We start from the raw sequence: 144,179 nt of genomic DNA on the forward strand, positions 1-144,179 counted from the left end.
TGCATATACATACTAATAAGAGGAACGATATTAATGAGTGAAATATACGTGTAAGGTGCAAAATGTGCCCACGGGGAGTGGTCACCATTTGTGTTAACAGTACTGAATAATGTGAAAATATTTCAAAGTTGTATTAATATGTCATAATTAACTATATAATCTATGTTTTTGTAATGCCATACGCTTTTAGTTTAGCCAGAAGCCTAGTCGGCTCTGGGCCTTGCTTGCTTAAACATGGAGACACAATGAGCTGCCGCAGACTGGAACGGAAGAGAAGAACCTTGAACTGTACAGAGTTCAACGACGAGCTGTACTAAGATAAATCTGCAAACTCACCAGCGGACAGGAGACGATCAGAACAAATTGATACAATTATGTGTAGAGTAGGCTAAATGTACTTTCCCAGGACTTGAACAATGGAGCTACAGACTAAGAGCTGGGAGCAACAATTTTGTTAGCTGAAGAACCGGATGATGTTCTCATCGACAGAAGAACCAATCAAGTTAATGAAACTTGACCCTCAAATTAACGTAGACAAGTGGTAAACAAAACAAATAGGTTAGAATCATAACCCCTGATAAGGTTGACCAATGGGCAAATTGTGGGACGAACTGAGACCCTAATAAAAAGTCATGACATGAGGGGGAAAATCAGAACAGAGGGCGGAGAACGGAGAGGCGAAAGTTGATGACATCAGGAGACGCTGTCCGAAGTGCTGAAACTTGGGCTTGCTTCTTGTGTGCCCGAGTCTTATTGATGACTGATGACCTGGAGACGAAGTCTGACTCATTGCTGATCTATCTTGGATAGGTAGCTATAACAAGAACGATTAATGGATCCTTTTCTTTCTAGGTACCAACTGCGCTGATTTAACGTTTTCTTTGTTAGTTAGAGTTTTCCAAATTGATGATTTTTGACTAAATTGTTTTAGCACGAAGCCCCACATGCTGATGCTAATCTGGAAATAGGTAGGCTGACAAGGGTGACTCAGGGTGACTCAGATTGACTGACTTATATTGCTGAATCATTCGATAATTTCATGAATTGATATTGCCTTGTGTAAAAATTAATTGCTTATTAATAAGGTGATGAGAATTCATTGCTCATGCTGCTAATAAATAAATTTGAAGTCATGATAATGTTGAATAGAGGTTTATGATTAGAGTTGTGACTAATAGGGAATGAACAGAACTAACTTTCATATGAGTCATGGTGGTTTTTCTGATTAGGTTAGTTCATGGTATATTAAAGTTGATTGGATTGATTTGTTGATACTGTCTTTTACTCGCTATACTTGACTGGGATACCCTATGCGATCCAAAAGATTCATCGACCTATACGCGTCCCCTTGTAAGTTTACTTACTAAGGACAAGGCGCGCTAGCAGTCCCTACACCCAATGAAGGAGTATGTGAACAAATCTCACATCCCACAGTGTGTGAGATAAAATCAAGCACCACATGACAAGTTATAAAGTGACAAAGAACACAAGTGTGAATCAATCACAGCTTCCACAACCGGATCCAGTAAGACAGTGCACGCCTAAGTTCATCAGATACCACCAGAAAGTGAAGTACAACCAATGATGTTACTTAGTGCCTGAATGATATGAGGTAGGTTGAGGTGAAATTCTCATAGTAAATCAAAACATGCATGCGATCCAAACACTGTAGAAAGGTTATATGTTACAATATAAGAAGGCCCCAACGTCAAGCATGCATATGTAAATTACAAACCTCAATATGGTATACATAAGTCACTTACATATTCTCCAAATAACATCTGTCCAGTACTCCAGAACTATTTGTCACTGTAAATATAATGCCAAATAGTCATTACTATTTAGGAAAAAGTGCATTAACACCCTGAGTGGCACTGCTCAAGCCCTGCGCTTAAATATGAATACCAACTGTACACGGTACAGGGCCGCAACCATCAGGCTCCCGGTTGGCGTTTTCGTCCTCTATGTAGAGTCTCTTAGCCACGTCACTTCGCAACGTAGAAAAGACGGGGAAGATGCACTATCGTTATCTCTCTGTCTCTGCACCAATGCCTAGACCGTCAACCCGCAGTCACCATCTTGGATATAGCACCAGCCCGAGACTGTCATAGTGGAGTACCTGGGTGTTAAGGGGTATATTTATACTCTGTTTGCGCCGGATTTGCGTCGTTTTTTTTTAAGCAAATCCGACGCAAAACTAACTCCATATTTATACTTTGGCGTTAGACCCGTCTAGCGCCAAAGATCTTGGAGTTTGCGTCATTTTTTAGCGTGGACACCTTCCTTGCGTTAATGATATGCAAGGTAGGCGTTCCCTTCTAAAAAATGACTCCGAGGCATGTGCGCCGTATTTACACTCCCGGGCAAAAAGGACACCCGGGAGTGGGCGGGTCAAAAAAAATTACGTCCAGCCGCTTTAGCGTCATTTTTTAATGCCTGGTCAGGGCAGGCGTTAAGGGACCTGTGGGCTCGGAAGGAGCCCAGAGGTGCCCTCCCATGCCCCCAGGAACACCCCCTGCCACCCTTGCCCACCCCAGGAGGACGCCCAAGGATAGAGGGACCCATCCCAGGGAACTTAAGGTAAGTTCAGGTAAGTATATATTTTCTTTTTTTTGGGTGGCATAGGGGGGCCTGATTTGTGCCCCCCTACATGCCACTATGCCCAATGACCATGCCCAGGGGACATAAGTCCCCTGGGCATGGCCATTGGGCAAGGGGGCATGACTCCTGTCTTTGCATTTAAATGGGGGTTGGGAGTAAAAAAAAATGGCGCAAATCGGGTTGAGGTGAAAATTTTGCCTCAGCCTGACTTGCCCCATTTTTTGACGCCCAAGCTCCATTTTCCCCTACGCCGGCGCTGCCTGGTGTAAGTCATTTTTTTTTACGCACACCAGGCAGCTCCGCCGGCTAACGTCATTCCATAAATAAGGCGCCCGCATGGCGCTTTGGAATGGCGTTAGCCGGCGTTAAATTTTTTAAGTATAAATACGGCCCTTAATGTGCGTAAAACTACTACAATGAGTATCACATCTACTGCAAAGATCCCAGAGCCCTCCAATGTTGCCACATCCCACTAAGGTGAATGAATAAATGGCCCACATGTAGTAATAACCGCACAGTGGGTCACAGTGTATATATGTAGCCTCTATCTACATCTATGTTGCATGAAATTCAAATCTATCAAAGACACAGGAATATATAGGTGCCTCAGAAAAGATGATATAAAGGTCACCAAATAGTGGCCAGTAGATTTCAGTACGGCCCACCTTATGCCTGGGGCAGTCTGTGCATATCATTTGTAACAAAGCTAGCCGTATTACTAAGTATGTAGTCATGACACCACAACAAATATAGAAAAAGGGAGAACAATGATGTTACAGTGCAAAATTGTGCAATAGGTAGTCTCCGTATATCATTGACATCATTCAAATCATTAGTGGAACTTATCAAAATGTCCATCCATGTGCATTCCTTAATGTTCATAAGACTGGCCAAATGTCCTCCTCTTCTGGGGACAATGATCACTTCTAACGCTTACCAATAGATGTCATCCTCAGAGTGGTACTGTTCCTCGAAGGGTTTCACTAATGGTGCTCCTTCTGTCCCACATCGTACGCGGCTTCTGTTTTGGGCTCTCCTTTGTTTGATCATCTGAAATGTTTGTCCTACATAGTTCAACATAAACGGGCATTGGATAACATAATTCACATAATGTGTATTACAGTTAGAGAATGCTTTTAAGGGAAAAACGTTCTCATTCACCTTCCATGTTTTAGTATCCCTAATGAACTCACAAATAAAACAGCTACCACGTCTGTAATGTCCAATTACAGCAGCCAGGCCCCATAGGGTTCCAAAGTCAGTCTTTCTTTTGACTTCCCTATGGGCCCTAACTACAAAACCCTTGATATTTCTATTTCTTTTGAAGGCAGAGGGGGTTCAGTACATGTGTCTGACAGCATGGGCAGCGTTGAAGGGTAATCTTTTCGACCTCATTGCTTACATGAGAAAAAGTGCTAACCATCACTATTCTGGACTGACCATCATTTCTGCATTTAGGAGTTAATAGAGCTTCTCTAGGGCAGAGCCAGGCCCTTTTTAATGCCCTCATAACTATCTTTCTTCAGTGAGGCTCATTACTTGAAACTAAATCTATCTAAAAAAAGAAGATTATTTCGTTATAGGCCTTGAACCCAAAATTCGTATTGTAACTTGATTGCTTAATCAAGAATAAGTAACCTTCTATGTGTATCCAGAAGCCCAATTAGGCAACACTTTAAGTTTGATGAAGCTTCCTTTATGGTTTTCTGAATGACACATGACATCAAACAACGTATGACTGCTTATGATGGTAGATTATTAGGTAAGGCTTTGACGGACGCTTATGTTATGTGTATTTTTTAAGTGCACTGTCACCCGGAAGGCTTTCTTGATTCTTATTCTAAGCTGGTGCCTACATATATTATCATATGTGTGCATGGTTTTTCAGGGAGGTCTTAATTTTCAATTACAGAAACTACTCATTTTCTCCATGTTCTCCTATGAGTAAGACCTTCTGTGCTTCATGGCTGGGTAAGACTTTTCTTTGGAATGCGTTTGTGCCAACTATTTCTGTTTACCAGATTTAAAAAGTCCATGGCTACACATGAAAGGTTGGCCAGCGCTACAAACTGCTTGAACTATACTATCAACAAAGTCAACAAAAAACATGTTTTAAGCTATTTCCTAAACGTTAGTTCATCTGAGGTCATACTCAGGAAGAGGGGCAGATCGTTCCAGAGTTTCAAAGCCAGAAATTAAAAAGAAAGGCCCCTGCTCTGACTTTTCTGTATTCCTTGGGTGACTACCCAATAGTGCTTGGTAGACTGAAGGCGCCTTTGATGGGTGTAGTGTTCAATATCTGACATTAACGGTTTGGGCTCTATGCGCTACTCATAAGGCCTTAAATTGAATGCTCTTTTTTTATCAGTAGCCAATACAGCTGCCTAAGGATTTTGATGCCTACTGAGGTCTAGGATTGTTTAGCAGAAGGCGAGCAGGTGCCTTTTTGCACCACTTGCAAGCTATTCAGCACTGATTTTGGAGGTCCCAGGTAGAACACATTACCGTAATCTAGGAGCAAAGTCACAAGTGCCTATACTATCTTCATTGAGCAGAAGCTTGTAGAAATTCCCAAATTTCCATAACCGTCATCAGAAACCATAATTGATATTACTGGTTAATTACCTATGGTTATAAGCAGTGCACGAGTTGTCAGACTCCGCTTTAAAGCGATTCTAGTGCATGTAAATTCACGTTTGGGTAGTCTCCACTATTTGAATATATTGGCTCAGTGATAACTAAATATCAAACACCGTTGAGGGGAAATATAAGCATTATTTTTTAATTCGAAAGTGACTCAGCATGCACCTCAAATAATAGAAATTTTAGTTTTAAACAGCATACTAATACACCTGTAAGTATGCATGCTTAGATTCCAACTTGAACAGTGAGGCTAAGCACAATTATATATAAACTGATTATATTCTGGTGTTTTGCAGGGTAAATGAATCTGCAGTGTATTTGATTCATTGATTATGTGATGAATCATTAGAAACAATCCAACATGCATTCTTTTTTAAGGAGAACATTCTTCCACCGCACTACTTTAGAGTCACGGTGCAGAACTATTAATTCAACCACTGTCATTTGCTTTAAAGGTGATTCAAATAGAATCATGAACTGCTTTTGTAAAGTTAGCTATTACAGGCTTAGTTTGTAATTCAATTGTAAATTAGTGCTTGTGTTGGTTTCTGACAATGCCCTTGGAGTTTAGAAGGATGAAACAGTGTATTCCTGTGGCAAATTTGCTTTTTAGTTTCCGGAAATCTAGGGCCGGCTTCAATGCTCTTTATTTTTATTTTATTCTTGCCTGTTTTACGTCTGTATGTTATTATTGTGAATGATTCCAAACAATTTAATAAACATCTACATACCGATCTGGTGAAAAATAGCTCTCTGTCCATGATGATTGCATTCAACCTATCAGGGTTTTTGCCATAGCAGCTGTTACATTCTAATTTTGGTTCACCACAGTTGTACCAAAGTTACAAGTGCTACCTTTTGGCCCAAAATATCATCTAGCCTACTTTCTAAGCTTAATGTACAAGTGTATGAAATTGACATAATTTCATTTTGTGTAAATATAAAAAATGTCTAGAAAATGTACACATAATTACGCAAAATGCAAATCAGTGCGAAATGCATCCTTTTGTCACTTGCTACTGTGAGGACACATTTTGCACCAAAAAATAGCGTGAAAAACGCAATTGTAAACAACAGTTACTCACGTTCCGTTGTTTGTTTTGATCCTGCACTTTGCGTAATTAGGTGCCACTTCAAGGAATTTCACATATCAAGTTTAACACAAAATTCCTGAAATTAAACAAATTACGCCCTCGTAATTTCAATTTCGATGTTGCCTAGTTTAAAGCATTTAATAACCACATTCACAAAACGATCCGTGTGCTTAAATTAAAACACCATTCATATCGAAAAATGTATGCCTGCGTCAAGCTAAAACAATGGGACATGGTGAAATAAATTTCGCCTGCCAGCTGCTGGGTCGCCAGAAACAATGTTGCCCTAGAAAATACTGCTCCTTCTAAAGCTAATAATACCACCATGTAGAGCAGAACGTCAATGTAAATTCATATAAATTAGTTCAGTCTTGGAGGCTTGTCTCTGATGTTTGTCGAAAAGGAATGCCAATCATTCCAGGCTCCTGAAAAGCTCGCTGCGGGAAGTATGTTCAAACCCGAACTCTGCTGACAAAGTCTTACCAGTAAGCAGAGGCGCAGCTTGTGAAATAAATCACTCTTCTTATCACACACCCACTTCCACCTCCCGTGCAAACCAATACGTATTACTTGCATGCATCCATTTCAAATATTGAAACTAAATTATTGCAAAAAATGCAGATGTAAAAAGCTGTCTGGATTAAACTTTAGTCAGTGTTTTAGACGCGTTGGTAATAGAACCCACTGAAAATGTTTTTTTGATGAAGCGGAATTTTAGGGCAATCCCAACCCTATTTAATATACCCATCACACCTAAGCGGGAGTGCTTTTAAGTCTCACGTCAGAAGATTATTCCACTAACTGTAGATGAAACCAGCAATCCTAGAGGTAAATGATGTCTCTCCCCGAGCTAAAAAAAAAGGCACGGTTTGAGTACACGTGTATAAAAAATCGAAATGTGATTTATTTTTTATCTAGCAAGACCATTCACACCTGTGGGTCACGTCTCAGTGTGAATGAAATACAAGGGTCGCTTTATCACTGGCCTGTGCTGTCTTTCGCATATCCTGATGATCAGCGGCCTGGAGGGTGCCTAACAAGGGGCGTTGGGTAGCAATGCTGTTGCCCTATAGAATAAAAGGTCGACTGCAAGCCTAACCTTTAAATAATGGAGAAATGCTCCCAAATGGGTTCTCTGGAATGGCTAATGGTCACTGAGTGACTTCCAACCACTTTCGCCATCTCACGTTTTAGATATTTCAGTGCATTTTAGAATTTAAGGACTTCACTGTCACCATACCTCATGGACTGGATTTACAAAGTCGTTATCAGATGAATGACATTCGCGCTGGCAAAACATATTCACAAAGGTGTGCCACTCACAAGTAAAATGTCTTTTTTTAGAAAACATGGGGCCAGATGTAGCAAGGGTTTTGCGAGTCACAAACGGCGAAAAACGCCGTTTGCGACTCGCAAAAGCCACTTTGCTATGTTGAAATGCATTTTGCGAGTCGGATCCGACTCGCAAAATGCATTTCTGAATCGCAAATAGGAAGGGGTGTTCCCTTCCTATTTGCGATTCGCAGTGGTATGCAATTCCATTTGTGACCGCGTATGCGGTCGCAAATGGAGTCGCAGTTACCATCCACTTGAAGTGGATGGTAACCCATTCGCAAACGGGAAGGGGTCCCCATGGGACCCCTTCCCCTTTGTGAATGGACCCCAAAACATTTTTTCAGGGCAGGGAGTGGTCCAAGGGACCACTCCCTGCCCTGAAAAAACCGAAACAAAAGGTTTCGGATTTTTTTAAATGCAGCTCGTTTTCCCTTAGGGAAAACGGGCTACATTTAAAAAAAAAAAAGAAACTGCTTTATTTAAAAGCAGGTCGCTAACATGGAGGCCTGCTGACTACAGCAGGCCTCCATGTTAGCGAGTGCCTATACTCGCAATGGGGTCGCCCATTTGCGAGTTGCAGAAGGTGTCTGAGACACCTTTCTGCATCGCAAATTGCGACTTGCAATTTGCGAGTCGCACGGACTCGCAAATTGCAAGTCGCAATTTGCTTTCTTCCTGCATCTGGCCCATAGGGCCTACTCTCTCTCTCTCTATCTCTCTCTGTAAAACCAGTCTCTAAGGGCCAGATGTAGGAAAAAAGCAAATTGCGACTTGCAATTTGCGAGTCCGTGCGACTCACAAATTGCAAGTCGCAATTTGCTATGCAGAAAGGTGTCTCAGACACCTTCTGCAACTCGCAATGGGGTCGCAAAGACCCACCTCATAAATATTTATGAGGTGGGTCGCAGTTTGCGACCCCATTGCGAGTATGGGCACTCACGGGGATGGTGGCCTGCTGGAGACAGCAGACCACCATGTCCGTGACTGCTTTTTAATAAAGCAGTTTTTTTTTTTTTCTATCTGCAGCCCGTTTTCCTTAAAGGAAAACGAGCTGCACTTAGAAAAAAAAACGAAACCTTTTGTTTCGGTATTTTTCAGAGCAGGCAGTGGTCCGTAGGACCACTACCTGCTCTGAAAAATTGTTTTTGTGATCATTCACAAAGGGGAAGGGGTCCCATTGGGACCCCTTCCTGTTTGTGAATGGGTTACCATCCACTTCAAGTGGATGGTAACAGCGATTTCATTTGCGACCGCTTTCGCGGGCGCAAATGAAATTGCATAGCATTGCGAGTCGCAAATAGGAAGGGAACACCCCTTCCTATTTGCGAGTCGGAAATGCATTTTGCGAGTCGGATCCGACTCGCAAAATGCATTTCTGCATAGCAGAGAGGCTTTTGCGCCTCGCAAACGGCGTTTTTCGCCGTTTGCGAGGCGCAAACCCTTTGCTACATCTGGCCCTAAGTTCCTTATTGCAGGCGGCTTGTGATGTCTCTAGTCACTTATAATAATGAAATAATGTGGCTGATCAATTGTAATAACTTATTACAGTTGACTTCTGTGGTCACAGCGCCTGTCGCCAGAGTCAGGGTGAAAGGCAGAGCATAATTATAGCTGCAGTTGAAACAAGGAAAATACGAACTGGCTTTTCCTTCCTCTATATATTTTTAAGAAAAGTAGAAACTGATCAGCAGAAAGGAGATGTTAATGGCTAAACCTTCTTTTTCCATTCTACCGATTATTACAGGAAAGATAGAATCCCTGCATATTTGGGCAGAATCCCAGCCACAACATTGTTCAACCTGATGTACATTAAACTGATTTTAAGATTGCTTTGTAAAAATACGAACTTCTTTTTCGTATGTTAAATTTCACTGTACAGTTTCTTCTTTTACTCTTCTGATCGTAATGAATGTCAAAGAGCAAAACAGAATTTAATTGTTTTTTTGGAACAATGATGTTGTGACCCATGTATTCTAAAGTACACTCTGTTATACAATAAAATGATTTTGCAAGTCTCCTCAGCGTTTCATAACTTTATAAGTAAACTCTGCCATCGGCCTTAATCTTCTGTATGGTTACTGGATCCTTTGATGACTTGCAATATTCTTATAACATACGCAGGGGGTACTTTGTCCCAGGGAGAATTGATATCTCCCATTAAGTAGAGATAGTGAGGTCATTAATATACCCAGAATGTATGCAAACGTTGTTCCAAGTGGAGTTCAGAGGCCCCTGTAAGGTACTGTTGAATGCTACCTGCTGTTTGTCTCTCTACTGTGTTGGAAATGTTCCTATTTCAGTAAAGCGCCATTAACATTCTACATCTCCCCTCATTTTCCGCTCGGGCACTTTGGCCATCTGTCATGGGTATCAGGATCCAGGGAATCCAGAGGGTGCATCTAAGGAAAATGCCATACGACTCTCATAGCCTTTGGCCAAACTTGAAGCAGGTGTGGTTAGTTCAGAAAGGAGTGCCATGACCTGGCATTCAAAACACACCAACTGGAGAAATCCAACAACCAGTAAAAAAAACCTTGGGCTGAAATGTTCATGAGGTCTAAAAGGGGCAATTAGATTTTGGAAGAGTGGAAGAGTTAAGTAAATTGGCAGTGCACACCCTATGCCAGACTCACAGATGTCCCCTTACAACCTAATGTTAAAGTAATCGCAGGATTTTTATTGGTGAAACCTAAGTAGACTCTGCAGGTGGAAACTCTTGATCTGGCCCTTCTTAGGATACAACAATCCTCGCTAGATTTTACTTTGTATGATTGCCGGACAATGGTGTTCCAGGCATCAAATTCAAACAAACACCTCCAATGCACAGCGAGAAAACTCCACGTGGCTCATGGCAATCTTGGAAGTTTGTATTTGAAAAAAGGAAAAAACTTTGTGGAGCCCTGCCAACACAATACGGCTTTTGCTCAGCAAAGCTCTCTCCCTTCAGAGCACCTGCTGTCCCAGTGAATGATTTGAAGGCAATAAGATTCCCACTAGGCATGTGTGGATCTCCAAATATGGTGGACTCATTATTACAGCAATCACCAATATCTCTGCTGACCCAGTGTGCTGGTAGCCCTCCTGCTAGGGCTATGTAACACCATTAGACTGGAAGGAACACAAAATAGAAAGGCTAGGAACACAGTCAAGCAGACTGTGCTAAACCATAATTAGGCTATTTTACTAGTGTTGTTATACGGTTCCTATAAATTAAGTAGAACTGTGTATTAGGTCAACATGTAATTCAGGATATGGGGGACCTGGTCCAGCTACACCATCAGGAAATGTTGACACAATTTCTAGCTAGCTGACAGTGATCCATCGGAACCGCTAACCTTACCAGGGTACCAGATGGCACCAGCAACCTCCAACATGATCACTCTGGTTCCCAAAGAAACTGTGGAAATAAAATTACCCTTTTATTGTTACTTAGCATGCCCAAGGTAAACACAAGAAAGATACGAAAATGACCTTTCAAACATTTACTGAAAAAATCGTATTTTTCTATAGAAAGCATGAGATTCTTATGCAGATGAACCAAAGCATTCTAACCAGCATTATGAGAATGGTGAAAAATATGACCAGCATTATCAAGAACACAGTGGGAGTACCTTCTGGCAGATCCTTTGGTATAGCCTAACTCCACATAGCTTGTTGTAATGTATCAGGAAGCCGGTTTAATGTCGAACAGGTCATTGTCCTTTGCAGAATGGAGGTCAGACTCAGTAGGGCTGCATCCCAGTCAGAGAGCACCACGTTCCAGCCAAATGTTGCACAGAGGCAGTTTATACAATAAAGGCAATGTTCATATCGCACTGTGCCAAAGGTGCAGATATGATTATATGGTTTGTCTGGTGCCTCATAGCTGTCTTCAATAGACAATCATGACACCAGGGCATTCTGTTCTGTGAGCCTAGCCTTGGACAGAGTGTGCAGACTGTGTGATAGACATCAGTTACTATGATTGATGCTGCATATACAGTGTATTTTCAGTACATTATCACATAAGTGTAAAAACTTGTAAAATATCATCAAAAAAATACGTGAAGCTAAAATGTGCAATCTAAAATGAAGACTCAGCGCCGCTGTATGTGCTTCACCACAGTATAACACAAGCTTCAGCAAGCTACATTTGGTAACTTTCTAGTGCTGCTAACAAATGCCATAGTAACTCTTCTAGTAAGTTATACACTTTGCTCAAACATTAGGTTCCTTTCCATTTGCGATCCAGCACCTGGGTGTTTAAGTGCAGGTTTGTGAGCATACGCTTACTGCCATAAACTAGTGTCAACCTGACTGCAAAAGGCTTCTATGTAAAGTTCTTCGCTACTGTCACTACTCTTAGTTTCTAAAGTTAGATGTCTTGTATTAGTGACTGTTAGACTGGTTACATGTCTATCTAACTGTGTCAACAAGAAATATATACCCTGCACCTGAGTCTGGAAAACCGATAAGTGGGTCAGATTGTCTGGCCCTTGTAGAGGTTCCTCCTGAGTTGCTGTTTGAAAGGCTCTTTCAGTATTCATCAAACTCTGCATGTATTCTATAAAATGCCATGTCCCTGCACATCCAGTGCAGTACCTCCTTCTTCAGGCCTGCTCTCATATCTTGGGTTGCAGTTGAATTAACAACATTTTCAAACACATTTCATTTCACCTGCTGACGGGTTACACTTTCAATTCAATGTTTGAACTGGTGAAGCCCCTGTGAACCACCTTTTAAATGGAAAGATTCCTGTGAACATTTTCCCCTTCACCCAGTCTGAACTCTGTTGTTCTACCCACTAAGCCACAATATTTTCAACGATTCCTAATAGTGGGGTTTCTCTCATTAGTACTGGGAAAAATAAGGATTCACTAGCACTCCATGAAAGTTATGCAACATTTCATTACTTGCCTTAGGCGTTTTCATGAACTTTGCAATTTTAATGACAACCAAGCACTGTCAAAAGTGAAAGTGTTTGTGTTATCTTCTAGTTAAATAGTGGTTACACAATCTGCATTAGCACATGGCTGAACACCCAAATCTTAGGTCAAAGGGCTTGATTTATGGTTAAGTCTTGGTACAGTGCAACACAATTATCAAATTTGAAATAATGATTAGGCCCTGGTGGAAATATAATTCCACTCACAGAGTTGGTGGAATTCGGATAACTCCGCATTACGCATGTAACGCTGAGTTCCTGTCAAATTCCACCAGGATGGAATTGGATTCCCATTGCCACATGTGAGGTTCTGCAAATGCATGCTCAAGAGTGTGAACAAGATTTGCCAACCACTAGCATGATTTCTAGTCTCTATGGAGCCTTCCAACGATCAAAAGTGGCTGCTTCTCGAGTAGAGTTTCTACTTGAGAAGCAGCTAAAATAACTTGAAAATGCCTTTTCAAGTTGACATTTCACTCAACAGGAAGGATATGACCTAGACTCCAACTTCCTCTTTATGTCCAGGATCCTCTTTGCAGTGCTTTGTCCATCTCCTGGACCCATTTTGTATGAATTTCGAGGTGAAATAATCACCCGCTTCATCTCTATTTCCTGCTGCATTCATACTATTGGATTTTGAAGACTTTGGCCCTCATTATGACCCTGGCCGTCTGTGGTAATCTGGGGAAAGGTACTGCCAACAGGCTGGCAGTACCATTTCCCAAATTATGACATTGGCGTTTGGCTTAAGCCAAACTACTACGTCCGCCAGGGTGGTAACGGCCGCTGGGCTGGAGACTTCGGTCTCCAGCCAAGCGGCTGTCACAATCCCACCCTCAGGATTATGACCCCGCCTACCGCCATGGTTGTCGTGGCAAGCGTACCGCCACCAAAACCATGACGGTAGGCAATATCAGTGCCAGGGAATTCCTTCCCTGGCACTGATAGGGGTCTCCCCCACCCCCCTCCACAGAGTCCTCCCCTGCCGTCCCCCTCCCTCTCCTGCCCCTGCATATTTACACACCCACACGCTCACACATACACACTCATACACACACGCATACCCACATCCACCCATGCATGCACACATCCATACAAACACACCACAACATACACCATTATACATTGTCGAATACACACGCATTCACAACACACAACATACACGTACACTCACATTCAGTCATTCAAGCACTCATTCAACGCGACTCACACCCACATCCATACATACAAAAACAGACACCTCCACACACAACAACCCCACACATGCCACCCCCTCACTCCCCTCTCCTGTCAAAGAACTAGATTAACCTGCTTGTAGGGAGTCCTCCGGCAGAAGACAGGACATGGCGCTGCTGCAAGCAGCAGCGTCTGCCAGCAAAACACTGCCAGGCCGTATCATTGCTCATGATACAGTCGGCAGTGTTTTGCTGGCGTGACTCTGCTGCTGACAGCAGTGCCACCTTACCGCCGTCCACCGCCATGACCATCGACGGTATTCCGCCAGCCTTCTGGTGGAATTCCATCTACAGTCATGATGCGGGTGGGCATCTGGTAGCCACGGTGATGGTATGTTGGCTGCAGTCACCATGGCAGTAGTCGGTCAATACCAACAATGTTGTAATGAGGGCCTTTGTTTTTATGACCTCACAACAAGTAAGTTCTAAACTTTTGGATAAGGGTGTTGTTTGATAGAGGGAATGCACCAGTATTCTTATTTGTACTTTATTCAACTTTTGAATTTGATAGTGGTTGTGGTTGGGGGCCATTTCGTGTAGCCAGTCATTGTGTTTTTTGCCTTGGGCCTGCATGTGTTCTTTGTTGCCCATGCCTTCTTTCTTGCTATTGTTGTGTGTCCATGTGCTGTTGGCCATTTTGTATAGGCAGTTAGTGTGCTTTTGCCAAAGGCCTTCATGTGTTCTTTGTTCCCCATGCTGTTCTTGTTTGACCATGTGGCTGGGCAGTTTTCAGCCAGCCAGCGTGCTTTTGCCATAGGCCTGCACATGTTCTTTTGTTCTCAATTCTTTTTTGCTTACTGTTGTTGTTTGATTATGTGACCATCAGTCATTTTGTATAGCTAGTCAGTGTGCTTTTGCAATGGGGCTGCATTTGCTCTTTGTTTTCCAGGCCTCCCTGCTTGGTGTTGTTGTTTGACCTTGTGGCCGGCAGCCATTTTGTCTAGCCAATCAGTGTTCTTTTGCCATAGGCCTGCGTGTGTTCTTTGTTCTCTGTGTCTCCTTGCTTGCTGTTGATGTTTGACCATGTGGCCCGTTGGCATTTTGTGGAGCCACTCATTGAGATTTTGTCATAAACCTGCACATGTTCTTTTTTCCTCCATGCCTCCTTGCTTGCTGTTGTTTAACCATGTGGCAGGGCCATTTTCAGCCAGCCACCTAGTGTATCAATCATTTTTCCAATTTTCAAACCATTTTCTAGAGACATTGACAGAAGAGGTCTATGCCATTTTTTGTACAATTGTTTTACTTTTTACCCTGATAACAATTTATTGTTTTTTGAGTATCATTGTAATACACGTATGAATAGTGATTATAATATTATATGATTTTTTTTGCATTTTTCCCTGCACCTCTTTGCCTCCCAATAGATTTCTCACAGTCCCTAGTGATACACCATCGTTTCTGGCTTCCATAGGGCACACACCTACATTCATTTTTAAAGACTTATTCAGTTTTCCCCTCATCCCCCACCTGCTATAGGCACTCACAAGCATTAATTTTTTAAGGATTATTACATTATTCCAAGACCCCCTGCCTGCAATAGGGACACACCAGCTTTCATTTTTTAAGGACCATACCATTTTCCTTGCATCCCCTGCCTGCCGTAGGCACACACCATCATTGATTTTTAAGGTTTAAGGATAATTCTATTTTCCCCTCACCCCTCTGCCTTCCATAGGGTTACACCCCTTATATGCAAATAAAACAAGCAGTTCTCTATGTTGTTATCCAGACTGAAATATTATGTTATGGTGTGAATTGGAATCAGTACTCTATTGTTGTTAATTATTTGGCATAACCTCACTAAATTATATTGCCTTTGCTATACATAATTCAAGCTGCAAAATAAGTCACATTTTACTAAATGTTTTTCTTGTTTGCTTGCTTTTAAGTGCACAAAAGACATCACCCACAGACCTGGCATGAAGTGACTCCTCTGCTTCCACTCGTGTAACTAAATGCCAACTGACAGAGCTAAAAGATGGTCCCAAAGAAACGTGCTGCCAAGAAAGTGGCCAGTGAGGAGAAGAAGCGAATTGCCACCACTATTATGCTACCCTCTTTGTTTTTCAGGCAACTTCGCGTGCCTGCTGCACCATCCTCCAAGCAGCAAGCTGGGAGCACCACACCTGCATCAATAACAGCACCACCCCAATCTAAGCCCATGTTGCTTAGCAAGGCAGTCACTGCAATCATGGTGATGAGCAGTAAATTTACATTGGAATTGTCCCAGTTGCAAAGTAACCAATCATCGCAGGAAACTGAGAAAAGTGGACAACAGGAGCTGCAGCCAGCAACAGCAAGCAACAGTTCTTCCTAAGGTAGGAGCAGAACAGAATATTGTGCTTCCCGCTGAACAAGATGTACCTCTTCTTAAACCATTGGCTTCCTGATCTCCATTTGCCACACTAGTGTTCATTGAGGTAAGCCTGGTTCACAATATGGTACTGGAGACCAAATGACCCATATACAAATCTTGCAATCAGGTGGGAGGTACATCTTAAAAAAACTTGCTGTAGGTGGTGGTGTGGTGATGAGAGAGGGGAATCAGCTCTGATCAGGGTAGGAGGTGATGAGGAAGAAGAGGGTGATAGCTTTAAACAAACTAGCCCAGTCCCTGGCAGTGCATCAGAGTCACCGGCATCAGCAACCTCGAAATAGCACAAGGCTCTGATGAAGACACCACCGCATGCAGTAACTACCCCAAGACACATATTGAGTCTACTACCTAATAGGTCTCTCTGGAAGTTTCTTGAGTCAGTGGCACCACAAAAGAAAAAAGAAACAAGCTACTTTTATAGGCATGTTAAGGCAGGAGGGGACCTCATAACCAAACAGCCCAAAGGCACGTTTGTAGAGTGGGTAGCTGGCTGAAATGTTAACACTGAACCTCTTCCCTTTTTCTTTTTCAGAAGGAGTAGGATTTTTAGAATTGTGGTGCCCATCCGCCCAAACTGGGAGGTTCCCATCTGGACCTATTTTGCTAGAGTTGCTATTCTAGCATTCCATCACAATGTTCTGCAATTGGTTCGACAAACTTTGTTCATACTATCCACCGCATGATAGAAATTTGGACCAGTTATCAAGGAACTGATTACATGTGTATCACTGCACACTGGATCTCTTTTGTGGTGGTTAAGCAACAGCTATCTTCAAGTCTCAGTGATGAAGAAACGTTTAAGGTCATTCAGCCTTATGCAACAGTAGAGATGTTCACCATGGAGAAATCTCATACAGCTGCAAACATCTTGGAAGACTCTTAACAGCAAGGTGTATGAATGGCTGTGACCCAGTGACTTCAGAATTATATTTGTTGCCACCGAAAATGGCAGTATTATAGTCAAAGCCATGGCAGATGTTGCATATTTCAGGGTCCTGTGGTTGGCTCATTTCATCAACCTTATTGTGCAGCACTTTCTCAAAGAAAAGAAGACATAGGCCCTCATTATGACATTGGCGGTAAATCCCACTTACCGCCATGCCGACTGCCGCCAACATAATGCCACAGCGGCGGATAACCGCCAACCATATTATGACTAACACATACCAATCTGTCACTATACAGCCACACACACAAGTCCGCCAGCCCAAAGGTCAGTGATAAACTGGCGGTATCCAAACCCACACCGATACGCCAACAGAACTAAGCCTATCAAATTATGACCCACGAATCACGGCAGTGGACATTCAATGGCAGAATACCATTGACGGCACATACTGCAACGCTCAAAATACACACACTCAAACAAAACAACACCACATTGGAAAATTCAAACCACACACACCTGACACCCATACACACACCACACCCACACTACCCACATCCCTTTATGGCTAGAAATAATTGCCACAAGAGAGAGATATAGCAAGAGCACCCACACAACCAGAGCCACATAACACCATCAACTATACACCATCCACAAACCTTACATCACACACCCCAACACATAATCCCACACACCCTCACCCACGCCATTCACACTACACCCATGCCACCACAATGACACCCCAGGTTCTCAGAGGAGGAGCTGGTGGATGAAATCATCTGGGTAGAGCAACAGCTATTTGGATCACAGGTGCAGCAGACATCCATTGCTAGGAAGATGGAGCTATGGTGGAGAATCGTGGACAGGGTCAACACCGTGGGACAGCATCCCAGAACAAGGGATGGCATCAGGAAGAGTGAAACGACATTTGTGGGAAGGTGCATTCCGTGGCAGCAAGACACCAACTAGCTGTCCAGAGGACTGGCGGTGGACCCCCACCTCTTCCCCCAGAACTAACAACATGGGAGGAGCAAGTCTGTGCAATCATGCATTCTGAGGGCCTGGCAGGAGTAGGAGGAGGACTGGACTCTGATAAGCCAAATCTCTATTACTATCACCCCCTCTACCTGCATGCCATCACAAACCCCCACCTTTACCCTCACTCCCATCCCTTCACCACCTCCCACATATCCCACCATCACCACCCACTCATCCCAATACCAAGCCCTGCATGCAACACCTATGCATGGACACCCCTCACAGACCTGCATGGACACCTATCACCACCACATGCATACTGGAGAGAATCACCTAGCCCACCAAATAGCAACTCACACAAAGCCAAATCTGCCAGGGCAACCGCTAGTCGATAGGAGGCCCGCCGACAGGTACAACAGGCCACCAGCACCGCTCCTGCTGCAGAAGGAGAACCTCCCTGCAAACGTTCCCCGCGATCCAGGGAGAAGCCGGAGACTACTGCCAAGACCCCCGCCAAGAAATAAGACTCTCCTGATTGTCACCTTTGTGTCCCACTCTGTCACCCTGTCTACCTTGAACTGCCATTGCTCCCCTTCCTATGCCCCCTTGGACAGTACACCTGTGATACAAATAGACTGGACTCTATCCTGCACATTCCTCCATCATCAACCCAGCCCGTTCCACTACACCTTCTACTTCTTAGCACTTAAATAAACACCCATTGAAAAAATACAAGTATGGGGTATGTCAAATGATTTAAGTACTTATTAGTTTATCCAGGTTTAAACATTGCAATTCAACTGTACAGTAATGTATACATAGGAAAGACCTGTAGTTGGCTGCAGTCAACACACCAGTAGCGATAGTGGGGCACAAATATCTGCAAATAGAGATGCCAAAGGGAACAGTGAGTGGCCATAGAAGTGGGAAAAACAGCCTGCCAGTGACAATTTCAAACACAAAACTGTTAATTTAATGTGAAGTTACACTGTCTTACCTGTGCGTCATTAGAAGTATTGACAAATTATTGCACTTCTGTTGTCCTCATCCTCATCCTCTGTCTCCTCATCTTTACTGTCCACAGGGTCCACTGCTGCCACACGGGCATCTCCAGCGTCCTCCTCCTGCAGAAAAGGCACCTGGCAACGCAAGGCAAGGTTGTGCAACATATAGCATGCCACGATGATCTGGCAGACCTTCTTGGGTGAGTAGAACAGGGATCCACCAGTTAGATGGTGGCAATGAAACCTGGCCTTCAGGAGGCCAAAGGTCCTCTCTATAATTCTTCTTGTGCGCCCATGTGCCTCATTGAAACATTCCTCTGCCCTTGTCTGGGATTCCTAACAGGGGTCAGTACCCATGAGAGGTTAGAGTAACCAGAGTCACCTGCAAATATCGAGGGGCAACTGTTAGCCACACACTAACCCTTTGGGCCCACACCATACCCATACACCAACATACACTGGGTGAGAACCAGGGCTCACCTATTAGCCAAACCCTGTGCCTCTGGAGTTGGGCCATCACCTTTGGGATGCTGCTATTCCTCAGGATAAAGGCATCATGCACAGACCCAGGATACTTTGCATTGACGTGGGAGATGTACTGGCCCGCCATGCACACCATCTGCACATTCATGGAGTGAAAGCTCTTTCGATTTCTGAACACCTGTTCATTTCGCCAGAGGTGGGGGGGACAACTGCAATATGTGTTTCATCAATAGCCCCAATAATGTTGAGGATATGTCCCATTGCATAGAAATCAGCTTTCACTGTGGCTAAATCCTCCATCTGGGGGAAAGCGATGTAGCTGAACATGTGTTTAATAAGGGCAGACAACACTCTGGTCAGCACTATTGAGAACATTGGCTGAGACATTCCTGCTGCCAAGCCCACTGTCACTTGGAAGGAGCCAGTTGCCAGGAAATGAAGCATGATAGTACTTGCACAAGAGGGGGATCCCGGTGGGGTGGCGGATAGCAGGGATTAGGTCAGGCTCCAATTGGGCACACAGCTCCATGATTGTGGCCCTGTCCAGTCCATAGGTGAGGATAATGTGCCTGTCCTCCATTGTTGCAAAGTCCACCAGGGGTCTGTACACAGTAGGACGTCTCCATCTCCTATTCATCCACAGTGGTTGCAAACTATGGGGTAAAATAGTGAGCAGCTGGTCACTATCTCTTAATTCCAAACACTACAGTTCAAGGCATGTTGTGATTGTAACAGTATTTTGTTGGAGATGTCCAACTAGTGCATTTGTGTACTGTGTGCAGTTAGGATCCATGGCCTGCCCCCCCCCAAAATGGTATCCACCTGTCCTGTATGGAGGGACAGGTGGAAATTAGATAATTCCGCAGACGTTGTGCGCCGTTGCAGGAGGCAGTCGAGGACCGCCGTGCAACTCATCATTGGTTAACATAGGGCCCTATGGGGTACAGTGGCCAATGGTGATGTACGCCGGCAGTGGCGGTATGCACCACTGCGGACGTCACCACCATTTTCTATCTGTTCACTCACTTGCTACCTGACCTTCAACAGGAGAGGACCTACACTGCATGTGCTGCTGTGATCTGTGTCTGGAACTGACCATGGCTTGTGTCACTGGGGAACGGGCCCCTGTCTTCACCTCGGTGGAGTTGGAAAGACTGGTGGATGGGGTCCTACCCAGTACCAAATGCTGTATAGGCCTCCAGAACAGATGTACACCGTGGGTATGATGCATGGTGTGTGAATGCAAGGAGTGCTGTGTGAAAGCCTCATATAGAGGGTGGGTGGAGGATGGGCCCTGGGCAGCGTGCAGCATGTATGGTGGGCCTTGTCTGTGCTAATGGGGATGGTAAGGGGCATGGCGGGTCATGAGTGTAACAGGCAGGACAGTCAGACTAATACCTGTTGGGACGGGGCCACTCACCTGAAAAGCAGGATCCCTGCAGGGGCGATGGTATGCCCCCGACCTCCTGGAACACTTCTCAGCACTTCCTGGTGGACACAAAAACCCCGGCAGGTGTCCCAAAAGGAAAGGGGGAGAGGAAGAGAAAGAGACAAAACACTGCCACGTTTTGCCGGTCCAGCCGGGCACCCTGTATCTTCGGGGGGCAGGTCGTTGTTGACAGAGTGATAGTAGAGTTAGTGCACTCAACTTCCTTGAAACTGAATCTCTCTTTCTGATATGGGCACGGGAGCGGTAGAAGAACACCAGGATGCTCCAGCACTTTTCTTGGATAATAATAACTGTTGGCACAATTACTAATACTGCATTCCCAAAACCCAAACTGAGTACCATAACAATAAGCACTGCAACACTAGGGCTGGCTTCACAGAGATTCATTGTTGCTCACTACAATTAGAACTGTGGCTGCACTTACCATGCACAAGAAAGACAAACAAGGGCATTAATTAAATCACATTTAACTTTCCTGCATGCATAGGGATAAACTAAAAGGAACAAAAACATTTCCAGAAATAGAAATGTCCACTCGGGGTTCAAACAGTTAGGGTGGCACAGTTAGGTTTGGTTTCACTGTGTGTGTGAAAAAACCTTGAAAAAACCAAATTCCTCAAACCTGAAACACAGGCATGAATGTCACAATTTAAATTCAAGAGTTAAGCTATTAGAGAAAGAAAAGTCGCGTAAATTCTCTTTAAAGAATGCACTGTCACTTTTTGTAGTACTTGAGCTCAAGCAGATTTCCTGAAGCACATTCAGGCAAGTAACAACAATAATAATGTAGAATGTTCAGAAATGCATCTGTCTCTTCAAGATAAGCATTCTACCAAATTGCGAGGTCTGAAATACGCCAGCTGTTCTAGGAAAGCGTGGCGCACAAAGAACAAACTCCCTGTAGAATACTGGTCACTTAGCTGCAGTCTTTTCCTGAGTGCTGGAGGAATGCCTGGTGTCAGCTGGAATAGGAACAAAGAAAATAATTGCCTCGAAAGTCCTGAATACGAGGATGACAGCATGGGCTGGACTGCCAAGTCAGATGCTGAGATCAGGAAGCAAAACAAAGCCAAGCAGGGAGGCATGCTTCACCCTGCTATTTATAGCCAATCAGGAAAGCAGTTGAGTTTCTACAAGTGGATGAGTCACCACACCCAATTAGAAGCACATTTCTACACCTGCTCACATTAGCAAACAAGCATTGGTAAAACAAGCATTGATAAAACCAATTGTGTAACACAGCACACTATGTTTACTTAGAAACATGAAGGTTTTACCAAGAACAGAGACATAATTTAACTCTAATCCCTGGGGATGCTGACAGATAACGCATAAGGCACCTTGGGGATTCCTGACAGTCCTCCCCTCTCAAAGGGCCGGGCTTGGAAGGGTGCATGAGATGGAGTTTTTTAATAAGACGTAGAGCATGAACTGTGGAGGCGGGTTCCCAGGAATTGTCCTCAGGCCCATAGCCTTTCCAAGCCAATCAATAGTGTAGAATACCACGGACGCTCCTGGGGTCAACAATTTTGGCCACTTCAAATTCCCATTGGCCGCGTATTTTTATCGGGGGAGGTGGTGGGGCATTACGGGTATCAGGGGAATAGGAATGGAGTAACAACACATGAAACACGGGGTGTACCTTAAAATCACCTGGCAATGTGAGTTCTACTACCGCAGGATTGATGATTTTGTCAACAGGAAAGGGGCCTAGAAATCAGGGGTTTAATTTTCTGGATCCTGCATGATGGACATTTTTTGATGACAACTACACCTGACACCTGACCCTCCTGATGGCCTGCATACTGGCGGTGGCCTATCTGGAGCTCGATGGGCACTTGGGGGCATCACAGCAGCCACCAGGTGGGTAGTACAGTGCCCCAATATCCAACTTGCACATGGTGGGGTGGGGTCTGGGCCCTGTGGGTGCCCCTAGGCCAGGCCTGGTATTGCAGGGTTGGTCCCATTTTGGGCAGGGTTCTGATGAGAAAGTACTCCATCTAAGCTAGTTGGCATCCACTACTGGGCAGGGCTCTGTGGGTCTCAGGTATGTTGCAATTGGCGTTAGGTGCCCCTATCCATTGCCTGGTGACTAGCATTGTGACTGGTAGTGTATTGCCTAGTGCGTAGGGCTGTTCCCTGTGTGTGAGTGTGCCGTGTACACCAACGGTGGTGTTGATGGCGCCATTAACCAAGTGTATCCTTTGTGTCGTCCCCCCTTTTTGTTTTGTCACCCTGTCCTAATGTACATTAGCATCATCTGGCGGAAGCGCAGAGGCATCGGCTACGGAGGGAGCTGCATCCCACAGGACCCAGGAGGCCAAATCCACCCATGGAGAAGGCACCAGTGGGACGGAGGGAGAGGGGAGCACCATGGTGGAGACAGGAGGGGACAGTTAGGACACGTATTCCTCATCCGATGGGAGCTCCCTGGTGGTGCCAGACACTTCTGTGCCCACCCTGGCTACAGGTAAAGCCTCCACCTCCTATACCAACACTGCCCTCCCAGCAGCCCTGCCCCAGTTAGCCCTGCTGCTCTGAGTAAGGAGGCTACTGAGCTCCTGTGATCCATTCCTGTTGGGCAGCCAACCATTATGAATGCCATCCAGGGCTGGCATCCAAATGCAACAGACAAATGCATTCCTGTAGGGCATTCACACTGGCATGGCGGTCCAACATAGATCAATCCAGGCTGTGGCCTCCTCTCTGATGGCAGCCATTGTCCCTGTTTCTAGCCTCCTCCCTCCAACTTCCTCTTCCCAATCCCATTCCCCTCAACCCCAACCTATCCCAAGCACGCAGGCAGACCAGCATGCACCCAGGTCAACACACAAGAGTGGACATGGCAAACACAAGCACCACACTTCATCCCACAGGCACTCACGCAAAACCATCCAAAAGCAGGCAAACCAACATCCACTGCCTCCACTGTGGCCCCCTCCTCCTTGTCCTCCACGTCCCTCCCAGTTTCGTATTGATTCACACCTGCATGCACTAAATCCTCATCCACTACTCCCATCACCAGCATACATAACAGTACACGCCCTTCACTGGCAGTCACCACCCCCACTTCCATGCACACGCCCCCTGTGTCCTCTCCCACTCTGTCTGTGCCCCCTCACAACAGCATCCAGCCCATGCACCTGCACCCAAACACAGCAGACAGACACCTCCCACCACCGCTCCCTCTTCCTCCATTCCCAAACCATCTCCCTCTTTCCGCCCCAATGTCCCAAAGAAGCTTTTCCTCTCCACCATTGACCTCTTCCTCACCCCTCACCCCCGTCCCTCACATCAGGGCGGTAAAAACCCAGACAAGCACCTCAGCCACCCAGCCTACGGGCACAGTAGTGTCTCCAACTACTCCAGGTGGGAAAGGATCCCGGCCACCAGCCAGACAGATGGACAGGGTGGCAGCCACAAGTGCATAGAGGAAGGGCAAGGAGTCAGCCCCAGCTGCAGGATGGAAGGGCAAGGAGGCAGCACCAGCTGCAGGTCAGAAGGGTAAGGCCTCAGCCTCAGCTGCAGGATGGAAGGGCAAGGAAGCAGCCCCAGCTACAGGAAGGAAGGGCAAGGAGGCAGCCCCAGCTGCAGGAAGAAGGGGCAAGGGGCCTGCAACAACAGGCAGGAAGGACAATTGGACTGGTGCAGGGACTCAGTCAGAACCCCTACTACCAACAATGGTGGTGAAGCCATTCGAGGCTGCAGTGGAAGGGCTGAAGCCTTCCCCCACCACTGCCAGCACCGCCACCAGCGCCACTGCCAGCAGCAGCAGCCCCAGTGGGCAGCCGTCTAAGGCTGCAGGAGAAAGGCTGGAGCCTCCCTCCACCACTGCCAGCACCGCCACCAGCACCACTGGCAGCAGCAGTAGCCCCAGTGGGCAGCTGTCCTAGGCTGCAGGGGAAGTGCTGGAGCCTCCCCCCACCACTGTCAACACCGCCACCTGCCCCGCCACCAGCACCACTGCCAGCAGCAGCAGCCCCAGTCGGCAGCTGTCCGAGGCTGCAGGAGAAGGACTGGAGCCTCCCCCCACCACTGCCAGCACCGCCACCTGCACCGCCACCAGCACCGCCACCAGCAGTGCCACCAGCGCCACTGCCAGCAGCAGCAGCCCCACTGGGCAGCTGTCCGAGGCTGCAAGGGAAGGGCTAGAGCCTCCACCCACCACTGCCAGCTCCACCAGCAACACCACCACTACCATCACTGGGCAGCTGTCATTTGCTGGCGGACAGTGTGTAGTCCTGCCTCCATGGGCTGTTGTGTGGCCTGGCCCCAGCAAATCCTGTGCGTCTGCCACCCAGCTGAGAGACTGTGACCTTGCACTCCCCAAGATCTGCATCACTAGGCACAATGCCCCCTCCAGAACCAGTAGAAGAAGCCATCCACTCACCCCATCCTCCACAGGACGAAGCTCACTGGGCACAATGCCCCCTCCAGAACCAGTGGAAGAAGCCATACACTCACCCCATCCTCCAAAGGATAAAGCTCACTGGGCACAATGCCACTGGGCACAATGCCCCCTCCAGAAGCAGTGGAAGAAGCCATCCACTCACCGCATCCTCCACAGGATGAAGCACACTGGGCACAATGCCCCCTCCAGAACCAGTGGAGAAGCCATCCACTCACCCCATCCTCCACAGGATTAAGCTCACTGGGCACAATGCCCCCTCCAGAACCAGTGGAAGAAGCCATCCACTCACCCCATCCTCCACAGAATAAAGCTCACTGTGCACAATGCTCCCTCCAGAACCAGTGCGCTAGTCACCCAGTGGCCTTGCACTCCCCAGGACCAAGCACAGGGAATGTTGCCCCCTCCAGAGCCGGTAGGCAAGTCACCCACTTGAGAGACTGTGGCCTTGCACTCCTCAGGACAGAGTGATGGGCATGTTGCCCCCTCCAGGACCAGTGGCATTGTACCATCTTCCGGCTGAGGTGCCCCCCCCCGTTCCGTGTCCCCATGAGGTGCCTAGCTATTTTCGACCTGATGCCCCTGCAGTGTTCCCTCTGTGTTGTTGCAGGAGTGAGGTGGGGCCTTGGACTGTGTGATGTGGCCCTGTGGCCCACGGACATTGGGCTGTGTCACTACATTTGTAAATATGTATATACTTGTTGATTTGGATGCACATATTGCTACTATATTTTTCTTATTACACTCACTTTAAAATATTCATTTTGTCCTTGCATTATTCCTGAGGGGTATGGGGTGAATGTGTAATGTTTGTGCATCCGCTTGTGTGTATGGTGTTGGGGGTGGGGGTGTTGCGTGTGTGTGTGTCACTCTCTTTTTCCTCCCCCCTCCCCTGTGTGCTAGGCGGCAGTACTCACCGTGGTCGTCTTCGCCGGCGTTGGTATTCGCAGTGGAGCAGAAGGTAGAAGATCATGGGGAACACATGCAACTGGGGCTCCATGGTGGCATGGTTCTTCCTTGAGTCTCCAGAGGTGAGTCTTTTCCCTTCTGTGCAGTGTTTCTGCCAGGCTTTTGATGTTGTTGGTCCCCCCCCAGAAAAGGTGGCGGATTGGTGTCTCATAATACAGTGGGCCAAACATTGTCTTCCTCTGGCTGTAGGCGATTACCGCTGTGGTGCCCATTGATTTCGCCCTGGTGGTCGGTGTGTTAAAGTCACTGTCTGTCTGAGCAGTTTCCGCCGTGGTCATAATTTCATATTTATTACCGCTGGCCTGTTGGTAGTAGTACCGCCGCTCTATCACCAACTGCCAGGATTTTAATGAGGGCCAAAATCAGCAACATGCAAGCTATCTATAGAAGAATCTGCACTCATTTCAGTCATTCTTTTAAAGCCAGGAATCAGTTGAGGATCATTCTGCATGCCATTAGAGTATCAGTTCAAAGTCCATACAGGAGGTGCCAACACATTAGAACTCAACTTACTACATGTTGCAATGTCAGAGCAGTACAGATGGATCACTGACTTTGTCCTTCAAATAGGAGTGAACACAACTGGCAAAAGCATGACCATTGAGGTGGACAAATGGGGCTTAGTCAAATGCCTGACACAGATGCTACTTCCTTTTGACATTTTCAGATGGTAAATCGGAAAGGAGGACAGTATGATGAGCCAATTTATCTCGTTGTTACATCTGCTACACGGCCAGTTAAAAAGGTGTCGCAAATTTTCACTGTTTTAAATGAAGAAGAATGTGAGTTGGTTGATAATTTAATATTTGACTTGCCTGTTAATCCAGGCTACAAGAGAGATCATGTCCTCCAAACAGCACAACTGTGCCACCATACTTGATACACAGTACAAAAAAATACTGGCCCCTTACATTCTTTTTTCAGAAGAGACTGCTTCACTATACAAGATGTGAATTGTTGAGCAAACTAGAGACATGAAAGAAGAGTGGCTGGAAGGTAGAGTCCCAGGCAGAAGTTCTGGTGTGCAGCATACAACCTCCAGAAAAGGAAGTGCTGTTATCTCACAGTGGAAAAAACCAGCAACACCAACACTGGCAACAACACCAGCAACAGAAGAATCAGACCCAGCATCTGCAATGGCTTGGTTTGATGTGGCAGGGCTTAGGTCAATCACAGGGCATAGGAAGCTGGGTTCTGGATGCAGTACCCGCCCCCATTTTTTGCCTGTTTTGTGATACAACGTTGACTGAAGAGCACTGGGTTCCTACTAACCAGGTCCCGGTCAGTGTTCCTTCTCCAAAATAAGACACCTGGCCACTCGCTCCCAAATGGCCAGGCCCTTTAACATCTCTGTGAGTCCATCGTAAATAGTACCCGTGGTATCTGGGGCATGGACAATTAAGAGCCAGACTGCCATTGTAGGCTGCATGACAAGGTGCTCCCTAAAAGTGAAAACACAACATGGTACACATGCTGTGTGCCATGTCCCCTAAGCAAAGCATGTAATATTTATAGTCACCCTACAGCAGGCCTTACAGCCCTAAGGCAGGGTGCATTATATATGTGTGGACATGTCCACAGGAGCACATATGCCCCTGCTATGTCTTTGTTGATTTTCCAACATAGTAAGTGAACAGTGAAGCCATTTTAAATGCCTGTGCTGGACACTGGCCAATACGTGTTCCCCAGCTTTACAGTGGCTGCACAGATAATAGGGATGCTTGGTATCAAACATCTCATATTAATAATCCCTCACTGGTTCCAGTGACAGATTTATTCAAACATGTCCCCTGAAAACCTATCAATTGTTGGTGAGTTCACTCACCAGTTCTAGCCAGTTTACCACAAACAGACGAGAATCTGATCTCCATGTATGAGAGCCTTTGCTTTCAGAAGGTCTGAAACAAAGCTTGGGTGGGATGTTGCACACTCCTCCCCACAGAATGGTCTGCATTCCAAGACAGGAAGCTTCAAAGAAGCCCACCACCTTTGGTATTTAGATATGACCTCTCTCAGAGGGAGATGCGGACACCCCTGCCCCGGGGCCCATCCTCACCCTGTACAGGTAGGAAAATTAGCTATGTAGGAGGCATGCTGCTTTTCTGGGCTGAACACACCCCTAGGGTGGCCAGCAGGAAATGCATACAGCTTTAGAAATTCCACCATCTTGTGTGTGGTGGAATTTAGGAATTCTGAGACAAGGAAGACAAGGTGATGCCCACTCCTCAAAAGAAATGGTCATCTAGGGAGTGTGGTGGGCCGTGGCTTGAGGCCGATGGAGCAGCACGCGTAACGCAAAGCTCCCGGTGGCCTCCGACCATCTAGCTTTCATCCTTTCTCCCTGACCTTTGGAATCAACCCGAATTGGAGCGAAAGGAGCAGATGAATCCCTAGCAGCCCTTGTGTGCCGGGCTGCGGGGATCCTGTAAAGCCCTGTGGCGAGCGGCAACCCGACCAGCGGCGGGCTACTGACGGGCAAGATGGTGGCTCCACAGAGACACTGTAGGTGGCTCTGACAGAAGGCGCTGGGGCCCCGAGCTCGACCCGCCAGTGAGTGATGGGGGACCGCTGGCCATTGTAGACCACCGACCTGGGCCCGATCGGGAGCTGGAGTGGCGTGGTTCGGTGGACGGCGGTGCGGCGGAGCCCCCGGTGCCGGGGAGCAGGCTAGGCAGAGGAGGTCCCGGAGACATTTTGGAGCCCTGCCCTGTGAGTACTGGTGCTGGACTCGGGCAGGGTGACCTGTGGCTGGGGGTGGCCTAGGGGCCCTTGGCCAGGGTTCGTGCGCTGCATTCGAGGGGGGGGCGGGGACCTGATACCCCCCTGGAGGTATGTAGAGGTGTGGATCCCGTGCTGCATCCTGGTTGGTTTCCCCGAAAAGGCAGAGCAGGAGGCACCTAGCATGGAAACTTATTTGAAGCAATGGATACGCAAAGAAGTGGCCCCTGAAGGGCTGTCACAATATTTTGCAATAGAGCGGGCTCATAGGATACCGGCAAGACCCCCGCCTACAGGTGCCAGACCACGCCCGATCATTGCTAAACTGCTCCATTTTAGGGAAAGAGATTTTATACTGACACAGGCAAGAATGAAAGGGGAAATTACACTTGGGGATCAGCGGATAATGATATTCCCAGACTTCACAAGAGACACTCAGAAGCAAAGAGCCACTTTTGCAGAGATGAAATGGCAACTAAGAGAGCGAGGCATATGATACGCCATGCTGTTTCTGGCTAAACAGAAAATCATCACAAACAATGACACGCTTTTCTTCACCTCACAGCAACAGCTGCAGGAGTGGCTGGACACGTCTGGAATGGCTTTGGGAGAGAGGCCAAGGGGCACTGTGCAGGCCCATGCTGAAACTTGCTGGAAAAAGGGGAAATGGCTGACGAGTGCAGCCCCATCGCGTAGCCAGGCATTGCAGGAAATGTGAGAAGCAGTGTATGCTGCAGCATCTTTAGGAGGAGCTCGCTGCACCCCTCCGAGACTCATTCAGACTAGGAATCAATGTTTGGCAGCGCCTTCTGTTCGTCCCATCACGCCTCTGACAACCTGCCAAAGATCACCCCGGGGACATCAGATGAAATCCTTTGAAGGATGTCACCCGTCGGCGGTGAGGCGGGCTCTCCTTGGAGGGAGGCTCGCATGAGCCTGTTGGCTAGTGCCCCATGACACTGTTGGCTCACATGGAGCACCGGCGTTCAGGGGAAGCTTGAGCAAATGTTCAATAACCCAGCTGGCCAGATCACCCGTGCGCTCAGCACCAACATGGTAACTTAACTTACTTTACCAAGGCCGGGAAGTAATATCCAATGATATACGATTAGGTGATGGGCGGGGAGCCACGGGTACTGCCCTTGGTCCTTGCCTTCACCACCACATACAATCTTTAAGCAGTTAGTGAATGTTTGGACGGGGATAGTTCTGTTGCCGGTCCTGGCGAGAGGGAGTTTTGACAATGGGGGATTTGTTTTGTTTGATGATATCTGGTCACTAAAAGGGATATCAACTCCATCTCACTCATTGCTACTGCCAGGACTAGTGTTACTGCCCAGCACAGCATGGACATTCGGGGGGGGCAGAGTGGATGAGTTACAGACTATGGGGGTCATTCCTACCCTGGCGGTCCGAGACCGCCAGGGTAGGGGACGGAGGAAGCACCGCCAACAGGCTGGCGGTGCTTCTGGGGCTATTCTGACCGCAGCGGTAAAGCTGCGGTCAGAAAAGTGAAGCTGGCGGTTTCCCGCCGGCTTCCCACTGCCCCTGTGAATCCTACACGGCAGCGATGCAAGCAGCGCCGCCATGGGGATTCCGACCCCCTTCCCGCCAGCCTGGTTCTGGCGGTTTTCACCGCCAGAACCTGGCTGGCGGGAACGGGTGTCGTGGGGCCCCTGAGGGCCCCTGCAGTGCCCATGCCACTGGCATGGGCACTGCAGGGGCCCCCTAACAGGGCCTCACATTGATTTTCAGTGTCTGCTTGGCAGACACTGAAAATTGCGACGGGTGCAACTGCACCCGTCGCACACCAGCAACTCCGCCGGCTCCATTCGGAGCCGGCTTCCTCGTTGCTGGTGCTTTCCCGCTGGGCGGGCGGGCGGCCTTTTGGCGGTCGCCCGCCAGCCCAGTGGGAAAGTCAGAATGACCGCCGCTGTCTTTTGACCGCGGTTCGGTCTTCTGGCGGTTCCCGCCAGGCGGGCGGCGACCGCCGCCCGCCAAGGTAGGAATGACCGCCTATATATAGACCTTTAGCTTATAAATTCCTTACCTGGAACGTTAGGGGATTAAATAGTATGAGCAAGCGTTATAAAGTCTGCAGTCAGCTAAAAAGATGTGGAGTACATATAGCAATTATACAAGAAACGCACCTCACAGACAAGGAGGTTAAGGCTATAACTAAGCGATGGAGAGGTCAGGTTTATGCCACAGCATACTCAGCCTATGCACAAGGGGTCCTGATGTGGATACGGCCAGGAGTACCGTTCCTAAAAACAGCTGTGGTAATAGACAAGGAGGGCCCCTATGTCTTGATGGCCGGTCATCTGGAAGGCAGGGACATCACACCGGGAGGAATCTATGCACGTAATCAAGACCAAAGCACCTTTCTAAATACACTGTCGCACATGCTAGGACCACACTTCACCCAGGCAACATTAATGGGTGGTGACTTTAATTGTATCTCAGACTCTGGGTTGGACAGATCCCACCCCCCTCTGTGGCACTCCCCCACACACAAGATGGGCAAGAGTTTCACTGACTGGCAGCAGCATTGGGGGCCTCACAGACTCCTGGAGACACCTTCACCCTCAGGAGCGAGATTACTCTTTTTACTCGCCCTTACACGACTTACATGTTCGACTGGACGTTTTCCTAACATCCTGCGATGTAAATAGTACAGTAGTTAATGCCGAATATCTCTGCTGTACAGTGATTGATCACAACCCCTTACTGCTCATGCTGGACTGGAAAAGGGATCGCCCCCGAATACCGGATTGGCGACTTAGTGTGGAAACACTGGAAGATAGCGCCTTCAGGGATACTATTAGCGACTATTTTATACATAACCAGGGCACTGCCTCCTCCCGGGCTCAAGAGTGGGAAGCATTCAAGGGGACTATCAGAGGTCAATGCAAGGCTGGTATAGCGGGGGTCAGGAGATCCCTGGAGGGGGAGAGAGACAGATATGAGGACGACCTGAGGAGATTAGAACACAAGAGACCTGAAGACCCGGAATTAGCCCCCTATTATCCCTGAAACTAAGGGTAAAGTTGCGTTGGCTACTGAAAAACTTAGATGCTTTGACTATAAAAAATATGTCACCAGACAGCACATGGAGGGAGGTAGGGCAGAAGCCTTATTGGCTTGGCTCTCAGCCCCGCCGAGGCAGCACTCCCTGATGATGGAGATCGTAGACTCGGCGGGGAAGAGACTCTACAGGCAAATCAATATTAATGCTAGCTTCACTGATTATTACTCGCTACTATACGTCCCCCCGTCAGGGACCCAGGACCCAGTTCAGCTGCAATGTCTGAGGGGTCTCTGGCTTTCTGTACTGGGAGAGAAAGGCTGGAATCAACGGGCATTGGAGGAAACAATCTACCCCTCAGAGGTAACTATAGCAGTGGGGGCGATGGCTAGAGGAAAGGTACCCGGTGCGGAAGGACTACCTGCAGAGTTTTACAGTGTCTGTATAGACCTTCTGGACCCGCAGCTGAGTGAACTCTACTCAGAGGCACTGCAGACTGGAGTGTTTCCATCGTCCACAAATTAAGCTATAGTGATACCATTGCCAAAACAGGGTCGCCCGGCTACTGACGTGCGCTCATACCGCCCTTTATCCATGCTTAACATGGATTATAAAATACTTAGCCGGATCCTAGCCTCGAGACTACTGCCCCAGAGGCAAAAGCTGATCCATCTAGAATAGACGGGATTCATCCCGCACCACCCTTAACATAAGACGACTGATCCAGATACTATAATCCCAATCTCCGAACCTACGCACCGCTGCAATCATAGCAGTAGACATCGAAAAAGCATTTGACAGTCTCAGGTGGGACTATTTGTAGATTATAATGCAGCAGATGGGTCTGAGCCAGGGATTCCCTAAGTGGGTGAAGTTGTTATACACAACCCCCACCGCCCATGTTCGCATGGGTCACACAATCTCAAGATCTTACAAGATTGGCAGGGGCACCAGACAAGGTTGCTCGCTGTCGCCTCTGCTATTTGCAATTGCAATGAAACCACTGGTGCAGATGGCAAGAACTGGCAGTCACTACAAGGGAATAAGGCTCTCTTTACAACATTGGCGGTATATCCCACTTTCCGCCGTGCAGAAGACATACTGCTGCGGCCGTGGAATTCCGCTACAGGTATTACGACCCACAGCTCGAAATCCGCCACAATACAGACACTCACACAAGTCCGCCACACCAAAGGTCAGTGATAAACTGGTGATACCAAAACCCACACCGTCACACCAACAGGAATATGCCCACATTATCACGACCCACGAATCAACGCAGCGGTCATTCAACTGCGGTAATCCATTGGGGGTTCCACACTGCCGCACTCAAAATACACACACATTTACAAAACACAACCACATTGGACAAATCAAAATACACACACCTGATACACATATACACACCACACCCACACACCCAATCCAAAATAAAGCACACACCCACAAACCCTTACTACCAACATTTTAAAAGAAGGCCAGAGAGAGAGACTACCTAAAACAACACCAGCATCCACAGACACACAACACCATCACTTACACAACATCCACGCACCTCACACATCACCCACACCACATCATGGCACCTCAAAGACACCCCAGGTTCTCTGAGGAGGAGCTCAGGGTCATGGTGGAGGAAATCGTCCAGGCAGACCCACAGCTATTCAGATCACAGGTGCAGCAGACATCCATTGCAAGGAAGATGGAGCTATTGCCAGAATTGTTGACAGGGTTAATGAAGTGGGACAGCATCCAAGAACACGTGATGACATCAGGAAGAGGTGGAACGACCTACGGGGGAAGGTGCGTTCTGTGGTATCCAGACACCAGATTGTTGTACAGAGGACTGGCGGTGGACCCCCAGCTTCTCCCCCACAACTAACAACATGGGAGGAGCAAGCCTTGGCAATTATGCATCCTGAGGGCCTCGCAGGAGTAGCAGGAGGAATGGACTCTGGTAAGACATATCATTACTACCTTATCCCCCACCTGCATTTCATCACGTACCGCCACCCTTACACTCACACCCATCACCCCAACAACCCACAGATACCCCACTAACACACCCCACACATCCCAAAACCAAGCCCTGCATGTAACACCAATGCATGGACACCCATCACCAAAGCATGTCCAGTACAGAGACTCATTCATGCCCCAAAATCACCAATCACACAAGGACCAAGCCAATAATGCAAGCACAGGGTCGAGGGTCACTCACCCATTGCACAAGATTGCACACACAGATACAATAACTATGCATTTACACCCCAACAGGACCCATACCCAACGTCACCAGACGGGAGGTGCCAGACATATCCAGTCCCCTCACAGAAGAGACCCACAGTGATGACAGCAGCTCTGCACGCTTGGATCAAGATGACCAGCCCGGCCCATCAGGGACCTCGGGACAGTCAGTTCCCCTGACACAGTCACAAACCACCACAGAGCCTCCCCCCTCAGGAAACACCAGCACAGCACCCACCCAGCGGTCCCATCCCTCTGTCCCCAGGACACGTCAATCAGCAGTGTGTCCACCACTACAGGGAACCCAGGCAACCCCACTAACAGGACCTGGGGGCAGTGGCAGTGGGAACACGGTCCAGGGGACAGAGGCACAGGATAACAGGGAAGCTGGGAGGACCGCTGTGCGACAGGGGGAGGACAGGCCCAGGGAACCCACTCTCCATGAGGAACTCTCCAACATCATGGGAGCTTACCACCATTCCCAGGAGACCATGGGCACGGTACTGGCCAAGTTTCAAGAGATCCAGCGTCTGCAGGAGGAACACTACCTGGGGATCAGGGAGGACTTGAATTCCATCAACACCACCCCGGTCACCATTGCAGGGGTTCTGACAGACCTTCTCAACACCAGGAGGGACACTGTGGCACACCAACGGGCCCCTGACACTAGCCTGGACGATGAACAGCCCTCCACCTCCGCCAGCGCTAGTGGACAGGAGGCACCGCCACAGGAACAACAGGCCACCAGCACCCCACCCCCTGCAGATGGAGAACCACGACGCAAACGGTCCCTGAGATCCAGGAAAAAGACAGAGAATATTCCCAAGAACCCCGCCAGGAAATAAGACCCCCATGAATGTTACCCTTCTGTCCCACTATGTCACCCTTTCGATCGTTAAACTGCCATTGCTCCACTTCCTATGCCCCTTTGGACAATGCACCTCTGAAACCAATAGACTGGACTCTGCCATGGACATACCTCCACCATCACCCCAGCCCATTTTACAAACCCCTCCACTTATTTGCACAGGAATAAACACACTTCAATCACAAAACAATCTGGAGTCAGTCTGTGCTTTCACAAATGTGTAATTGCAATATCTATGGAATATAGCAATGTCAATTTACTTGTTTACACAGCTGTAGGCCAGGAGTAAACATAGCAGAGGGCACAAAGTGGGACCCAGATCTGTGAAATTGAAAGTGAAAGTGACAGGTCAGGGTCCATACACTGAGTAAAAATTACAGACTTATGCTAGCTCCAACAATTGTATGAGATGTGGGAAGCAGGCACATCTTCTTACCTGTGTTTCACTGGAAGTATTGCATGATGATGTTGTTTCGATTGTCGATATCCTCTTCTTCTGCCTCCTCTTCTTCACTGTCCACAGGCTCCACAGCTACCACAAGATCACGATCTGGACCATCCTCCTGCAGAAAAGGCAGCTGGCGTCGCAAAGCCAGGTTGTGCAGCATACAGCAGGCCACGATTATCTGGCACACCTTCTTCGGTGAGTAGTATAGGGAACCACCTGTCAGATGGAGGCACCGGAATCTGGCCTTCAGGAGGCCAAAGGTGAGTTCTATTATCCTCCTAGTTCGCCCATGTGCCTCATTGTAGCGTTCCTCTGCCCTTGTCCTGGGATTCCTCACTGGGGTCAGTAGCCATGACAGGTTGGGGTAACCAGAGTCACCTGCAAATGTCAAGGGACAACTGTTAGACACACACTAACCCATAGGGACAACCCCGTACCCAGACACCTATGTCAGCTGGATTGGGACCTTGGCCTCACCTATTAGGCACACACGGTGCCTCAGGAGTTGCCCCATCACATAAGGGATACTGCTATTTCTCAAAATGTAAGCGTCATGCACAGAGCCAGGATACTTGGTATTCACATGGGAGATGTACTGGTCTGCCAAACAAACCATCTGCACATTAACCGAATGGTAGCTTTTCCATTTTCTGTACACCTGTTCATTCCTGCTGGGGGGACAAATGCCACATGTGTACCATCAATGGCACCAATGATGTTGGGGATATGTCCCAGGGCATAGAAGTCACCTTTCACTGTGGGCAAATCCTCCACCTGAGGGAAAACGGTGTAGCTGCCCATGTGTTTCAGCAAGGCAGACAACACTCTGGACAACGCGTTAGAGAACATTGGCTGGGACATCCCTGATGCTATGGCCACTGTTGTTTGAAAAGACCCACTGGCCAGGAAATGGAGTACAGACAGGACCTGCACTAGAGGGGGTATCCCTGTGGGATGGTGGATAGCTGACATGAGATCGGGCTCCAACTGGGCACACAGTTCCAGGATTGTTGCACGATCAAGTCTGGATGTGATTATGATGTGTCTCTCTTCCACTGTCGACAGGTCCACCAGGGGTCTGTACACCGGAGGATGCCGCCATCTCATCACCTGCCCCAGCAGATGTGCCCTATGGAGAGGAACAGCGAGTAGATACTCATCCAACACTGAGGTATCACAATGTGTTATTTGCAAAAACGTTACTAATCCGCAATGTGCCGGTATCTGTCTGTATTCCCAGCCTAGATAGGTGTGACTACGTTTTTATCTATCCCATGTGTCCCCCTGAAATGGCGGCTGCCTGACCTGTAAGTTGAGACAAGGGGATATGAGGTAACTGCGCTGGCGTTGTACACCGTCGCGGTGGGCGGTCGAAGACCGCGGCGCAATTCTGCATTGGTTAACAGTGGGCCCTACGGATCCCAGGAGCCAATTACAATGTACACCGGTGGTGACGGTACGCACCGCTGCAGAAGTGACTGCCATTTTCTGTCTGTTCACTCACTTGATACCCGACCTTCAACAGGAGAAGACCTACACTGCAAGTGCTGCTGTGACCTGTGTCTGGAAGCGACAATGGCTACAGTGTCTGGGGAAAGGGCCCCTGCTTTCACTTCGGAGGAGTTGGAGAAACTCGTGGATGGGGTTCTCCCCCAGTACATGCAACTGTACGGTCCTCCAGACAAACAGGTGAGTACACTGTGAGTATGCTGCATGGGCAGTGCCTGCTTTGAGTGGTGTGGATGGAAGATACATGGGGGGATCTGAGGCCTGCATGTTCGAATGGTGAGTGTATGTGTGTCAGGGCATGGGTGGGACCTGGTGGGCAATGAGTATGACGGTCCGGACGGGTGAGTAATTTCCTTTCCCCCTGTACCATTCCTCTAGGTCAGCGCCCACCAGAAGAAGGGTATTTGGCGTGCCATCACCAAGGACGTCCGGACCCTCGGCATCTACCACAGACGGATCATCCACTGCCGTAAAAGATGGGAGGACCTGCGCCACTGGAGCAAGAAGACAGCGGAGGCCCAACAGGGGATGGCCTCCCAACGTGGACGGGGTGCCCGTCGCACCATGACCCCCATGATGTCACGGATCCTGGCAGTGGCCTATCCGGAGTTGGATGGGCGCTTGAGGGCATCACAACAGCCACAAGGGGGTGAGTACACTCTCATTCAACTGACTCTGCGCGCATTACGAGGTGTCTGGGTGGGGGACGTGGGCAGTGTGTTCCAGGGCGAACTTGGTAGGCAAGGTTCCTTGTGAGGCAAACTATGTGGCACCCCAACCCCACTAGTGGTAAGAGCCATCTACACCTAGTCAGGCTCCTGTGACTTCCAGGTGTACAGCAATTGGGCTTTGGCCTCATATCCCATGGTCAGGTGAATTTTCTAGGAACTGTTAGTGCATGGCTTAGTGCTGAGGGCTGCTCCCTGTGTGTTGTGTCCGCCAACGGTAGTGGTGTTGCATGCACTTAACATGTTTTTCTTCTGTCTTTCCCCTCCTTTTTGTGGTCTCCCTGTTCTTGTGTGCAATAGCATCATCAGGCGGAGGAGCATTGGCACCGGAGCAGGAGGGAGCTGCAACCCACTTGGCCCTGGAGGGTGAAGCAATGGAGTCTGAAGCCATCAGTGGGACGGAGGGCGAGGGGAGCTCCACGGCGGGGACAAGAGCAGACACCACTGACAGCGAGTCCTCCTCTGATGGGAGCTCCCTTGTGGCGGCGGGTACCTCTGTGCCCACTGTATCAACAGGTACAGCCGCCACCCTCTACCAGCACCACCCTCCCAGCAGCCCCTTAGCGTGTGTCCCGTGCCCACTCACCCAGGAGGGTGGGCATCTCCTTCGCCCCGGCACCTCAGACCCTGCCCCAGTCAGCCCAGCTGCCCTCAGTGAGGAGGTTATTGACCTCCTGAGATCCCTCAGTGTTGGGCAGTCTACCATTTTGAATGCCATCCAGGGTGTTGAGAGGCATTTGCAACAAACAAATGCATACATGGAGAGCATTCATTCTGGGCAGGCAGCCCAACAGAGAGCATTTCAGGCTCTGGCCTCAGCACTGATGGCAGCCATTGTCCCTGTGTCCAGCCTCCCCCATCCAACTTCCTCCACCCAGACCCAATCCCCTGTACCTCAGCCTATCTCAAGCACACCATCATACCAGCATGCACACACCTCAACACACAAGGGTGCCTCAGGCAAACATAAGCACCACACATCCCACAGGCACTCGCACAAGCATCATACCCATGCACACATACCAACATCCACTGCCCCCACTGTGTCCCCCTCCTCCATGTCTCCCTCCTCCCTCCCAGTCTCGTCTTCACTCACACCTGCATGCACTACATCCTCAGCCACAACCTCCATCACCAGCACGCCCATCACCACACGCCACTCGCGTGCAATCACCACCCCACTACCATTCACACATCCCCTGTGTCCTCTCCCAGTGTGTCTGTGAGCCATCCTCCCAAAGTGAACAAACGCAGCCACACACCCACCCAACAGCCAGCCACCTCACAACAGCCTCCGGCCCATGCACCTTCACCCAAATTCAGCAGGCGTACACCTCCTACAACCATTACCTCTTGCTCTACTCCCAAACCCCCTCCATCTTTCCGTCCCAGTGTGTCTAAAAAACTTTTCCTGCCAACCTTTGACCTCTTCCCTTCACCTCCCCCCGTCTTTCCCCTAGTGCCAGTCTTTCCAGGTCCCAGCACAGCACCTCAGCTAACAAATTCCCAGGCACAGTGGTGCTAGCAACTGCAGGGTCATCGAGTGCGCCACCCATCAGGGCTGCCAGTGTGCCACGTAGTGAGGGCAAGGACATTCCGCCACCTGCCAAGGTGAAAAAGGTGCCCACATCCCAGCGGGAGAAGCCGAAACTACCAGCAACCAAGGGCTCAGCAAAAACAAAAGGGGATAGTGGCAATACAACTGCGGCACCATCAAAGGTGGGGAAGAGACAAAAGCAGAAGAGCAGGTCAGGAGAGGGCACGGTGGCACCGACTGAGGGACCAGTGTCACACCTTCTGTCCACGACCACACCAACCTGTATGGCGGCGAACACCGTTAACTGCCCCGCCAAAACAACCGCCACCTGCACCACCACCTGCACCGCCACCTGCACCGCCAACTGCACCCCCACATGCACAGCCACCTGCACAGCCACCGGCATGTCTACAGCCTCAGCGACAGTCCCCTGCCTCTTCCCCAGTGGGCAGCCATCTGAGGCTGTAGGAGACGTCCTGCTGTGTCCCTCAGCAGGTGCTGACCCATGCACCACCGCCAGCACTGCCACCACAGACACCGCAGCGAGCACCGCCACTGGCCCCTGGACATGCTCGGAAAGTGGCACCACCGCTGACATGGCTACCATCCCCAGTGGTCAGTTGTCGGAGGCTGGAGGAGAGTTCCTGGACCCTGGCCAGCTTCCATGAGGCATGACTTCCATCACTGTTTGCACCTGCAGATGGAAGGCAAAGTTGCAGCAGTGTGGGGTATGTCGCTGCCTCCATGGCGTATCATGCTACCTGTACCTCAGCAATCTCGTGGCCCACACACCCAGGTGAGGGAATTGTACGGCACCAGGCCCCCTCCAGAACCAGTGGAAGAAGGCATCCACTCACCCTATCCTTGGCAGGATGACGCACTCTGGGCACTAGGCCCCCTCCAGAACCAGTGTAGAAAAGCATCCACTTCTCCAGTTCTTGGCAGGATGAAGCACTCTGGGCACCAGGCCCCCTCCAGAACCAGTGGAGAAAAGCATCCACTTCGCCAGTCCTTGGCAGGATGAAGCACTCTGGGCACCAGGCCCCCTCCAGAACCAGTGGAGAATGACATCCACTTGAGAGACTGTGGCTTTGCACTCCCCAGGACAAAGCAGTGGGCAAACCACCCACTGGAGAGACTTGAGAGACTGTGGCTTTGCACTCCCAGGATACAGCAATGGGCATGGAGCCCCCTTGTGTAGCAGTAGCGTTGTGCGTTCATCTGGCTGAGGTGCCCCTCCTCCCCCTCCCACAGCAGTGTTCTCTCAGTTTCCCGTCAGGTATCTAGTGTGGGCTTCGCCCATGCATTTTGGGACCAGTGGTCCACGGACATTGATTGGTACACTATCCGGATTGTGTAGTTGGTGTACATATTTGTATATACTGAATTTTGATAATTGACTATCAGATTTTTCATGATTACACTGGTTACAATCATTTCCTTTTGTCCTTGCGTTCTTCCAGGGGGTAATGGGGTGTATATGTAATGTTGCTGCATGTATTTGTGTGTATGGTGTTATGGGTGAGGGTGGGGGTATTGCGTGTTGCGTGTCACTCTCTTTACCTCCCCTGTGTTGTAGGTGCAGTACTCACCGTGGTCATCGACGGCGTATGTCCTGCTCCTGATAGAGCAGGAGGAAGAGCAGCATTGGTAAAACCTGTAGTTTGGGCTCCATGGCGTCCTGGTTCCTTGTTGGGTGTTGAGAGGTGAGTGTTTTCCCTTCTGTGTACTGTTTCAGCCGTGCTTTTGATAGCGTTGGTTCCGGCCCGGTAAAGGTGTCGGATAGGTGTGTTGAAATACAGTGGGCGGTACTTTGTATTCCGCCTGTCTGTTGGCGGTAACCACCGCGGTGTTTGTTTCTACCACCGTGGCGGTCTGAATGTTAAAGTGGCTGTCTATGTTGGCGGTTTCCACCATGGTCGTGATTCGATTTTCTTTTTCGCCAGCCTGTTGGCGGTATTACCGCCGCTTTAACACCGACCGCCAGGGTTGTAATGAGGGCCTAATTGGTGGCGGTCGATCTCACCAAATTACACTTTATGTGGATGATATGATAATATTTCTAGAAGACCCAGACCGTGAGTTAACGGGAGCCATGGACCTGTTAGAGAAATTTGGGGACATGTCAGTATTGCGTATAAACTGGCAGAAATCTCTCATCTTTCCATTATATGAGGGGGGGTGCCTCGAGTTGCAAATCCCCGGGGTTTGGAGTGGACCTCATCCACCTTCCGTTACCTGGGGGTAAATATTTATCATAATCCTGTGGACCTCTTGGAGGGAAACGTGAATAGAGCGATCCGGAAATTACGGACAGATGTCCAGTTCTGGAAGACATTACCCTTATCAATGGTGGGACGCTTGGCACTGGTAAAAATGATAGCTCTGCCTAGATTAATGTACTATTTCTCGACGTTGCCCCTACTAGTCCCTCGCCCATTATTCCGGGAGATTGACTCTATTTTAACTGGCTTTATCTGGGGGACAGGGCGACATAGACTAGCTTTACATAAACTCCAACGACTTACTGAAGAGGGGGGGATGGTGCCAATCACAGTGGCTGGCAAAAGCATGGTATACAGCACAATCAGACATAACCAGGGGGTAACAAGTAGATCACACTGTCAAACCCCTTCTGGAGATACTCCTGATCCCCAGAGGGATGTGGGTAATAGGTTCGTCAGACCTCCAGGTAATGCATGCCTGTTGGAAGCGCTGTTTGCAGTGCACAAGAACCACACCTCCTCACTCACTGGACATGTCGCTGTCCTGCCTTAATGTACTTCGAGGTGGAAATGCTGCAGTGGGAATACAAGACTCGCGACATACAACATCTCTACGATTGGGGACCTGTTCTGTAATGGGAAGCTGCTGTCTTTTGAAGCACTGATGGAACAATTTGCAGCCCCCCCGGTTGTTCCGTATGCATAGATCACTCACAGCACTCATAAAGCGACACTCGAAACAGGGTTTAAGTGAACCTCCTACTAATGCAGGATGCCAGGCCCTCTGAACAATAGGGGGAAAAAAGAAAGTTGTATCCGCACTCCACATTACATAACGACATTCTACTCCCTCTTGACAGGTTGCGGACCTTCTGGCAAAAGGATATTGGGAAGCCTTTAGACGAACCTCAGGGGGGAAAATCACAGCACATATAAACACGGTATCCAGAAATGGTCATTTTAAACTGATTAATCTATATATATTTCACAGAGCATACCTCAGTCCCCCTAAGATAGCATAGATATACAATACTATGAATAGTGCATGTCCCCGATGCTAGGAGCCTGGTGCAGACCTGATGCATATGTTATGGAGTTGTGGGAAACTGGAGCAATACTGGGATAAAGTACTACATAGCATAAAAACAGTAACAGATAGGAAATTTCGATCTTCCCCAATAGTGGCCTTACTAGGGGGATTCCCTAGATCCCACACACAGAGAACTACAGCTAAATACATTGACCTGGCACTGATCCTGCAATATGTGCCTCAGTGAAACCTCTAGGGATTGCTTGGACTCTTTGCATAGTGTACCTCATTTTTGTCCACTATATAAAGAGCCAGCTTCCTACACAGAGGTGAAGGCAAAAGAGGTTGTGGACGTGGCAGCACCAATAACCACTGAGAGGATGAGCCAAGACTATCTGGATGGCCCAAAAGAGGTTCACGTATATCAAACCCCATTGGTCTATTGGTAGGGGAAGATGCACCAATGACCAGAGCTCTGCAGGCTGGCAAGAAAGTCTGTTGCTTATCCACTAGCCAGTGTGTCTGTTGAACATGTGTTCAGTGCAGCTGTCATAGTTAAAATAATCTCTCTCTCCTCAAAACATGCTGAGATTGACCATGATTAAAATTAACCAACACCCCATACCCCAAGATTACACTTCCTGAAAGAACACAGGCAGAGGATGAGGGGCAATAAGTCAGATTCACGTACATTACCTTAGCAACTTTTGGGCGAACCTCCTGAGTTTGAGGATCAACTGTACTTCCCTGACTGAGTAGGCCTCAAAGAACTTTCATATTATCGTCAAACTGCTTTGCTAAAACATAATGGATATTTCTAGAAGAACATGATATATGTGGAGTCTGAGTTATGCAAACCCCACCTGTAATCCACATTTGTGGCAAGACTGGAGTTGGACAAGTGAGCACAGAAGCTGCCCTATTTGTTTAAACAACATGAAGACAATGCCTGTCTTCATCATATCTCTTTCATTATTTTCTAATTGCCTTGCTGGGCTGCTCCATTAAAGAACATTAATTTACAATACTGCCATTGTGTTGCATCCATAGAAAAAAGAAGAGATACACAAATAGACAATGGTGTGTTCCACCATGCTTGGATTGGAACAATTAAATATTGCACCAATGAGTGATATTATTGAGTAGGTGTGAGTGGTGATGATGACTGATTGTTGTGGCAGACAGTGAAGATGTTCAACTAACATCTATAAACTTGATTTCAATGATCTGCAATGTTTGGGGGTTAATAGGTGATTCTGCTTGAAGGTGATTGTTGGCTCTTTCTTTCAGTCCTAGCTAAATTTACTTGCATGGTCTACTCTTTGCTGTACATTTTTTTCAGGTTCTTAACAGATCCTCAGTTTAGTTAGCAAACACAATCTACACAAAATGTTCACATTCTTTTGCTTTTCTTGTTCATCTACAGTAGTGCACTACAGGACTATCTGTCTCAATCTTCTTTGGGTGAGGAGGACTAGGCTTTGGGTGTTGGATGGAGTCGGGACTCAGAGTCAGAAAGACAGAGTTGGACCTAGCTCAACAGCCAGATGAAAGAAGTTATCTACTTCACATTCAAAGGGAAACCAACATGACTCAAAGAGGCCTACTTAGCCTTGTGGACTGCACTGGAGAGAGGTGCAGCCTATGCTCTTGCTCTTCTTTATGAGGCTTACCTTGTGCCAGGCTCTACCATATCAACATTTACTGTTTTCCAATCCGCAGGCCTTCTCTTCAGCATGAAAGCTTCAACACTTATGCTTACCTTATTGTACCGGTTCAGCCAGGCACCCAAGATGGACATTCCGAAAAGATCGCAGATGCACTGCCCAATTTGGCATTTATACAGTATCATTTTTCTTTTACCAATCATCATTTTTAAAAGTGTGTGGGTTCACTCCTTGTTAGAACAGTGGTTACTGGTTGTCAGAGTTCTTCACAGGTCCAGATGTATACTGATTTGGTAGGGTCAGAGACCCAGTTCTTACACTCAAATGTGCCTTTGAAGTGGGGGTGACTTCAAAGAAGGGTCTTCAAAGTGCACAGAGGTCCTTTCTTTCTCAGCCCTAGATCCAAACTATCAGTCTGGGGTGATCAGCCCTTTGTGTGGGGACCGGCACAGTCTATTAAGGTATAAGTGTCAGTCCCCCTCTTTCCTTCCAGTCAAGGAGGAGCCATCAGAATGCAGATGAATGTAGATGAGTGCTCAGAAACACCTAACCTTTCTGCGTTTGTGGCTGTCTAGAGGGAATACACTAAAGTAATAACACAGTTCAATTAAACAGTCCTTCAGCCCCAGAGGCCCAATTTATTTATCTAAATGTTCCATCATCTATGTTTGAAAAATCCAAATTATGGAGGAGTGTTGGAAAATAGCCCTTTCTGAAGGGTCACCTCAAACTGTCTCTTTCCCTCCAAGTTTTGCAGTATCTTTTTGTTAGCTTTAGGACCAGTACTAAAGAGCATATGCTTCTTCCATAAGCATGGTAACATTGATGTATTTTCAATTGGCATATTCACTTTACTTGTGAGCCCCTTGTAAAGTGGTATACCATATACCCAGGGCCTCTACATTAAATGCTACTAGTGGGCTTACAGCACTGATTGTGCCACCCATTTATGAAGCCCTTTAAACATGTCTTAGGCCTGCCACTGCAGAGCATGTGTGCACAGTTTCACTGCCACATTAACTTGGCATTTAAGACCCCTTGCCAAGTGATAAATTCCCCTTTTATTACATATAAATTGTTGTGTAGCCATTTTAGTTATAGCTCCATGCACGTTAGTTTAACACACTAGGCCACTGTGCACTTTGACCTAGATGTATTTTATTCGGCTTCGCATTGTTATTTTTACAATAACCAGTTTTACTGTCTTGTTTCATTTTTCATCTATCTAACTGTTGTGCTTAGCCCAGCACTGTGTTCTCAAACAAGACATTCTTGATCACTTTGTGCCTCAGTCAAGGCTACAGTTTGGTACATTGCCGGTGAACGTGGTAGAAGTTTAGTCTCCAACATTCGTAGAAAATACACATCCTTATGTAGGGACATTTTCTTAGAACATCAGCTGTGTTATTATAAAAACACTTCCTAGTCCCATTACACGTTAAGGGGGAGATTCCAGCCAGGGAACCACAACTGTATGCCGACCGCTGAATGCTTCGCTGCAGATGCTATCACAGACTACAGGCCTTTGCTCAGGTATGAGGGTTGATGTCCTCCCGGGGGAACCTGAAAGGCAGAATTAGAGCTTAACATGCTGTGCTCAGATTATGACTTGGATAGTGTAGGAAAGTCCTTTTTTTTGCCTGATCACCCCCACTCTTGCTGGATAGGTACTGGTGGTTACTGACTCTTGGCTGTGCCCTGGGTACTGCTTACCAGTCCCAGGGCCAGTGCTCTGTGTAAAATGGATATGCAAATTAGGCTAATTATAATTGGCTAAGTGAACCTACCTATAAGTCCCTAGTATATGGTAGGGCATGTAGGTTTAGGGACCACAGCATAGGTGGTGCACACCTAGGTGCACTGCTGAGGTGCCCAGTGTCATTTTAAAAGCAAGCCTGCCTTGCTGGCTGCTTTTAAATTAAAGTTATATGCAAATTCGACTTTGGAATTAAAGGTACTTCCAAAGTCTTAAACTACCTTATTTTTACATATAAGTCACCCCTAAGGTGTGCCCTATGTGCCCCTAGGGCTGGGTGCCATGTAACTATAAGCAGGGACTTTATAAAAATAGATTTATAAGCCCTGGTGAGGTAAAAACAGCCAAATTCGTTTTTCCCTCATTGAAGTAAATGGCCTTCATAGGCTAGAATGGGCAGACTTTATTTTAAATTTTAAAGTCTCCTTAAATGTTACATACCAAGAATTTGGTATCAAATTGATTGTTATAATAAATCCCACAACTTCCAGTTGTTGGATTTAATATAACTAGTTCAGGTAAAAAGTTTAGACTTTACCTAAAAAGTTACCAATTTCAGCTCTGCATTGTTTATGCTGCTGTGCTCTGATTGGCCAGCCTGCAGCAGCTTCTGCCAGGCTACTTTAATGAGGTGTGAAGTGGCCTGGCTTCACACAAAGGAATGTGCTTGGGGGAGAGAATCTCCCCTCAGCAGATGGTGAGGCAGGAAGGGGGAGGGCTGCCAAACTGGTCTTCAAAGGCAGAGAAGGACATCTGGAGCACCCAACAACACCCCCACATCCTGCAACCCCAGACAGCTAGGTGCCCCCTTGATTAGATTAGGAGAGGGCAGGAGAGGGGTGTGTTTATGATTTTTAGCCACACCAGTGGGTGGGCTCAGCCAGATCTCTCCTCCAAAAATCAGATTCATCCATTTTGGATTTTTAGAGACTGTTGCCTTCTGGGATGGATTTTTGCCACACTTCCCAGGAAGTGGTCATCACAGGGGGACGACCCTGTCCCTGATTGGAGAACCAGGGCCCCCCTGCTTTTCACCCAGGAGCAAGGATAAAACTGGCAGACCTGCACCCACGCCTCAGATCCCCACCAAATTTCAAGAAGAAGGAACTACAAGGAGAAGAAGGACTGCCCTGCTGGACCCCTGGCCTGCACCTGGACCCTGCACTCAGAAAGACTGCACCAGCTGCACACTTGGGCTTCACCACAAGAAGGACTTTGCCTGGCTTCCACTGGTTCAAGGAGGGACTCCCTGTTTGCTACAGGTGAAAAATTGCTATCCAGAGTCCCCTGCACCAACTCCTGAAAAAGTGACCAGCTGACCACTGTCCAGTGGCCAAAAAGGAGTTTGCGCCAGGTGCATTCTAGGAGTTGAAGTCCGCACTTCCCAAGGACCATCACAGAACTTCTGGACCCTTGGGGTGAGCTGTGGACCCCAAAAGAACCTTAAAAGAACATCTGGGTGAAGCCCCAGAAGTTTGGAAAAGATTGTAGAATTTTTGAAAAAAAGCTCCATAAAGTGACCGACCCGACGCGGAAATTCTAGCCGGCTTGCCTCAACCGCGACCCGGCCTGACTTCGTGGTTCGTCCCGGTAAAGAAAAACATCCAAAAAAGAGACTAAGTCAGAACGTAAAAAGTTGACCGGGACCTTCCAGCCATCGTATCCGAGAAGGGCTCCACGGACGTCGGATCAAGATGCAGGTTTACCCCGGTCGAAGGATTTTCATCTCGAAAAAACGACTAAGTCCGAAGGTAAAAATCACCACCGAGGAAACCGACTTCGCGTATCCGGACAAGGGCTCCAGGAGGTCGGATCCAACTGGCAGGTTCGTCCCGGGGAAGAAAAACATCAAAAAAGAGACTAAGTCAGAAGGTAACTTTTTAACCGAGGCCTCCCGCGACTTGTAGCCGAGCAGGGCTCCATCGCGGTCGGCCTGAAAGTTTGACTTTGCCCCGGTCCTGGTGCAACCAGATGACCCGATTGGCGCTTTTTGTTTCTAAGCGCTAGAAAATAATAATACTTTAAAAATTCATATCTCCGGTTCCCCTGAACCGATTTTTAATCGTTTTTGTGTCATTTTAAAGATAAAAAAATAAGCTATTTTTATAAATTGGTTTTGGATTTTTAAACTGTTTCCTGTGTTTTATTTAATTACTGTTTTGTGATATTTGAATGCTTTACACTTTGTCTCCTAAGTTAAGCCTTGACGCTCGATGCCAAGCTACCAAGGGTAGAGCTGGGATTAATTTACTGAGACCTAACTGTACTTATGTGGAGGTTTGTGGCTTGTTGCTAGGTGTAGGTACCTACCTGCCCTACCAATAACCCATTTTCCAACATAATTGGAAGCAGCGACGGGATCCTGTACTTGTGTTCAATATCACGTTACAGTTTTAGATAAAACAAATTAAAAATCCTTTAAATTGTCCTAGTGCAAAAATTGTTTTTAATTTTTAATTTTAATTTTTTTTATTAATTTGGATTAATTTCAATTATTGAATTTTTGTAATTTTTCTAAATTCTTGTTTCCAATTTTTGCAAAAAGTTTTTGTTGACACAAAACTAGGGAACCATGGAGCTTGATCTGGCTAGCCTACCTACACTGACAGTAGTCCAGCTTAGGGGGTTGTGTATTGAAAGAGGGTTGCCTGCAACCACTAATCTCAGGAAGCAAATCCTGATTAAATCCCTGACAGCATGGGCTGAGGCCCAAGAGGTAGAGACAGAGGAAGCTCCAGAGGAGGAAGAAAAAGGGGAAGATGCTAACTCTAACCACTCAGGGGAGGGAAGGCATCCGAACCTAAGTGAGGAAGAGGAAGAACGGTCCTCAGTGGATACAGTCACTAGGGGCAGACCCAAAGCTAGTGGTAGGAAGGGGGTCCTTTCAGGAGGAGAGAACCCATCCATCAGAGAAAGAGAGCTGGAAGCCCAGCTAGCCTACATAGCTTTGGAGGCAGATAAGCTTGCCCTAGAAAAAAAAAAGTGGGCAAGCAAAGAAAAAAAAGATGGAGGCAGCGAGAAAGAAACTGAGGTGTCCCTGGGTGGGGGTTTTGCCCCCAGATTACCCAAAGGGGTGGTTCCTGCCTATGTAGAGGGGGATGACATAGATAAGTGGCTGGGGGCCTTTGAGAGGGCCCTCCAGATGAGGAAAGTCAAGCCTCAGAACTGGGGTTCACTCCTTTGGGAGTTAGTTCCCAACTCTGGGAGGGATAGGCTCCTAACCATGAGTGGGGAGGATGCAGACTCATACCCCAGTATGAAGAGTTGCTTGACTAAAAAGTTTGGTCTAACCCCAGAGCAGTATAGGCTTAAGTTTAGGGACACCCAAAAGACAAGCACCCAGTCCTGGGTGGACTTTGTGGACATTTCAGTAAAAGCACTGGAGGGCTGGATACAGGGCAACAGGGTAAGTACCTTTGAGGGGCTGTACAATTTGATTATGAGGGAGCACCTTCTAACTAATTGTGTCCAAGAGAGGCTCCGCCAGTATCTAGTAGACTCTAGGTTGACCAACCCCAGAGAGCTGGGGGAGGCAGCAGATGACTGGTTAAGAACTAGGGTTAACCAGAAACCCCCAGGGGGTGATCAGAAAAAGGGAGGACATGGTTCTTCTCAGGGGAAGAACCAGGGGAAAGATGACAAAAAACCCAAAGAGTCCTCACAAGAGTCCCCAAAAACTTCTCAGGGAGGGGGAGCCCCGAGCCAATTCACTTTTAAAGGGAAAGGGTATCAGGGAAAGAATTATGATCCTGCTAAAGCAGGAAAGTTTCAGGAGCTTGCTAAGGCCGGCAAGTGTTTTGACTGTCATCAGCCAGGACATAAAAGAGGAGATGCTATCTGCACCAAGAAGCCCCCCACTGGTGGGCAATCCCAGGGGATTGCTAGTGTAGGGTTGGGGGTGGAAGTTGGCCCAGGGGTGGAATCAGGGTACACTGAGGTCACCTTAGTATCCGTGGGTGGGGTGGACATTGCAACTATGGCCACCTTACCTCCCATCATGGAGAGGTATAGGCAGAGGCCTAAAGTCAATGGGACTGAAGTGGAAGCTCTGAGAGATACAGGAGCCAGTGTGACAATGGTCGCAGAAAAGCTGGTTTCTCCAGAGCAGGTCTTACCTGGTGTCTTCCACCAGGTGACTTATGCAGATACCAGAACCAAACTCCATCCCATGGCTATGGTGAGTCTGGAATGGGGAGGTGTGACTGGCCCTAAAAGAGTAGCTGTAGCTCCTGCCCTCCCAGTAGAGTGTCTACTGGGGAATGATCTTGAAGCATCTGAGTGGTCAGAAGTGGAAAGAAGGGTCCATGCACAGATGCTGGACCTCCCTGAATGGGTGTGTGCTGTGACCAGGTCACAGGCAGCACAACAGGGGAATGCTGGACACTTGGACCCTGGAACAATGGGCCAAGCCTCCAAGAAAAAGAGAAAAGGCACTGGGTCTGGCTTGCCAGCCCCAACAAGTACAGAGGGTCAGGAGGAATCCAACCCTGAGGGGGAGGATCTGAACTCTGAGGGAGGGACACCTTCCCTGCAAACTCTGCCTGACTTGGCAGAACTGCAAGGGGCAGGTGGGCCCACCAGAGAAGATTTGTGCCAGGGACAAAGAGAGTGTCCCACTCTTGAGGGCCTGAGGCAGACTGCTGCCAGGCAAGAACAAGGGGATACCAGTGGTACCCACAAGGTTTACTGGGAGGATGGAGTTCTCTACACTGAGGCAAGGGCCCTTAAAGAAGGGGCTACTAGGAGAGTAGTGGTCCCCCAAAAGTATAGAGAATTCCTCCTTACCTTAAGCCATGATATCCCCTTAGCTGGTCATTTGGGACAGACCAAGACCTGGAGCAGGCTGGTCAACCATTTTTATTGGCCCGAAATGTCAGAAAAAGTCAGGGAGTTTTGCAGCTCCTGTGTCACCTGTCAAGCCAGTGGCAAGACAGGGGGCAAGCCAAAGGCTCCCTTGATTCCACTGCCAGTGGTTGGGACTCCCTTTGAGAGGGTGGGGATTGACATTGTTGGTCCCCTAGACCCACCAACTGCTTCAGGAAACAGGTACATTGTGGTGGTAGTGGACCATGCCACCAGGTACCCTGAGGCAATACCCCTCCGGACAGTCACTGCTCCCACAGTGGCTAGGGCCCTACTTGGTGTGTTCACCAGAGCGGGATTCCCAAAGGAGGTGGTCTCAGATAGGGGCACAAACTTTATGTCAGCCTATCTGAAAGCCATGTGGGAGGAGTGTGGTGTTACTTATAAGTTCAGCACACCCTACCATCCACAGACCAATGGTCTGGTGGAAAGATTCAATAAGACCCTGAAGGGCATGATCATGGGTTTGTCTGACAAACTCAGGAGGAGATGGGATGTCCTCCTCCCATGCCTGCTGTTTGCCTACAGGGAGGTGCCACAGAAGGGGGTTGGATTCAGCCCCTTTGAGTTACTGTTTGGGCACCCTGTAAGAGGCCCATTGTGCTTGGTGAGAGAGTCTTGGGAAAAGCCTCTCAAGGAATCCAAGGAGAATGTGCTGGATTATGTACTAGGCCTGCGGTCTCGCATGGCTGAGTATATGAAGAAGGCAAGCAGAAACCTGGAGGCCAGTCAGGAGCTCATGAAGCTCTGGCATGATCAAAAGGCTACCATGCCTGAGTATCACCCAGGACAGCTGGTGTGGGTTTTGGAGCCCATGGCTCCTAGGGCACTACAGGCCAAATGGACTGGGCCCTATCCAATCCTAGAGAAAAAAGGTGAGGTCACCTACTTGGTGGACCTTGGCACCCCCAGGAATCCTCACAGGATCCTACATGTAAACAGGATGAAACCCCACCAGGACAGGGCAGACATGACCATGCTGATGGTCACTGATGAAGGGAAGGAGGAGGAGGGTGAACCTCTGCCAGACCTCCTGTCCTCAAAGGCAAAAGATGGGTCAGTGGAGGGAGTGGTACTCTCTCCCAAATTGACAGTTCAGCAACAACAAGACTGTAAGCAAGTCTTGGGACAGTTTGCCATACCTCCTGTCCTCAAAGGCAAAAGATGGGTCAGTGGAGGGAGTGGTACTCTCTCCCAAATTGACAGTTCAGCAACAACAAGACTGTAAGCAAGTCTTGGGACAGTTTGCTAGTCTGTTCTCCCTGACCCCTGGACTCACCAATTGGTGTGTCCATGATGTTGACACTGGTGACAGCTTGCCTGTCAAGAACAAGCTGTACAGGCTGTCTGACCAGGTCAAGGCCAACATCAAAGCTGAAGTGGCTAAGATGTTGGACCTGAAGGTAATTGAGCCCTCTGATAGTCCTTGGTCCAGTCCAGTGGTACTGGTGCCCAAAGCTAATCCCCAAGGTGGGAAGAAAGAATTAAGATTCTGTGTGGACTACAGAGGTCTAAATGCAGTCACTAGGACTGATGCTCACCCCATACCTAGAGCTGATGAGCTCATTGACAGGTTGGGGGCTGCCAAATTCCTGAGCACATTTGATCTGACCTCAGGATATTGGCAGATTGCCTTAAGTCCAAGAGCTAAGGAGAGGTCAGCATTTTCCACACCAGAGGGCCACTTTCAGTTCAAGGTGATGCCCTTCGGGATGAAAAATGCTCCTGCCACCTTCCAACGGTTGGTGAATAGAGTCCTATCTGGGTTGGAATCTTTTAGTGCAGCTTATCTGGATCATATAGCTGTATTTAGTTCCACCTGGAGGGACCACCTGGTCCACCTGAAGGAAGTGCTTCAGGCCCTGCTTCAAGCAGGCCTGACTATCAAGGCAAGCAAGTGCCAGATAGGGCAAAGTTCTGTTGTGTACCTGGGCCACCTTGTTGGTGGAGGCCATGTACAACCTCTCCAGCCCAAGATCCAGACTATCCTGGATTGGGAGGCTCCAAAAACCCAGACTCAGGTCAGGGCCTTTCTTGGCCTGACTGGGTATTACAGGAGGTTTGTTCAGAATTTTGGGACCATAGTGGCCCCTCTGACTGAGCTTACCTCCAAGAAACAACGCAAGAAGGTCATTTGGACCCCAGAGTGTTAGAAAGCTTTTGACACCCTAAAACAGGCTATGTGTTCAGCACCAGTGTTACTGGCCCCTGACTATAGCAAGGAGTTTGTAGTGCAAACAGATGCTTCAGAGGAAGGGATTGGGGCAGTGTTAGCACAAGTTAATGAAGAGGGCCATGATCACCCAGTTGCCTTCATCAGCAGGCGACTACTCCCCAGAGAGAAAAAATGGAGTGCCATTGAGAGGGAGGCCTTTGCTGTGGTTTGGTCCCTGAAGAAGTTGAGGCCTTACTTGTTTGGCACTCACTTCCGTGTACAAACTGACCACAGACCTCTCAGATGGTTGATGCAGATGAGGGGGGAGAACCCAAAACTGTTAAGGTGGTCCATTTCCCTACAGGGGATGGACTTCACAGTGGAGCACAGACCTGGGACTGCTCATGCCAATGCAGATGGCCTTTCCAGGTTTTTCCACTTAGCTGATGAGGACTACCAGGGTGTAGGTTAGTACCCATCACCTTTCATCTGGGGGGGGGCAGTGTAGGAAAGTCCTTTTTTTTGCCTGATCACCCCCACTCTTGCTGGATAGGTACTGGTGGTTACTGACTCTTGGCTGTGCCCTGGGTACTGCTTACCAGTCCCAGGGCCAGTGCTCTGTGTAAAATGGATATGCAAATTAGGGTAATTATAATTGGCTAAGTGAACCTACCTATAAGTCCCTAGTATATGGTAGGGCATGTAGGTTTAGGGACCACAGCATAGGTGGTGCACACCTAGGTGCACTGCTGAGGTGCCCAGTGTCATTTTAAAAGCAAGCCTGCCTTGCTGGCTGCTTTTAAATTAAAGTTATATGCAAATTCGACTTTGGAATTAAAGGTACTTCCAAAGTCTTAAACTACCTTATTTTTACATATAAGTCACCCCTAAGGTGTGCCCTATGTGCCCCTAGGGCTGGGTGCCATGTAACTATAAGCAGGGACTTTATAAAAATAGATTTATAAGCCCTGGTGAGGTAAAAACAGCCAAATTCGTTTTTCCCTCATTGAAGTAAATGGCCTTCATAGGCTAGAATGGGCAGACTTTATTTTAAATTTTAAAGTCTCCTTAAATGTTACATACCAAGAATTTGGTATCAAATTGATTGTTATAATAAATCCCACAACTTCCAGTTGTTGGATTTAATATAACTAGTTCAGGTAAAAAGTTTAGACTTTACCTAAAAAGTTGCCAATTTCAGCTCTGCATTGTTTATGCTGCTGTGCTCTGATTGGCCAGCCTGCAGCAGCTTCTGCCAGGCTACTTTAATGAGGTGTGAAGTGGCCTGGCTTCACACAAAGGAATGTGCTTGGGGGAGAGAATCTCCCCTCAGCAGATGGTGAGGCAGGAAGGGGGAGGGCTGCCAAACTGGTCTTCAAAGGCAAAGAAGGACATCTGGAGCACCCAACAACACTCCCACATCCTGCAACCCCAGACAGCTAGGTGCCCCCTTGATTAGATTAGGAGAGGGCAGGAGAGGGGTGTGTTTATGATTTTTAGCCACACCAGTGGGTGGGCTCAGCCAGATCTCTCCTCCAAAAATCAGATTCATCCATTTTGGATTTTTAGAGACTGTTGCCTTCTGGGATGGATTTTTGCCACACTTCCCAGGAAGTGGTCATCACAGGGGGACGACCCTGTCCCTGATTGGAGAACCAGGGCCCCCCTGCTTTTCACCCAGGAGCAAGGATAAAACTGGCAGACCTGCACCCACGCCTCAGATCCCCACCAAATTTCAAGAAGAAGGAACTACAAGGAGAAGAAGGACTGCCCTGCTGGACCCCTGGCCTGCACCTGGACCCTGCACTCAGAAAGACTGCACCAGCTGCACACTTGGGCTTCACCACAAGATGGACTTTGCCTGGCTTCCACTGGTTCAAGGAGGGACTCCCTGTTTGCTACAGGTGAAAAATTGCTATCCAGAGTCCCCTGCACCAACTCCTGAAAAAGTGACCAGCTGACCACTGTCCAGTGGCCAAAAAGGAGTTTGCGCCAGGTGCATTCTGGGAGTTGAAGTCCGCACTTCCCAAGGACCATCACAGAACTTCTGGACCCTTGGGGTGAGCTGTGGACCCCAAAAGAACCTTAAAAGAACATCTGGGTGAAGCCCCAGAAGTTTGGAAAAGATTGGAGAATTTTTGAAAAAAAAGCTCCATAAAGTGACCGACCCGACGCGGAAATTCTAGCCGGCTTGCCTCAACCGCGACCCGGCCTGACTTCGTGGTTCGTCCCGGTAAAGAAAAACATCCAAAAAAGAGACTAAGTCCGAACGTAAAAAGTTGACCGGGACCTTCCAGCCATCGTATCCGAGAAGGGCTCCACGGATGTCGGATCAAGATCCAGGTTTACCCCGGTCGAAGGATTTTCATCTCGAAAAAACGACTACGTCCGAAGGTAAAAATCACCACCGAGGAAACCGACTTCGCGTATCCGGACAAGGGCTCCAGGAGGTCAGATCCAACTGGCAGGTTCGTCCCGGGGAAGAAAAACATCAAAAAAGAGACTAAGTCAGAAGGTAACTTTTTAACCGAGGCCTCCCGCGACTTGTAGCCGAGCAGGGCTCCATCGCGGTCAGCCTGAAAGTTTGACTTTGCCCCGGTCCTGGTGCAACCAGATGACCCGATTGGCGCTTTTTGTTTCTAAGCGCTAGAAAATAATAATACTTTAAAAATTCATATCTCCGGTTCCCCTGAACCGATTTTAATCGTTTTTGTGTCATTTTAAAGACAAAAATATAAGCTATTTTTATAAATTGGTTTTGGATTTTTAAACTGTTTCCTGTGTTTTATTTAATTACTGTTTTGTGATATTTGAATGCTTTACACTTTGTCTCCTAAGTTAAGCCTTGACGCTCGATGCCAAGCTACCAAGGGTAGAGCTGGGATTAATTTACTGAGACCTAACTGTACTTATGTGGAGGTTTGTGGCTTGTTGCTAGGTGTAGGTACCTACCTGCCCTACCAATAACCCATTTTCCAACAGATAGGAAATAGTCTATAAATCCTAGTGACAATATGATAGCATTATTCTTATGCTTCACTCTCCTCGTCACCATTTTGATATTATCATGTTGTGTCATCCTGGTTATTGCAGCTCACGCTTTACTATCTAAAATGCAGTTGTTTTTATTAAAACAGTCATTAAAACTTATACTGCTTCTTATTTGTCATATATATATGAGAACGAAGTGTGAAGGAGAGAACCGGATGTGACCTGAGTGACCACGACTTCCCTGAGAAGTATGATATGTCATGCGCTCGGCTGCCCAATCATCTCTACCTCTTGGTAGAGGCGAGGCACTGCTAGTTAGCCGGAGCAAAACCCAGATTTAGAGCGACAGGTGTCACCCACAGTGGGTCAGACTCAGTCTCCCACAGCATGGACGATCTTGCTGATCAAAATCCAGTAGTCTCATTAGAATAATGAGAGCCTACGCCACAAAGTGTCCCTTAAGGTAGACCCTGGGTAGCCCATAAGGCAGAGAGCTATGTAGCTAAAAGGTTGGACATGTACTTTTACGTTTGATATGTCCTAGTAGAGAAAGTTGTTTTTCACTATTGTGAGGTCTACTCCTCTCATTGACCAACAATGGGAATTCCTTAATATACTTCCAACCAGTAATTCCTGATCAGAAAAAAGTAGCTAAATCATGTTTCATATCATTGTAATAATAAATCCCCTTTACTTGTAAAGTTAGATTCAACATTACTATTTTAGAAATGCCACTTTTAGACAGTGCACATTTCTCTGCTCAAGCCTACAGCCTGATGATGATGATGTGCTGCTCATTGACCTGATGAATATTGTTGTTGTGTAGTGTTTGTCTTTGTCACACCTTTCCCCAACTACCCTTCCCATCCATTTGTCAAACCCTTAACCCTCTTTCCCCAGGCTAAGTGATATATTGAGGTGTAACTTATGAATTTACACCATAAATGGATCATGAATTTGGTGGGGTGCATGTGGTGAAAGTGGCACCAACTCACTGTGGGATCTTTTCACCTGAGCAGAACCCACGCCAGCCCCCCTTATCCACTGAATAGATAGATCTAACTTCATTTATCAACATCATCATTTCGGCCTTGTACTTCTTAAGTGCTTAACCTTCTTCTGAGTCTACTCCTGACTTAAGGATATGAGTAAGTTTAGTTTTAATTTTCTTAATAAGTTAATGACTATCTCCCCATTGCTCAGACTCTTCTACTTTTTGTAATATCAGACCTTTATGTCACAATGGGGGTCTGGTCTCAGTCTTTGATAAGTTATGATAATAATCAACCCACTATGTTTTTTTCAATCTAGCTTACCTGTGATCCTTCTTTGTACAATGTGGATTCACCTAGGTGGAAGTGGGTCCTTGCTTGTGCTGGCTTCCATGTTGGTGCACTAGCCCGCTACTATTATCATCACCATTAAGAAGGCATCTTTGAAAACCCTGCAATTAGGTTTGAAAGATTGATACAGGTAGCAGCCATCAGTTAATCTATTCACGTAAGAGAGTTAAGAAGTGAAGTGAACTACTTTAGTTGCTAACTTGTACTCAAGATTAAGATTTTGTTATGTATGATGTAGGCAATAGGCCTAGGCATACCCCTCTAGTGATCAATATAGTTATAGAGGGTAGTAGTACAAGGGTATAGCTAACTGGTGTACACTTTGGTAAGTAGCAAGGTGCTGCAAAAGTGTCAGTGCAAAGAAAAAAGACAGATTGCAAGTGATATACAAGGAGAAACAAACAGCCCATTTACTATTTTTACCTCAAAAACCCACCCTTTTCACCCACAACAGGCCTTACCCTCTCCCCAAACAAATAAATCACTCCAATGCCCCATCATGTCCAAAGTAAGTCCAAAACATTTCCCCAACTGCCCTTCCTAATGACGTCATTCTTGACTGCTCCCGCTGTGGAGCTTTGCATTTTTTGAAATCCTGCACGTAATCATGAAAGAGGGACCCTAAAATTGTAGTGATGGCACTCCCTGAAGTTAGTAACTCTGCAAGGGCCCCCGAAAGTGACCCCTTTAAGACCGCTGTGTGGGTCTGCAGCAGCAGGCCGTGCAGGTCGTACAGGCCACGCAGGCAGAGAGCCCGGTCCAGCTGTGTCGCAGGGCCATGTCAGTGGTCAAAAAACCTAGCCGCTGGAAGCTAGAGAGGACATGGTGCAATATTGCTCGGCCTTCTGGTGAGCCAACAGAAGGGCGATCTCATCTTGTGAGGCCCCCAGTCAAGTGGACTACCCTCAGTAGAAAAAAGGAAGCGAGAGGCATGCTCAAGTGAGATGGGCTGTGCCGAGGCCTGCCCTGTGGCCACAGCTTAATAGAGGTATGATGTGGGGCCATGGGCATGGGGACATTTCAAGTTTGGGAAATGAATACCTTACATGGAAAGTCAAGGGTCTGAACACACTCGAAAAATGCTACAAAATCTTTGCCTACCTGAAACACTATGGGATATCGATGAAGTTTCCTCATGAAACTCACTTATGGGATTATTGTGTGTGGCAGCACTCTGTGGGAGGTAGAAAGGGCAGGTGTATGCAATCTCTTATTCTGATTTTGTTGAAGGGACCCTTATGAGGATGGCCCCTGGTATCACTTCCCAAATACTGGGTTTGTGTACAAACCTGAACTGGAGATATGTCCTCCTACATGGTACACTGGATTTCCACAACCTCTGCCTGGTGTTTCTGCTCCCAATGTTGATGACAGATCCTTTTGGAGGGAAATGTTGGTAGTGGCACAGAGATTTCTGCCCGGAGGGTTGATTGTAGCTGGGGACTGTAACTGTGTGTTGGATGAAGATATTGACTGGTTCCCCACACAACCGGGCACTAAGCCTAATATGAAGTACGCCCATGAAACAAATTATGTGGATTTACATTTCGTTAAACGGGATATCCATCACCATTGTGACAGAGTAACATGTCCACTGAAATCTAAAGCAGGCTCACTGTTTGTTACCTTAGCATGTATGTGATGCACAGGATACAGCAGTGGCACAATTTAGATATGGGGCACATGATTGATAATCTTAGACTGTCTATTACATTTTGGAGTAAACTTAGGTTCTCCTTGATGGGGAAGATTGCCCTAATTAAAATTATGATGCTGTACCGGTGTCTTTATGTGCTGCAAGGAGCTTTGTACGAGATATCCTGGAGTGTCTTTTGGATAAGCTCCTGGTAAACCTACTATAGGTGGAGTAACAATGTAGGGTAGGGTTTACCCCACTGAGGCTGGAGTGGGATAAAAATGGAATCGAAGTACCAGACCTCGAAATGTATGACCTTGCATCACACTTACAGCAAGCTGTACATTGGTTTGGTGACCAACTAGAAGAAAACCCTTCTGGCTGGCTCTATTGGGGGGAAGACTTGGGGACCGTACTGCTGCTTGGCAATGGAACAACTGGGACAATGCCATACGTTCTAAGATTGGTATGTAGACTCTGGGAGCGGATGGTGTAGGTAGTGCTCCTCAGGGTGCCCTATGCACTGGAGATGGAGATATGGAAAATCCAGCCTTTTGCACTAATTGAATGGATCATGGCCATAGCTTGCTGGTGGGAGGGTGGGCTGTATCACCTTAGGTCGGTTTGTCACTCTACAGGAGACAAAGGAGACCTTTGGCCTGGGTACGGGTCAGTTTCTTCAGTATGCCAAAATAGTGGCCATGGAATGAGATCTATGGCTGGGATTCCTAACTGTCATGGGCCTACTCAGATGCTTATTTCATTGCTGACACTGGCGAAGGTCAGAGGCTTATTACTCATACATACTGCCTCCTGTGGGTGGATAAGCTCAGGCCTCCCATTAAGGTTGTGGGAATGTGGCAACCGGTTTGTGAGCTCCCCAGTAGTTGCTGAGAAGTGAATTAAGATAAATAAGGGAGGGCGGGAAGTCTCTGTGAACGCAAATTTTAAACTCACTTAATACATATAGGCCCTCATTATGACATTGGCGGTAAATCACACTTACTGCCATGCTGACTGGCGAAAACTTACCGCCGCCATGGCAGATATCTGTTTACCATATTATGACAGACACACACCAATCCGTCAGTTTTCAGCCACAGACAAATCCACCACACCAAAGGTCAGTGATAAACTGACGGAATCAAAACCCACACCGTTACGACAACAGAACTACGCCTATCACATTATGACCAACGAATCACCACGGCGGACATTCAATGGCAGTAAACCATTGGCCATACATACCGCCGTCCTCAAAATGGATACACACAAACAAAAGAACACCACATTGGACAATTCAAGCAACACACACCTGACACCCATACACACACCTATAATGAATATAAATAAGGTAGACTGCTCCAAAATTATCTGACAACCTAGGAGACCAAAAATCTCAGGAGCAAGAGCCCTCAAGCATCACAATGGATGACTTGCATCATCATCGGGAAATACTCCTCGCCAGGCCGGCACTGCAATGCCTGACGGGCTCCCCGAGAGGGGGGCTCTAAACCGTGCTACTCTGACAGTGACTGGTGAGTTCAAACTATACAGACCAAGATTCCTGCATTCAGGCACCAGTACACATAGGAGAGGACAAAAAAAAATACTTAAAATTGGTTATTCATCGCACAATCTACATCATAGTTTAATCAGTACAAAAGGATGAAGACCAAGATTAAAACCAGGAATGATAATGTGCCTGATCTCGACTTGGGGTTGGGCGACCTGATTTTGACTTAGCCAGTTTACTTAAATGTAAGTGACCGGTTTTTCCTATCCTAAATTAAGGTTTTTTTCTTTTTTGGAGAAGAGGAGATTTAGGGGGTCATTACAACATTGGCGGTAAAAGCCGCTTACCGCCATGCAGAAGACCGCCAACACACTGCCGCGGCTGCGGAATTCCGCCACAGCTATTATGACCAACATCTTGGAACCCGCCAAAATTCAGACACCCACACAAGTCCGCCACACCAAAGGTCAGGGATAAACTGCCGAAAATAAAACCTCCACCGTCACGCCAACAGAAATACGCCCACACTATCACGACACACGAATCCACGCGGCGGTCTTTCAACCGCGGTATTCCATTGGCGGTACACACCGCCGCGCTCAAAATACACACACATGTACAGAACACAGCCACATTGGACAATTCAAAATACACACACCTGATACACATACACACACCACTTCCACACATCCAATACAATATAAAACACCCACCCACATCACACACAAACCCCTACAACCAAAAATTGAGAACGAAGCACAGAGAGAGACACAACCAGCAAGTACAACAGCATCCACAGGCACATAACACCATCACCCACACAACTTCCACGCACCTCACACAACACACCACTACATATCACCACACTTATCACCACACACACCACCCCACACATCACCCACACCACCCCATGGCACGGCAAAGACAGCCCAGGTTCTCGGAGGAGGAGCTCAGGGTCATGGTGGAGGAAATTGTCCGGGTAGAGCCACAGCTATTTGGATCACAGGTGCAGCACACCTCAATTGCAAGGAAGGTGGAGCTATGGCGAAGAATAGTGGACAGGGTCAATGCAGTGGGACAACACTCAAGAAATCAGGAGGACATCAGGAAAAGGTGGAACGACCTATGGGGGAAGGTGCGTTCTGTGGTCTCAAGACACCACCTTGCGGTTCAGCGGACTGGCGGCGGACCCCCACCTCCTCCCCCACAACTAACAACATGGGAGGAGCAGGTCTTGGCGATTCTGCATCCTGAGGGCCTCGCAGGAGTTGGTGGAGGAATGGACTCTGGTAAGTCAAATCTTAACTATTACATCCCCCACCCGACCTGCATGCTATCACATACCCCCACCCTCGCCCTCACCCCTATCACTCCAACTCCTCACAAATGTACCAATATCACAAACCACACATCACAACACCAAGCCCTGCATGCAACAACAAAGCATGGACACCCATCACTAAAGCATGCTCACTGCACATACCCATACACCCCCCTAAACCATCATCACACAAGCTCCCACACAGGAGGGGTACACGGTCACCCACCCGTTGCACACCATGCCACACACAGATGCAATAATCATGCCTTTCCACCCCTGCAGGACCACTACCCAACGTCACCAGACAGGAGGGTCCAGACATGTCCACTCCACCCACAGAAGAGGCCCACAGTGATGATTGCACCTCTGTCCAACTTGATCTAGATGACCAGCCCGGACCATCGGGGGCCTCGGGACAGTCGGTTCCCATCACACAGGCACAGGCCACCACAGACCTTCCTCCCTCTGGAAACACCAGCACAGCACCCACCCAGCGGGCCCATACCTCCGTCCCCAGGACACGTCAATCAGCTGTGTGTCCACCACTACAGGGAACCCAGGATAACCCACCACCCCAACAACAGGGACCTGGGGACAGTGGCAGTGGGCACACGGTCCAGGGGACGGAGGCCCAGGAACACAGGGGAACTGGGAGGGCTGCTGTGCGACAGGGGGCGGACAGGCCAAGGGAACCCACTCTCCACGAGGCCCTCTCCTCCATCATGGGAGCATATCACCACTCCCAGGAGACAATGGCAACGGTACTGGCCAAGTTTCAGGAGACCCAGCGCATGCAGGAGGAACAGTATATGGGCTTCAGGGAGGTACTCAGAACCATCAGCTCCACCCTGGGCACCATCGTAGGGGTGCTGAAGGAACTACTTAACACCAGGAGGGACACTGTGGCACTCCAAGGGGCCCCTGACACTAGCATGGACGATGAACTGCCCACCACCTCCGCCGGCGCTAGTTGACAGGACGCCCCGCCACAGGACCACCACACCAGCACCCCACCCCCTGCAGAGGGAGAACCACCCCACAAACAGTCCCTGAGATCCAGGAACAAGACAGAGCACGATACCAAGACCCCCGCCAAGAAATGAGACCACCCTGATTGTCATCCCACTGTCTCACTTTGTCACCCTGTCCATAATTAAACTGCCCCAGCTCCACTTCCTATGCCCATATGGGCAATGCACCTGTGAAACTAATAGACTGGACTCTGCCATGGACACTCCTCCGCCATCACCCCTCACCATTTAACTTCCCCCTCCAATATTTTGCATTTAAATAAACACACCTAAAGCACAAAATGATCTGGAGTCTGTCTGTGATTTCGAAATAGTGTATTTGCAATTACAGTGACAAAATGTTCTTGAAATAGAAATGTCAACATACCTATGTCACACAGCTCTAGTACATGAGGAATCTAAGCAGATGACACACATTGGGACCCACATCTGTGAAACCGTAAGGGAAAGTGACAACTCAGTGACCATACACTGGGTGAAAACAACAGACAGTAGAGAGGTAGTAGTTGAAAAGTACATGTAGTAGGCAGGAATGTATTCTCACCTGTGTTTCACTGGAAATATTGCTGGATGACTGAGACCCTGTTCTGCATGTCTTCTTCCTCTACTTCATCCTCATCACTGTCCACAGGCTCCACAGCTGCCACAACACCGCCATCTGGACCATCCTCCTGCAGAAAAGGCACCTGTTGTCGCAAAGCCAAGTTGTGAAGCATACAGCAGGCCACGATGATCTGGCACACCTTCTTTGGTGAGTAGAATAGGGATCCACCTGTCATATGCAGACACCTGAACCTGGCCTTCAGGAGGCCGAAGGTCCGCTCGATCACCCTCATAGTTCGCTCATGGGCCTCATTGTAGCGTTCCTCTGCCCTGGTCCTGGGATTCCTCACTGGGGTCAGTAGCCATGACAGGTTGGGGTACCCAGAGTCACCTGCAAATGGCGAGGGACAACTGTTAGATACACACTAACCTGTAGGGATAACCCCAGACACCCATTCCCACTGTCTTGCTTCCAGGGGCTCACCTAATAGCCACACACGGTGCCTCTGGAGTTGACCCATCACATAAGGGATGCTGCTATTCCGCAGGATGTAGGCGTCATGCACTGAGCCAGGGAACATGGCATTCACATGGGAGATGTACTGGTCTGCCAAACATACCATCTGTACATTCATGGAATGATAACTCTTCCGGTTTCTGTACACCTGTTCACTCCTGTGGGGGGGGACCAAAGCCACATGGGTCCCATCAATGGCACCTATGATGCTGGGGATGTGTCCAAGGGCATAGAAGTCACCTTTCACTATAGGCAAATCCTCCACCTGAGGGAAAATGATGTAGCTCCGCATGTGTTTCAGCAGGGCAGACAACACTCTGGACAATACGTTGGAAAGCATAGGCTGGTACATCCCTGATTCCATGGCCACAGTTGTTTGAAAAGACCCACTTGCAAGGAAATGGAGCACTGATAGCACCTGCACTTGAGGGGGGATTCCTGTGGGATGGCGGATTGCTGACATCAGGTCTGGCTCCAACTGGGTACACAGTTCCTGGATTGTGGCACGGTCAAACCTGTAGGTGATTATCAAATGTCTTTCCTCCATTGTCGACAGGTCCACCAGCGGTCGGTGCACCGGAGGATTCCGCCATCTCCTCACATGTCCCAGCGTACGGTGCCTATGAAGGACAACAGCGACCACAGAGTCAAACAACTCAGAGGTACGTACCCACAGTTTACCCAGAACACCAATCATACACAATAGGTGGCCAGTATGTGTGTTGAGACTAGGCCTAGGTATGTGTGACGCAGTTGGAAATTAGGCCATGTGGGCCCCTGAAATGGCGACTGCCTGACCTCTAAAGTGGGACAATGGTATGTGAGGTAACTGCGCTGGCGTTGTACACCATTGCGGCAGGCGGTCGGAGACCGCGGCGCAATGCTGCATTGGTTAACATTGGACCCTATGGGTCCCAGGAGCCACTGACGATGTACTCCGGCGGTGATGGTACGCACCGCCGCGGACGTGACTGCCGCGGACGTGACCGCCATTTTCTATCTGTTCAATCACTCGATACCTGATCTTTGACAGGAGAGGACCTACACTGCAAGTGCTGCTGTGACCTCGGTCTGGAAGAGACAATGGCTCGTGCGTCTGGGGAAAGGGCCCCTGCCTTCACATCGGAGGAGTTGGAGAAGCTCGTTGATGGGGTCCTCCCCCAGTAAACGCTACTCTACGGTCCTCCAGACAAACAGGTAAGTACACAGGGAGCATGTTGTATGGGCTATGCCTGTGTGGAGAGGGCTGGATGTAAGAAGGAAGGGGGCAGAGTTCTGCGTGCATGAAAGACGGTGGGTGCATGTGCCACATGGCAAGGGTAGGGATGGGGGCCACTCACTTTGACGGTGCAGTCGGTAATTACTTCTCTTCTTTCCATGTACATTTCATGTAGGTCAGCGCCCACCAGAAGAAAGATATTTGGCATGCCATCGCCAAGGACGTCCGGACCCTGGGGGTCTACCACAGACGGAGCACCCACTGCCGGAAAAGATGGGAGAACATTCGCCGCTGGAGCAAGAAGACGGCAGAGGCTCAGCTGGGGATGGCCTCCCAACGTGGGAAGGGTGCCCGTTGAACCATGACCCCCATGATGTTCAGGATCCTGCCGGTGGCCTACCAGGAGTTGGATGGGCGCTTGACGGCATCACAGCAGACACAAGGGGGTGAGTACACTCTCATTTAGCTGACTTTGCGCGCAGTGGAGTAGTCTGGGTGGGGGAGGAGGGCTGTGGGTTTCCCTAGGCCAGGGCGAGTTCCGTAGGCTAGGCCCCTCCGTAAGGCATGGCCCTGTGGCCCCCCTACCCCACCTCTGTAGAGTGCCAACTATAGCTATTCATGCCCGTGTGTCATCTATGTGTGTAGATGTCATCCATAGCCTTGTAGGCCATTTCCCAGGAATTGCACTGTAGAGCCCAAGAGCGCGGCGTAGTGCAGGGGGCTTCTGTGTCTGTCTTGTCCGCCAATGGTAGCGGTAATCCATGCACTCAACATGTCTTTATTCTGTCCCCCCCCCTTATTGTGGTTTCCCTGTTCTTGTGTGCATTAGCATCATCAGGCGGAGGAGCAGTGGCACTGGAGCACGAGGGAGCTGCATCCCACATGGCCATGGAGGGCCACACTACGGACTCAGAATTCACCAGTGGGACGGAGGGCGAGGGGAGCCCCACGGCGGAGACAGGAGCTGACACCAGTGACACGGACTCGTCCTCTGATGGGACCTCCCTTGTGGTGGCGGCAACATCTGTGCCCCCCGCATCTACAGGTACAGCCGCCACCCCCCCTACCAGCACTGCCCTCCCAGCAGCCCCTCAGCCTTCGCCCCGTGCCCGCTCACCCAGGAGGGTGGGCATCACCTTCGCCCCAGGCACCTCAGGCCCTGCCCCAGTCACCCCTGCTGCCCTCAGTGAGGAGGCCATTGACCTCTTCAGGTCACTCACTGTTGGGCAGTCTACCATTTTGAATGCCATCCAGGGTGTAGAAAGGCAGTTACAACAAACAAATGCATTCCTGGAGGGCATTCATTCTGGTCAGGCGGCCCTTCACCGAGCCTTTCAAACTCTGGCCTCAGCACTGATGGCAGCCATTGTCCCTGTGTCTAGCCTCCTCCCTCCAACTTCCTCCACCCAGACCCAATCCCCTGTACCTCTGCCTATCCCAAGCACACCATGAAACCAGCCTGCACACACCTCACCACACAAGGGAAGCTCAGGCAAATATAAGCACCACACATCCCACAGGTACTCACGCAAGCATCAGACACATGCAGACACACCAACATCCACTGCCTCCACTGTGTCCCCCTCGTCGTCGTCTCCCTCCTCCCTCCCAGTCTCGTCTACGTTGGACTTGGAAATGCTTGCAATTTTGATTTTAATAGTATGCCTAAAACTGGGATCAGAGTTAACAGGACCATAAACATTAGACAAAGTAAGATGCATGTTCCCTAGAATAACAGTATCAAATTCCAGGTGCCAAAGTTATCACATGATGTAGATTAAATATGTAGGTTTAACGATTTGTGACAAAGAATGGCAGAATGGCAGACCACACTTATGGTCAATTGCTGGAGAAAAGAAAAGGTGGCCCACTCACTGTCTCTTTAACTTAACAGATTCTAGAGCATTGCAGCATGTTCTTGCAAAAGAGAATTTTAGATTCAGGCTTAGATAAATAAGGAAGTACCTTTTGTCTTTTGACTGGGTTTCCAAGTCCACAAATATTCCTAGGGATAAAATTAAACATAATAGACAAAAGGAGAGATAAATACAGGAACAAGTGTATAATCTGCAAATAATGGAAAAAAGACATAGGTGGTCATTCCAAGCCAGACTTACGCCGCCACTTGGCCGCTCTGCGGTCAAAAGACCGCGGGGGCCATTCAGACATTCCCGCTGGGCCGGTAAAAACCACCAGAAACAGGCTGGCGGGAAAGGGGTCGGGATCCCCAGCGCCGCCATGGAGGTTCAGCCCAGCCAGGGGAAATCCGGCGGAAAACCGCCGGATCCCCTTTTCTGACCGCGGCTTTACCGCTGCGGTCAGAATGGGCAGGAAAGCACCGCCAGCCTGTTGGCGGTGCTTTCCGTCGTTCACGGCCCTGGCGGGTTTTACCGCCAGGGTCGGAATGACCCCCATAATGACACAACGTTTGCAGCACAAGGAGGATACATTACGAAAACAACCACAATCTAAGATTTAAAAAAAACAATCCAAAAGAAGAAGAATAACAACAGAAAGAGGAAAAAAGACATATATGAGAATAAAAATACAAATTTAGACCAAGGAGAAGTATTTGGATCTGCAAAGACGAACAGTAAAAAAAAAGAATGAGACATGTCAACACTATGACAAGACAAACAGTGGAGCAGGGAAAATGATAGCTAGACCAAAAAAAAACTTTCACAAAGGAAGGAGAACAGAGAAGATTTTAAGATTTCAGTAAATTAATCTCCGTGTTGTGTATAGCAATACCTTGAAGAAAAGCTTTTAGTTCAGCACCATCATCAAAGGACTTAAATTGCCCATGTATGTTATTTTGCAGAGGCAAAGATGAAGAATTCCATATCATATGTTCAAGTGTCTCATTTGAGGTGTTCTTCAAGGAAAAGAATCCCCGCAGATATATCTTGAACAAGACTGGTATGTTGTCCCCTTTCAATCAACCCGCATGCCATAGTAATCTACCTGTCTTCGATTTGTTACAATTTCCCATTGGCACTCACAATATGCTTGGAGGGCTATCACTTCATCAAGAATGGTACCTAAGATCATATTACGAGAGGAAGCATTAGGTGATGGAGGATCATTGTTGGCCCGTCAGGGCTTCTCACCAGAGGTGGTATGTTTAATCCCAGTGAGTAATTCAGTAGCATTGTAAGACTGAGGGCCTCATTACGAGTTTGGCAGTCTTTTGGGAAGACCGCTGCGGGGGCAACCACCAAAAGACTACCATGTTGGCGATAATCTGACAGCCGTATTAAGAGTCACACTGTGAAGACCACCAAAATTCAGCCAAAAATCCAAAACTGCCAGGACACTGGAGGGCGGGAAAAAGGCAATCCCACCACCAGCATCAACAGCCCGACACAAATTCACCCACCAGATTATGAGACACAAATCATCACAGTGGTTCTTCCATGGTGGAAAACCACTGGCAGTGTGAACCGCTGCTATCAGAACTCACATCAGTCAGAATACCACACCACATTGGATAGTTTGAATACCCTTCACCTGACACACATCCATACATCCACCCATACACAACACACCTGCTCACTGCACTATATTCCACACTCCTACACAACCCACGATCCTTTACAACAAAAACGCCATTCAGATAACTAGAGACTAGGACAACATTATAGATATAGCACCTTTATAGGATAGGCTCACATACACATCACACACACCCTTCATCAGCACAACTAACACAATAAACACAATTTACGACAACCATCTCACCCTCGCAACTCAGCACCCACATGTCACCAGTTACCAAACACTGCACCCTTACACTGACAACACCCCCACATGCCGTCTACACAGTCACTACCCCACAAAAATATCCATGTTTTACTGACAACAAGTTGAGGGTCATGGTGGATGAAATTGTCAGCGTAGAGCAAAAACTGATTGGAGCACAGGTCCAACAAAAATTGATTGCCAGGAAAATGGAGTTGTTGCAAATGATAGTCAACAGGGTCAATTCAGTAGGCAGCCATCCAGGCACAAGGGAGTACATCAGGAAGAGATGGAACCACTTATGGGGGAAGGTGTGTTCGATGGCATCACACCACAAGGCACAAGATTGCCTTGCAGAAGCCTGGCGCTGGGCCCTCACTTCCTCCCCCACAGTCCACCTCATGGAAGGAGAAGGGCATGGACATACTGCTTCCTGATGGCCTGACTGGAATACCTGGGGGACTGGAGTCCAGTAAGTACTCACAACAGTCATGTCACACATCTGTATTGTCAGCCATGGTTCCTCACCACCCAAATGTCCCACTGCACCTCCCACCTAATCACATAATGCCCCTCTTCTGCAAGCCACCACTCCACTCAGCCCAACTGTCTTCACAATGGCATGTTAACTACCGGCTAATCATATCACTATGACTCCCTGAATGAACTAACCCATTACAGTGAAAACCTGGAATGTGAACAACACATTACATGTAATGCATGTACAACTTAAGTACTAACTACACCATCTAGATTGCCCTAGTGAGGGCCAGTACATGGTAATGACAGCAATGCAATGGCACACTCACAATAGCAAACAAATCAAAACACAGCTGCAGCTGAGTGACCATTCCTAATGGCCATTGATCAAATATCCCAAGCCAGAAAAAGACTGACCCGGGTTTGAAAGTAAGATGGCTGAGCCGATGCACATGCCCAACATCTAGATACAGGACCATCACCCTTGCAGACTCACATTCTGTGTTCCCACTAGGACACCATTGTACACTGTGTGACATCTAGCATGCCTAACTCTTTACTAGGTAACAGAGGTGAACAGTCATGTAAATTATCAGCCAAAACCAGAACCCATCTGCAATGCAATCTGTACTAAACTTGTATGACAGCTCCCAACATGGAGTATGGAAATCAAGTCACAGAGTTGTATGCACCACAAAGGTATGCTGTGCAGCATCTGTCAGTGCCATTGCAGGGAATCATGTTAAGCCACTCTTTGCATCTCACAAAGAGGTAATCAAACACAAATTCTAACATGAACTCTGTGTCTCTCTCCCTACACAGTTGACCCTGTCATTGCTACCATGGAAAGGATACCTGAGACTACCAGCACCCCTCAGGATGAATGCCCCAGTGAGGACAATACGCCTAGATGTCTGGACAATGACGAACAACCTGGCCCATCTGGAACACCTGGTCAGTCAATGACTGCCTGCTTCACCCTGCCCACATCAACACCCTCCACCCCTGGTGCATCTGCATCACAAGCAACCATTTGCCCCCAAACCTGTGTTTAAAGGACAGTTCAATCAATTGTGTGCCCCACAGTACAGGGACCTGAGTCAAACTTTGACATCCCAGACAATGAAAGTCCTGCTACCACTGGGAGTGGGCACACCATGCCAGGGGCACAGGCACCTGGGGGTAGGGTGTGTGGGAGGGATACTGTGTACCAGAGAATTGGGCCTCAAAGGGACTCCACTAACCAGGGGACCATCTCCCAAGTCCTGAGAGCATACCAAAGTTCCCAGGACAAAATAATCATCATGTTGGGGGAAAATCAAAAGCAGCAGAGGGAATACAACCAGGGAGTCATGCAGCAGTGGCAGACACACAATGCCACCATGGCTACCATTGCAGGGGTGCTGAGGGACATCAATACCACCCTCATTGATTCTTCCACACACCATCAGGCTCCTTCCACTAGTAACGTGACATCTTCCCCATCTACATCAGTGGCAGCTAGTGGAATGGAGGCCCTGCCAGGGGAGCCAAATGCCTCCAACACCCCTCCCTCTGTAGCTGAAGACCTCCCTGCAAATGTGGACATCCACCCAGACATCTGGCTGGGGCAGATGCCAAGACCAAACCCACTGCCGGGACGTGAACCTCTCCTGATTTGTTACTCTTGTGTGCCACTGATACACCCTCTAGACTGTTCTGAGCCAATAACTCAATTTTCCCACAGTACTAGCAAACCAGACCTGTGTAACCAATGGGTGTAGCAGCTATTCTAATTAATCCATCTAGCGTGACCTCACTCATCACTTTAATATTCATTTAAGCACTTTTATTTTGACCTTTAGTATTCTGATATGCACAACAAATTGCAATTGAACACTGGTACTGTTTATGTGTCTTTTAGAATACATCAACAATTGCCATGCTTGCCAACTGTGGTCTGGTCATTCCCCCCTGCATCGAACAGCCAGTGTAATGTTCATCAGATGGAGTTCCCTCAGCAGGAGACACATGAAAACAGAAATAGCACAGGATAGATGTCAGAGAGGTTGAAATCCAGGGCAACACCATAGTATAGTCAATATTCCAATCTGCAAGTGGAACATGCCAGAGAGTACTATCAGGATGGAAGGCATGGTGGCATACAATGCACAAATACAGGTAATAGAAGTCATGCCCATGGAAAACCACCTACCAAGCAACAACACCCAGATTGGACCTATATATCACAGGTACAGGCTCCTCACATACCCATACCATAGCTACTTATCCCATGGAACACACATAGACATCACTGAGGAAACCAATACTTTAACCATACACTAGCATATGCCCTGTACCTGTAGGGTTACTACTCACCGTTGTCATTATACATTTGCCTGCACCTTGGACAGCAGCGTCAGATTACAAACACAGTTCGGTCCCATGGTCATCACAAAGTACCCCACCCATTTTGTAGCAAGAGGGCATGATCCAATCATCACACATGGGCCACAAACATCTACTGATATGTAATACAACATTTCACATCCCCTTAACCCCACTGGTAATGGAAAAGGACTAAGCAGTCACAGTCCCATTTGTATTGAGGGAGTAAAAAAAAAAAACCACAGTCACTATATCCATTTTACCAGCTGTCTGTCATGTATAACTCTCATGTCTGTCAGCAATTACCATTGGCTACTAACAATGAATACCTCAAGCCATAGGTTGCAGAGACAAACATGAAATAGCAATTTCAGGTAGTGCAAGGAAAAGAGGATAAGAGAATGCAAGAAACATACCTCAAAACTGAGTAGTCCATTAGAGAAGTGTATGTTAGGATCAGATGTAACAATACATGATAGAGCAGACCATTGTGTACTGTGCACATTACAATCTATCATTCTGCATCCACAACTCACACATAAGCATTGAAGCTCATTACACCGCCACTGATGAATAAAGTCAAGAGGTGTAATGACAGCCATCTACTTCAAGTTGTGCACATTCAACACTTTGAAAGGTGCACTTCACATACCTGTATGTCAGTGGAAGTACTGAGTGGTGAGATCTGCCCTAGAGTCACCTGCTTCTTCTTCCTCTGCCTCTTCATCACTTACCATAACAGCACTTCCAGCCACTGGTCCATCTGCTTCACCCTCATCTTCTATCAATGGTATCTGACATCTCAGGGCTATATTGTGGAGCATGCAGCAGGCAACTATTATTTGGCATATCTTGTGGGGCGAGTAGAGGAGGGCTCCTCCAGATCGGTCCGGGCACCTGAAGCTTGTCTTCAGTAGCCTGAATGTTCACTCGATTACACGCCTTGTTCTCCCATGGGCCTCATTGAAACATGGTTCCCCTAATGTGGCTGGGTACCTCACTGGTGTCAACAGCCAAGGACAGTTTGGCTACCCCGAGTCACCTGTCAGCACAACAACACAATGCTAGAACAACTCATAAATAGGTCCTGTGACTGGCCATATTGTAATGACAGGTGACATAACATAAAAACACACACTAAAATGCAAACTTAGCAAGCAGCCAGGCCCTCTCTGTGTATAGTCTTGCCATCAGATGTGGGACATGCTGTTCCACATGATGTAGGAAAAAATGCACAGGTCCAGGAAACTTGGCTGTGACTTATGAGATGTACTGCTCTGCCAGGCACACCAACTGTACATTGATTGAGGGGTAGTTCTTCCTGTTCCTATGCACCTTTTCATTGAGTACTGGGAGGGACCAGGCCTACACGTGTGCCATCAATGGCTCCTACCACATGAGGAATGTGTCCCATCTCATAAAAGTCTGCCTTCACATAGATCAAATCTGTTCTTTGGGGAAACATGATGTAGCTGTCTAGGTGTTTCAACAATGCATACAATACACCCTTCAACATCAGACAGAACTTGGGCTGAGACATCTCTCAGAACAGCTGGCATCAGATCTGGCTCCATCTTTGTTCAAGGTTCCATGATGGTATGACGATTCAGATGATATGTCTGGATGACTTGCCTTTTCTCCATGGTTTCCAGGTCTACTAGTGGGCAGTACACTGGTGGTTGTCTCACTCTCCACATGGTAGGATAACATTGTTGAGAGAAGAGAATATACTAGTAGTTATGCAGTATGCACAAATCATGTCACATTGTATGTAACGTGACACCTAACATCTGTAGAGGATGTATAGCACTTCTGCACCTAATTTACCCTCATTGCTGCACATTGGCGAACATGTGAATGGGATTGTACTTATGAAACTAATGTTATTGTACATGTGTGTTAGACTTAGCTGTCCTGCACTAATCCCACATATGGAGCTTACCAATATCAAACCGTGGCCTATGTACCTCAGAGTAGCTTTACATAGTTCTCACCATATATACTCCCTCAACACATCACTGTATTAAATTTGACATAATATGTTGCACAACCATGATGACAGGCACCTGACCTACTCTAGTGGACAGTTAGAAGTGACCTAAGTCTGCCGGCAACTTGCCATTGGTTAATATTGCTTCCTTTGACGGACTGGGGCCAACGGGCATGACCGCCGGTGGTGGGGGTCACATACGTGGCAGCCATGACTGCTATTTTCTGCAGTATTTCTCACTTGACTCCTGACACTGTTGCTGGCAAGACCTCCAGAACGTGAGCTGATGTCTACTGCCTCTGGGAACCGTCATGCCACGTCCTGAAAGTGATAGGGCCCCTGTCTTCATCCTGGAAAAGCTTGAGAAGCTAGTGGAGGAGATCCACCCTCTTAATGGACAGCTATATGGGCACCAGAGGAGCAGGTGAGTCAAATGCCCCAGCCATGTGTGATAGGTGTTTTATTTGTGAGGTTGCACTGGGCATATGAACTGGTGAGGGAGTAGATGCAGGCAGATGCCATAATGTGAAGGCATGTGAGCTGAGAGGATGGATATGTGCACCTACTTACTGTGACTGATGTGACCTGACCACTCCTATTGGTATGGTGCATGTGAACATGACTTTTTCCTTTTATCTGTGTCATCCATGAAGGACAACGCCCATCAGAAGGGGATTTGGCGTGACATTGCCAAGTAAGTGCGGACCCTGGGGATCCACAGCCGATGGATCACTCATTTTCTAAAGCGGTGGTAGGACCTGAGACACTGGGCCCAGAAGACCACTGAGGCCGAACTGGGGATGTCCTCCAAATGAGGAAACAGTGCCTGTCGGACCCTGACCCCATTAATGGCCAGCAGTTTGGCAGTGGCCTACCCTTAGGTGGATGGGCGTTTGACTGCAGCACAGCAGCCACAAGGGGGTACATACTGAATGGATCCTTGTACTTGGCTCTGGCAGTTTGCTGTCACACTTTAGCAGATGTGACAATATAGTAGGTGCTACATGTATGTAGACTAGTGGGAGTACATAGTGCTCATATTGTCTGACTTATAGATGGAGATCTGGCATTAGGGTTGTTCATGTGTACGTTGAGATCACCTGTGATAAGGTATATCTATGACTACACAATTGACATTGCCACATGTCTGACGCCGCCCAGCCAAATATATGGATGTAAGCTACTGTATCATCCTACCTATTGAGTATTTCCAGGTCCATACATCAGAATATGTGAAAATGTAGCTCAAAGGTGTCAGACCACTCCCATCTGTGTAGATCACCTATATTTGCTACTGAGTGCCTGCCATATTTGGTATAGGTGCTAGTTACCTTGTGTCCTGGTACAAATATTGACTACATGTGAGGCTGGCATCTCAATCAGTCATAAGGTATGGCCAGGACTGTACATATGGGTTTGTAGATGTATCCCCAAAGTCATACTATGGAAGGACATCTAACTATGGGTGTCTGCTTTTGTCTATTTGCCCTTACCATGCATTTCCATGCCATTGGCATGTAGGAAAATCACTTTTTTCCCAATGGCTTTGTTGTAGAGGAGGTAAGTGGCTAGGCTGTCCTACCCTTTGACAATATGCAACGACCATGCTGTATGTGCCAATGGCCTACCAATAAGAGTGCAACATATGGTATTAGCTGCCTACATCATGTCTCAATGGTTACTTGTGGCCACAAATCTATAGAGTGGGACAATCATTGCTACCCTTAGCCTAGCTGATATGGGCAGTTTGGACAGGAATTGGTATTGACTCACCTCATAATTCAAGATGTAATGGTTTAGCTGCACTACTGTTACTCATGCATGTGTTGTTGCTGTGGGATATGTTGTCACTGCAATGGAAGTCATGGAAGTCCATGTGTACATCATGTGTACATGTCTTTTCAGTGGGATATGTGTGTTGCCTGGACTTAGGTACAGGTAATCACATGTCAGGAATGGTGTGAGTGATATTGGTTTACTCATGTTGTCATGTCTTGGAACTGTATCTGCATGTCAGGTGGAATTTTATGTGCCCTATAATTATTTTGTTGGCTGGTGTTTAGTTGTTTTTACACTGCTCTCTGTGATTCTCAGTGGATGTCTCATGTGTGCTATGTATGCCACTATAGCTGTACATGCATGTATGATGTGATGTGGTGTATCTGTGTATAGTGACTACAGTTATTCCTCTGTTATTTGGTACATGTAGTGATATGGCTGTTCTCCAGACATGGATTCAAAACATCAGATGGCACCTGTATGGGACTGACACTTGTTGTGGCTTCATCAGAGATTGTATACATCATGGCATATATGTACAGAGGGTTCAGATAGACATGTGATTGGAATAGTAGGTGTTGTGTGCCTAGAGTTGTCTTTACTTGCATGGGACATTACTGATGGACAGGGACTGGTCAGGTGTTGAATCAGAACATGCATGATATGGTATGATTAGTAAAAAAAATTATCCTCAAGGTAATATGAGTATGGACAGTTATGACCAGGATTAGGACATAATTTCAGCTTAAGCCAGGGCATGATGGGCATGCTGACATAGCTTTACAGGTGATTTGATGGAATGCTCCAGTTGTGCTACCTTACATGGATTATGATGTCGCTGAGAGAGATGACATGAAGGTGTGGATGGAAGTAACATGTTGGGACATGATGTAAAATAAGTGCATCTCTATAGGGGATTTCCTCTCCAGGAGATGTATACCTACAGTTGTGCATGTTGTAATGTGTGTATTTGAAGAATGTGATGACCCTCTCTCTCCCTCTCCATCTCTCCCTCCCTCAGTCTTTATTTGTGTGCATCAGCATTGGCAGGTGAAGGAGATGGGGCACAGGTGAGTGGGGATGCTGCTGGCCACGGAACCTGGAGTGCTGCTACCACTGGACACACCTGCAGACACCACACCAACATTCACTGATCCAGCCACTACTCCTATCCCACTCTCAGCCAGCACAAACACATCCCTTCAGACGTCTACCCCAGTCACCACATCTGCAGACACTACAACCACAGACACACCTAGATGCAGCCCATCCACGAAGCCTTCAAACACCACCCCAACAGACAGTCACCAATCCACCATGGCATATCCTAGCACCTCCACCCCCCTCCTCCCAAGACACATAAATGTCCACACTCACCCACCCAACAGATACCCATCACCCACAAGCATACCTCACACACACATGCACCCAAGACACCTACCAAAACACCTTTTACAACGGCTCCCTCTCCATCCACTCCCAAACACTTTTGCCTTGACCGTCTCCCTGTGTCTAGAATTTTTTTCCTCTCAGAGTAATGCCTTTTCCCTATTCCTCTCCCACTCTGTGTGACTGCCAAATGCTCTGTGCCCCTTCCCCAGTCCGGCTCTTCTACCTCCAAAACCTCCACTGCCCCTGCAAGTAGCCATACCCCTTCCCCGCCAAGAAGTCAACCCCTCCTAAGAGTTTAAAGCTCTCTGGTAAGCCTAGACCTAAGCCCCCACCCCAAGCCCAAGTCCAAAGATCCCCCTCCCAAACCCAAGCCCAAACTCCCCTCCACCCCACCACTAATCTCTGAGGTACCGGCCTCCCGCGTTGATGCCCCTACCTCTGGAGGTTATATGGCAATCAGGAGTGAAGTTGGGGCACTTGGAAGTGTCATATGTGCATGTTGCACAGATGTGTTTGGACTGGCATTGGCCTTAATGTTTGTATATAGTTCTATATATATGTATATTTATTTATATACTAAAATATATCTGGGCCAACCCATTGTTGGTTCAAAGGTTACAGCTTTGTCCTGCCTTTCTTTTGTTAGGGCTGTTTTGGTCTTGGCTGCTTTTGTTTCTGTGTAAGTTTTGTGTGTGTGTTGGTTGTGCTACCAGTTGTGTCTGGGCAGCACGTGAGGATGTGTGTATTGCATTTGTCCTGCAGTGATGGTTGTGTATTGTGTGATGGGCATGTAAGAGTTGGGGACATGGATTTGTGTTGGTATTTTGTGTTGTGATTGTGTTGACATGTGTTTTTTGCAGTGTTGTGTGCCCTTGTGTGGTAGTACTGTGTGCGTGAGTGTGTGTGGTGATTGGTGTGTCAGATCCGTAGTGATGTGTGTTTGCGGGCCTCGTTGAATGCATGTGTGATTGTGTGTGTTCGTTCTCTACGGTTGTTGTGTTGTGTTGTATGTGTGATTTGTCAAGTGGAGGTGTGGTTTGCCAAGTGGAGGTGTGCTTAACAGTGCTTTTGAGGTGTTGTGGTTGTGGTGTAGTTGTGTCATTTCCTAGTGGTGTGTTGTGTGTGACTGTGACGGTGCAGTGCAAATGTGGGTTGGTGTGTGTTTTTGACGTGTGTGTGTGATGGCTGCAATGTGTGTACTATAGATGGGCATGTGTGTATATGACAGTGTGTGAAAGTGCATGTCAGTGTGAGGTTACGTGTGTGTGTGTGCCCCTTGCCATCCATTCTGGATGTGTATGTTGTGTGCATAGGTACATTAACATTTTGCAACAGTGACAGGTAAGTGTGTGTACTCACGGTTGCTGTCGTCGTCATTGTCATCATCTATGTTGGTTACAGAGTCATTGGGCGAGCAAGCGCAATGGGAAGACGTGATGTCCGGGTTCCATGGTGGCTCCAGACGGGTATGTGTTCCTGTAGGTGAGTGTCTCCTTTTATCGAGGTGGTTTCCGCCTGGGTTTCCATAGTGGTACTTCTGCAGTGGAAACCTTGGTGGTGTGCAGCCTCGTAATATGTCCGACAGGAACATGGTCTCTGCCGGCCTGCAGGTGGGTACCGTCATCAGTGGTGGCCTGACCGCACTGGCAGTACAGGTGGTGGAATGGCTGTGTTCTGTTGGGAGTCCCGCCATCATCATAATTTGGGGGTCTTCTCCACCAGCCTGTTGGCAATACGACCGCCACTGCCAACATGGCGCTCGTGACACCGCCAAATTCGTAATGACCCCCTGAGTGTTCTACATTGTGACAGACATTGAAGAGAGTTTTTTTTAACCCATAAAAGATAAGTGAGCACAGGAGGATGTTACAACAGCATATCAAAATATTCCAAAAAATTAAAATTGCTGAATAAACTTCACCATTTCAAGATTTTCAAGAAAAAATTGTTCCCTTGGGCATCCATAAAGGCATTTGAAGTGTTGGTAAAGAAAAGATGTATAAAATAGCATTCATGTTATTGAGAGTAATAATAAAATGAAGCAGAATGCGAAGGACAGGGAGTCCAAGTACATGGTAACCAAGCAAAAGTACTTTCAGCACATTGAAGAAAACACCCCACAATGACAGTGAAGTTTGTCAAGAATATTTCATGACATATGGCATGCTATTAAAAATGTTGGCTCCTCACACAGTAAATTCAAGCAGGCACCGAAGTGAGGAGAAAACTTTTCAGAAACAGGAGTGGGTTGCACAGCCTGACTTTTTTTACATCTATGTTTTAAGTATATTATCCTATGTAGGGGACAGTACAGATCTGATGTGTAAAATTGAAGACATTCCCTAGTGGAAGGGATTCTTGATGATCACGGTTGATGTTACTTCTCTGTTTATCAGCATTCAAAATGAAGACAGGTTGAACGCATGCAAACATTATCTGAAATCTAGATCCATATATTTAAATGTCCACTCCAACATGATCATTTGAGTGTTTCAATTTGTTTGTTTAACCAATAATAGTTAAGTGTTTGAAAGTACCTTCACCAAAGATTGAGAGGTACAGCCATGGGCATCTGTTTACCCCCAGGGCTTCTAATTTGCTTGTGGACAGGTCAAGACAGGAAGGGTCTGGTTTGTCATTGATGGCTGACCAATTCACATTGTGGCTGAGGTAAATAGGCAACTTTTTTTACAATCTCGAAAAACCATGAATAGTTAGCCAATGAGTTTGTAAACATACTAAACTCAAATGATTGAATCCTTGATTTTAGCAATGTGTAAATTATTTAGATCTCAGATTGGAAGTGAGAGGTCCACCATTACTGGCCATTGTTTTCAGAAACAGAGAGCAGGAATACGTTACCACATGCCAAAGCAATGTTTTGAACATGGAGAAATTACAGTGTCTAAAGTTTGGAGCTCAAAATCCACCAATGGGACAATGATTCTCTGTTGGGGGAGGTTACACCAACATCAGATACATTAGCTGCAAAGGTTAATTGAAGTCTTTTTCAGATGGCAGAAAGCCCTGAGTGGGACTAACCTGATTTTCTTGCCAAGCCAGGTAGGGCTTTGGGTGGATAGCTCTGGGTGGTTAATACCAGTCCTCCATAAGGTAGGTACAAAATATGTTTGTTGGAACAATTGTCCATAAAATATTTTAAAACTATAAAAACAGTTACATAATAAAGCATACTAAGAAACAGTCATACAGAATTGTAACACCAACTTATTCTAAACCATCTTTAAAACACTGCTTCACAAAAAGCATGAATCATGCAATTCCTACTGCAGCACCCATTTTACACAGTAACCCATTCAACCTTGAGTATGTTTGTTATTTTAAAAAATAAGGGTCTTATAAACTTAATAAAGGCAGACATAAAAAGCACAATCCGTAAGAATGTGATAAAAAGAACATTTTACACTCTGTGGACACATGGAGAAACCGTTTTCATCCTGTACAACATTATACAGTTTGGAGTGTAATAATATTGGGTTACACACCAGTCTCACTTTTAAAATTCCATTCCATACTCTGGGGTCAGATACATGAGCCCAATAGAGGAAAAATGTTTGCTGACCAAGAGACTTTAGTGTGAAGCTTATGGCAGGTCTCTCCCTCAAGTAGGCAACATCCAATGTACAGCATACCTTCTCAGGTGATTCTCTCAGACCCTCTTTGCTTGGAAAGGGAGACCATGTTCCATACCATGTATCCCATAGAGAATGCATTTTTTAGGTCTCTTTTTCTGATCCAAACATCCCAGGCCCACTTCCTTTCACTAGCAAGAACTTTTCCACAGCATAATCTAGAAACCTTTGAAGTGTCATTATATATCTCAGTAACTTGTGGAGAAACCTCAAAGTGTGGGAAATCACCTGCAAATTCAAAGGAACCAAATTCCCTTCCTACACTCTGTATCATGTTTCTTGGTGGAAGCCACAATAACCTCCTAAGGATAACCTCCTCCATAATATCCTCGTTACAGAAGGGGTCTAGTGCTAGAACCTTTACACCGGACAACACCAGGGAGGTTATTTTGCTTTCATAGGGTTTCATAAGAGGAGTAAGTGCCAAGCCTCCATACCTCTGGACAAACCTACCCAAACATTCAGCTTGAAGAAAAGACCTGGACTTGACACTCCCCATGTGAGTATTCACTTTAAATTACTATAAAAAGTCAATGCAAGGTAGGCGTTCACCACTGTTAGTGAGTTCAAGACCCATTTCAAATGATCCATTATTTCCCAAAAACTATTACCTTTGTTTTCTCCAAATTAATTTTCAAAGAATTCTGTTTACTTTGCATCAAGGGAGTCCCATTTCCTTTGCAAAGCAACAGGAATGTAATCTGAGAAACTCAAATCATCTACATATAGCATACATGGAATATACCATTACCCAACTATTGAGGAAATTATTTTGATAATTTTAAGGCTTCTGGTAAGTCTGCCAAAAATAGAAAAGTGACTGATAAGTGACAGAGCCAATTCACATCCCTGACACAGGCCATTCCAAATTGGAATCTTTTTTTATCATCTCCCAGTCTTATCAAGTTCCTCCTGTGTCCAATTATCAGTATGTAACACCTGGATCATACGAAGAAGTTCAGTTGGTATTTTCCAGGTGTGGAGTATTTCTCAAAGTAGACCCTTATCTACTGTAACACAAGCTGTAGGGAAATCAATAAAACAACAGCACAACCTCTGATTAAATTCCAAGGATTTCCGAATAATAGCCCAGAGAGCAAAGCAGCGATCTACGGTAGAGTGACCCTCCTGCATCCTTCCCTGCTCAATGGTGATAATCTCATTCTCCTGCACCCATTCATTCAAGTGAGACAATATGATTTTTGAGAACACCTTCTCAGAAAGTTTCAGGGAGCTAATCAGTCTATAATGTGAGCCATGCAAACTTGTGCCTTTTTTTAGTATTTGTTTCACTATGGACCCTCTCTATTATAGGGAATGTTGTCCTATTATGACTATCCAGCAAAACAAACATGAGAAACTCCAGCCCACTAATCACTGTTTAAGAATTAAGACTGCTGGGATATTGTCAGACCCAGCTGTTCTTGTTAACTTAACACGGTCGGTGCGTGGTCTGACCGAGCAGCACACTTTAAGGGTTAAGGGGGCTTTGCCCACTGGACTAACAATCTGACATAATCCACTTGATTGGGAACTCCCAACCTGTTGAATCTGACCCACAGCCTTGCATCGCCAAAGATCCGCATATCTGGGACGACGGTTGGTGGCTGTACACTCACCCAGTGGACCAGCTGCCATGACTGCTGGACCCTGGGGTTGGGCTGGGCCTGAGGCACGTGGAGATTGATGTTGGGAGAGGGTGAACCCTAGGCTCTACAGAGCCCCCAGAGCTGTGTGCACTGCAGGCATAGAGTGCATGCCCAGGGGCTTGTCAGCCAACTCCGACCGGGGACAGTGATAAGGTTTGTGGGGCTGCGCAGCTGCTGCAAAAGGGCAGGTGCTACCTACCGAAAAGACCCACAGGCAGGGAAGGCCGCATGGTGGGGCTGCCTCAGGCCTGATGACCTCTGGTGTCCTGCCTGGGTGGTGGAGCCCACAGACTGAACAACGCACTCTGCCAGCAGCCACCACCAGATATTCCCAGAACGAGCCCATCATCCCCACAAACATCTACCACACTCGTCTCTTCCACCGCACAAGCTCCAAAACCCCTTCTGGCTGCCGCGCACTTGAGGACCAAGGACGTCTATCCCACATTGTGCCCTCTCTACCGGAATGCTCTGCATGCATTACTGACTGGTTCACCAACACCATTGAAGGCACACTTGCCCTCAAACAGACATAAATGACCTGGGGTACCCACCACCAATAACTACTTGTGAGTCAAGGTTACTTTGGGACCAGTGTGAGAACCCCTTGATAGACAACCCAAGTATGTGCTTGATTATGCAGTGCTTGGCACTCATGACCGTTTGAGACATTGCTCTTCCAGGGTATGCTCATGCCTCCTGGTTGACATTTACTCTGATGAGTGGCAGGACTTTGGCAGGGAAAGCATGTCCCATGGCGCCTGCCCCCTAGGCGGCGACCACCATACTGGGAAGTAAATCTTTGTTACATCTTTGGCTTCCCTGGCCCGCCCCACTAGAGCTGTTAATGAAAATTAGCTGAATGTGCTGAAATATTGAGTCTCCAATACTTGGGGAGGAAGTGGAGGCTGAGGAGAGAAGGAAGCGTGAAAAGACTAAGGGGACGAAGGGCTCAACAGGACCACACAACACAAGCACACCAGCAGGAGGAGGCCGTCTATGACGCTCTGCTGTGCATGCAGGTGCATTAATTAAAACTTGTGCTTCCGCTGCACGCAACAGTCTGCTTTTCACCACAGGGGCAAAGGGCTCAAGAGGACCACACCTCCCAGGCACACCGGCGGGAGGAGGCCGCCTACGACGCTCTGCGGTGCCTAAAGGTGCATAAATTAAGACTTGTACTTCAGCTGCGTGCAATACTCTGCTTTTGACCACAGGGGTGAAGGGCTCAACAGGACCACACCTCCCAGGCACACTGATGGGAGGAGGCTGCCTACAATGCTCTGTCACGCCTGAAGGCACATAAATTAAGACTTGTGCTTCCGCTGCATGCAACACTCTGCTTTTGACCACAGGGGTGAAGGGCTCAACAGGACCACACATCCCAGGCACTCCGGCAGGAGGAGGCCGCCTACGACACTCTGCCGTGCCCAAAGGAGCATAAATTAAGACTTGCACTTCCACTGCACGCAACACTCTGCTTTTGACCACAGGGGCAAAGGGCTCAACAGGACCACAACTTCCAGGCACACCGGTGGGAGGAGGCCGCCTATGATGCTCTGCTGCGCATGAAGGTGCATAAATTAAGACTTGAGCTTCTGCTGCATGGAACGTGTGCGGGACGTGCCCGGGCGCATGCCCGGGTCAAGACTGGGCCAAGAGTGGGCCCGTCTGCAACCGAACTAGGCTCGGCTGGGCCTGCTCTCTTGGTTTTGTGTTTTTTATTGCTCCTAGATTAGGCCGTTTTTATGACGATGTGTGGTCACAAGCAATGATGAGTAAGTAATTGGAACGTTAATATGTGCTATTATTGTTTCCCTACACTGGATGCCCGCTCTTCCGCAGCTGCAAATAGATCTATTGAAGTGGGTTCTAATACATACCATAAAATGTGGGCAAACGGAAAACTGGAAGTCAGAAGGTAGCTATTGAACCGTGTCATTCCACCATTGATTCCCTTTTAGTACGGGCAGTGGGGGTCATCTCTAAGGAAATTGATCTTGCCGAAAGGCATCTATCTCTGGGGAAGCTGGATTGAGTGAAGGAATGGAGGGATCTCCCAGACCATTAGACCTGGTAATTGATACTTATCACGCTTTAGAACCGGAGGTAATGAGGAATGGTGATGATATTTAGGGTATATGGTCACAGCTACTGATACCCCTATATTAACCAATCACTCACCTGCTGTAAAAAGGATAAAACAGTGCAGAAAGGGGCTGATAGTGATCTGGGCCTTATAATGTCAGTTAATCCTGAACCCATACCTTGGAATAATTTTATATCTGTCCTTAATGATCTGCTTAATCCACTGAAAGATAAATTGGATAAACTTGAGGGGGAGGTGGAGAAAATATTAGCTATGTACCAGAAGCTTTCTTTGCCAATGGTGGCCCCTAGTTCCCAAACTAGTGTTGCACAGAATGTTGCACAAAATGAGTCAGGTCCCATAGTAATACCACAGGGCACAGACCCTATAGATAAATGTTGTTTAGTACCGAGCCCTAGTTGAAGGGACCTTACATTAGGGCAGCCAAGGGTGTAGGCCAATCTAGTGGGTGGCATACAACTATCAGTAAGAAGCTGTATGGCTTGCCACTGGATGGCTTAAGACCCACTATAAGCAAAGCTATTCACTGGTTGGTCCAAAATAATTTATTTACAATAGACAAGGCCCATCAGATCATTCTAACTCGAAGAGTAGGCTGGGTGGGACCGCTAGAGAAAGACTGTGGGGTTGATTGTATAATTATTAATTTCAGGAGCCCTAGACTTGTGAGGAACATTTTATTTAGGGCTACTTAATGCCCATAACATGGCAATACTCCATTTTGGCTCCCATTGGGTGCAGTCTATCGATATTTGTAACCTGTAAAATCAGGGCACCCAGAGTAGAGCTTTGCCCTGAATCAACCAATAATTTACACTATACCCCATCAGTGCCATTAAGTAACAGATGTCAGGCCTTGAGTTCACTCTCAGATAACAATTGACATAATTACCGGGGCCATGTGGATGGTCAAAAGAGGGGGCCTTGTATGGTGGTGACCACTGAAAAGACATTGTCTATCGGTTTTAGTAATGCCCCTACAGTGACCCAGGGGCCAGGTGGGGTGGACCATGTGGCCTGTCTTAATAACCTTGACAGGGCATCAATCGAAAAATGTTTAGGAACCAATAGCCAGATAGAGAGAGGGAATGGGGATAATGAGTATATTAGAAATAATAATAAGCGCCTCAATTTCGCTACATGGAATGTCCAAGGTCTACGTAGTAAGACTGAGAGAGAGGAGTAATGTAAAATCATTAATAATCTTGACCTGGTTTGCATTCAAGAAACATGGTGCATTTCTCCTATTCATACGCAAGGATTTACCTCACATTTCCTGCCTGCTACTCCTTCCCAATCTGGGAGGGCCAAGGGTGTGCTTCAGGTGCCTATTTCAAATAAACTCGCTGTAGTGGCCAAAAAGATTTCCTGGGAGACTTCTAACTTTCAACTGTTGTGGTTGAAGCATATGAGTATGACCGATGTGGTACTAATTAATTATTATAACAATGTTTTTGATTCCACCCGTTGCAGAGTAGTTCATACATTGGACCAGAGCTTACACAAATTTTTACGTCCTATTCATTCTAGCTTTCTTATATTATCGGTTGGAGATTTGAGCATTCACTCACATTCCCTGCCAATATCCCAGACCCGTGATCTTACAAGTCAGGAGGGGGCAGGGTATGACAATTTTATGGTAAGGCGCTCAACATGACTCTGTCTCAATATGATTTGATGTTAATGAAATGTAAACATGGCGTTAATGGTGAAGTAATACCATCCTTTAGAAGTGCTAATTCTTCATCTGTTATTGATCATATTACAGTGTCTTCATTCGCCAATAATGTATGTGATACCCCGTATATTGCCCAGTCATTACCGAGTGATCATGATCTGATTATTTTTTCAACTGTATTTTGGGGCCCACAGGATGTGTTCTATATCAACATGAACCAGGTAGTGGCACATAGGCTTAATGGGGGTGAGACTGAAATGGAAACATATAGACACAGCCGGCGTTCTGCAGAATATCGTACAAGGGAGTTTGCATGAAATTAATTACTGCCTACAGGAGCAAATTAAACCCTCCTGGTTGCTTAGTTGTTTTAGTAAAGTTTTTGTATATACTAAGGGTCTTTTTACATATCTCCCACAATTTAGGCAGACTGGGAAAAACAAAGGGTGGTTTGACCACGTGTGTACCAAAGCCAGGGGGGCCTTAAATTAGCTCTTCACACATCACCTAGAGACCCGGAGGCAATTAAGTAATTGCGTGTAAAATACAAGGAAGCCCTGGGGAAAGGAAAGAAAGAGTTGAGGGAAGAGCCATGGTTAAAATTAGCACTGGCCGACAGATACAAATAATACCAAATTGTTTTGGGAAATAGTAAATCCCTTGTTGTCCAAATGGGCGCCTCCTGAATTGGGCTCCAGTGTAGCCTGTGCAGCATGGGTTGGCCACTTCTCAGAGGTTTTTAAGCAAAGGAGCAGGTTAGTAGATGTAACTGGGCAATGGAAGTCCGGGTATCCCAATCATTTACATATTACTATGGATGAGGTTTTTCTCAGCTGTTTTAGTTAGTGCTGGGGGTAAGGCTCCAGGACTGGATGGGGTACCGGTGGATGTTTTTAAATATAATAGTACTTTTTGGGTACCTATTCTGACTAGGCTGTTCAACATTGCTATAACTGGGGATATTCCAATGTCCTGGACTACTTCCATTATTATACCTATCTATAAGAAAGGCGATAAAGCTGATCCTAAAAACTGATCGCCCAATATCACTGTTGGACTCATCTATGAAAATCCTTAGCATGGTTATTTTTGCAAATATTAATGACTGGGCACTGGACAATAATATCCTTTCTCCTGTCCAGTTTGGGTTCAAGAAAGGACTGGATACTGTTCAGCAATGTGTTCACCAAGATTTGATCACAAGGAAGTATACAAAGGCCAAAAATGGGGCACTCCACCTTTGCTTTGTAGACCTTAGTAGTGTTTTTGACCTGGTAGAGCATGCCCTGTTATGCCCACATTACTAAATATGGGTGCCCCAAGGTATAATATCAATTTCTAGACCCATTTATATGAAGATTTAACATGCAAAGTTCGCTTTGGGCAAATGGGAGAATGCACCACCCCTTTCAAGAATGGAAGAGGCATTGGCCAAGGCTGTGTCCTCACCCCACTACTGTTTTCTATATTTATCAATGGGGTGGATAAATTCCTGCAGGAAATTCAGGCGGACCCTCCTTATGTGGCAGGGCACCCCGTACTTGCACTACTATACGCTGATGAAGTTGTCCTGATTTCCAGGACGCCAGTGGGGCTTCAAAAACTAATGAATAGTTTTGAGCAGTTCATGACCTCAAACGGTATGGTGATGAACAAATCTAAAACTTTTTCTATGGCCTGTGGCCAAAAAGCAAAGAAATGTGGGAGTTTTTAGATTCACAATATGGAGATTACTACTGTTAATTCCTTCAGTTATCTGGGTGTACTGTTCTCAAGCAATGGGCTATAGGAACAGCATATCCACTCGAGTAAGGATGAGTTAAGAAGGAATTCTTGTGTTATGTTTAGATTTGCTAGAAAACTAAAGGAGTCGCCCCATAACAACTATGGTAAATATTTACAGGGCTAAAGCATTATCCGTGGTAGTGTATGGAGCTGGAGTACGGGGGTATACAAAAAGCACCCCTTTACAATTAGAGGAAAATTATTTTTTAAACGTAAGCTATGTTTATCTAGCCAAGCATCTGATTGGATTGTTCATCAGGAGGTGGGTCTCTATTATTTGGAGGACGTGTTCCAGGTGAGCCCCTTGCTCTCATTGAGTAGCATCTGGTCCCAGAAGAACACTGTTTTTACCAAGCAACTTATTCTAGATTGTATAAAATTGGACAGTGCTCTGTGTATCCCATGGCTGCCTATATTGAATCTTCTTTTAAATCTGTATTTAATATAACTATAAATCCAGACCCAGAGAAAGTGTTGACATTACCAAAGAAACTTGTCAAGGACACTTTTCTGCAATATAGGGTGGACGGCAAGAAAACTACTGAGTCCATAAAATCCACTGTTGGTATATATATGTCCCTCTCACTGGAGGCAAGCAGAGAAGGTTATCTACTAAGTATTACTAAGATGCAGTACTGGTTTGTTCTGACGAGATTAAGACTGGGAATAGCGCACCATTTAGTAGCATTCCCTACTATGAGGTCCTGTTCCCATGAGACAGCCACTTGCCCCTGTGATTGGTCTAGTAAACAGAGCAGACTGCATTTTATGTTATTTTGTAAGTTTTATGAACATCTTAGATTTTTTTATTTTAAAGCTCTTTTTAAGGAATACAATATAAAAACACATTTGGTGGCATTAGAATTTTTATTAACATTAAATAATCCACATGTGTGATGTTAGAATTGGGGTCTTTGGTTGGCAGTCAGGTCACCCCCTGTCCAAGCAAGGACCTTCACTCTAGTCAGGGTAAGTCACACACAATCCAAATTATCCTGTGCCCACCCTCTGGTAGCTTGGCACTGAGCAGTCCGGTTTAACTTAGAAGGCACTGTGTAAAGTACTTGTGCAGTAAACCATGCAATAACCCAGTAGAACACCACAAAAATGCACCACACAGTGTTTAGGAAAATATATAATATTTATCTGGTTAAATGCAGGTCAAAACGATCAAGCTTTATTAAGCATACATTGAGATATTGCTGTAATAATGATATAAAGGGGGTAATTCTGACCCCGGCCGGCGGCGGTAGCCGCCGGCCTGGCTGGGACCGCCAGAAGACCGTACCGCGGTCAAAAGACCGTGGCGGTCATTCTGGGTTTCCCACTGGGCTGGCGGGCGACCGCCAAAAGGCCGCCCGCCAGCCCACTGGGAAACACCCTTCCACGATGAAGCCGGCTCCGAATGGAGCCGGCGGAGTGGAAGGTGTGCGACGGGTGCAGTGGCACCCGTCGCGAATTTCAGTGTCTGCTGAGCAGACACTGAAATTCAAAGTGGGGCCCTCTTACGAGGGGCCCCTGCAGTGCCCATGCCATTGGCATGGGCACTGCAGGGGCCCCCAGGGGCCCCACAACACCCCTCACCGCCATCCTGTTCCTGGCGGTCGAAACCGCCAGGAACAGGATGGCGGTGAGGGTGTCGGAATCCCCATGGCGGCGCAGCAAGCTGAGCCGCCATGGAGTATTCCCATGGGCAGCGGAAAGTCGGCGGTACACCGCCGACTTTCCGTTTCTGGCCGTGGCTGTACCGCCGCGGTCAGATTGCCCTGCGGAGCACCGCCAGCCTGTAGGCGGTGCTCCCGCCGACCCCGGCCCCGGCGGTCCTTGACCGCCGGGGTCAGAATCACCCCCAAAGTGTCTTTAGTTTTTTAAAAGCAACAAGTGTCTCTTGCAAGCACAAAGTACCTGGTTTGTGTTCAAAATCTCCACAAGGGACCGCAGAGGTGGAGATGTGTATAAAACAGGGAGGTGTGCGTTAATTTTTCCGGCGCACACAGACGATGCATCGTTGAGTTTTTACACAGGGCAGGCTTTGCTTCGATTTCCGGCATTCAGACTGGGATCCTCTTTAGGTTGCGGGGTTTTCAGACGCCCCGGGGATGGTGCATCGAAATCCTGGGCGTGCAGGACGAAGTCACATGGGCTGTGCGGATCCGGTGGGCGCTGCATGGAAATTTATGCCACATGCCAGGCGCTGCGTTGATTCCTCTAAGGAAGTCAGGCTGTGTTGTTCTAGCTCAGCTTTGCATTGATCTAGTGGGCCATGCATCGAATTTCCAGTCACAATGCTGGATTTGCTTCGATCTTCTCTTTGTGAAGTCAGGCTGCGTCGTTCCGGTTTGGCTTGCAGTGATTTTCTCACCGCGATGCAGGCTGTGCATCATTTGTTGCAGGCTGTGCATCAATTTTCACTGCAGAAGGAGTTCTTTTGCAGGAATGAAGTCTTTTTGGTCCTGAGACTTCAGGGAACAAGAGGTAAGCTCTATCCAAGCCCTTCGAGAGCACTTCTCAGCACAGCCAGAGAGCAGCAAGGCAGCAGGGCAACAGCAAGGCAGCAGTCCTTCTCAGAAAAGCAGTCCAGGTGAGTCCTTTGAGCAGCCAGGCAGTTCTTCTTGGCAGGTCGCATATTCTGGTTCAGGCTTTCTTCTCCAGGAAGTGTCTGAGTTGGTAGGGTCAGAGACCCTGCATAAATGTCCAAATGTGCCTTTGAAGTGGGGGACACTTCAAAGAGTGGCTTAGACGTGCACAGGGTCCCCTTTCAGTTCCACCCTGTCTGCCAGGGTCCCAGTAGGGGGTGTGACAGTCCTTTGTGTGAGGGCAGGCTACTGACCTTTGACATGTAAGTGTCAGGCCCTTCTCCCTCCCAGCCCAGGAAGACCCATTCAATATGCAGATTAATGCAAGTGTGACTGATCATCCTGTGTTTGGGATTGACTGAGTGAATGCACAAGGGAGCTGTCAACTAAACCTAGCCAGACGTGGATTGTAAGGCACAAAAGGATTTAAGTGCAGAGAAATGCTCACTTTCTAAAAGTGGCATTTCTAAAATAGTAATACTAAATCCAGCTTCCCCAGTTAGCAGGATTTTGTATTACCATTCTGGCCATACTAAATAAGACCTTCCTACTCTTTTCAGATCAGAATCTACCACTCAAACAGTATTTGAGGGTAGCCCTAATGTTAGCCTATAAAAGGAGCAGGCCTCACAATAGTATAAAAACTAATTCAGGAGTTTTACACTACCAGGACATATAGACTGCATAAACTGGTACATGTCCTGCCTGCCCTATGGGTTACCTAGGGCCTACCTTAGGGGTGACACATGTAAAAAAAGTGAAGTTAAAGGCTTGGCAAGTAAATTTAAATGCAATGGCAGGCCTGAAACATGGTTAAGAGGCTACCTGTGTGGGTGGCACAATCAGTGCTGCAGGCCCACTAGTAGCATTTAATCTACAGGCCCTGGGCACATGTAGTGCATATACTGGGGTCTTACAGGTAGATTAAATAATCCAATTGGATATTAACCAATGTCACCATGTTTTAAGGGATAGAGCATATGCACTTTAGTACTGGTTAGCAGTGGTAAAATGCGCAGAGTCCTAAAACAAGCAAAAATGGTGCCAAAAAGGGGAGGGAGGCAAGCAAAAAGTTAGGCGTGACCACCCTAAGGCTGTCAGGTCTAACATATGCTATAGGATGGCATTGTATATCCTAAATGCCATACAAGTTAGGAAAAGTCTTGTTTGTACTTTTGGTGAATCTGGATAAGTGCAACTGTTGGTCTTGTTCTTCCTGTTTTATTAATTTATTCCCTTTTATGATAATTGTCATCATAAATTTGGCGGGGTCTGCCTAAGTGTTTTATATATAGATTTTCTTTTTATCTCTTATGGTTAGCTTGTATTTGTATTATGAATTAGGATTTGGTTATGAGGGCTATTTATTTTTATATATTTATGTACTTTTTTGTATCTGCCAAATAAAGTTTTCGAACTGAACCGAACTGAGTCTCCGATGCTGATGACATTCAAGTGGAACCCAAAGAACATCTACTGAAAATGGACAGAGTTTTAGAACTAATCAAAACCAAGAATGAAGATCTGGAGGTGTGCTCCAGGCAGAACAATCTCCACCTCGTAGGCATACGGGAATCAACAGCCATCTCCAAGATGGAAGTCTTTGAGGGCACACTTTTTAGAGACCTCTTTGCTGAAGACCTTTCCACTGTATTCATTGTGGAGTGCTCCAACCGCTCTTTGTAACAGAGGCCGCCCCCTTGGGCAGGACCTCGCCCTATAATAGCCCGTCTCCTGAACTACAAAGAATCCAACACAGTGCTGAGGCATGCCTGGGAATGTGGACCTCTACAGTACCAAGGTAACAGCATCTCTTTCTTGTTGGATTTTACCCTAAATGTTCAGACAGTGCGGAGAGAATTCCTGCCAGTGAAACGCCTTCTAAAGAAAAGTCACACCTCCTGTGCTTTTTTATATTCATGCAAACTTTGGATCACATTGGACAACAAACACCACCACTTCACTGACGCAATTAAATTTGCCAAAACTGCAGCAAAAACTGGGAGGGCCCGAGGTTCGATCCTCAGTACAGATTAACCTGGTCTCCGTGACAATAACTAAATTCCACCACCCTTACATCTTTTAGGTCCAGCGGCATGGGAGCATTCTTTCACTCATTTAATGCCACCGATCTGTACAATTGGAAAAAGAACAGTTGATGGACAGAATGTAGACCAAATCAAACATTCACCACAGTCACAGATTTGGGTTTAATCCATCATTTTTTTTCTCCCCATGCTATTCCAGTTTGGACCCAGCCATATGCATATCAGTCTTGACCCTGTTCCCCATAGGAACAGTTCAGCCCAAACTTCCAGGCCAGGTCCTCCCTGGACCAGAAACACTCATCCTGGGACTGGCTTCGGGGTATCACCCCTCTTCAGCCAGGCTAGCTTGAATCTGGTGGCATAGTGAGCACAGGACCCACGTCTGGGCATACCTTTCCCACTTGGGGTGACAATTGCAAAAAGAACAGTTGATAGAGGGAATGTAGACCAAATCAAACATTCACCCCCAGTCACAGATCTGGGTTTAATCCATCAGTTGTTTTGCCCACTATGCCATTCCAGTTTGGACCCAGCCATATGCAAATCAGTCTTGACCCTGTTCCCGATGGGAACAGTCCAGCCCGAACTGCCAGGCCAGGTCCTCCCACGTCTGGGCATACCCTTCCCACTAGGGGAGACAATTGCAAAAAGAACCGTTGATGGACGGAATGTACACCAAATCAAACATTCACCTTGACCCCCTGGTCCTCCCTGGACCAGAAACAAGCATCCTGGGACCGGTCTATACAAGACATGTAACAAAACACCTGCATGGTGGCACCAAGGATGCAGCAGGTTGGTGGGATGTGCACATCCGTAAGGGGTTCGATGGACTGGTGGCCCACACATCCTTAGCCCGGCCACCCAACCAGTATGGGAGGGGATATGCATGGTCAATTCACACCCCCAGGGATGATTTCCAACTTGCCACAAGTTATTGTTTCATTTCACTGGGAGGGAAGGGGAAAGATTTACTGAACCAAGTTTGGGGGTTGGAGTGGGAAGGGGGTGGAAAGAGTTATGTCCCACGTTGTCCTTTGTTGTTTTTTCCTGAGCATCATCACAATGGTCTCAGTCCCGACACCTATGCTCTGCAAATACGACTCTACCTATTTCATTCACTGCAGATGTCCCAGCCTCAAACACACATAGGAGCACCCCAATAACATGGCCCAAATATCATGTGTTACTTTGCATATCCGTGGGCTCAATGATCGCAAGAAGATCTGTCTGGTACACTCATATCTCACACGACACAAAATTGACATATGTTTATTACAGGAAACACACCTAGCTAATGCATTGGACCCTGGACTGAAGGTCCTGTGGTGCGGTGAAACATAGGCAGCAGCATATTCCAACTACACCAGGGGGGTGGCTATCTTGCTTTAGAAGCCCACTGGCAGCTCGCAAGCTCTATAATTGACAGAGAAAGCCACTTCATAATACTAGACTAATTGCAGGACTCGACCCCCGCTCTATTATATGGGGAGAGACTTTAATGTCGTATTACAGGAAACAATAGATTGTAAAGGAAGCTCCAGCTGCTTACACTCTCAGGGCTTTAAGCGCTATCATATCAGACAATCATCTCCTGGACAGATGGAGCCATGTGCACCCCACGTCGCGACAGAGTTCTCTGCCTATTGACACACTGCTCTGCCTGGTCTCACATAGACTTCTGTCTTCTGTCGTGGAACATCTCCACCTTGGTCACAGACATCTCTCACCTCCCTCACACTCTATCAGAACACGTACCAGTTACGTTAACACTGGAAGTCCCACAAGCGCCACAGAGAGTATTCACATGGCGATTGACACCTGGGCATTCAGGAATGCCATAATAGAACATTTTGAACACAATGAGAATTTGGTCCAATCTTTCTCCACGTTATGGTGTCGCATTGGTTCTCAGTATCCTAATGAGACTACTGTATTTGGGCGGCAGAATCAGTTGTATTGCGTGGGACTAATCCCGCACCATGTGACACCTGTTGGCCTAATCCGGGTTTGTTCTGGCTAACTAGCAGTGCCTCACCTCCACCCACGAGCAGGGATGATTGGGCAACGGGGAGCATGACATAAATGTCGCCTCAGGGAAATCGTGGTCACTCAGATCTCACCCGTTTCTCTCAGTTACAGTAGTCTCACCTATGCAAGGACAATTTGAGGCAGAGTGTAGTTCAATAAGGTTTTATTGAAGTAACTGCATCTTAGATAATAAAGCATGTATTGCAATAACTAGGAAGATGAAGCATAATACGATTAAGATTGTGACAAGTAGAGTAAACCACAAAAATAACACTACCATAATGTCTCTAAGATTGTTAAGGATAGTTCCCACCTAGGCTATGTTAGAGCACAGCATGTTAAGTGCTAATTCTGCTCTTTAGGTTTCCCCTGGGAAGACATCATCCCTCATAACTGAGCAAGAGGCCTGTAGTCTACATAAGCAGCTGCAGCAAAGTACTCAGCAATCAGCATACAGTTGTGGTCATCTGGCTGGAATCTCCCTCTTATGTACATGGGTCAAAGTAGTGTTTTTATAATAAAACAGGTGATGTTCCAAGAAAGGATCCCCATGTAAGAGTGTGTATGTGTCTGTGAACATTGGAGACAAAGCGTACCACTTTTGCTGGCAACCTATCTCACTGCAGCCTTGAGAAAGCACAGAGTTTAAAAACGCAGTGCTGACCTAAACGCAGAACAGCGAGATGGAGAAAATAAAACAAGACCGCAAATGTGGCTACTATTAAAAGAATATAACAAAGCTAAAAAAACATATGTAAGATAAAGTGCACAGTGGCTGGCCTAGTGTGTTAAAATAACTTGTATAACACTGTGGCTAAAATGGCTACACAACAATGGGAGGAATTCAATGAGGTGATTCGAGGGGCCTGCATGTCCCTCAAATGTGGAGTTTTAAAAGCGATCCACTCCGAACTGATGACGCTGGAATGTGAGATACCTGTGCTGGAATTGGAATACTTCAAGCCGGGAGACATTTTCATACTAGCCAGCATCCGCCCCAAACTCACAAAGAGTATGGTACGGAAGCGCACAGGAAAACACATTATTTATTTAAAGAAACACAGTAATGCGAATATAGTGAGGGCGAGCACCCAAGCAAGGACTCATCCGTAAACCCCATGCATCCACTTAGGTCACCCAACACCGTGACTCTAATTCACAATCAGTATTATCACCGTTAGAACTCTTGGAGGTGACATCTAACTTCTACTCTCACTTCTATCAGCACATAATTTCACTAGACCCCTTGGAGCTGTGCTCATACTTTGATGCTATACAGTACTATGGCTGGACTCTGCACATCATAAAATCTAGATGCACCCATAACAGTCAATTAGATCATGCAGATGATCAAGGGATTCCCAGGAAATAAAGCTCTGGAACTTGATGGACTGACAACAGCTATCTATATAGAATATGCCCTCCTTCCTGACCTACACTTAATGACAATGTACCAAGATTCCCTGGCCATGAGATCACTCCCACCCACTCTGAAAGAGGTGGTCCTTGTTACTCTACTCAAACCGGACAAATAGGCTGAAAGCTGCAACTCCTATAGGTCTCTCTCACTCATAAACATCGACAATAAGATATTTTACAAAATAATGGCAAATCATCTCCCCCATGCCATTAATTTTCTGCCCTGATCAATCAGGCTTTATACCACGAAGATCGCCCTCCCACAATCTCTGCACTATGTTTGCAGTCATGCACCACCATGCGCCTCAGGTCCCTGTGCTGGTATCACTGTTAGATGTCACCAAGGCATTTGATTCAGTAGAATGGGACTATCCTATTTTTCTCCTCACACGCGTCAGGATGAGTCCACAGTTTGTTATTCAAATTAGACTTCTACATGTGTGCCCAGTTATTTGGGTCCAGCTAAACATACTCCTATGAGACCCATTCCCCATTTCCTGAGGCACATGGCAGGGGTGTCCTCTATCCCCCCTCCTGTTTGCCATAGTGATGAAGCCTTTAGCTGCATGTGAACACCATGCAAACAGAGGTATAGGCTTCAGCCCTAGGGGAGTTGTGATCTTGGTGTAGGCTGATGACTTTACTCTGTATGTCTACGATCCTGGGAAGAACCTTAGTCTTCTCATTTGAGACGGGGGTGAATACTCCAGAATCTCGGTCAGCTGGGCTAAATCCGTCCTCTTTCCACTCACAGACTCCACAATACCCTTTCAATGTGAATATCCACTGAAACGGGCAAAGGAGCCCAACCGATATCTGGGCATTTGAATTAGCAGGGATGTGGAAAAAGTATTGAGAACCAACTATGGCCGCACCTTGGACTGGCTTGCTGACCACATACCCATCTGGTCCCAAATACCATTAACCATGTTGGACCGTATTGCCATAGCCAAGGTGATTGTTTTACCCAAACTGCTATACCTTTTTGCAAACATACCGCTCCCCCTCTCAACCCAGTTCTTCAAAAGGATATGGTCTATCCTGATATCACCACACCGGGAAACAAGTACGAATCTCCTATGAAACTTTGACATTGCCGCTATTGCAGGGTGGATTGGGAGCTCCGGATTGGCCACATGTATCAAACTTTTTTGCATTCGCAAATTGTGCGAATCGCAAAATTCAGCCAGTTGCAAAAGCAAAAATGCATTTCGAGATGTATGAAAGGCATTTGCTGTGCAATTTTAAGGAATCACTAAAATAGCAACTCATTAAAATTGCGACCCCATTTAGAGAATCACAAATCGTGAATCTCTAAATGGGAAATCACAAATAGGGAATTCCTATTTGCGATTTCCAAAGCACATGTATCAAGCATTTCCTAAATGCAAATTGAGCATTTAGGAAATGTAATTACCACCAAATCCAATGGGGGTAACCATGTGCAATTTTAAAAAATGCATTATAAATGCATTTTTAAAAATGACATTTTGCACACACATGTCAGCAAATATTTTTGTGGGGTGCATCAAAGATGGCCATAGGCCCCCAGCACCCTGGGGTTTGCATTACCTAATTTGCTAATTCCTAACTGGAAATGCAAAACCATTTGCACCTATAGGTCGACAGGCCCATAGGGATGAATGAAGTTGCATTCTCTAATTGCGATTCGGGAATAGCGATTGCGAATTTTACAAAATCGCTATTACCAAATTGCAAATTTCATACACCCCATTTTGCATTTCTTAAATAGCGATTTCTTAAAATTTGCTACTTAAGAAATGGAAAACGGATTTTTGATACATCTGGCCCATGGTTTTATATGCACTATGTGTGCAGGCACAATTCTTGCAATATTGGATTCATCCTACCTCATATCAGCCGCCTGTGGCCATAGAGTCTGATAACGGATCTCCTTGGCCCCTGTCGACTGCCCTCTTTCTCCCATACAAGGAACCAAGCAGCGAAATCGATACGGTCGAGTGCATGAGATGGGCCTGGGAGGGGGTTACACCAATGCTCTGGGCTGACAATACTCTATGCCTCATCCGCCCCATTGGCAAATAACCCTGCTTTCCCACCATTACAAGATAAGCAAGCCATTATCCATGCCTAACTTGAAAACAATACAACATTTTCAGATCTATACCCAGAAGGCCTCTTCTTGCTCCTCTTTCAGAGCCAGACAGGTTCACAGCCCTCCTTTTCAAACACTCTTCTCTACTATCAGAAGCAAGCCACGTGTTGAGCGTGTCACAACATGTTTCCAAATCTCCCTCCCCCTTTACCACCACTAGAACTTATACTCACATTCTCTCCACCCTGCAAATTAATTACCAGACATTCTGTCAACACACATACTAGCTCCCCCTTTGTGACCCTGAGATAGCGGGATTCATGGAGCACATATATCGACTCCTCGAGAGAGAGGAAATGTGGACATATTGCTGTGAGCAACTGACAATGCTCTCACCTAATTATGGGCTGCACCTTATACATTTTAAATTCTTACATCGCTTATACCACATCTCCACACAGCTATTTAAGATGGGACTTCCCCCGGTACCAGATGCCTGTGATGCAATGCACTGCAAAACCAGTTTCTTCCATCTTGCCAGGCGGTGTCCCCCAGTGGCATGTTACTGGTTGGAGGTACATAACATAATCCATGAAATATCAGAAACAAGGCCTTAATCCACTCCTTTGATCAGGCTACTTGGCTATGTCGCAGATTTACCACCTCAGGACCGAAAACTCATTGCCATCCTGCTACTCCTGGCTAATCACAGAGTGGCCATGCAGGGAGGCAGGAAACCAGCTCCCAATCTAAAGGCATTGTTAGAAGATGTGACGTATTGCCAAGAGAAATTGGCTGATTACAGGGATCTTCTGACCCCTTTTTCCCGACCCATAGATATCTGGGAACCATGCCTGTCATACCTTCATCTAAAAAGTGATACACAAGATACTACCAGGAATCTGGCTAGGGTGGGGGGATGCTGGATGCCCCAGAGACTGGGTTGATGGTTAGTATCCCCCACATAATGAGAGGAACAAGTCAACACCCTAGCGGCGACAATGGTGACTGCCAATTATGATTCCTTTGTCTCCTGACATGCACTACGCCATACATAAGCTCATCTGAGAACAATTTTGGGCCAGTATAAAGTTTTTATATGTTTGTGATGTATAACCCCTTTGATTATTATGCAATAGTGTGAATTGCTGTAACTTTGGAAACATTTGAATGAAATAAGCTCATGTTGTATGTGTTCTAAACTTGAAAACTCCAATAAAAACAATTAATGAGAAAAAAAACTTGATACAGTCAGTTAACAGTCTTAGCTCTTTTACAGAGAACCAAGAGCCAGATGTATCAAACATTTTTTGAGATCGGAAATGGCACCTTGGGGCGTTTGCGATCGCAAAAATTCATTTTGGTATGTAACAAGTCCAATTTGCAATTCGGTAACTAGTTACCGAATTGCAAATTGGATTTGTGTCTATACATCAATTCGGTATTAGGAAGGGGTGTGTCAAGGTTGTCCCTTCCTAATACCAAATCGCAGAGGTATGCATGATTATTTTGTGACCGTGAATGCGGTCGCAAAACTATCGCAGTTACCACCAATTTCAAATTGGTGGTAACCCTTTCGCAAAGAGGAAGAGGTCCCAAGGGCCCCCCTCCCCTTTGTGAATGCGTGCGAAAAAGTTTTTTAAGAGCAGCCTACTCTTAAAAAATGAAAAGAAAACTTTTCATTTTTCATTTTTAAATGCATCCCATTTTCCTTTAGGGAAAACGGGCTGCATTTAAAAAAAAAATAAGATTGCTTTACTGAAAAGCAATCACAGACATGGTGGTCTGCTGAGCCCAGCAGGCCGCCATCTCTGTGATTGTAGCCATTCGAAATGGGTTCCAAATTGTGGCCTACCTCATGAATATTAATGAGGTAGGTCCATTTGCGAGCCCTTGGGAATCACAGTATGAAACTCCTGGAGTTTCATACATTGCATTTACGATTACTTAATTGCGATTCGCAAAAAAATCGCAATTAGGTAATCGCTATTCGATATAATGATACATCTGGCCCCAAGTGAGCACCATATTCTTAAAAGGACTCACTTGGGGGGGAGCTGGTTAGTATTGATGGTGTGCCATATAAATCCAGGTATGTAGCCCAGTTATCCTCTTCAATCCCATAGGCAGTTGCCCCCTCAAAAGGATTGCAGTATTTGTTTACTTTCTTCCATAACTCTCTCTAATCTCCTAAGTGGGCTACCTCTGGCATTCCATCCCATTGACTATAACAGAAAGCATTTTTTTTATTTGAGCAACTGTTTGTACTGAGAGTTTAGTGTGTCCACTTTCTGTTTAAAAAATATTTCTTGCCTCAGCCTATATTGTTTACATACCTTTTTCAAAGGACTTTTGACTTCCTGACTAGTGTAATCAAACCAACCTTTGACATTATCTTGCCCGCTGTCCGCATCCAACACTTTTTATTGTTGACACCTGTACAATTCAGAACATTTCGTAAATTCACATTTAACAAAACATCTTACACATGGCATCATTTAAACATAACAACCCACTGTTTACAAGCCAATGGCCTAATAACTCAGCTTCCTTCTTCATCGTGCCCAGTGGGAAAGAGACTGGGAGAATATTATAACATTACAATACCTCTTGCATCTCTACAGCCAATTGTTTGGGATGCAAGCACGCATTAAAACCCTGACCATTATCAGAATGACCTACAGTAATTTTCCTAAGATTTTCCAAAAAGGTGGATTAAGAGAATCTACCCAATTCTTCATTCTACAATACTCCTCTTTTAGGGTGTATATATTTATCGATATGAGTTGTCTGCATATCTTGTTCTTCAACCCTAATTGTACCACTGACATCTGTATTGCACTGGTCAGATTGACTATATGAAGAGACATTTCTCTTACCTTAGTTAAAAAATAAGGGCAGCCCCCACCCGGAGGCTCTTCCCTCCCCCCATTTAAAACCTTTACTGTATTTTGCTACATAGCCCTCCACAGTTTTATCCTCTCTCAACCAGGACTCCTGCAGGAACACCAATATATGGATGTATTCTTTGTTACAAATTAACAAACCTCTTAAAATGCTCAATCACATGTATCTTCAAGCTTAGGATTCTCAGCTTGGGAGAGGAATCCACCCTTCATGGAACATTTACCTAGTAAACCCATTCTTGCATATCTCAAAACTGCATCAGGGCGTTAAGTCTATCCTTCTGCTCCCAATTTGGGATCTCACTACGTTCCGCTACTTTGGCATTCATTATTACAACCCTTACATTTCTTAGAGTTCTCTTGGTCCCATCCAAACCAATTGGAAGTGGGACTTGCATTGACCTTGTTAGGGGGTAAGATGAAATAAACTCCCACTGACTAGGAGACAACTCACTATGCTTACTTGAGATGGGGTTGGTATGGGGAACTTTCACAATGGTCTGCCCCCTTTCTGGGATTGTGCCCCAAACCAAAATGCCTAGATTCATTACTGCACTGGCTACCATATTTACAATAGAGGGTGACATAAAATCAATTCTGATTAGTTCCCTCCCTTCCTTCCTAACCTGAAACCCCATACAGGCTAGATCGCCTGAGGAGATCCAAGAGAGTGATGGAAATTTGCTGGAGCAAGTGGCTAGTATTTTAGAAAGATTCAGTGGGCATAATTTCTTGGGTTTCTATCCCTGATTAATTATATCCAACATTAAGACATGAATGCAATATCCTTGTGGAGGCAGGTGTAGACAGATGAGCATCTAACATTAAGGGAAGAAGTTAAATGAATTTTAAAACGAATATTACTCTTTAGGCACATTTTGATATAAATTAGAATGGTGAGCGTTGCCTTGAGAAAACTGATTACTAGAAGGTTTTAGTTAAGACTTTTAAAATGTGTCTCCTTCCACAGTTTTCAATTATCTCCATGTCATATTTATATTTATTGTTTTCTTTTCTACAGATGTGTGAGTTTATTCATCACTTGAATATCTTGCTGTCAATTTTAGGTATCTTTTAGCTTATATACAGTGTTATTATTACAAAGATTTACTTTAAAAAATGTAAAAGATTTAAAATTCTTAATGTTCTCATTTCTTCCTTCTGTTGAACATTTTGTAATTTTTAATAATTATTATTAAGTAATTATCTGGAAGTACACCAATTGTAAACCTCATGCTGAAAATTGATACCAGGGCACATACAATACAATACAGCTACAGAAAGTAGTGATTGGTGCACAAATTTAGTGAAAAACATGTATTATTTATATTTACAATGCAAAACGTTAATAAGAAGAATGTTTTCTTAAAAAATAAAAATATCATCTATAAGTTGTTAATTTTTATGGTTGATTCTATTTACACATAGTAGAAGGTTGCGAATATTTTCACAGAGGGGATAACATTTGAGAACAAACTAATTTTGACATCAAGCAAAGAAGGCTGATTTGGTGCAGGAATCCTTCACAGCGTCAATTTGTTTGATTCTACACACAAGACAGTGGAAGAATATATATAGTTTAACACAAAAAAGAGTAAGACCAAATGAAAATTGAGCTCTAAACAATGCTTTTTTCAATTGCTGGCACATGCAGCAGTGTGAATGTTTGTTATCCAGATATATTACTGCACTTTATTTTCCCCAGATATATTACTGCACTTTTCAATTGTAGTAGATGATTTCTTCTCTGGTCATTCTCATGATGCATAGCTGAGTATGATGGTTCCCAATGTGACTCCTGTGCAACACCAATACGTTGTGCTGTGAATAATGTTTCATGTAAGTGAACAAGTGAGACACTTTGTATCATCAAGTACCTAAAACCTGCCTGAGACCATTTACAGTGTCAAATATTTTGATAAGCATGTCTGTGTGGTCAACATTAAGCACTTGTCCTCATTCACTGCTTTACACTTCGGGTCAAGAATACTGTGAATGATGCTGTTAATAATCTTTCTAAGTTTGCTATTTTTTATTGGTGACTGGGGGTAGAGTGTGACACAATGATAAATTACTTACCGGACAGCTTGTGAATACAGAAGGTTTGGTAGTATGTCCTTAGATAGCTATACAAACAAAGGTGACTTGCTATGTTAAACAGTTTCTAAAATAAATATGACATGATAACAAACAATAAATGCATACAATTGAATATATTAATTAAATAAACAACAGTTTGAACAAAAATGCCACATTCAACAATTAGGGCCTGATTACAACTTTGGAGGAGGTGTTAATCCGTCCCAAAAGTGACGGTAAAGTGACGGATATACCACCAGCCGTATAACGAGTCCATTATATCCTAAGGAACTCGTAATACGGCTGGTGGTATATCCGTCACATTTGGGACGGATTAACACCTCCTCCAAAGTTGTAATCAGGCCCTTAATGTATTCTTGACAACCAGGGTTGTAGACATACAAACCTGCATTCACTGAATAGAAACAGTGAATGTCCCTGGAATATAGCTTTTGCAAAAGGATTCTTCATCATGCAGAGAAGATATACAAGTAGGTAAATGTAAAATATCACTTACAAATTTTGTCCATGCTTTTATTTCAATTTAGAAGGTGATTGAAAGGAAATTATCTTAAGAATTGCCTGCAACAAGTACAACAGGACAATAACTATTTGTAGTGTAGAAATCTACAGTATACACAGTCAAATTTCTCACAGCTGTTACTATAATGTTTAATTCAAAACAACAGTAAGTAAAACAGGTCTTATATTTTCTTTTTTAATGTTATGAAATTTGTTGGTAGCTTTTTGCTTTTTCAGAAGTTTTTGTTATGAATACATTCTGTGGCAGTTCTTTTTTAGGATGATCTGTAAAAAAGTAAAATCTACAATGACATTAAAATTTTTATGTATGTAGGTGCATATTGAACTTAAGACATTCCATCCCCATTAGCTGATTTTTTAACCTATCTTGATTGCTCATTTTGCTAAACCCTGAGCTACAGTGTCATCATGGTTAGCGATGATCAGCAACTATCGCAGCTGAGGAACAGTCATAGCAGCAACTTAATCATTTAGAGATACCAGAAGTATGTGGCACTCAGTACGACCATCTATTGCCATGACAGGAAACCGTTTCAGAGCAAGTTTTCATTAGTTCAACATTTATAGTCATGCCACTTCTTTTCCCATTTTTTGTCTTTCCTAAATGTAGGTGCATGGGGACACAAGTAATGGTTAGCTCTGTAAACTTTAACTGGCGAATTTCAATGTTATCTCATTTGTACACTTAACTATAATTTTAGCTATTTTTTTTATCATATTCACCCACCTCCCCTCTGAGCACAGCAATAATTCTGCAAAACAGCTATTTTCTATATTTCTATACAGTGTACAGCTTGACAGACTATGAGTTGTTTCTAGTGTGATTGCTACTACAAGCATTTCCAGTTGTTGGGACAATCAGAAGTGAGATAGAAATAAGAGAGCTGTTCAGAAGGTTTACAAAATCTCAAACATGAAATCCTGTTGTTAAGGGTTTTTAGCAGTTGGGTAACAAATGTGAAGCTACTGTGGATTCCCTTTATGCCTCTTGCGTCCAGTCGCTGGTTAGGTGAGTACTGCTGAGGAACTGTCTATGGACATGATGGCCTAACTGATTTGTCATATAGCTACGTAAAGGTGGCATCACATTTTATATCTTAAACATGCTCTGCAGGAGATTGTGTGGGTTTAAGAGCTGAGTGAAACAATACCATTTGTATGTGATCATTTTCTGCCCCCATACCCTATTTTGGTAATTGATTAGTTTCCTTGGGGAACAATGTCACAATCCCCATTGTCTTAAAACGCATCCCTGTTGTTCCTGAATTTAGAGCAGACCAGTATTATTCTTTGTTAACCCCTTTCAGAGTCAAGTGCCTTATTTGTAACCTGATAAGCAAGAAGCTAAACAACATGCAAGCCTGCTTGGGGAAGCTTATTCAGCTCTGTGAGTTGTATAACAAATCGCTTGATTACTGGAGTGTTAATCACAATTTTTAAAATAATCACCTGTGAGATATTAATGATTCTTTGCTGATGTTATTTGCCTAGTGATTCTCTGTGCTGCGCGAACAGCTACCTTGGGAAGCTGATTGGCCTGTGAGCTCTAACAAAGAGTCTCTGACCACATGAATGGCGAGACAACTGTTAAATCAATCTTGAGATTGGTTAAATATATTCAGCTGCTGGTTGCAGGTTAGATGTAGCACAGTGCAAATATTGGTACTCCTCCAGATCTCCTCTTGCTTCATGAAGCCTACCCATACACCCCAATAGGTATTTTGGTGAACGGGACATCAACTGATTCCTGCAAAATTAAAGAGATGATCTGCATATCTGCATTTTGTCTGTGATGTCTTAACTGTTAAGTCTGATGTTTTTAGGCCAGCTGTGTTTGGATCAAAATTAACTTTAGTAAAAAAATAAAAATCTGCTCCATAGAAAGTTGTTAATAACTGAAACATTGTTTGGCTTGGTCTGCACTCTCATGATAAGTTACCTAATTTCAACTGGCTATAAATGCATTACAAAAAGCAGAAATGGAGGGAAGGTGGAATTGTGAGGGAAGATATTCAATTAATATTAATACCTTTTACCTCCTAAATCACGTCAGCAGTGCTGCTTTCAAGTGAAACATTTAGGTGAATTGATTAGAAATTTTTTGATACAGTTCTTATAGGACACTACATAGCATGATTCCTCTTCAGTAGAATACCTAATTTCTTTTAGTATATTTAGAACTCTGTGCCCTTTACCCCTGATAAATAGGAGTAACATGCCTGTGCAACCTTCTTTAAACATGGTTACTTTAGCTTACACCTGATTAACATATTTAACTTGCCTGTAAGTCGCTTGTACGTGGTGTACAAAATGCACCCTGGGCCTGAAAGTTAAATGTCACTTGTGGACCGCAGCGCCTATTGTTCCATCCATTGAAATGGCTTGTAAAGCATGACTATAAAATGTGAGAAATTGGGTTGTTGGTTGAGTGGAGGGTTAAGTCTGCTCAAGCAACAGCCACAATTCCTTTCATAGTGAACCACAAAAGTCACTAAATCAACCTGTGCTCAACCCTCTGGTAGCTTGGCACAAAAGCAGTCATGTCTAACTTAGAGGCAATGTGTAAAGTATTTATGAAGCACACAAACAGTAATAAAGTAAAAACAAAATTTAGGAACAGTACATTTTAATAAACTATTCTAGACCAAAATGCCAAAAATCTAATCAATAGAACCAGAGTTATGAATTTTTAAATGTATAATAAAATCTAGTGCCTACACGATCAAAGCACAAATCGAGGACATCTAGTCATGCAAGACAGGGGCAAAGTCAAAACGTATGACTGACCACAGTGAAGATACAAGAAGTGAATTGAGCCTGGTCTGCGCTTTTTTTTTAACCAACATTTCATCAAAAATTGTCTGATAAAGTAAAGTGTCAGCAGGACAAGGCTGCAGGGGGTAACCGAGGAGGTGGTGTTGTTGCCCGGGAGCCACTGGACAAACTCACAGTGAAGATTTCCTGTTCAAAGTTAGTCTCTTTTTTAGAAGTCAAAATCTCCAGTGAGACAAAGATGCAGGCTCTAGCAGATGAGAGCTTCATGAGGCCAGATACCCCTTTAAGGAGGAGTGCCTAAACCGGATTTGCTGCTGCGGAGAAGAATGTAGTGGAAGGTGCGTCAAAGCAAGGATGACTGGTGGTGCCCCTTGGATGGATTGACAAGCAGGTATGCCCCAGTCTCTACTCAATTCTCAGAACAGTTTTGAGCCCAAAAAATGTATAAGTCCACAGATTGCGATTCTGGCTATCTAGCTACATTTAGGACAGCTTCCAACGATCCAGGACTGGATGGGCACCACTTGGAGGGTCCTTCCAGGTGCCTTCCTGCTCTCGTCTCAGCCTGACTACAGGCACAATGAAGTAGTGTGAAGGCAGGGCACAGTCAATTGACCTGCAAGTGGGGCTGTGTTCAACTAAGCCCCTCACATCCAGGAATGCTGAATCCCTTTGTTGTGTGGCTGTCTTGGAGGAATATACAAACTCTAACTGTCAACTACACTTATGTGACCCAGGAACAGACTGCAGGCACAAAATAGCTAGGTCAGAAAATGTCAGCTTTCTAAAAGTGACATTTTCAAAACTGTGACTATAATCCAAATTTACTCTTAGAGAGGATTTTAAGTTACAGTTTGTTGGACACCAAGTTTGAATTTCTGACCTGCTCCTAATCAAATGTTATCACTTATTAGATGTAATAAGGCAACACAATGTTATCCTATGGTAAAGGTAGGCCTCACAGTAGTGAAAAAAGTATTTAGGAGTAAATCACTACCAGGACATGTAAAAATTAAAAGAACATGTCCTGTCTTTTAATTACTATGTACCCTGTCCTATTGGTCGCAAAGGGCCTACCTTAAGGGTGACTTTTATTTATTAAAAGTAAAGTTTAATGCTTGGAGAAGGGGTTGTATTTTGCCACGTCAAACCAGCAGTTTTATATATATATATATATGTTTCTCCAAATGCCACTGAAAATGCCGAACACTTAACGATGGGTGCCTCCTCCGTGCCCTGAAATATTGAAATACTTGCTGATTTTACAGGACATGACTACATGGATTGGCATTAGTCACGAGACTGCTGCCTTCAGGTATGGAAATAATATGGGCATGAGACGGAGATGAACAGGCTTAACTAATTTGTTTCATGAAAAGACATTCGCATATTTCCACAACAACATTGAGTTTTCATGCTGAAAGCGCGCCGATTACAATGACAGTATGAATATGCCCAGAATCACTACTGCAACTGGGACTTTTAAACTATAAACAACACATGTTAAAATGGCAGCGCTCTGAGCAGAGTGATTTATGGATGAATTGAAGTCCTTTCTCACTGATGACTAATATCGAAACTAACAATGAAGGGAAACTATTTAAACAGCCAAATACGAGTGTCTTTTTATTTTGCTGGCATTTGAGAAAGGCATTTAGCTGAAACGCGTCATGCTGGGGAAATGAACTTAGCTGCAACCTGGAGAGTGCCCCTTTATGGCTTTGAAGGAAAGCCGGTTTTGTTGGTATATATATATATATATATATATATATATATATATATTGCAGAGGTAGATTTGAGACATGTTTTAAGATACTATTTAAGTGGGTGGCAAAATAAATGCTGCAGACCCACTAGTAGCATTTAATTTACCCACCCTAAGAATATATTATACCACTTTACTATTGGCGTTTAACTAAATAAAATATGCCAATTAGGTGGTAAGCCAATGTTATAATGTTTAGTGAGTGAGCATAACTACTTTAGTACTGGTTAGTAGTGGTGAAATGCACAGAGTGCCAAGGCCAGCAAAAATGAATTTACAAAAATAGGAGGGTAAAGGCAAGAGGTTTGAGGGAAGATGACTCTAAGGCTGACAGGTCTAACACGGACCTATCAGGTGTAGCCTGCCTGCAGCTTAAACACCTCCTGTCAACATAATCCTTTTTGGGAGGTGGGAAAATCTGCTTTTAAATATTAATACGTCACACCAAAGTACACCTTCTCGCCCAGAAGGTAGGGTAACTGATTTTAAAAGTGGAACATGTGTGAAATTAAAGTTGCCATGTTCCTCCAGTGATTAGCCCCTGAAAGCTATTTTCACCAACATGGAAGTAGCTGGATCCTACAAAATGTCAAAATCCAGATAATACATTTTAATCTGTAACTTTTGATAGCAAATGGTTATAATGGTTAATCAAATACTATATATATAACATTCAAACATAAAAAATAGTAAACATATTCCATCTATGGAGTGGCAGCAGAAACTCATACAGGCGATATGCAATCATTATGCAGCAAACCAAATTTATCAGTGAATTTAGAATAAATAGTTAGGTGAAGTTACTTTTCAATAGTTACTTTTCCCTGCCTTAAGCTCCTGGAGGCTAATAAGTATTAGCCAGCCAGTGCTTATCTCGTATAACTTTGACCTTAACAAGGTGTAAAAAACGTCTCCTAGAGCAGAACAATGTTTTAGGCCTTATGACAAGATGGATTCAGGGTAAATAGTTTGAAACCTATGAGCTCAATAAAGGCAGTCAATGAGATTCCAGTAAGTTAATTATCTTGAAACAGACAGAAGCCAAGCCTGCCCATTCATGGTTTAGTGTAAAAAGAGACCTAAGGAAAGGACAGCCTCTGTTCTTTAGACCCAATGAAGCTATTTAGTGCCATTATAGTGGGAAAGGAAGATGGTCCCAGAAGCAGTTTTTGAAGCTGTGAAGGAGAGGACTGCTCATAACTCTAAAGACTCCACTGATTGGCACACAAGCGCCTTCAAAGAGCTGAAGGCCTGTGTCATCCTGGATTAGCGTAGTATGGTGCAATATGGGATAGTTTGCAGTAAGACAAACAAGATGTCCCCCAAAGTGGGGAGGATCCCCTCTCCTTCAAACACTTTCTCATCATACAGAAGATGAGGAACGGAGTGGACCTGCAGTCTATGACCTGAGAGGAGCTCTGAAGGACTGGACCTGTGTCCACCTATTTGGCTTCAAGGACACAAAAAGCTGCATGAGGACTTTTTCCTTCAGTGACCAGTTGACCAGTACCAACTGGATCTGGGATACACCTTTCTGGTGGCCTTTCCTGCAGTCGGTTCTTGCCACTACGTGCTCTCCCTGAGTTCCCAGAAGCCTTAGAAGTAACCCAGTGGAGCTCATTCAGAAACCTTGAAAAGTTGGAACCTTGAACATATTTGAACTTCCAAGCCCTTTGGAGCTCTCAGTGAGACCTCACAGGCAATGGTGTCTGATTTTGATTCAACTTAATTGGATACAGATTCAAGCTTGCCCTGGTAGAGGATACTGAACTCCATTCAAAGAGAATAAATCAGAAGCTAAAATCTTTGATTGGGACAAAAAATGCTTGGTGTATCTGACCCCCACTCCTTCACAGTTAGCCTGAAATTGCACCATGGTCCCATCTACCACTTCCATGGACTATCATTTGTGCTTACTGCTTTTTAGAGCTAGTTTTACTTAATATATTAATAACCCATATACCTGCTTCCACTTAAATTATATTTTTCCTTTTGGTGTGATCTCAGACTGTGACTCAGGAATATGGAACTCTTTATTACCCATCTTAAGAACAATCTATTTGCTCAAAATGTTCAAAAAATAACTGAAAACCCTATTCTTCCACTGCCACCTACAGCCTCACACAACGTGCATGAACCACTGTGTGTTCTGATCAGCAATATGTGCCAAACCCCAACAGAGAAGTGCAAGCTGTCTGAGATCTATAATTAACTATCAAACGTATATATGTTCCCCTACTCCCCAACCCCATCACCTTCACTTTAATATACTTCACTCCCCCACTGTTTCCACCTATGTATCTCCTGCAGCCCAAATGTAAAAACACAATGCTTTCCATAGGGCATTTCTAAAGAAGCCTTTAATGTATATATAACCCCTATGTTACCTCTTTTCTCCCTACTTCATAACCTGTGCCCAACTCCCAATGATACTTGTTTAACATTGGCTGCTTAATTGTAAAAGGCTCTGACACACTCGGTTCTTGTATGTGCTATATTAAAACATGAATACTATTTTTTTTGTTTATTACATTTTACTCTATTTTCCTAATTGGGTGTAGGATTTTTTGGTTGTTGTTGTTTTTTCACTTTATTGTAGTTTTCTTACTTCATAAACACTTGAAAGACTGCCCTAAGTTGAGGCTGTCTGCTTTGTGCCATAGCTACCAAGGTGTCGAGTTTCAGGATAATTGAGTGTCTTTAGAGTTGACTTTGACAAGTCATTGTTATTATTTCTTGAGGTGGGTGACTGCCAACCCCAAATATAAAACCATTTTCTTACACTATTGACCAACAAGTAGAGATATCTCCTTCACAAATGCTTTCCAGTCAGGATATCAGTGTTATTGACCATCAAAGGTTAATTCAATATTAGTACTGACCAGGTGGACTGTCAAAACTCACAACAGTATCTCAATAGCATGCAGTTCTTCAGATGCCTCAAAAGATATTGACACAACCCCAGGGGCGGCTCTTCCATGAGGGCCGAGGAGCGTCGGCCCCCTGCCAGCAGCGACAGCTGCAAAACCTTTACAAGCAAACGATAACAAACAGTGTTTGTTATCGCTTCCTTCTAAAGGGGCGGGGCCACGGGGGTGACCTGTTCTGAGAGGGAGTTCTGGGGGAGTGCCAAGCACTCCCCCTCAGATGGTATGTGTGTTTGTTCGGCCGTCTCGGGCTGGCCAAACACATATGCGTACAGGGCCCTCTCCAGCCCTGAACAGACTGAACAGACTCCCAGTCTGTCCTGGAGTGCCCTGGCTGGGCACTCCCAGCCAATCCTGATGCTGCTTTGAGGAGTGTCAGGACTGGCCGTGGGGCAGGCTGAGAGCCTGTGCCTGCCTCCAGCCAGCAGAGGAACGGTGCGCGGGAGCAAAGGTATGTTTATTTTTTATTTTTATTTTTTTACTATCCCACCCGCGACCCTCCTGCCCCCATCGTGTGTGCCACACTGCCCCACCCTCTTCAACACCTGCGAGCAACGACTGCATAACCCATCATGCAGAGCATACATTAGGAACCGTATTTATCAAATTTTCATGCAATGCATCAAGCCACCTTGCTGCACTGCGCTGCATGAAAGGGAGAGAACATGAATGCCCTGTATTTAACATTAGACAGTTCATTTCTCCTCTCTGCCTGTGCTGGCGCACAATGTGCTGCCTAGTACCAACGCAGGCACTCTTGCACCATGGTGTAAGTGTGCATGCATTGTAGGAAGTATTGTTTTTGTGCAGGAAGGGAAACTTTCTTGTACAAAAACCATCCTCAGAGATATTTTCCTTTTTCTCTGTGTGCTGCAGAATGCAGTACATGTAGAAAGAGAAAAAGATGAGGAGAAATACAGATATTTCTCCTTGTTATCCATCTCCTGGGGAAAGGTAGCATTTTGGCGCATTTCCAGGTCTATTACTGATGATAAATCTGGGAATGTGTGAAAATAAATGGGCAAAGTAATGCAAGGCAGCAACTTGCACTGCCTTGCATTGCTCCACATTTATCAAGCCAAGCAGAGTCACGCAAGATGGCTTTGCGTGGCTTGGTAAGTATGATTCTATGTTTTGTGTCACCTTTGAGCCCCTTTGCATGGTGCTATAGGGACGCAAGCCCATAATAAATAAGGGCCTACGTGTATTTTTGCCTCTCCAAGCTTGGAAACACATCACTGTAGCTCCCCTGCTGCCTGCATACTTTGATCAATTTTTGACACACTTCATTCAACACAAAAAGCCTCGACCACAAAATAACAGTGGAAACCATTAGATCTGTCATCTTTGTGATCATATTTAACTAAAATGAAGCATGTGATTCTGACGATCTAGAGGAGCTTGGTGAAAGGATAATTTCAGAGCTGTTGTAGATCACTCTTTCAACAGTGCAAAGCCGAAAGCGGGCCTAGAGCAATATGTGTCAGCTACAAAGCTGCCTTCTTCTAGTTCGAGGTAGGTAAACTACAAAAATTAGAAAAGGGTCAATTTAAAAAAAAAAAAAAAGAAAATACTGTTTTACATTTATTTCTGGGCTCATTTACATCTGACATTAAATGAACAACCGTATTTTAACAATAGTAATTTTGCTGCAAGACCACCAATAAAGAATTCTGCACAATATTAAACTTAATTGTGATGGAACCATCAAACATGACTGTGCAGTCACTCAGGGGTCTGTGAGGACCCATGTGTCTTCTTTCACCAGAAAGTCTGCAAGCTTAATGCAGAGCTAGAGAAACATTGGGCATTTCACCATACTCCTAAAGATCCAGATTGCACCGAAAATAGTCCTTTTGTGGACCATTTTCCCCAATCAGTAAAAAAGTTTCGACACAACTTACTCTGAGGGGTAATACATCAGGGTCCCATTTGACAATTGCCTAGCTAATGCATCCAAATGACGCTGATGTCATCGGTAACAGTTCCTTTACCAGCTAACTGCTTTTAGTTTATCCTACCGGATAAAGGGTGTTTCCTTCGCAAACAGCAGTTGTTAAGCTTCTTACAAATACCAGCAGAAAGAATGAATATTCTAATCAAAGCATTGCCAAAATGCCAAACACTGTACTCCGTAGGTACGGGATTACAAGTAGCATCAAATACTTAAAGGGCGAGCCACAGAGCATGCCCAGTGGCTATTTGTAACTCTTGTAACTGCACCTTACCACGTAGGCCAGGGCTGAAGAACTTTATCTTGTTCTACTATTCAATAGGAAGTGCGGTAAATCGTGCCAAGTAGGTACCTGGGGCAAGGGAAATGGGCACAAGATGTGTGAAATCATAATTGACCTTCTATTCTCTAACCCGTTTAATTCTATGCCTCCTGATGGTCCGGAGCAAGTCAATACAACTGTGATGTTTTGGGATGAGGTCATCTTAATTAGAGACAGCTACTGACTAGATGCTCTGGCCAAGTCCCACGGAAGCAGGTAAATAATGTTATGACACAACGAGCTACTTTCCACAGTTGATGAAATCATATACTCCGTTAAGGCAATCTCATCTTGCCGCACGGTATGCTGGCACGAACGAAAAAATACACATATTTCGTTCAATTACAGTAAGATGTTAGTAAGGAGTTCAAATGCACCCATCTACCACGTTTCACTTATAAAAATGTATATATTTTTCTCGTCTAAATAACCTTTCCATCATCATTATTTTTAGTAGCTCTACGTGGTCCGCATTAACACATGGTCATTAATTATAGTGCATTTTCTGTGCTTCATATTCAGTTTTTTCAACCTTCATTTTGTTCATATGTCAAAGGAGCAAAAGTAGCAACAGGGAAGGTTACTATGTCATTATTCGCAGCTAAAAGGCGCACATTTAATCACCTAATTAAAGTTCCCAGGGCATTATGTGATTAACAATGATTTCAACTAGATCCTTCAAATTCTTTGCATACTGAACACAATAACATTAAGTGCTTTGGAAATTCAACAGAAAGGCTAGCGGGCAAATTACGGTGGTCTGATTTGCAACCTCTTGTCCTTGCTTTCCACAATGGTAACTGCTAGATTTACTTGCTTAATCTATGGGGTGTTAGAAAAGCCTGTCTTAGATTAAAAAAAAACGAATTATTGCCATTTAATTACACGCTTACACGTCTGTAAGTACGGTAGGATGAAAATATTGGTGAGCGGTATATACCATACACACTGCTAAGATGTCTGGCGCTGTACCGGAAGCACCTGTATTGTGAGGGAGGCGCACTTCTATGACTAGGGAAACAGTGGCCCCCTTTATGACTGGGGTCTTGGACCCAAGGGTTCCATAGCAAGGGTTACCATCCCCATCGCATTACAAAGCTCCCTGTAATGCCAGGGAACTGTTGTGTTTCAACCAGAGATTTCACGAGCTGAGAGCAGCCAAACTGTCCTGGTAAAACACCAATGCGAAACAAGCAGAAACAGGGAAATCAGGGTGGAATTGCCATTTTCACTGCTTATTAGTTATTTCTAAGAGGACCCTCAGGTTCCAACACGTAACAACTTTATCTGTGGGTGCGGGGGAGGAAGGGGGTGCGCAGGGGGGTGTTACAGGACAAATTCTGGGGACATTATAATGAAGCTCAATTTAGGGTAGAGACAGACGTCGTTTACATAGCGGGTAAGGTAAATACCATGTTATATGAAGGGATCAGGACAAAAACAACTCTTTAACCCAAAATAGACTTTGACATACACGTTGGAGCAACAATGCTCAGTATACATTTCCCAAGTATCAGCCCAAATAATATTAACTATTTTTACATAGTGCTTCAGATTACTGAAATTGTGTTTAAACTGACCAAAGAAGGATGAGTGGCTTAGTCTGCTCATCTCGATTTGAACTTGTAATCTTCAGGACACCGAGAACATCAGCCAAAGGATAAACTAAATCGAGGAGCCATCTTTTGAGAAAGTGCATCAATTTGCAAACATTTGTTTTTTTACACTGATGTTGCTAGTTTATTGACTGTGCACTCGGACTCCCCTAATCATGCCCTAGTAAATGTACTCTAATTGAATTGTAAAAAAAACGTATTTGGCAGATTTAACTTGCCTATAAGGTCACAATATATATTGTCCCAAAATACACTTATGGCATGGGAAGCTAAATGTCCCCTATGGACTAAAGCACTACTGTGCCATTCACTAGTGTGACCAGACAAACAAGACTCCAAGCTTACCACAGTAGCCTGGCTGCTGTAGTTTTAAAACTGCACCCAACCTGTCAAAATAAACGCTGTTAACAGGAGAAAAACTCTCTTTCAAATATTCAAATATTATTGTCTCCCTATGTAAGTCTTGTCACCCACAAGACAGAATGCATGGTATTTAAAAGTTGGCCATGTCGTAATGTACTTGCAATATGTCCTTACTGTGACTAGACCCCGCAGTAAGAAAGCTTGGTGACCCATTCAGAAACACTGAAACATGAAATATGAATTCTTTAATTTCAGGCTAAGGAACAGCTAGAAAACTAATGTAAGGAGATATGTAGATTCATAGTTTTAGATAGATATGCTGCCTAAAAGCATAAAGTGCCACTTGTGGTTATCTGGTCATGTTATACTGGGGGAAAGTCACAAGTTCAGGCTGTCCATGATGGAAGGAATGCAGGATACAGAGACCAGGATAGACCCAATGGAAAAGTTACCTTTTCAAAGTCCAGCGCTCAGCAGTGGAGCAGACCAGGAGGAGCTGGAAGAGCATTGCAGGCAGTCGTTGCTGTAGTGTGAAGATCCAGTGGGGCATCACAGGCAGCTATTGCTGGAGCTTTAAGTTGGCAATCACCACAAGCTGTTATTGCTAAAGCACAAAGAGCAGATCTCACATTGGCAGTCATCACTGGTGGTTGATATTTAGTAAACAGTTGGGTTAGCCGGAGCTCTGTTTGGCTGTTGTTGCGGCTGGCAGAATCTTGGTTTAAATGGGACCATTCATAGTTGTGGAGAGCCCAAAACTTCAGGAGTTCACCTTCTTTACAGGAGAAGCTCAACAAGACTTAAAGAGACATCATTTGGGGATCAGGAACTCACTTCAGCAGAGGCCAGCAGTCCCTAGGCAGGTTAGTTTCAGGCCAAGGCAGGTCTAGTGCAGCAGGTCAGCTGGACAGTTGCAAGGAGGTCTCTGGAGCTGCTGTGTCCCAGTAGCTGAGACTGAAGGTCAGCCATCTGACCATTGGAGCCCCTCTGGTAGCCTGGGATGGAGGGAGCACGTCCAGCCTTTCCTCTCAGACAGCAGGACAGGCGTCAAGCAGCAGAGCAGCTCTCTGGGAGTCAAGGAAAGCCTCAAGCAGGAGGGCAGTCCTTTGGGGAGGAAGGCAGGCCTCTAACAGCTGGGCAGTCCAGTCGGGAACAAGGTAGACCTACTTCTACAATGCCCAGAGGTCCAGAAAATGTTCTGAAGATGGGATCTGGAGGTGCAATCTTTATACCTGGTGCCAGCCTTTTTGAAGTGGGGGGTTCACTACACTTCCCCCACATCTGGCTCTGGAAAACTCTTCCTTTTCTCTGTAAAGGCTCTAATAAATATGGGGTGACAAAAGTTTAGTTCCTTTGTGTTTGCAGGAGGCAAATCCTTTTGAATGTTGGGCTGGGTTAAGCTCTGCCCCAAACCACCCTGGCAAAATGACCTATCTTGCCTTTTGTGTCACTGTCTGGAAAGAATACACAAACCCCAAATAGCAAAGCCATTAACAGTCATGTGGCCTGATGCTGACAGAAAGCTCAAATGATTATGACAAGAAAATGCCAATTTTTTAAAAGTGGCATTTTCAGAATTGTGACTTAAAATCCAACTTTACTGTTAAAGAGGATTTCACATTACAACTCTTTTGAGTCTAAGTAGCATAATTCTATCTGCTGCCAATCAAATGTTATCATTTATTGAATGTAATAAAGGTAACTTCGTGTTAGTCAGTGGGAGAGATAGGCCTTAAAGTAGTGAAAAATGACTTTAACAGTTTTTCACTAACATGATTTGTAAAACCTAAAACCACATATACTACTTTTTAAATACAAGGTCCTATGAGCTGTTAGGGCCTACCTTAGGGGTTAAACGTGTATTAAAAAGGAAAGTTTAGGCTTCACAAAAGATTTACTTTGCCAGGTCAAACTAAAATTTCAAAATACACTGCAGGCTTCAGTGGCAGGCTTAAGACGTGTTTTAAAAGGCTACTTCAGTGGATGCACAATAAGTGGTGCATGCACACTAGTAGTATTTAAATTACAGGCCCTGGGTACTTGTGGTACCACTTTGCTTGGGATTTACAAATAAGTTAAATTTAATAATTTGGCGTAAGCCAATTGTACCATGTTGTAAGGAGTGACCATGTGCACTTTACCATTGGTTAGCAGGGAAAAATGCACAGAATCCTAATGCAAACAAAAAAGGGTTCAGTAAACAGAAGGAAAAAATGTGGAGAGATACTGCAAAAACGGTCATGTCCAACAAGTACTGAATGAGAAGATAAACAAGGAGGAAGAGTTTCAGCAGATTGAGCAAGAGGCAATAAAGAAGGCTTTGGGACCTGAAAGAATGAAGAGAAGGAAGCATAAACATCACAGAAGAAATGTCTCTTCTTCATCTTGTAGATCACCTTTGCAGAAGCAAGCCCTTCTTCAAAATGTAAATATGTGATTAATGAAGAGATAGAACAGGTTCCAACAAGCTTAAGGAATAATTTTAGGCTTTCCACAGCTGAAGTCAAGGATGATGACTCCTCACTATTGTATCCCAATTTAAAGTAAATCAGGATCTACATTGCTACTACATGATTAGATGCAGTTGTTGATGCATGAAGGTCTCAGTGCACAAAGGTAAACTTAAACCAAAAGTCTAATTTTGCTACTTTTTGGTATTTTCAAAGGGATGTATGAGCAGTATCTTTACACCTGTGAAGGTTCAGCACTTGAGACTGAGGTTCTGCACTCAGGTTGGATCCTTCGCTTTTGGGGTGGAAAATACACACTTGGGTGGGGAAAGGGTAATTGCAAACACCTGAAGACAATTAATGATACCCATAAACCATGCACTACAAACCATATAAAAGCAACACACATCCAACACATTCTTCTAACTGGCTCCTCTGTACCTTGCGGGTCTTGCCTCTCATCGTGTCAGCTTGTTGATTGTCAGGTAGAAGAAATAATTCACAGAGGAGACCCAAATGACTGTGAAATTGGTAGTGGAATTCTGCAAAATATCTCTGATCTACCTCCATACTTTACCAGTGCAACACAGAAGGCAACCCTATGGCAAAAGTTGGCTAATGCAGTCACCAGCTTTGAGGAAGATGTCTAAACCATCACTGACATTAAAAAGTAGTGGCAGGATGAGAGGAGACAGGTGCAGGAGGAGTTCACAGGATAGAGGTGGCCAGAGTTCTCACTGGCGGAGAAACTGGAATCTATCTCCAACTCACACCTCTTGAGAAGGGCATGGTCTCCACTATGCACCCGCACCTGGAGCATAGACTGCCTGTGACTGACAACCTTATTGGTGTGTCAGGTAAGATGTGAGGGTTAAACAATAACTTTATTTTAAAAATGTTTAATATAAAGTGCAATTTTGACTATAGAATTTACTTCAAGTTTGTGCAATGTTCATGGTGAATTCTACTGTCATGTATTTAATTTTGTCCATCACATTACAAGTCCCAGATACATAACTTCATCCATTTTTAACTTCCAATGTCTTCTTCAGACTATTTGACCATCTCTGCTGGTGATTTCAATGAAGATTTGAAACTAGCACACAAAACTGTGCACAAATGTGTAAACATCATAGATGCATTGTAAAAGCAACTATGTAGCTATGTTAAAAGTTGTAAACAATCATCTTTTGTTGTATTTGTCTGTTATCTTCTTTATTTAATTTCCACATACAACCAGAGTAAATCCACCCAGTGGGGCAGAGGTTCATGCAATTGAAGTAAGTCAACATCATGGGGCAGATCAACCACTACCACTTACACAAACTGGTATGTAAATAGCTCCAGAAGTGGGTTTCATGTGCTACATTATTATCAGACAATCTATAGATATTTTTCTTAAACTCCATCATTGTTTTCACAGATGTGATTGAAGCTAGTGACTGTTGGATTTAACATGTGTCAAATAGAAAGATAATGAAATTATACTTATATCCTTTTAGGCCATGGGACATTGGCTTGGACATCATATGCAACAGTGACCTCTGTTTTACATATGGGTGTCACAAACAGTCAGGTACCACACGGCAAGTAGTTGGTAGAGCCTGGTAAGTGCACTTACATATACATTTAGTTAATTAACATCTTAGCCTATTACATTGGATAACATGTTAGCAGTATGCGGGGTATGTCAAATATCCCTGTTGCCACCCATCTCCATATGCTTAGACATGGTTCATGAGGGTATACTACTAGATAACATTAGCTAATGAAAGTATGACTCAACATTTAAATTGAAATAATAAAGTATGTACCTAACTGCTTATATTGTCTTATCTAAAGAGGAGCAGCACTAACTGCTTTTAAAGTGTTTTTTAATAACACATACATATAAAATAATAAGGGGCATATTTATACTCCGTTTGCGCCAAATTTGCGTCGTTTTTTTCGACGCAAATTCGGCACAAAACTAACGCCATATTTATACTTTGGCATTAGACGCGTCTAGCGCCAAAGTATGAGGAATGAGCGTCAATTTTTTGCGTGAACGCCTTCCTTGCGTTAATGAGATGCAAGGTAGGCGTTCCCGTCTAAAAAAATGACTGTGACGCAAATGCGTCGTATTTATACTCCCGGGCAAAAATCACGCCCGAGAGTGGGCGGGGCAAAAAACCCCGCATTTGCGCCTCTTTTTAACGCCTGGGTCAGGGCAGGCGTTAAGGGACCTGTGGGCTCAAAATGAGCCCACAGCTGTCCTCCCATGCCCCCAGGGACCCCCCCTGCCACCCTTGCCCACCCCAGGAGGACACCCAAGGATGGAGGGACCCATCCCAGGGACATTCAGGTAAGTTCAGGTAAGTATAATTTTTTTTTTTTTAAATATTTTTTTTTGGCATAGGGGGGCCTGATTTGTGCCCCCCTACATGCCACAATGCCCAATGACCATGCCCAGGGGACATAAGTCCCCTGGGCATGGCCATTGGGCAAGGGGGCATGACTCCTGTCTTTACTAAGACAGGAGTCATGTAAATGGCGTCTGGGCGTCGTTAAAAATGGCGCAAATCGGGTGGAGGCGATTTATTTGCCTCAACCTGACTTGCCCCATTTTAAGACGCCCTAACGCCATTTTTCCCTACGCCGGCGCTGCCTAGTGTACGTGGTTTTTTTCCATGCACACCAGGCAGCGCCGGTCTGCTAGCGCCGGCTAACGCCATTCAATAAATACGGCGCCCGCATGGCGCTTCAGAATGGCGTTAGCCGGCGCTAAACTTTTTGACGCTAAACTGCGTTAGCGCAGTTTAGCGTCAAAAAGTATAAATACGGACCTAAATATCAACCTCTGTATTGTAATGTGGATTAATTTGTTTCATTGCAACTGCTGTCAGGAGTACCTTAGTTATCGAAAGTGCCATCAATACATCTTCCAGGGAATCAGGAGACTTTGTGACTGCAGAAGTCACCTCACTACCATACGTACATCAGGTAAGTGTGTCATATAGTGTTGTAAAGTATTATTTCTCATAGTGTACACAATTACCAATTCATTGTGAAAGTAATTGTGCAGACATAACTGCTTTTTACAAGCATCTAATGTTCATGTGTGATATGTTTTCAACATAATCAGTGATGTCTCTGTTTATTTTGCAAGTTCACTCATTTTGAACAACAATTAAGGTGTAACTTCCTTCTGAAGCTGCTGGATCAAGGATCATCTCTTCCACCATACAATCATTGAGCCATTTTCAGCAGCTGACATCACAGAGCCTATCAAAACCACCAAAATCTGACACCATAGTTGGTGAGTACGATTTCGTATTTCATATCTTTATTGAACACCTCAGTACTACAGTCTTAGCTGTCACAAGTGGCTTTTCACAAACCAGATAACACGTGGAACTTCAAATTCAGATAGATGCAAAGAAGAATTGACCAAACTGTTGCAATGTAGCACCTGATATACTACGGCAAATACTTAATATGTTTCAACCTCTGTCTGAGAAAAATGAGTCACTTCATGAAGCTGAACCATCCACCAGTGAAGGGCGGCAGGCAATCAGAGGAGAGAACCTGTTCCTCTTTCAGGCAGCAGTGTCAGCTGCGAGACCTGCTAAACAAAACGAGGATGAAGAAGATAAGAAGGTGCTGGTTGCAGAGGAGGACATTGATAAGGGGGAGGACATTGTTTGTCCACTAGCCAAAAGACAGAACGCTACATCAGGTTCAGCCTGCATTGTACCTTCTATGTCCCTTCTGAGAATTGCCCAGTCCCAGCAGACACCCAGCATCATAGTGCACCTGCCTAGATACAGTTATCTAGGAGCCGTATGAAGTTTATACTTTGCTGGGCTATTCAATTTAGTGAAAGGGTGGGTTAAGGTGAGCCCACTTTCTTTAATTAATCATACTCTTGCATGTGTTTAGTGAGCATTTAAACATGGCCATTATTCTAGCCCATTTTGTTTTTTACTAAACAGCAAGTGGCAGTCTTTTTACCACATGATAGCCCTTTTTAGCTTTCCAGCAATCAGCAGGTGGCAGTTCTCTAAATCAAGTGTCTGCCTTGATTCTATCGCCGGCGTCCTAGCATGGCGATACATAGGATTCCTCTGGACCTTTTGGCCAACAGTGATGCCCGCTTTCATGGAACTGTTTTCCCAAACACTGCTAGCTCATAGAGGTTTTCTCAAGTAGTTATCATTGAGGCTGCCTCCTTTTCGACATACGATTTGTTTCTAAGGATAACGCTTCATCCGTTCTCTCTCAATTCTTGCAGTGCTCGTGAGGTGACATATAATGTCCTACGAATAATTCTTCAGGCTGCTTTTCTGTGCCAGAAACACTTCTTTTCTTCCAATGTCCGGATGAAGCTCATACATGTTACGAGACGAAATACGTCAACATACGAAAACATACAGACTGAGGAGTATTAAGAATTCAAGAATAAAGATTTAGGCCCTCATTACAACATTGGCGGCAAATCGCGCTTCCCGCTGTGCAGAAGACCGCCAACACACCGCCGCGGCCGTGGAATCCCGCCACAGCCATTACGACCCACAGCTCAGAATCAGCAAAATCTAGACACCCACACAAGTCCGCCACACCAAAGGTCAGTGATAAACTGGCGATAACAAAACCGACACCGTCACGCCAACAGGAATACACCCACACTATAATGACGTGGTATTCCATAGGCGGTACACACCGCCGCGCTCAAAATACACACACATTTACAAAACACTACCACATTGGACAAATCGAAATACACACACCTGATACACATAAACGCACCACACACCCAATGCAATATAAAACACACACCCACATTACCCACAAACCCTTACAACAAACAATTTGGAAGAAGCAGAGAGACAGCAAAGCAAAGACCACACCAGCAGACAGAGGCACACAACACCATCACTCATACACATCCACGCACAAACAACACACACCCCCTAAACATCACCCCACATATCACAACACACACCACCTCACACATTACTCACACCACCCCATGGCACCGCAAAGACACTCCAGTTTTTCAGAGGAGGAGCTCAGGGTCATGGTGGAGTAAATCATCCGGGTAGAGCCATAGCTATTCGGATCACAGGTGCAGCACACCTCCATAGCTAGGAAAATGGAGCTATGGCACAGAATCGTGGACAGGGTCAACGCAGTGGGACAGCACCCAAGAACACAGGATGACATCAGGAAGAGGTGGAACGAGCTACGGGGGAAGGTGCGTTCCGTGGTCTTAAGACACCACATGGCAGTTCAGAGGACTGGCGGCGGACCCTCACCTCCTTCCTCACAACTAACACCATGGGAGGAGCAGGTCTTGGCTATACTGCATCCTGAGGGCCTCGCAGGAGTAGCTGGAGGAATGGACTCTGGTAAGTCAAAGCTTTAACTACTTCATCCCCCACCCTACCTGCATGCTATCATATACCCGCACCCTCGCCCTCATCCCCATCACTCCAACTCCTCACATATGTCCCACTATCACAAACCACACATCCCAACACCAAGCCCTGCATGCAACAACAAAGCATGGAAACCCATCACCAATGCATGTCCACTACACATACCCACACAGACCCCTAAACAATTATCACACAAGGTAATACACAAGAATGTAAGCACTGGGGTACAGGGTCACCCACCCATTGCACACCATGGCACACACAGATGCAATAATCATGCCTTTACACCCCTGCAGGATCCCTACCCAATGTCACCGGACAGGAGGTTCCAGACATGTCCCCCAACAGAAGAGGCCCACAGTGATGACAGTAGCTCTGTCCAACTGGATCTAGATGACCAGCCCAGCCCATCTGGGACCTCAGGACAGTCGGCTCCCCTCACACAGTCACAGGCCACTACAGAGCCTCCCCCCTCAGGAAACACCAGCACAGCACCCACCCAGCGGGCCCATACCTCTGTCCCCAGGACACGTCAAGCAGCAATGTGTGTCCACCACTACAGGGAACCCAGGCTAACCCACCACCCCAAGAACAGCAGGGACCTGGGGGCAGTGGCAGTGGGCACACGGTTCAGGGGACAGAGGCCCAGGAAGACCGGGGAACTGGGAGGTCTGCTGTGTGACAGGGGGAGGATTGGCCCAGGGAACCCACTCTCCACAAGGCCCTCTCCAACATCATGGGAGCGTACCATCATTTCCAGGAGACAATGGCGACGGTAATGGCCAAGTTTCAGGAGACCCAGCGGCTGCAGGAGGAACAGTATTGTCAACATCTGGGCAGTGCGCGCTCTACAGGCGATTAGAATGCAAAAACCCAACACTCTCAAGATAATGTAATTTATGCATTGTGCTGATATGTTATTGTTTAACCTTTTGCATTGCAGAATTCAATCCTGAAGACTCATTCTTAAGGTGCTTATAAATACTGTTCATTTGCAATGTATTGCTCCAGGCTTTCAGAGTGAGTCAGGGTGTGATCCCTTTCCAGGGCCTTCTAGAAGTTTTCCCTGCAGTATGCCTGGGTGTGGTTGTGGGCTGGGCCAAGACTCTATAAAAGGGAGCCAGCCCAGCTCCACGTGCTCACTATTCAGAGGTCCCGGTACAGAGCAGCAGCAACTTCCTGAGCTCCTGTTCCAGTGGCCTACTTTGATTTTCCAGGCCTCGCCCTTTCACTCGGCTGGGTGATTCTTGATTAGGGCGGTAAGACGGAGGTCAGGCTGTGCCCCCGACTCCGTATCAATGACGCTCGAATTCTTGGGCCTAATTCTTTGTGTTAAATAATTTGTTCTCACGTGTGTGAATGTGCGTTTGGACTTTTCATGACATTTGCATGCTGGCATTCGAATCGGCAAGACGCGCTATTCTTTTCCTTGTGCTTAATTCATGATATTCATTGTGCGCTGCCAATTCTTGGCAGTTACATGGTGGCATTCGAATTGGCAAGACGCACGATTCGCTTTTCGTGTTTAACCCTTGGTATTCATTGTGCGCAACAATTTTCTGTTATTCACAAGGTTGCTTTTGAATCGGCAAGAAGCGCGATTCTTTACTTGTGTATAAACCAAGATATTCATTGCGCGCAACCATTTTCAGACATTCTCCAGGTTGCATTTGAAGCGGTAAGAAGCACGATTCTTACTCGTGTATAAATAAAGATATTCAGTGCGCGCAACCATTTTCTGGCATTTATAAAGTTGCCTTCAAATCGGTAAAATGCGCGATTTGTTTCCTATGCTTAATTCATGTTATTCATTGTCCGCTACTATTTCTTGACATTTACAGAACTCTTGTGGAAATCCGCAATGTGCGCAATCTATGTTCTGACATTCTAAAGTTCTATTGTGCTAGAATTCTGGATATTGTATTTTATGTGCATGTAAAGTCTCTAGTACAATTCCTATTGTTTTCCAAAGGAATGTTTGGAGAATCTTATCCTCATGTAAGAAGGCTGTGTTTGTGTTTTGGGACATTATTCAGGAAGGTTCTGGAACTCAATAGAGTATTATTTCATGTTCCAAGTATCATTGAACCATGGATCCAACAGAGAGTCTTTATGAATCTAAATGTTGGTTTTGAATCTGATGTTGTGTTGTGTAATCTTTTGCTTCCCACAGGTCTCCTTCCCAGCTGTCCCCTTCCTAATCCCCTCTTCCCCTCTTGAACTCTCTTAGCCTCTGTGATTTATCTATCAGAGTCTTGGAGCTGTTCAGTGGTGGACGTGTTGGGAACGTACGCAGACCACGAGGATCTGGTGACTCTGACAGTATTTAGGGTTCAGGGAGGAACTCAAGTCCATCAACACCACCCTGGGCACCATTGTAGGGGTGCTGAAGGACCTTGTGAACACCAGGAGATACACTGTGGCACAACAAGGGGCCCCTGACACTAGCCTGGACGATAAACTGCCCACCACCTCCGCCGGCGCTATTGGACAGGAGACACTGCACAGGACCACGACACCAGCACCCCATCCCCTGCAGATGGAGAACCAACCTGCGAGCGGTCCCTGAGATCCAGGACAAAGACAGAGAACAATGCCAAGACCCCCGCCAAGAAATGAGACCACCCTGAATGTCATCCTTCTGTCCCACTTTGTCACCCTGTCCATCCTTAAACTGCCCTAGCTCCACTTCCTATCCCCCTTTGGATAATGCACCGGTGAGACAAATAACTGGACTCTGCCATGGACATTCCTCCACCATCATCCCTGCCCATTTTACAACCCCTTCCACTATTTAGCACTTAAATAAACACCCCTGAATCACAAAACAATCTGGAGTCAGTCTGTGCTTTCACAAATGTGTATTTGCAATAACTGAGGGAAATAGCAATGTCCATTGTATTGTCAACATACCTATGTCACATAGCTCTAGTCCATGAGGTAACATAGCAGAGGTCACACAGTGGGACCCACATCTGAGAAATTGAAAGGCAAAGTGACAAATTAGGGTCCAGGCACTGGATGAATGTGACAGACAGATGATAGGTCGAACAATTTTATCAGATGTAGGAGGCAGTGATGTCTTCTTACCTGTGTCTCACTGGAAGTATTGTTGGATCACGGTGTTCTTGTTGTCTATGACCTCGTCTTCTGTCTCCTCTTCTTCACTGACCACAGGCTCCACAGCTGCCACAAGACCTCCTTCTGGACCATCCTCCTGCAGAAAAGGCACCTGTAGTCGCAAAACCAAGTTGTGCAGCACACAGCAGGCCACGATGATCTGGCACACCTTCTTTGGTGAGTAGTATATGGAACCACCTGTCATATGGAGGCACTGGAACCTGGCCTTCAGGAGGCCAAAGGTCCTCTCTATAACCCTCCTAGTTCGCCCATGTACCTCTTTGTAGCTTTCCTCTGCTCTTGTCCTGGGATTCCTCACTGGGGTCAGTAGCCATGGCAGGTTGGGGTAGCCAGAGTCACCTGCAAATGTTGAGGGACAACTGTTAGACACACACTAACCATTAGGGACAACCTCAGACCCAGACAACTATTCACACTGTATAGGGTCCTTGTCCTCACCTAATAGCCACACACAGTGCCTCTGGAGTTGCCCCATCACATAAGGGATGCTGCTGTTCATCAGAATGTAAGCGTCATGCACTGAGCCAGGAAATTTGGCATTCACATGGGAGATGTACTGGTCGGCCAAACACACCATCTGCACATTCATAGAATGGTAGCTCTTCCGGTTTCTGTACATCTGTTCTCTCCTGCAGGTGGATACCAAGGCCACATGTGTCCCAGGTGACAATTACATGTCGCTTTTCCATTGTGGACAGGTCCACCAGCGGTCTGTACACCAGAGGATGTCGCCATCTCATCACCTGCCCCAGCGGACGTGCCCTATGGATGAGAACAGCGAGCAGAGGGTCAGCCAACACTGAGGTACTAAAACAACAACTTTATTGCACACATTTGTCAATCCGCTAAGTGCCTGTCTTAGTGTGTATGCAAGGCCTAGATATGTGTGATGCATTTAAAAATAATGCCATGTGGCCCCCTGAAATGGCGGCTGCATGACCTGTAATGTGGGACAAGGGGATATGAGGTAACTGCGCTGGCGTTGTACACCGTCGCGGTAGGCGGTCGAAGACCGCGGAGCAATCCTGCATTGGTTAACATTGGACCCTATGGGTCCCAGGAGCCAATGACGATGTACGCCGGCGGTGACGGTACGCACCGCTGCAGACGTGACCACCATTTTCTCTCTGTTCACTCACTTGATACCTGATCTTCAACAGGAGAGGACCTACACTGCAAGTGGTGCTGTGACCACAGTCTGGAAGGGACGATGGCTCATGTGTCTGGGGAAAGGGCCCCTGCCTTCACATAGGAGGAGTTGGATAAACTAGTGGATGGGGGCCTCCCCCAGTACATGCTACTCTACGGTCCTCCAGACAAACACGTGAATACACTGGGAGCATGCTGTATGGGCAATGCCTGTTTGGAGTGGTGTGGATGGGAGATGGGGTGGGATGAGGCGTGCATGATACGACGGTGAGTGTATGTGCGTCAGGGCATGGGTGGGAACGTGGGCTAATGACTGTGACGGTCCGGACGATTAATGTTGTATCTTTTCCCCTGTACTATTCCTGTAGGTCAGTGCCCACCAGAAGAAGGATATTTGGCGTGCCATTGCCAAGGACGTCTGGACCCTGGGGGGTCCACCACAGACAGAGCACCCACTGCCGTAAAAGATGGGAGGACATTCGCCGCTGGAGCAAGAAGACGGCGGAGGCCTAGCCGGGGGTGGCCTCCCAACATGGGAGGGTTGCCCATTGCACCATGACCCCCCTGATGTTCCGGATCCTGGCGGTGGTGTATCTGGAGTTGGATGAACGCTTGAGGGCATCACAGCAGCCACAAGGGGGTGAGTATACTCTCATTCAGCTGACTCTGCGCCCATTAGGAGATGTCTAGGTGGGGGAGGTGAGCAGTGGGTTCCACTAGGCCAGGGCGAACTTTGTAGGCAAGGACCCTTTGTGAGGCAGGCTATGTGGCACCCTAACCCCACCAGTGGTAAGAGCCATCTACACCTAATCAGGCTCCTGTGACCTCCATGCGTGCAGCAACCGGGCAGGCCTTGTACCCCATGTCCCTGTGATTAATTAGGGAACTCTTAGTGAATGGCATAGTGCAGAGGGCTGCTGTGTCTGTAGTGTCCACCAACGGTAGCGGTATTGCATGCACTGAACATGTCTTTCTTCTTCCCCCCCCCCTTTTTGTGGTCTCCCTGTTCTTGTGTGCATTAGCATCATGAGGCGGAGGAGCTGTGCCACCGGAGCAGGAGGGAGCTGCATCCCACATGGCCCTGGAGGGCGACACTACGGAGTCAGAATTCACCAGTGGGACGGAGGGCGAAGGGAGCTCCACGGCGGGGACTGGAGCAGAGACCAGCGACACCAACTCCTCCTCTGATGGGAGCTCCCTTGCGATGGCCTGCCCTTCTGTGCCCCCACATCTACAGGTACAGCCGCCAACCCCCACACCAGCACCACCCTCCCAGCAGCCCCTCAGTGTGTGCCCCGTGGCTGCTCACCCAGGAGGGTGGGCATCTCCTTTGCCCCAGGCACCTCAGCCCCTGCCTCAGTCAGCCCTGCTGCCCTCAGTGAGGAGGTCATTGACCTCCTCAGATCCCTCACTGTTGGGCTTCCTACCATTCTAAATGCCATCCAGGGTGTAGAGAGGCAATTGCAACAGACAAGTGCATACCTGGAGGGCATTCATTCTGGCCAGGCAGCCCAACAGCGAGCATTTCAGACTTTGGCCTCAGCACTGATGGCAGCCATTGTCCCTGTGTCCAACCTCCCCCCTCCAACTTCCTCCACCCAGACCCAATCCCCAGTACCTCAGCCTATCCCAAGCACACCATCAGACCAGCATGCACACACCTCAACACACAAGGGTAGCTCTGGCAAACATAAGCGCCACACATCCCACTGGCACTCACACAAGCATCATACCCATGCACACATAACAACATCCACTGCCTCCACTGTGTCCCCCCTCCAAGTCTCCCTCCTCCCTCCCTGTCAGGTCTCCACTCACACCTGAATGCACTACATCCTCAGCCACTACCTCCATCACCAGCACGCTCATCACCACACACCGCTCACGTGCACTCACCACCCCCACTGCCATTCACACATCCCCTGTGTCCTCTACCAGTGTGTCTGTGAGCCCTCCGCCCAAACTACACTAACACAGTCACACACCCACCTAACAGCCATCCACCTCAAGACAGCCTCTAGCCCATGCACCTTCACCCAAAGTCAGCAAACGAACACCTCCTACAACCACTACCTCTTCCTCCACTCCCAAACCCCCTCCATCTACCCGTCCCAGTGTGTCTAAAAAACTTTTCCTATCAAACCTTGACCTCTACCCTTCACCTCCCCCACCCCTTCCATCCCCTAGGGCCCGCCTTTCCAGGTCCCAACCTAGCACCTTAGCCACCACATCACCGGGCACAGTGGTGCCAGCAGTAACCGGATTCTGGAGTTCGCCAAGCAGCAGGGCTGCCAGTGTCCCAAGGAGTGAGGCCAAGGACATTCCCCCACCTCCAAAACAGAAGAAGTTGCCCACATCCCGGAGGGAGAAGGCCAAAACACCTGCCATCAAGGGCTTAGCCAGGACAACAGTTGGGAGTGGCAAGACAGCTGCGCCACCATCCAAGGTGGGGAAGGGCCTGAAAAAGAAAGGCAAGTCAATGTCGCCGCCAACCTGCATGGCGGACAAGACCACCACCGGCACTGCCACAAGGACCGCCGCCACCCAAGCACTGCCAGCACCCAAGATACTGAGCCCTTCAACTGCACCGCAGACACTGTGCCCTTCAGCTGCACCAGGGTCAGTGAGCCCGCCACCAGCATCGCCGCTCAGGACACCGCCGCCAGCACCAAGGTCAGTGAGCCTTGCCACCAACATCACCGCCAGCACCAAGGTCAGTGAGCCCCCCACCAGGACCGCCACTCAGGACACAGTCGCCAGCACTGAGGTCAGTGAGCCCGCCACCAGCACTGCCGCTCAGGACACCGCCGCCAGCACCAAGGTCAGTGAGCCCGCCACCAGCACCGCTGCTCATGACACCGCCGCCAGCACCAAGGTCAGTGAGCCCCCCACCAGCACCGCCGCTCAGGACACAGTCACCAGCACCGAGGTCAGTGAGCCCCCGACCAGCACCGCTACCCAATGAGCGCCGCAAGCATCGCCGCTACTGAGCCCGCCACCAGCACCGCCAGCGTCCTGAGCCAGTGGCACCACCGCAGACATGGCTGCCATCCCAAGTGGTAATTTGTACGAGGCTGGTGATCAGTTCCAGGGGCCTGGCCAGCTTGCATGTTGCACCACCGTCAGTGGAGTGTCACATCCACTACCTCAGCCCTTGGCAGGATGAAGCACTCTGGGCACAAAGCCCCCTCCAGAACCAGTGGAGTATCACATCCACTACCTCTGTCCTTGGCAGGATGAAGCACTCTGGGCACAAAGCCCCCTCCAGAACCAGTGGAGTATCACATCCACTACCTCTGTCCTTGGCAGGATGAAGCACTCTGGGCACAAATCCCCCTCCAGAACCAGTGGAGTATCACATCCACTACCTCAGTCCTTGGCAGGATGAAGAACTCTGGGCACAAAGCCCCCTCTAGAACCAGTGGAGACTGTTATCCACTTGAGAGACTGTGGCTTTGCACTCCCTAGGATAAAGCAGTGGGCAAACCACCCACTGGAGAGACTCCAGAGACTGTGGCTTTGCCCTCCCCAGGATAAAGCAGTGGGCAAACCACCCACTGGAGAGACTTGAGAGACTGTGGCTTTGCACTCCCCAGGATAAAGCAGTGGGAAAACCACCCACTGAAGAGACTTGAGAGACTGTGGCCTTGCACTCCCCAGGATACATCAATGAGCATGGAGCCCCCTCGTGGAGCTGGCGTTGTGCTCTCATCCGGCTGAGGTGCCCCCCCCCTTCCCTTCCCCCTGAGGTGCCTGTGTTTTTTTCGATCTGATGCCCCTGCAGTTTTCTCTCTATTTCGATCAGGTATCTTGTGTGGGCCTCGTCCATGCATTTTGGGCCCAGTGGTCCACGGAATATATTGGTGCAGTACCTGGACTTTAATTCTTGGTGTACATATTTGTTCATAGTGTATATACATTTTTGATTAATGGATTTTACATGATTACAATCGTTCAACTCATTTCCTTTTGTCCTTGCGTTCTTCCAGGGGGGATTGGGGGTGTAAATGTAATGTTTCAGCATAAATTGGTGTGTGTGTTGTTGTGGGTGAGGGTGGGGGTGTTGCGTGTGTGTGTCACTCTCTTTTCCCTCCCCCCTCCCCTGTGCCGTGGGTGCAGTACTCACCGTGGTCATAGCCGCCGTCGGTCATGCTCCTGGTAGAGGAGCAGGAAGACAATAGCAGGGAGTATTTGGAGTTCAGGCTCCATGGCGTCCTGGTTCCTCGTAGAATGTGTAGAGGTGAGTGTTTCCCGTTCCAAGTCCTGTTTCCGCCGTGTTTTTGTTCGTGTTGAATCCACCCCGGAAAAGGTGGCGGATTTGCCAGTCATAATAGTGTGGGCGGTACATTGCCTTCCACCTGTCTGTTGGCAGTGACCGCCATGCTGTTTGTTTGTACCGCCGTGGCGGTCAGAGTGTTAAAGTGGTTGTCCATGTTGGCGGTTTCCACCACGGTCATAATTCCCCTTTTTTTTACCACCGGCCTGTTGGCGGTCTTACCGCCGCTTTAACACCGACCGCCAGGGTTATAATGAGGGCCTTAGTGATTAAGACTATACTACATTTAATCATCATCGATTTTTGTTTGTGGTATCCATTACTACTACCTCTTTTTGTGGACCGCATTTGATAAATTTGATTGGCAGCCCCTTCTTGCATATGTAAAAAAAGATTGAAGTGTGGCAATTGTTCCACCAAGTACCCTTTATTGAGAAAATGAAATCTAAATCTTGACACATCTTGGTTTTTGTATACATGTTTTATTGTTATGTCTTGTGACAAGTCCAGTGTGTAAAAAATGGTGCATCTTCTATTATATGCAATGTCTTTTATGTTTTTTTGATGAAGAGCCGGACAATGTGTAACAAAAAATAAAATTGTGTAAAAGTATTGGTGACGTAAGCAATGAGATTTTCTTCAGTGATTAATTAAGGTTTTCACTGCTATTTTAAACACGTTTGTATCTTTACCTACTTTATACCATTATTGTATTACTGTTATTTGGTAGACCATGTATTATGGGGTTACAAGGGCGTTTCCCCGATGTTTGTCACACATTCCCATCAGTCAGGCAACCAGCTACAGAGTTCACTTCCCCCAACAAACCTATCACCTCCTCACAACCATTACTGTTGCAGTCAATGTGTTGAATCTACTACACACTCCTTCCATGACAATGCATCCCAGGCCTATTCTCTAACACCTGAAGGGCAGAACACCCCTTGTGAGAAGCAGGTATGCCTTAGGCAAGACTATCCTCACTACAGCTTCCCAAGTTCCACCCTTCCCCTTGCTGGTGGACCTCATGGTCATTTTAGATGGCACCTCATATGGAGGGAAATGGCAGATGCTCATTTTGGCCAGTTGGAGGAAGGATTTTTCAAAAAACAGTCTGATGTGAGACAGTACACTTGTGCAGGATGGGCTACTCTGTCTGACTTTTCAGACTCAATACAGTACATGTCTCAGATGATTTACAGGCAAACCAGTACAGTATTTTTAAATGTTGCCAAGACATGTCGTGGGTGCACGATGACCAAATAACAATGATTAGGGAAGAAAGTGCAAGACCATGCCTTGGCCATGAAGATGATGAAGGCCCTGTTGAAAATGTTTCAAAGACTTCCTTCATGGACAACGCTTAGAATGTATAGGCATTCCGACCAACTGTACAGGCACCCCCAAACTGTACAGGCACCCTCAACTTTACAGGTACCTGCCAATTTTACAGGAACCCACAAACTGCACAGGTAGTCTCCAACTGTACAGGACCCCTCCAAATGTACAAGCACCCCCACCAATCGCATAGCTTCCCCTCCACCTACATAGGTACCCCCTAAACTGTATGTGTACCCCCACCAACTGTACAGGCCCCACTCTTCTCATCTGAGTAAACAGACCCACCTGCACAGGCAGATGATCCACACCCAGCCACACATCAGCACTAACCCAACATGGGCATTTAATCATTGAGATCCTCATCACAACATTTGCATAGTCATGAGAGTTACCCCCTTTGACTACTGTAAATATGCATTCATTCTCATGATATGTAGATAAACTTATTGATGTGCACCAATCAAAACTTCTATCCTGATTGATATATATTTTATTATGTTCAAATGGCTACTCTGGTTGTAGGACATATATTTTTACTATAAATGTGTGTGAGTACTGGATGTTGATTTATTGGACCATCTGTGTTACAAGGTATCATGTTAAAAGCATAACAAAACACCTTCAGAGGTAGACTTAGGGCCTGACTTAGAGTTTGGCTGACTTGTTACTCTGTCACAAATGTGACAGATATGCTGTTCGCCATATTAAAATTTCCATAGGCCCAAAATCACTTTGAACACTACATATATAATGGAAAGTACAAGACAGAGAGATGATTTGAAGAAATTATTTTATGTAGCCCTAAATCCTAAATTAAAAACTAATGGTTCAAATATAATTTTTAGTAAATACTGTTCAATGGAAAGAAAGAAAGGAAAAATTATCTTCCAGCAAAATGGGCACGGGAACTTTGAGGGTATTGACCAACATTATAAAATACATGTTAGGCAGTGTCAACAGAACCAGTCAATGTACAAGGGTTAAATAAAATTAAGTTTACAGTAAAAACATTGTCCAAATATAAGAGTCCATGGTCTGCCCCACAAGCCACGTGTAGTTTTTCTACCAGTGTCCAGGGTTGGGGACATAGTTGCAGGCCATCATCACTGTCATCTCTGACGACAATGTTGAGATCCTCCACACAAGGGGATTTACTGTGGCTTCCCAATGCGTGACCAGACATCCCATTGGAGGATAATACACAAAGGATATCAGGGGAATCAAAGAGGAAAGACACATTTTGGAACACAACAACAGTGATCTGAGTGAGTATTTTTGACAAGACTGCCTACAAGGCTACACCAAAGGAAGTGATGGAGGCATTGATGTTCTCTAAAAGCCTGGACTGTGACTCTCAAAACAAATGGATCTCATCTCTGATCTTCTGTAGGACCCAAGAGACCACAGTCTGGACATCATGTTCTACCCACATTACCTCTGGGAGTTCACCCACAGGAGCAAAAACACATAGAAGTGTTTGGGTCGCACATGATGTGTGTGAGGTTGGGGGCAGATGTCTCGCTTGGCTCATCTTGTCAGGCACTTGGAGGGAGAGTAGTCACAGGTAGTACCTCTGGAGACTCAGGTGCAATGGCGGCATCAGGAGTTAGGGAGGGTTCTTTGGAAGGTCGAGATGGTGGTGGGACCTGAACAGTGGACACTATCTACATTTCTAGCTTTCCGTGGACCAGGTAGATACCCACATTCACCATCCTCCTGGTTGATGGTTTTCCTCTCAATGTCCCTCCTTCAGCCTTCACCAAAGCTGTTGAAGTAGATTGTAATATATTTGCCTGGGTGTACGTACTATCCCTTCTTGGTGCTTGATCTCCACAAATCTTCTTCATCAGACACCACTGACAATCCATCAATGTGCCATGTGTGTACCATGCCAGTGGCTGGTTTACTGGTGTGCATGCAGTGTTCCCAGGCAGTACATATGACAGATGTATATTCTGCAGGTCATCTGTTGCCTAGAAGCTGGTAGCGAGAGAATTTATCAACATGTGGCTTCTGGGTAAGTACTGAAGCACCATACAAACCTGACATATATAAATGTTGTTTGATACTAACTCTCATGACATTCATGACCTCACCGGACACTCCATGTACCATTCCATATATTCTGAACTTTACAGATGCAAAAGGAACATGTACAAATATCTCCTCATTTTCCTTCTCAGGTATTGCTGCATATCCACTCTCTCCTTATCTCCTCTCACCATAAAGATGTATAGTCACTGTAGGCATGATAGGGTACACATTTGTACAGAATTCAACATATTAATGTTGGGATGCAGATAATGAGACTGCACAGAAGGGGTGCTGCTGTAGTCCCCAGATGTGTGCAAGATAATAGTAGCCTGTTTTGTCTTACTCAACATTATAGTACTTCAAGGCTTATACATCTCTGAACCCTTGCCAAGGACTGAATCTAGGGAAACGGAGTGTTGTGCCAAGCACTGGGCCAGGTAGGCAGGTGCATGACCAGCTGGTTGACACTTTTTTTCCGTTGAGCCATCAGTTGTCTTACACATTCATGATGATTGGTGGACATTTAATACTCTGTCATAAAATCCATCCTGACACTGATCTGTAAGCCATTCATAATTTATTTAAACAACAGTTGTTGCCAAGAGTCAAAAGATAGGCCATTCACCACATTTCCTGGATATGATAGTAATAAGTGTGGGCAAAGTCTCAAAGGGGTCGATTGTCCTAGAGAAGTAAATGTCACTTCATGTATGAGATGGCCCTGGACAGTAGACATCTGAAATGTATCTGCACAAAGTGCAGACATGCCAGCATTTCAGAAGAGGAAGGTGGAAGATTTAAAAACAATATTAGGGAGACTGTATTTCTCGCATTGTGTAACAGATTAAATTACATTTATGGATGAGATGTGTCATCTTCTGAATTTTGGGTTACTATACTACAAACAATCTTTCTCCCTCATGGTTTACAAGTACCATGCTCTGTGGTACACTGTACCTTAGAAAATGGCCCTTACTAATGCATGTTGCATGGGGGTGACAAGCACCAATGACAACTTATTGGTTCACTCACTGTACATTTTAAGGGAAACTATTAATCAAAATGTAGCAAACTACATACTGTTAATTACATTTTTAACATAATCTCAGTGTTGGGACATAGTAGTCCATGGTACAGAACTAGTGAGGCTTGGACTTTTTAAGAAGCTAGTGGGCATGTTCTACTGTTTACCAACATTGTATCAAAATGGGTAGCCTGATGTTATAGACTTACTACACACTCATTACATCTGCATATGTGATGTACTCAGACAGGAATGAATGCATTATGGTAAGTATCTGTGTGGAGCTGTGTTTAGGAATCGAAACATTAAACATATGTAGGTACACGTAGGGAAATATATATTGCATCTATGTGTGCAGCTACTCATATAGCAGTGTAGCTGTATGTCTGTCCTACACAAACCATGGGGCAAATGTACCTGTGTACATATTTGGTCTCTCCTCAGAAAGTGACTCATTCATACACCCACCCAATTTAAAAAGTAGAAGGTTGAATGGATTTGAGTGTATGATGCTGAAAGCATCACACATACTAATAAAGTCCAGTGTGCATCTGTTATTATATGTAACTGTTTCATTGGTACTTCCTGGAAGCATAATAAATAATTGACAAGGAGTAAATGGCACTGTCTGAGATGCAAATGGTAATCTTACACATCTTGTATGTAGTTTCCTGTTTGTCACTTCCTCTGTATTGTCATTGATCATATCAATCAATCAATCAGTTTTTGTAAAGCACAACTACTCACCAACAAGGGTCTCAAGGCGTTAGTCGTGGGTCTGTGCCTCATTGGAAGAGCTAGATCTTGAGGTTCCTCCTGAAGAAAGTGAGTGATGGGCTCTGTCTGAGGTGGGTGGGCAGGTTGTTCCAGCTCTTTGCTGCGAGGTAGGCGAAAGATCTTCCTCCGGCGGTGGTTTCCCTGATGCATTGGATGGTGGTCAGTGCCTGCTGGGATGTGTGGAGGGGTCTGGTGGGGGTATAGAAGGAGATGCAATGGTGCAGGTAGGATGGTCTGATATTGTCAAAGTCCTTGTAGGTGTGGGTGAGTAGTTTGAAGTTCATTCACTTCTCCACTGGGACCCAATGGAGGTTCAGTTTTGGGAGATGTGTTCCTGGCAAGGATGTTCAGAATGAGTCTGGCGGCAGCGTTTTGGATAATTTGTAGTATTTTGGTGTTCTTTGCTGTGATGCTGGCGTAGAGTGTGTTGCCGTAGTCTAGCTTGCTTGTAACTAAGGCATGGGTGACTATCTTACTGCAGTCGTCACGGATCTTCAGATTTGAAAATTTTGCAGAGTTGACAGAGGGTGTGCGAGCAGGAAGAGGTGATTGCGTTTACCTATCAGGTCATTGAGAGAGGAGAGGATGATTCTTAGGTTGCAGGTGTGGTCAGTTGGAGTAGGAGGGGTGCTGAGTGATGTAGGCCACCAGTAGTCATCCCAGGCTGAAGTGGAGTTTCCAAAGATAATGAGTTTGGTCTTGTCTGAGTTGAGCTTGAGGCAGCTCTCCCTCATCCAAGTGGTGATGGCTGTACCTCTTTGCTTTGTCCGGGTCTTCAGTGAGAGACATGATGAGTTGTGTGTTACCTGCGTATGACACAATGTTCATTCCTTGTCCTCCGACGATGGCTGCAAGCGGGGCCATGTAGATGTTGAAGAGCACTGGGCTCAGATAGGATACCTCAGGGCCTCTGCAGCTGACTTCTGGTTGGTTTGGATATGAAGGGTGGGAGCTTGACTCTGTGTTCTTCCGGTGTGTGGATTCCTGCTTCGTGAAGTCTGGTGCATAGGGTGCTGCGGGAGACCGTGTCGAAGGCTGCTGAGAGGTCGAGGAGTATGAGTGCTGTGGTGTGGCCATGGTTGAGGAGTGTGTGGATGTCATCGGTGGCTGCAAGAAGAGCTGTCTCCATGCTTTGGTTGCTGCAGAAACCAGACTGTGAGGTATCTAGTGAGTTGTTGGCCTTGATGAATTGTCGCAACTGTGTGTTCATGGCTTTTTCAAGGACTTTGGCCATGTAAGGTAGCAGCGAGATGGGCAGGAGATTTTTCAGCTCTGATGGGTCAGCTGTGGGTTTCTTCAGGAGGTGGCATACTTCAGAATGTTTCCAGTCTTCGGGGAAGGAGGCTGTTTCGATAGAGCAGTTCAGCATCTTCTGGAGTTCTGGAGCGATGGCTCTGTTGTAGATGTGGTGGCAGCAGGGGTCAATGGGAGCTCCGGGGTAAATGCTGTTCATGATGATTTTGGTCTCATCTGTGGTGAGAGTGGACCAGCTGTGGATGGTTTGAGTGGGCTCTGGGGGCTAGGTCAGTCGCATGAGCAAGTGCTGAATGGGTTCCTCAGGAGAAAGCTGTTGTAGATGTCTTTTATCTTGCAGTGGAAAAAAATAGACAGTTTGTCACAGAGGTCTTGCGATGGGGGTATGTTGGTGGCTTCAGAGGGTGCACTGGTGAACTCATTGATTATCATAAAGAGGTCTCTGGTGTTGTGCAGGGAGGCGTTGATGAATTCACAGAGTGCAGCTTTCTTTGCGTTCTTGATGGATCGGTAATGGGTGGTAGTGACAGTCCTGAAGGAGGCGAGGTCTTCGATGGATTCTCCATTTCTTCTCTATGCACCTGCAGGTGCATTTGGATGCTTGGAGTTCAGTGTTGAACTAGCTGGATTTCTTTGGGATGCGCTTTACCGAAGTCATTTGTAGGGAGGCAAAGGAGTTGGTGCATTCGGTGATCCAGGAGTTGAGATTTCATGCTGCGGTGTTGCCGTCGTCAGTGGGGAGCAGAGTTGATTTGGCAAGGGTTGTGACGAGTTGTTCTTCGGTGATCTTTCCTGTGGGGTGTCCTGGGGACACAGAGGCAGCTCTTGGGTGAGGTGATGGCAAAGTGTAGGCAGTGATGGTCAGTCCAGTTCAGGGTGGAGGTATTCTTGTTGGTGATCCTGTTGCTTGTGGTGAAAATTGGGTTGAGTGTATATCCTGTGGCAAGCATGGGCATGGTGATCAGTTGTCTGAGGCCGGGGGTAGTGAGGTTGTGAAGTAGGGATGTGATGTTTCTTTCGTCACGGTCCTCGAGGTGGAAATTCAGCTCACCCAGGAGAAGGTAGTTGGTGGACGTGAGGGGGTGGGGTACGTAGATGTCTTCAATTGCGTTGATGAAGGCTGGATAGGGACCGAACAATCTGTACATCAGGGTGCAGTGGAAGGAGGGGTTGTGAGTGGTGTGGATCAAGAAGTGTAATTATTCCATTGTGGTACAGTGTTCCTCCGTGTTGACCGTGCTGTGGAATGAGGACTTGTGTAAAATGGCCAGTCCTCCACCTGGACAGGAAGGTTGATTCTTCAGTAGGATTTTGTAGCTGTCCAGGATTGCGATGGTGATGTCTGGTCCGGAGGGAGGGTTGGTCCATGTCTCGATTAGTAATACGATGTCTGGACGGGCAGAGCTGATCAGGTTCCAAAGCTCAGTAGTTTGCTTATGGAGACAGCGTATGTTCAGCAGGAGGCAGTTGATGAGGTTGTGGTGGGCATCAGTAGTTTAAAGTTCCGGGTGCTCTGGTTGTTTGTTGTGGCTGAAGCTGTGGTTGCAGTTCTGGCAGGAGAATGGTCCATGGGTTTCCTTACGAGATGCAGGTGTCTGGTGTTCAAGCGGTGGAGGGTCTTGGCATCATATTGGAGGTTGGCCAGGAATGACTCATCAAAGCTCCAGGGTTCCTGGTGCTGGGCGCGGTCCAGACACAGACGGGTGCAGATGGGCTTGGTTTTGGTGTGCCTTTGGCGTGCCAGTGCAGCGGAAGCACAGCATCTGCCATTAAGAAGGGGAGGAAGGAGGGGGTGTTGATGAGCTGGAAGGTGGGAGGGCGGGAGATGTGGTGCTGGGAGGGGACGGGCCACAGGGGCAATAGTGGCAGGGGAAACACTAGAGCACTGGGGACAACTGGGCAGCGGAACATCAAAAAGGGGCAAAAAACAAGGGGCACAGAGCAGAGCAGAGCTGGAAGAAAGGAGAGAAAGGCAGAAAAGAGAAAAACAGCAGCCAGGAGCATGCAGACAAAAGGGGCACCACAGCACAATACTTACGAGCTGGTCACTTACCACTGGGCCACCAGGGATGAGGTGCAGGCAGACCTGCTGGTAGAGGAGGGCCTCAATCACGGGCTTAGGAGGAGCTCAGAAGGATCGAAGGCAACAGCAGAATGGTGGCACTGCACGGTGGGAGCAAGGTTCACGCTGTCGGAGGACTGTAACAGTCTCTCTCTACTGTGCAGCAGTTGCCTTTAAGAAGTGGAGGAAGGTGGCAGTGGTCGCTAAGCTGGGAGGTGGGAGGACGGGAGACGCGCTGGGAGGGGGTGGGCCGCAGGGACAGCAGTGGCAGGGGAAACGCTAGAGTGCTGGGGCGCATGGGCGGAGGAGCTGCAAAAGGGGTGAAAAAGGAGGTGCAAAGAGGAGAGCAGAGCTGGCAGGAATGAGAGAGAGGCAGAAATGAGGAAAACAGCAGGCAGGAGTAGGCAGGCAAAAGAGGCACCACAGTTAGATGCTTACAAGCTGGTCACTTACCACTAGACCACCAGGGATGAGGTGCAGGTGGACCTGCAGGTGGAAGAGGGCCTCGAACACGGGCTCAGGAAGGGCTCAGAAGGATCGAAAGCACTGCGTGGGGGAGCAAGGCTCACGCTGTTAGAGGGCAATAAGTGCTCTGCAAATGGGGAATGGTTCCACACTCAAAGTAGAGATTCCATACTCAGGGCAGAGACTAAATTATCGGGATGGAAACCAAATGAAAATATAATGGAAGTAACCTGCAGGAAATTAAATACAGGAAGTGTATGGCTGCTATTTTCGGTTCATTTTGTGACATCCTCACCCCAGAGCAAAATCTTCCACCATCCTTTTGCTCTGTTCATCTATCCTGCCATTAGTATTGCTGAGGAACTTGATGACAAGGCACTCCCCTTCAATGAGACTGAATTGAACATCCTTACTGAGCAGGTGCTTGACAAGTACCCTAAGCTTTTTGTGAGCCCAGGTAGCCAGTTGAGTAATGCAGAGCAAGCAATTTTGGTGAGAAATTCTACACGCTGCAGTGCAGTAGGTATGTACCAGCTACGGCGCAAGATGTGCCACAAACTCAGGGAGACGCTATGATGCTGGGCCCACATCAAGGCCCAGGACATTATGGGTATGTCATCCCAGGTACATTCACAATGGCCCAGCATAGCATGAGCCCACTGAACAAGAAGGTCCTGAAGACAGCCTTGCCCACTGTCCATGCTCAACTGGAGAACCTCAAGCAGAAAAGAGCTGGTGACTGCATGAACTGCATTATGTGTTTGAAGTATGATGTGAGTGGTGAGAGAGATGTACCATCATGTGCTGTTTGTCAACTTTCCCTTTATCTGAATAATGGCTGCAAAAAATATAAGGTCTCTGCATCAGTTGAGCTATTGGAAAGCTGTTTTCTAAAGGAATTCTGAGACTTGTTTTCAGACCAAGAATGGGTAGATTTTTAGGATAAAATGCACTTGCATAATCATGGCTAGGGATCTTAGGAACCTTTTAATAGTTGTATGCTATGATGAATTAATAGATTTGACAATGTCTATACAGTATGTTAGTATTTTTGTGTTGTCCGTTGTATCATGCATGCTTTTTATTCATGTTGTTTGTCATAACTAATAATATTTGTTGGAGAATCAGGAAAAGGCTGACATTGTGTCATTTGTCTCACTCAAAATGATGCCTACATATCCAATGTGTACTAAATACACACATATTCTCAACAGTGGCAGGTATGTCATTTCCAATTTATATGTCGCTGTACTGAGTAAGCACATGTGATTTGCAGTGTATAACACAAAACAGTCTTTTAATGCAAAATGTGGCTCTTACCATGTACAGTGTCTACTGTTTCCAAGAAATATAAAAAATGTTTTGATCATACCTTTGCAGACTTTCTCTCCAAAGGCTTGATTTGTATAGGTACACAAAATTAGCACATATGGTGTGTCTTGCTATGTTACACAACAGATGAAAGTTAATAGTTAGTGTATGACTGTTGAGGCTGCACATTTGGGGCTAAGAACTCTACACATAAATTGAGAAACCTGGATCCACTTTTAGGTGAGGCATTTTCCATCCTAATTCTGCACTTGTAAAATAACATTGGAGGATTCCTATGTGAAAATGTGGGGAACCTCACATTACACTAAATCAGAAGGTGAGGTTGGTAAATGCAAAAGATTTTACTGACCAAATGTGAGTATTTTTTAAAACAATTTCTTGACAGTACATTGACATCACATCTACTTTTTATTCAAACCACATACTATTGGTTAGTGAGATCAACGAACTACAATGTCAGCACTTACTTTATGTTGTTTCTAACTTTATCAGAAATTGTATACCACCTACATAATTGTTATTTTTCATTTTCAGTGATCCGGACTAGCCAGGAGCCATTTGTCAGGGCAAGGGGCAGACCAGAACCTCCTTAGTGGACATGTCCTTCAGATACCACCTGAAGCTGTGTGCTTGGTGAAGAGGTGGTTGAAGTGCCACATGAGTGCAATCAATTACACCTACCACACATGGGAAGCGGGAAAAGAGGTAGGAATGCCTAGCAACCTTTTCCTCCCCCCCCAGTGAATGTGGCATACCTATGTAGAGATGCATTCTCCTATTAATACAACTCAGAACATGACGGAAGCAATGGTACTGGCTTGCCTTATAAATGGCCACAATGTAACTGGACACCCTCTGACATTACCCAGTAGCAAAGAAATGTAGAGCTGCTGCGATCTTGACATAGGCTGGAATGACGTAGGAGCGGTATGTCATGTCTCGGAATCAAGATCCTGCTCCCACTCGCAAACCATGTCCAAGATGATGTCAAGTAGAAAAAAGAATCTGGAGGTAACATCCTAGCCGGACATCCCAAAGATGTTGATCCTTTGTCTGGAGACCCTCTCAGCTCTCGTCCTCCTCCTCCTCAAATAATTTTCTCTCATTACAAACACATTCAGAGAGATATAATATGTACGTAGCCAGGCTGTGATTAGTGGTTGGGCTAAAACTACTCTGTAGGAGCTGGATGGTAGGATGGCAAGCACAGACACAGGTGCATGGGTGGTTTTTGACTTGTGTATAACATTCACATTTGAACAGATTGCGAAAGACATTACATGACAGATAAGTCATTCTTAAATGTACAATTGAACAAGAGATGTTGGAACAAATATACTTGTGATTTTGTTTTGCCACTTGGATGTTCATACGAATATGCTGATGGTATTGTATCTGTTAGAAACTGGGTTTCTAGTTGACAGTGGTATACACCCTTGTCCAAGTAGAGACAATTATTTTATTCACGGTAAGCCACAACACAACCAAAATTATCCTGTGCTCACCCTCTGATATCTTGGCACCAAGCAGACAGGCTTAACTTAGAAGGCAATGTGTAAAATAGTTGTACTATAACTCATAGAGTAGCACAGTGAAAACACCACAAAAATACACTACAGAGGTTTAGAAAAATAGATAATATTTATCTGAATAAAATAAGATAGAAACAACGTAAATCCAGTATGCACAAGTTCAGATATAACTTTTTAAAGGTTTAATGAGTTTCAACCCTTAAGAATCAGTGGTTATATCTTTGTAACACACTACCTGGGATGCATAAAAAATAACAACGAGGAAGAGATGTGTTGAAATATAAGGTGCTGGGTCAGATTTTCCAGTGCTGCACAGATGATGTCTTGTTTCTTTCCATGCTGCAAGGTGATGCGTCGATTTGCAAGAGCACAGCCTTGGTTCCTCCCTGCAATGCGGGGATAGTTTGTCACCCAGGGACTATGCGTTGAAAATCCTTGACATGCTGGTAAAAACGAGCAGGTGCTGCATCGATCCGATAGACAATGCAGTGAATTTTCAGCCTCAAGACACACGCTCCATCGGATTTCTAGTCAAGAAGATGGCGCTACGTCGTTCCAGTCGGCTGTGCAGTGATTTTCCAACCACTCTGCAGGTGCTGCATTGATTTCTG

The sequence above is a fragment of the Pleurodeles waltl genome, chromosome 9 (genome assembly GCF_031143425.1).
Source record: "Pleurodeles waltl isolate 20211129_DDA chromosome 9, aPleWal1.hap1.20221129, whole genome shotgun sequence".
Taxonomy (NCBI): Eukaryota; Metazoa; Chordata; class Amphibia; order Caudata; family Salamandridae; genus Pleurodeles; species Pleurodeles waltl.